The sequence below is a fragment of the Leopardus geoffroyi genome, chromosome A1 (assembly GCF_018350155.1).
Source record: "Leopardus geoffroyi isolate Oge1 chromosome A1, O.geoffroyi_Oge1_pat1.0, whole genome shotgun sequence".
NCBI lineage: Eukaryota > Metazoa > Chordata > Mammalia > Carnivora > Felidae > Leopardus > Leopardus geoffroyi.
Window position 1 is genome coordinate 55135312 of NC_059326.1, and position 144179 is coordinate 55279490.

The 144179-nt window shown below is 34.1% G+C and overlaps 1 long non-coding RNA gene and 1 pseudogene across 2 annotated transcripts; both read left to right on the top strand.

Moving 5' to 3' along the window:
- The first annotated feature begins 25354 nt into the window (after positions 1–25354).
- Positions 25355–110697, top strand: LOC123599154. 2 transcript variants are annotated; one of them, XR_006713013.1, is made up of 4 exons: positions 25355–25685; positions 35279–35370; positions 51593–51677; positions 110630–110697. It is a non-coding gene; the product is annotated as an uncharacterized LOC123599154 (long non-coding RNA). The 2 variants fall into 2 exon arrangements; XR_006713011.1 differs by lacking the exon at positions 110630–110697 and adding an exon at positions 51787–53911.
- A 30756-nt stretch (positions 110698–141453) lies between these two features.
- Positions 141454–144179, top strand: part of LOC123609233 — a 9645-nt pseudogene continuing 6919 nt past the window's right edge.

Here is a 144179-nt window from a genome sequence, read left to right on the forward strand (position 1 = left end):
TTTAACTGATGTTAAACACATCAAGCAATACAGAAAAGCATGAAATAAGTATAATAGAAATTAGCATGTACCTATTGTTACAGAAATGTCTCCTTTATTTTTAAGCCATTGGTTGTGTGTACATATGTGATTATCAATTTATTCATTTGAAGACATCTTCTTAGTTATTCTCCAAGTACTTTAAAAGTATTAACTCATTGAAAAGATGCTCAACATCACTAATTATCAGGGAAATGCAAATCAAAACCACAGTGTGATTAAACCTCATACCAGTCACAATGGCTAGTATAAAAAAGACAAGAAATAACAGGTGTTGGTGAGGATGTGGAGAAAAGGAAACCCTCATGCACAGTTGCTAAGTGAAATAAGTCAGACAGAGAAAGACAAATACCATATGATATCATTTGTATGTGGGATTTCTGAAAGCAAACCGAACAAACAAACAAAAAACAGACTCTTAAATACAGAGGACAAAATGGTGGTTACCAGAGGAAAGGTGGGTGTGCAAAATAAGTGAAGATACTTAAGAGGTACAAACTTCCAGTTATAAAATAAATAAATTACAGAAATGAAAAGTACAGCATGGGGAATGTAGCCGATAATATTGTAATAACATTCTATGGTGACAGATGGTAACTACACTTATCATGGTGAGTAATGTATAGAATTGTTGAGTCAATGTGTTATACACCTAAAAGTAATACAGCTAAAAGTAATATAGCACTATATATTAATTATACTTCAATAAAAATATGTCATTGCCACTACTAGAAGAACGTTTTTATTCTCCAGAGGCCATTTTTGGTTTATGTAATTGGAATAAACTTTTATCTACAAACAACATAAAGGTATTGTATAGTTGTAGCTAACACCTGTAGATCATATATTTTTGTGGGTTTAGACATTTAAGAAATTAACTCATTTAGTCCTCATTAAAGTATTTAAAGAGAATAATCCCACAAATATATATTTATATATGTTTATTTATATTTATTATATATGGAGAGGAATATATACATTATATTGTTATATATATTATATTATATTATATATATTGTTGATAACTTCAAAGAACCAACTTTTGGATTTGTTATGTTTCCTACGATTTGCCTGTTTATAGGCAAAATCACATTATTGATTTCTCTGCTTATTTTTTCCATATCACTTAAAAATAAATGATATTTTTTAATATGGAAAATTATGATATTCCATATCACTTATTTTTTCCATATCACTTAAGTTTGTATACATATACTTAAGTAAGTAGTGAGAGAGAGAGAGAGAGAGAGAGACAGGGAGAGAGAGAGAGAATTATGGCAATAAATTCAACAGTTTATACTAAATGAATAAATATCATAAAAATATAACTTCTCAGAATTGACCCAAGATCACTATAAAACATTTTTCTAGTTCAATATCTATTGGAAGACTGAATTTGTTTTCAAAAGCTTTACTTTAAATAAGAGCCCAGAATACCAATCCCACACAATTTTCAAAAGTTGAGGAGGAAGAAACACTTTCTAACTGATTTTTATAAAGAAGAAAAATGTATGATCAGTTTAATAGATGCTGGAAAAGCATTTGAGAAAGTCAACTACCAAAATTCAGCAAATTAAAAATGGAGAAGAGACTCCTCCTTAAAGGGCAAGTACAAACACACCTATGTGGAACTTTGTGCCCCTAGTCCTCCACCCTGTAGGTAAGACATTGACTCATGATATGAGTAAGCTCTTTCACAAATCTTCATTGACTATTGTTCTGTGCCCTCTGGATCTGCCACCCTCTGTGAGGATCTTATTCATGATTCTCACTGGCCAGATCTGAGCTGGAGATGCACAGATTAAATACGCTATCCTAGAAGACTTATTTTAACACCGAACAGGCTTCTCTGTTTTCTGAGTAATTGGGCCTGAGTATGTTTAAATTCGGAAAATGCCACCAAAATTGCCACTGGGCAAGGAAGGAACTGAAGGGGATTCCTGAAGCCTTATTTGTACGATATATAATAAGAATGGGGAAATGCTGCTTTCACAGTCACTTGTTTCTCTGGAAACCAGTTTCTACATAAAGATCTACCAAGATGATTTATCCATCTGCTGTCAAAAAACATTTCATCTTGATATTTGTAGCAAAGGGCATATGCCTCCCTTTATATTTTAGGTATAAAACAATTACAACTTTCTATGAACTCTTCAACTATATTTCAAAGTTCAATGTCTCTTTCTACATAAATGTATCCAATAATGTAGGTTAAATATCTTGAAAATATATCTACATATATTGGTAGGATTAAAATACCTAATAAATGATGGGGTGCCTGGGTGGCTCAGTTGGTTAAGCGTCCAACTTCGACTCAGGTCATGATTTCACAGTCTGTGAGTTTGAGCCCCATATCGAGCTCTGTGCTGACAGCTCGGGGCCTGGAGCCTGCTTCGGATTCTGTGTCTCCCTCTCTCTGCCCTTACCCCACTCACGTTCTGCACACTCCCCCCCAAAAAAAATAAATAAACATTAAAATAATTTTAAACAAAAACATCTAATGGAAGAAAATTTGAGATTCATTGAATTAGACTTGTTTCTGAGAGACCAACTATACAAATGGTTGATGGCCATTCCATATATGAAAATAGCACTCTGAGCCACACAACTGGCCCATACTCTACAGCCCAGGAAGCTAAACCACAACCTCCGTAGCACTGTGGCAGTTGGCCCAAGTGGTTCAGAACTTCATCCCTAACTGCCAGCTTTCCTAATTTTTGTTCCCCTTCTCACTCCCACTTCCAACCAAGAAGTGCTCACCACAGAAAGACAAACACTCTCCTAACCAATTACATAGGATGCCTCACTTCTAGCTAGGACATCTCCTGGAATAACACAGGGAATAATAATATGGGGAATAATATTAGGAAGCCAATAATACTGGGAAACAATATACCGATAATATTGGCTTCCCCATGCCAATAACCACCAGACACGGCATACCTGAAATCCTTCTTTTTTTCCCACTATAAAGCAGTCCTACACTTCTGCCTGCCTTTGAGTCTGTGCCAAACATATGTGATGGTGGATGGCTTCTTATCTCTCATGGCAAGTTCTGCATGAATAGCCTTTGTTTTCATTTGGGTGGTATTCATTTATTTCTCTCAGTTGGAGGGAAATATACAACCTCATTCTCACCTGATAAATATATATTTCAATGAGCCATTTAATTTGTTTTCTATTAAAATCAAACATACTAGAAATGATGGCAACAAAAACAGTTAAATCAGTCAATTGGACACGTTTATGAGATTAATGTGGGATGGCTGAAATTCTTTATGATGATTTGTAGATTTACTCACATTGGCAGAAAATCCATTTCAATATAACTAATTATTTATTCAATTACCTCAACCTTAATTTATTCAGATTGGCAGAAACTTTGTTTCAACATTTCTTTCAGTAATATTGATTAAAATGTATGAAAACTTTAAAATTGGTTTCCAGAAATAAGTTTTCAATGGTGTCATAAGTTTTAAGTATGAATTTTATTAGAAATGACAGAACATGTGACTTCTTTATACTTGCAAAGCACTCTCCACTGGATTCCAAAGTATTTTTAATTCTGGTAGTTGTTTTGATTTCTTTCCTATCTTATTTAGTATTCACATGTTGCTTTTGGAACCCTAAGACTTAGAAACTGGGTAGAAACATCACTTGGGGGAGTTGATGAACCACAAATCAGAAATTCCATGACGGAGAAATTGTCATCTAACAAGAAAGAATAGGAAATAGACTAAAGGAGGGGCAAATTAGGACCTAACAATTTTGAGGAAGAAACTCAGATTCAGGACAAGGGTGCTGTTTCATTGGCAGGATCATACACATTACACAACAAATCCGGGCTGAGATATTTTTAGGTTATCTCTGGCTTATGGTAAAACATAAGATGGAAACTGCAAGTTATCTCTTGGACACACTTCTTTTGGGGATCCAGTTTTTGGGCATTGGGTTCTACATAAAATTAGTCCCACATTCAATTTCCAAAATGATTTTGAGAAGTTTCTTCAATTTCATGATTTTTTAGTCTGTATGATCTCTTTCTGCCCCCGTTCCAAGTGCATAAGTTGATTTGAGATGTTTCATTCTGTAATTACACCTTATTCCAAGTATTCCAAACCACATTTTTAACTTTTAAATTATTCTTGTCCTTTGATTTCTTAAAATATTTATTCTCATATGTTTGAAATGGTCTTTATGTTTAGTATAGACTACATTAGCATCTTTAAATTAACATGAAACAGGATACTCCTAGAAAATAACTTTTGCTTCACTTATTGGAAAGCAAAAATATTTCTTTTCCTAAAGCTCTGCCTTTTTCCCTAAAGCTATGCCTTCCTAAAGCTATGTTAATTTAGTTTATTTTAAATAAACAGCTGCTTTTCCAAATTTAACAGACTTTTCTGAAGGATAGTCAAAATAAGGTGATTAGAAACTTTGGGGGATTCAGTCATCATGACTTAGTTCATTAAACAGCCAAAGGTCTTTGCAGAAAACAATCATAGTAAGCAAGTAAGTAAGCCTCATAATATAAGTTTGGTTTATCCTGAGGAGTGCCGATTTTCCCAACGGCTCATTTCAAAATTGGAATAAGTTGGCTAAATGAAAGCAAAACTTACAAACAAAAGCAATAGCGACAGTTTTCATAATGGATTATCACTTATTGATTTCCTCTGAATTATAGTCGGTATGATTTGATTGATATCTATTTGTATGTGAAGACACTTTTGTTGCCATACCACAGTTAACATAATAGAGGGTCATCATAACTGTGATAGGATATTCACGGGGTTCCATCAGTGCCACCACCCCCTGTTCATAGGAAAATCATGTTCTAATCACATTTTTCCTTGTTGCTCTGGGAATGTTCTGGACCTTTTCTGGACCTTTCCAAAGTGTTTTGTAGTTCCCTTAATACTCCATGACGACTTTTTTTTTTTTTTAACTACTCTGTCTTGAGTAAATTGTTATGTTACTGTCAATGGAAACAGGAGCTTTGCAGACAAATCCCATTGCAGGAGCATTGGTTCTACTGATGACTGCTCTGAAAATATATTTATTTGGAGAACCAAGCCTTTGGTCTATTTTATGTAGAAGCTGCTGGTATCAGTGCTGCTGAGGTTGGTGATACAGTCTCTTTTAGTTTGCAGGTCCTTGAAAAATGACCACCTTCCATGTTTCTAGATCTTTACCTGAAGCCCTTATTAGTATTTTATAGTGGGTTTTCTGTCATTTTATCATTAATTCGAATGAATTCATGCTATATTCACGATAAAAGCATCTTATCAGTTATATTTGTTGCAAATAGCTTCTCCCCTCTTTGTCTTGCTTTTTAATTTGTTTCTATCTTTTAATGAAATGAAGTTGTTAATTTTAATGTAGCCATTTGTCAATATTTTTCTTAATGATTCTGTTTTGTTTTTTGTTTTATACACTTTTTTTAGTTTATTTATTTATTTAAAAAAAATTTTTTTTCAACGTTTATTTATTTTTGGGATAGAGAGAGACAGAGCATGAACGGGGGAGGGGCAGAGAGAGAGGGAGACACAGAATCGGAAACTGGCTCCAGGCTCTGAGCCATCAGCCCAGAGCCCCACGCGGGGCTCGAACTCACGGACCGCGAGATCGTGACCTGGCTGAAGTCGGACGCTTAACCGACTGCGCCACCCAGGCGCCCCTAGTTTATTTATTTTGAGAGAGAAAGCACATGCATGCACACATGCAAGCAGCGGATGGGCAGAGAGAGATGGAGAGAGAGTGAAACCCAAGCAGGGGCTTGATCTCATGCCCGTGAGATCATGACCTGGGCTGAGGTCAAGGCTTAGCCACCCAGGTGTCCCTATATTTTTAATAAACTTTGATTTGGGAATAATTTTAGACTCACAGAAAAGTTACAAAGATAGTACAGAGTTCCTGTATACCCTACACTCAACTTCTCTTTTTTTAAATATAAATTTCCATCTGCTTTATTGATAAAGTAACAAATTACTGTAAATCAACAATACTGAAAATACAATCAATCCAGGCCTATTTTGCTCACTTGAGTTTGCCAGGATTTGTATCTGAAAAATACCAGCAGACCCTTCTAGAAAGTTATACTGTCTCTGTATATGCCAAACTAGACTGACACAGTCCACTCTATTGCATTTTTGATATACTCCAATGGGTGTTCCCTCTGCACATTTTTTTTCAAATTTTTAGTTAAATTCTACTTAGCCAACATACAGTGTAATATTGGTTTCAGGAGTAGAATTTAGTGATTCATCATTTTCATGCTCATCATAACAAGGGCCCTCCTTAATTCCCATCACCCATTTAGCCCATCCCCTGTTCACCTCCCTTCATCAATCCTGTTTGTTCTCTATAGTCCAGAGTCTCTTATGGTTTGCCTTCCTCTCTTTGTTTTTCCTTTCCCCTATGTTAATCTGTTTTGTTTCTTAAATTCCATATATGAATGAAATAATATGGTATTTGTCTTTCTCTGACTGACTTATTTCGCTCAGGGAAATACACCCTAGTTCCGCCCACATTGTTGCAAATGTCAAGATTTCATTATTTTTGATGGCTGAGTAACATTCTATTGTATATATATATCACCTCTTCTTTATCCATTCATCAATCAATGGACATTTAGGCTCCTTCCATAATTTGACTATTGTTGATAATGTTACTATAAATATCAGGGTGCATGTGCCCCTTCAAATCAATATTTATGTATGCTTTGGGCAAATTTCTAGTAGTACAATTGCTGGGTCATAGGGTAGTTCTATTTTTAACTTTCTGAAGAACCTCCATACTGTTTTCCACAGCAACTTCACCAGTTTGCATGCCCACCAACAGGGTAAGAGGGTTCTCCTTTTTCCACATCCTCATTGACATCTGTTGTTTCCTGTATTGATTTTAGCCATTCTTAACAGGTGTGAGATGGGATCTCACTGTGGTTTTGATTTGTATTTCCCTGATGATGAGTGATGTTCAGCACCTTTTCATGTGTCTGTTGGCCAATATGGATGTTTTCTTTGGAAAAATGTCTATTCATATCTTCTGCCCATTTCTTCACTCGATTATTTGTTTTTTGGGTGTTGATTTTGATAAGCTCTTTATAGATTTTGGTTACTAACCCTTTATCAGATATGCCATTTATAATTATCTTCTCCCATTCTGCATGCTGACTTTTAGTTTTGTTGATTGTTTCCTTCACTGTGTAGAAGCTTTTTATCTTGATGAAGTCCCAATAGTTCATTTTTGCTTTTGTTTCCCTTGCCTTCAGAGATGTGTCTAGTAAGAAGTTGCTATGAATGAGGTCAAAGGGGTACTGGATTGCGTTCTCCTCTAGGACTATTATGGTTTCCTGTCTTACATTTAGGCCATTCATTCATTTTGAATTTATTTTTGTGTATGGTGTAAGAAAGTGGTCCAGTTTCATTCTTCTGCATGTTGCTATCCAGTTTTCCTAACACCATTTGTTGAAGAGACTGTTTTTTTTTTTTCCATTGGATAGTCTTTCCTGCTTTATGAAGATTAGTTGACCATATACTTGTGGGTCTATTTCTGGGTTTTCTATTCTGCTACATTGATCTATGTGTCTGCTTTTGTGCCCATACCATACTATCTTGATGACTACAGCTTTGTAATATGATATGAAGTCCAGAACTATGGTGCCTCCAGTTTTTCTTTTTCAAGATTGCTTCAGCTATTCAGGGTCTTTTGTGGTTCCATACAAATTTCAGGATTGTTTTTTCTAGGTCTTTGAAAAATGCTTGTGTTATTTTGATGGGGATTGCATTAAATGTGTAGAATGCTTTTGGGTAGTATAGACATTTTTTGACAATATTTGCTCTTCCAATCTATGAGCATGGAATGTTTTTCCATTTCTTTGTGTAATCTTTAATTTCTTTCATAAATGTTTTATAGTTTTCAGAATACATATCTTTTACCTCTTTGGTTAGATTTATTCCTAGGTATCTTGTTTTGGGTACAATTGTAAATGGGATTGATTCCTGGATTTCTCTTTCTGCTGCTTCATTAATTTTTCTTAATTTTTCTAATTTTCTAAGTTTCAGTTAAGAAGTTTTTCCTAGTAGGGGTGCCTGCGTGGCTCAGTCAGTTAAGCATCTGACTTGTTTTCAGCTCAGGTCATGATCTCATGGTTTGTGAGTTAGAGCTCTGCATCTGGCTCCACACTTACAGTGTGGGGTCTGCTTGGGATTCTCTCTCTTTCCCTCTCTCTCTTCCCCTCCCCTGCTCTGTCTCCCTCTCAAAATAATTAAACTTAAAAAAAATTTTTTTCCTACTCTAAGTTTATCAATATATACTCTGATATGAAAGTTTTATTACCTCTCTTTCACATTTAGATATAACAACAAAAAAGGAAATAATTTAAGTGAATGGAATGAGGTACGCTTTAAATTTTAATCATTTTATATACAGCTATCTAGTAGATCCAGCATCATTTAAAGTAATCTTTCCTCAGCACTGCAATACTACCTTTGTGTTAAATGAAATGAGTCTATTTTTTTAATTCACTATCCCGATCCATGAACTTTCTTGCTTATCTTTTAGGGAATAAAAAAAAGCACAGTAAAACCCTCGTTTGCGAGCATAATTTGTTCCAGAAATATACTTGTAATCCAAAGCACTCGTACATCAAAGTGAATTTCCCCATAAGAAATAATGGAAATTCAGATGATTCTTTCCACAACCCAAAAATATTCCTATAAACATGATTACAATACTGTAATATAATACAAAATAATAAAGAAAATACAAAATATAAAGAAAAAGAAACATATTAACCTGCATTGACCTTTGAAAACTTTTGTGGCTGTTGTGAGGGAGACAAGAGAGAGGAGTTAGTGTTAGGAGTTATTGTGTAGGGCAATTTTCACTACCACTAACAGAATCACTGCTATATGTTGGCTCATTAGAATCTTTTCTGCATGGAGGCCATAGCATACACTCACACAGATGATGACTACAGTACAATATAATAAACTCTTGTCATATACTATATTTGACAATAAGGCAGACAGGAAAGGGCTTATATCTATAGGCAACCCTACCTAGAATAAAGCAAATAATTCCTAACCTTACTCTTATACGGAAAAGCAAAGGACTGCCCATAGGTGCTTTGAAGTGACAAAATATGCACTAGTGCCATATGTGGGCACCTTCCAAAGTTCTGAAAAATCACTGATTTCTGCCAAACACCATGGCCTGAGGCCAAGCATCCCAGCATGGGAAATGATCACCCACAATCCTTCAGTGAGAGAGAGAAGAACCATTGGCTCAGTTGTGATCTTCTGATGTTGGTGTCACATACTACTCGTATTTCAAGACATTGTTCTTTTATCAAGTTAAAATTTATTAGAAATATTTGCTCATCTTATGGAACACTAACAGAACAAGTTACTCACAATCCAAGGTTTTACTGTACTTTACTAATGTTGTTTTTAACAACTCATCTGGAAGAGTGAGTATCCCTTTTTGGTCATCTTTACATCTTTTTACTGTTCTTGGTAACTTGAATTTTCATATATATTTTAGAATCAACTTGTTAATTTATCAAAAAAAAGTGAGGGGAAACTTCCAAAGGTTTGATTGGATTTACATGAATTTATACATCAATAGATCAATTTAGGAAAATGTATCCTTTAATTATTTAAAGTCCTCCAATTCAAGAAAATACATTATATGCCTTCATTTGCTGGCATCCTCTTCAATATAGAAGAAATAAAGATTCTTTACATATATTTTCGATTAATTCTTAGATATTTAATGACTTTTAATTTTATTCTGTTATATTTTACTCTGTATAATTGATTTCGTTTCATATAAATACAACTGATTTTTCATATTGCAGTTACATATTGATTTTAGTATATTGATTTCACATCCAAGTACATTGCTAAATTTACTTATTAAGTGATAATTTATTTGCAGACTCTTTTGATATGGCATATACAGAAATGTGTCATCTGTAAATTATTAAAGCTGTATTTCTTTATTTTCACTTCTTATTCTGTTTAATATTTTTGTCTTATCTATTGGCTAGGACCTTCAATACAATATTGAATGAACACAGTGGAAATTAATGATCATTTCTCATTTCTGATCTCAAGAAAAGTGAGTTAAGCATTTCTGATTAAGTGTAATGTTTACTGTATATTTTATGTATATACTTTTTATTTGAATACAGAATTTCTACTCTAAAATTTCTAAGTATTTTAATCACAAATAAATATTGAGTAGTATCAACTGTCTCATCTGTATTGGTTAAGGTACACTGTCTGTATTGTTTAGTTGTTATAATTGTTTCTTCTCTCTCTTTATTTGGTTAATATAGTATATTTGGTTGATATAGCATATTTTTTGTTATTTGGAGGACTTGTACTAAAGCGCACAAATCCTAGATCTACAACTCAATGAAATACTCATGCACTTAACAACTCTATGTAACCAGTATGTAAGTTAAGAAAAACTGCACTAAACCCCTATTCCCTCTGATGTTTCTTCACAAATTATGTTAACTTCTAACTCCATGTATTAATTTTGTCTGCTTTGAACATTATGTAAATTGAGTCACATATGTGTACTCTTTTTTACCCGCCTTTGTAAATGTAAAAATTATTTTCTTAGGTTCATTTCTTTGATGCACATAGTTACAACTTGTACAATCAATTTCACGAGTATTTTATGTGTAAATCCCCATAATTTACTATCTTTTCTGCTATGATGATCACTGGGTTTCCAGTTTGAGTAGTATTATAAACAGAACTATTATTATAAATAGTACTGGGTGGCATGACTATTAACAGTACTGGATTCCAAAGACTTGTTTCTTTCCAGAATTTATCCTGCTATTTATAAGCCTGTTGATGGGAGCCATATTAAATGCCAGTCTATGTCTTTCAGATTAATCTGAGTGAACAATGGAGTGGAATATTCATGGAAATAATTTTCAGAAGACATGATGATGCAGACATGAGGGGTATGTATTGTTGTAGACAATCCACCATGGTTTTTCTACATGTTTGGGGGGAAGATTTTGTTTCACACTATTTCAAGGGGGTTTGCCTAGCAAACAACATCAGAAGATACAACATCTTCCACTGTGGTAGAAAGAACAATGGTTTCCTTTATTTCTTTATTAATAAAAATAGTGTCTCTCTCTAGAGCCAAAGGCCAACAGGTTTGCTTGCAGCTTTGTTATAAGAGTAGGGGTTTTCTAAGCTAGGGGTTCCTCAGCCGTGAAACAAATTCCGTGTATGTGTAGCATCTACCTGGGCCCACTTCAGCACCATCCCCATGGAATTTGTGGAAAATGGGGAGTAAATTGGATATGAACATAAAGCTCATGCTGCCTGCCCTGCACTCTAATAAAGTTCATTATTCTGGAGTGAAGAATCTCGTGTTTGCTGATAGCATCCGTGAAGTTGAGGCACACTAATTTGTTAATTTGCATCATCTCATACGTTTCACGATTTTTGACATATATCTTTGTTTCAGAAAGTTATTTTTTGGCTCACCTTCTAGTTTAATAACACTCTTTTCACCAGTATCTAATCTGATATTCAATGCATCTACTGGGTTTTTAACTTCACTTATTGTAATTCTTGGCTCTAATTACACTTGTGTTCTCATTTTTTTTTTTTTTTTTTGTCTTTTAGTTTCTTAAGCATCCTAATCATTGCTTATTTTAAAGTCTGTGATTGGTACCTCCATTATCCATACTCTTTATGGGTCAATGCTTTCAGCCAGTTGTTTCTCTTGGTTTTCATTCACATTCTGTTCCTCATATACCTGATTAATTCTGATCAAGTTCTTGCCATATTATATTGTACCTTATTAAGATAATTTGAAGCTCTGGATTATGTACATTTTATCCACAGAGAATTTATCTTTGCTTCTGGCATTGTTACAAAATTGAGAGTTATCTGAAAGTAACTCTAGCTTTAGTGAAGTCTTGTTTCTTTCCAGTTCATGTTTATTCCTTTGTTGTAGATGTTTGAGGGCCCATTCCAAATTCTATGGATTTTTTTCCAGATGGACTTCAACTCCAAACTTGTCTTTTTAAGTCCATGAGTCTGTGGAAAGCTTTGCTCAGCTTCCTAGCCTCTCGGCTACCGCTTCCAAATCATTGTGCTTTTTCTAAAAGAGAAAAGGTCCCAAATGTCTATTTCATCCATTTATTCTTCTCTGCTCTCCCCGACTGATTTCACAATTTCTCACTGCCTTGTTCTTCTCTAATGCCTTTTTTTCTTGGTTCAATAAGTAGTTGTTTTCAGTGAAGAGTTATTTCACACCATCTAGCCCATCATTACCAGAAGCAGAAATTCTTCAACCTTTTTTAATCCAATTTATTTATCTCATCTTATTCGTCCTTAAAAATGTAATATTTCCCAGTAGAGCAGTGTGTCAATCACTTACATTTCTTTTGGTTCTGCCCTAACTGTCCTAGAGTGATATTCAGTCATGTCTGCATCCTAGCATGTGCAGGAAATGTAGGTTTATGAAGCTTTACATTAATTATGAAATATTGTATATATAAAAATATAAATACCATATGGATATAAATGTGGCATATATTTAAGGCAAGACCTTAAAATACAACAGCAAGATCATACTACAAATCTCTTCTCAAACTCTGCAAAATTATCATGGTATTTTACCAAGAAAACCAAGTACTAAGAAAGAGGAAAATTAATATATTTCAGAGATCAGAAAAGAATGTTTCTGAGTTAACACTATTCCCTAAGGATCCACCCAGAATAACAAAGTTGTCAATTGTCAATAAAGACTTATAAAAGGCAAGTTATATGAAAAGAAATTTACTTGGAATGAATACACATTTGACTTACTGAAGTCTTGAACCTATCTCATTATACAAGCAAGCTTTAGGTGAAAACTGTAAAAGATAACATTATAGAATTGTTATGATGACCTTATCATTACATTGAATCTCTTTTCTGAGGGGTAAAGGATTTTATAGTAAGTTAAGTCCCTGGAGCAGTTTCTTCCTTCTCACTACCAAAATAGTTTACCAAAAGCAATTACATATCCTTGTCTGAATCATAGGAATTTAGAGCCTTTTAGTGAGGATGGTAATTGTTATATAAACCAAATAAATAATTTTAGTCTATACTAAAATCTAAGAAGTCTTTGACAATGATAGTACATTAACCCATAATTGTAGCTTTTGTTCTAGAGATCTTTCTGGAGCAAATCAATCCATTTGCTATCAACTCATGTCGCATTGTTGATATGGCAGTGTTCCCTTTATCATCATAAACATGAAATATCATAATCAGTCCCATTAACCTCGTAGGTACACCAATTTATTTCAACATCTTTCCTCAGGGGTCGGTCATTTCTCAAACTTGGTGCCATTTCTTAGTCTGCAGGGATCTCTAGTGTCTCCTCTTTCCAAAGGACATCAACACATGGACCCACGATATTGATTGCATCATGCTGATAGGGCTGAAGCATTCAAATTAATAAATAATTTAAATGACATGGTAATACATTTGTCAAAGAGTGGAAAATGTACTCCACAAAATATGTACAACTTTCATTTCAGGGAAGGTTATATGATTCTTCCACAACATAGAATAAATTGCCACACCTTTGCTCACTACCACTACAAAAGAGACATAGAGGTTTGACTCAATCTTTTTACTTTGTGATCTGAAAGACAGGGAAGCTTGAGACCAATAGCAAGGTAAACTTCTCTAGTTAAAAGTGAATCTGTTGTGGGGCACCTAGGTGGCTTATTTGGTTGAGTGTCTGACTCTTGGTTTTGGCTCAGGTCATGATCTCCCGGTTCGTGGGTTCAAGTCCTGCATCAAGCCCCACATGGGGCTCTGCAACTTGGCAATGTGGAGTCTACTTGGGATTTTCTCTCTTTCCCTCTTTCTCTGTCCTTTCCCCACTCGTGCTGTCTTTGTCTTTATCAAAATAAATAAATGAACTTAAAAAGAAAAAAAAGTGAATCTGTCAAGTGGCTCTTTGACCCAGCAAACTGAGTACCACTCAAGCATTTATGACATTTCAGAGTGATGGACAGAGGCTATAACAAACCACAATTGGAAACCACAGTGGAGACTTCTTAGTTTAGAAGCAAGACTATGCCATCTTTTGCATGTATCCATGATCATTTTCAGAAATAGCTTTCAGGTTGTTAATAAGGCCATGAAAGTTACAAAAACTGGAATCGAGAATGCTTATCACATTGTCTTATGATACTTAATGTTCTTTGTGAATTATTTTTTTGAACTGACATAATTTTGGATAATTATCATCCTATACAAAAACTTGAGATATAAAGTTGAACTTCAAAAAACACAGGTTTGAACTGCCTGAGTCCACTTACACAGAGATATGTTTTACAGTACAATACTGAAAAAATATTTTCTCTTCCTTATGATTTTCTTTAAAATTTTTTTATGTTTTATTTATTTTTGAGAGCAAGAGAGACAGAACACGAGTGGGGGAGGAGCAGAGAGAGGGAGACACAGAATGCGAAACAGGCTCCAGGCTCTGAGGTGTTAGCAGAGAGCATGACGTGGGGCTCGAACTCACAGACTGAGATCATGACCTGAGCCGGAAGTTGGACGCTTAACCGACAGAACCACCGAGGTGCCCCCTCTTCTTTATGATTTTCTTAATAACATTTTATTTTCTCTAGCTTACTTTATTGCAAGAATATAGTTTATAATACACATATAAACAAAATACTTGTTAATTGGCCGTTTATGTTATTGGCTAGTCAACAGTAACCAATAGCAACAGTAGCTTTCAGTATTTAAAGTTTTGAGGAGTTAAAAGTTATACATGTGTTTTTGACTGTGTGGGGCATTGGTACCCCTGACCCCATGTTGTTCAAGGGATAACTATATATGTAATTTCTTGATACGCACAAATAAGTTACATGATCAGACTATGTCATTAACCTTCCCATCATGATTATTTCTACCAGGTAACTTGTCTTCAACTCATACCTTTCTCATAAGGAATTTTCCTTGGTCATCTGACAGAGGAAGTGTAAAGTAACATTTTATTGATGACTCCACCTTACATACCAATAAAATAGCCAGAAATGAGCTGTGTTGACAGTATAGCTTATTCAGGAGTGCTTCTGAAGGCAATGGGACCGACGGATGCATATTTTCAAGAGCTATTCCTTAGAGTAGTACATCTTGTCATCCACTTTGTTTGGAAATAGATAAGGCATGAGATAAGAATATCCCATAGTTCATAGCAAGGGTAGTTATTGTTGGATAATCAAGGAAATGAAAGAAGCAAGTTGAACAATTAGAAACAATGAGGATTCTTGCAGAGAGAATTTGTATAATGGCTGAGAGTGTGAAAAATATTTGCATCACATACGAATTCTTATTCAAAGCCCACTATGCCAGAGGAGATTTTAATTATCAGCTGGACAAGTTTACTTAAGCTAAATATGTAAGCGAGCCTCCTTCACCTGCCACTGCAGTGCTTCCACAAAGACCTCACAAAGAGACAGTTTTGCAAATAGGAGGTTATACAGAAAATCAATGGCATGGACTTTCCATAACTAAGGTTATTTCAGTTATGGCTGCCACTGAATAATTAATATTGCTAGTAGAAATAAGCAACCTCAAGAGCCTAATATTGTATAATATGTTAAGTAAGAGAAGCCTTGAATCAGGTCAATTTTATTTACGCCTTTCACCTTAGAGAAAGTAGCAATTTATTCTCAAAGAGGTACTCATTCAGGTTTTCAAAATACTTTATCTGCCTTCATGTCTTTGTTAGTAACAAGTCCATACACTGACTAAATGATGACAAACCACTCTAGTATTTTATAGAGCATTGCTTTTGACTGAGGAGTTCTTTTTAGAGCATCATAAGGAAGGAATTGGGTTAGAGTCTACAGAAATCATTAGCTTTCCCAATCAGGGATCAGCTGTAAACAACATCATGCAATGTATAGAATGTATTCTGCACAGATCTGAAAGTTAATGAATAGAAGTAGGGCATAACACCTCAGATAGTTACTCATTCACATAGTATCACATAGTATCACTTCCCATAGTATCCATTCAAAAAATACTTGTTTATTATGTTCATGACTGTCATCTTGTGCAATTTAGAGATTTTAATACTTCAAAGACAGGCTTCCACTAGTGGATTTATGACTCCATTGAATTAGATAATGTGACAACAAATTACTTTTTGACACTTCTGATGCCATTTGAAGAAAATGGGAATTTTGATATTGGTTTCAGTGATTTCCACAGATTAGATACATGGGAAAGTTTGGATGGGATGGAGACAGTTTATTATGGGAATACTTCACCATTTTTTTTAAATATAATGATGAATGTCAATGAAAGATTACTGTAACAGTACATAAGCGGTACCACCATGGGCTCAGATCTTTCAGAGGTAAATGTTTATGTTATAAAAAAAAGTCTTAGAACCGGTTGAGTTCCAGATTGGATTCAAAGGGGGTGTTGTATATTTAATGAAGAATGATCAGGAATTCCAACTATGAATCAGTAACGAGCTGCAGAAGTGAGGAATTATCTTTTCTTAAAATTAATTTAATTGCTTTTCTTTTCAGAGATATCTAAATCTATCTACATACTTTTTTAGTAGTTTCTTCCACCAAACTATATATAGATCATATCACTTGTGGTTAAACACAAGCATATTGCTATACAACTTAATCTGTGTGTGAGATAATATATAGACAGCATCAGATCAGAACTAGAAAAGAAATGGACAATGCCGAGTTATCTGGACACTTAGCATTCTATGTGATAATATTGAGTTTGCCCCCCTTTGGGTCACATAGTCACATATGCATAAATTTTGCATTGAAAGGAGATAGATGCTTCTTGAGAGCAATTTTTTCATTTGGAAGCTTATATATGGGAAGAAGGATTTATATGGATCTTGAGCAATTAAGTTTTGCACTATTATAGTTATTTGTCTTATTTTTGTTACTCAGGATATGAATACACTACCTATTTTAAGTTAGTCTACTACTATGCTATTCTGAATTCTTCTCTACCTACACTATGGAAAAAAGAAGGGCTCCCCATTTTCTCTTTTCAGCTACTGGAGAGCTGGAAGTGAACATACAGCCCGCTTCAGTGCTCTTACCTGGAGCTGTAAATATTGTGAGTATAGCTTAAAAATCAGTGGCCAATCACAGTAGTGGTGTGGAGATTAGAGGTGATGTCGGGAGCCAATGAAGTGAGAACATCCAGAAAAGTCCATTTTTGTGAAATTCATTTCACATTGCCTACTTTTCCTTTTTCCTGACAATTTCCTTGTTCTCTAGTCTTTTGGATGATTCCTTGGGAAGCTAGATCTCGATAGACTTCCAATAACAAACAGGAACACAAGCTGATGTAAAGAAAAAAGCATGTGAGTTGCTGAGAAACTGAAGTAAATGACAAAATATGTGTCAAAGCCAATTTTTTTCCCGTACTATGTAACATATGCAAACAAAAAGTAATTTCACAATAATACTGCACATTCTGTATTCAGGAAACAAAAATAAGGGGAAAGGAATACAATTCTAGGAACAATAATTTATACAAAGGACACAGGCAGAAGTGAGAGCTTGAAGTAACTGAGGAACAGATTAATCAAAGGACACAGATACTCTTGATTATTGATTAGTTGTAAAAGATAAAGTGGACACTAAGACCAAATCATTGTTTCACAAATCTACTCGAGTATAAGAATTGCTAAGAAGACTTACACATCTACCCTAGATCCTTGTGTGTTAATGTTGGGATGAGTCTAAGGATATCTATACTTTTATCTAAGTCCCTAAATAATCTCACAATCCACAACGCCTGGGACAATTCTGGACTAAAAATATGTTTGTATGAATAAGAGAACTAATTATCAACAGATGTTTGAAACTCAGATAATTATGTTTTAAAGGGTAATTTTGCTTATAATAATAACATAATCATGCTTTTGACAAAGTTTCAAAAATGAGATTTGAAAAAGTCACCCTGCTTGAGTATGTGTTCTCTAGCTCAACAAACTGGAGAGATGTAAGTTATTTTATTATGTTGCTTGTAAGTAACTTGGACCCAAAAGTGCAGAACGGGAGAGCTGATTGTCTGTGGTTCTCTGAAACAGTCATACATGCATTGCTTTCAAATTCAGTTGGCAAGAATTCAGTCAGAAACATCTGCAAGAATTTAGCACTGAGCCATGTATTCACTGATCTCTCTACCTGTTACTGTAATTACAACACTATAAAAATTTTATTTTTATTCCAGCTCCCTCTGATGCTGCTGGAAGATCATAGAATAAACACAGCAGGGAATGGGAGTCTAAGATAAGAAAGCAATGGAACAGAATAAGGCAGGAAAACAGAGAAAATAAACTTGGAAGCTATGTGTCATCATGTGTGGAATAACAAACAGACCCTCCACATTTTATGATTTCTGCCTCCAACATAGCCTCAAAAGAAATGGAAATTGCCTTTAAGTTGGGTAATACACTTGGCAGGACAATATGGTATTAAGAAGCAAATGGAGTCAGTGGACATATATTAAAAGAGGGTGAGATAAATTTATTATAAGACTACATTTCCACACAGTTCCTCACTTTCTACTCATCTGTTTTTTAAGCTATATTGCCAACAGAGGATACTCTGAGATCTCCCAATATAGTTTTTTCTTAAATCTGAATATATTTGGGTCAGCTTTGGTCATATTTCCTCTTGTGATATAGCTAGCACTATCAAGGAGGTAGACTATTGTATATACATATGGTTTTGAGGGCTAATACTATATTGCTTTGGAAATAGGAATTGACAAAAGGAAAGAAAATAAAAAAGGAGAGGTAGTTGTGAGAGAGACCAATATCCCAAGTGGTAATTGAACTCATGATCCTGGAAGTTTGTCACTTAGATTCTACATTGTTTTTGGAGTCTCAGTTTTCCAGTTAATTACTTTTTAAACACAATTGAAAGGAGGGGCGCCCGGGTAGCTCAGTCAATTAAAGTGTCTGACTCTTGGTCTCAGGCTGCGGTCATGATCTCCCGGTTCGTGGGATTGAGCCCCACATCAGGCTCTACACTGACAACATGGAGACTGCTTAGAAGTCTCTCCCTCTCTCTCTCTCTGCCCCTCCCATACTTGCTCTCTAATTTTCAAAATAAATACATTTTTTAAAATAGTAAAAAATGAAAATAAATACAATAGGAAGGAAAACCCAATATAAACGTCTTTAAGTAAAATGGAACTTAGAAGTTACGTTGCTCAAAGTCCAGTGTTTAGTGAAACTGGACCTAAGTGCTCCAATGAGTCCCAGGACCCTCTGTTGGCTTTATGGCTGGCATCTTGGTCAGATAAGGTATTACCATGCAGTGCCAGCATGCAATGAGACCATGGTAGTTCCTGATGGATGGTGCCCTCCAGAAAACAAGTCCACATGAAAAGTAGAGTCTGCCTCTCTATATGCAGAGACAAAGAAAAGTCCAGAGATCTTGTCTCATAGACACTAGTCACATTATGTAACCAATTTTCTGGTCAGTTATTCTGAGTTGCCAATGCTGGGTCATATTCCTGTCCCTAGAGCCACAGGTAAAATTGATTATACCTGAAAAAAATGGAAGGAGAATTGGAAATAAATAGCAACTTAAAGTAAATGTGGGGGCTACCTCACCAAAAAAATGAGGGAAGATTGTTGGCCTTGTGGGAAACCCCACAAAACCCATTAGTACGTTAACAAATTTATTCCAGGATAGTTAGTTCGGTAATGTCTCAGTTCCCAAATTGAATATCATATCAATTAGAGCATTCTGAAGTATCCTAAAAATGCACAAGAAAGTTAATTATAAGTCTTTGAAACTTGTACTCTATCACAAGAAATAATTAACAGCTGGGTACTTCTTTCACTTTATCATCATTTAAAAACAAAATCTCTCATAGCTGAACAGTTTATTTCCAAATGCTTCCAGAATAACTATTTATTTCTAAATGTTGCCCAAATCATGCAATTGATAATTAAAATGTTTATCTAAGGATGATTCCCAGTGGTAAAATGCTGTTAATCATAGGTTTTTAAAACAAATATTTGGGGATAGCTTCTTTAAGACATCCAAACTGAAGGAAAAAGTAAACTGTTTTCATGAAATTAAGCTATCTTAACTTTTAAAATAATTTTGTGGCTTAATAATGGTCTGGTATTGATTGTGCTTTTACTTTGTAAATTTGGTTCCTAAAGATTTTTATTATATATTAAGATAATTAATATTTTTAAAATTTATATTTTAAATAAATTAAAGTTTTTAAAATCTATATTTAAAAGCAGTCACTTATTTTTGTTTCAAGATTTGTTTTTATTTATTAAGAGCATTAATATATTTTAATTTATTTTTAAAGGGAGTCACTTATTTTTGCTATTTTGATAGTAAAAAATGTATCTCAAAATCAAAGTCTGTTTGGTCTTGTTTAAACTAAATGTATTTGTATTCTTGGTTGCAAGTGATAGAAATCCTTCTTAACATAGCTTAAAAAATAAGAGAAACATACTAAATCTCAGGCTCCAAGGAACATTTTAGAAATTATTTTATTTTATTTTTAAACATTGACTTAAAAAAAATTTTTTTAATGTTTATTTATTTTGAGAGAGAGAGAGAAAGAGGAAGAACGCGAGTAGGGGGGGACAGAGAGAGAGGGAGACACAATATGAAGCAGGCTCTAGGCTCTGAGTTGTCAGCACAGAGCCCGACACGGGGCTCAAACCCACGAACCATGAGAACATGACCTGAACCAGAGTTGGATGCTTAACCGATTGAACCACTCAGGCACCCCTAGAAATTATTTTAGAAACTTTTGAGAAACCATGATTTGTGTACTGCCATGACTTTTTCCTAAATACTTTTTTTCCGTTTAGATCAGTTACTCTTTTGTTGTGTTTCTTTATATCAAGAAAGACACCAAACCTAGAAGTTTTATCATTAGTTTCCTTTGCCAGTGAAAAATATTACTTTCAGTATTAATCTACTCTGAATCCAACTGAATCAAGTATCACCTCCATTTCAATCAATTTTACTAACAAGGTAACTCCTTTATTAAATCTAAGGGGAGAACAAGAACAGGTCAAGAAAAGGTGCTCAGTGCTGAATGTTTCAGGTCTTACATTAATAACTTAAAGTGGCATATACCTCATTTTTACCACTTCCTATGTTATCCTTACTTATAAATAATATACATGAGGAAAGTGAATAAACTCAGCTACTATGGTTCTATTGAGCTACTTCCTTAAACCTGCTTTTATGGCTTAACTGAAATGCATTGCATAGAAATTCAAAGATTCCAATCAATCAGGTTAATTTTAATAAAGCTAAACAAGATTAAACCCAACAGCATTTTATTTAACTTGGATTCCTTATATCATCGACTAATTCTTCTGTTATATTTGTCTATTATGAATTTGTAAATTAAGCAACTGATTTTTCTTCTTCTTCTTTTTTTTTTTTTTTGATAAAGAAATTCAGACAAAAATCTCAGACCGCTAAAGGGAAATATTTAAAGTATTCAACACCTAATTGGGCATATTGATATTTTTATCATGCAAAGTTTTCAAGTACATGCTTTCTGTGTAACACTAAAAATCACATCTTTTCTGCTTCACACTTCTGTTTCATCTTAGAACAAGTGGAAGAAGTCTGCATGCCAAGAAATCTCCCTTGGTATTCACAGTTTGAGAGCTTGAACTCAAAGGGGATCATTTGATTTGTAAACAGTTTTACTTTTCATATAATTGATATGAAACTGGCTGTACATTCCACAGGTATGTCATAGACTATTACCCTTCACACAGTATAACATTCTTAAAACTGCTAGCACATTGCACTTTTAGTCTGCAACTCAAAGTTTCTAAAAACAAAATAATATATTGTTAATTGTCAAGCATAGAGTATGTATTTTTCTCACTCAGTAAATACATGGGATCTCACATACTCATACTACAGTAAATGACATGAATCATTTTCTTTGCATTGTCATAATACTTTTTGGTACTAAATTTGCACTAAAGAAATTATTATGATAAAGGCTTAAGTGGCATTATCATTTGAAGAAACATTTCTAAGCCCATTGTTAATTGTTCCCTTATACCAATATAGATGCAAGCAGTCTCTTTGTAGATAGTAGGAACAGAATAATTTTTTAAATCCTTTTCTGGAACTTGGCCTTGCACTTGTTATAGAAGGTAAGGATGTTATTTGAAGCACACAGATATTGTAATGGCAGCAATAATTGATAGAGGGAAATAAAATGATAGTCATATGCTTCTTAAACTTTTATTTTACTTGACAAAATATTAGCTAATTCACTCCAACAATATACAAAGAGAATTGTATGCCAGAATCAAGTGGGATTTATCCTACATATATAAGGCTGGTTCAACATTTGGAAATCATTTAACTCAATCCATCATATCAATAAGCTAAAAAAGAAAATCACATAACCATACCAATACATGCAGAAAAAGAGCATTTGACAAAATCTAAAACACATTCATAATAAAAAACAGTAAAGTAGGAATAGAGAATTTGTTCAATTTGATAAAGAATATCCTAAAAAAACATAACCAACATCATACTTAATGGTGAGAAATTCAAAACTTTTCCAACAAGGCAAGGAGTTCCTTCTCATTATTCTTTTTCAACATCCTACTGGAACTCCTAGCTAATGTAAATGACAAAAACAGGAAATAAAAGATATACAGATTGAGAATGGAAAAATAACAACAGTCTTTGTTCACAGATGACCTGATTATCTATGTAGAAAATCCAAAAGAAGAGACAACAAAACTCTTGGAACTGATAAGGGATAATAACCATTTGCAGAATACAAGATTTATATACAAAACTTAATTGCTTTCCCGTATATAAGCAAAGAACAAGTGGACTTTGATATTAAAAAGGTGATATTATTTACATTAATACCTAAAATTGAAATATTTAGATATAAATCTAACAAAATATGTACAAGATTTATATGTGGACAACTATCAAACTCTGACTTCAAGGAAGAACTAAATACATGGAGAAATATAGCATGTTCATGGATAGGAAAACTCAATACTGTCAAAATGTCCATTCTTCCCAACTTGAGCTATGGATTTAATGTAATCCTACTCAAAATCCCAGCAAGTTATTTTGTGGATATCAACAAACTGATCATACAGAAAGGCAAGAGACCCAGAATAGCCCATACAATATTGAAGAAGGACAAAGTTGAGAACAGACATTACCCAACTTCAAGTCTTATTATAAAGCTACAGTAATCAAGTGAGTATGGTATTGGTGAAAAAATAGTCAAATGGATCATTAGAACATAATAAAGAGCCCAGAAATAGTTCTACACAAATATAATCAACTAATCTCTGACAAAAGAGTAATGGGAATACAACAAAGCAAAAATCGTCATTTTGATAAATGGTGATGAACTGGCCATTCACATGCAATATATATATATATATATATATATATTATATATATTTATATATATAAATAAATATAAAATAAATAAGTATATAATATTATAAATAAAAAAATAAATCTGGACACAGACCTTTCACCTTTACAAAAATTAACTCAAAATGGATAAAAGACCTAAAAGTAAAATGCAAAACTATGAAGATCATAAGAGATAATAGAGAAGAAATCTTGATAACTTTGGGTATATCTATGACTTTTTAGTCACAGCCTCAAAGATATGATCCATGAAACAAATAATTGATAAGCTATACTTCATCAAATTTAAAAACTTTTGCTCTGTGAAGGATAATATCAAGAGAGTGAGAACATTAGCCACAGACTGGGAGAAAATATTTGTAAAAGACCTATCTGATAAAGGACTATTATCCAAAATATGTAAAGAACTCTTAAAACTACACAAGAACAAAACAAACAACTTCATTAAAAAATGGACCAAACCTTAACAGACTCCTCATCAAAGAACAGGTACCTATGACAAATATGCATATGTAAAGATATTGCACATTATATAAGAGAAATGCAAATTCAAATCAGAGTGAGCTACTACTACACATCTATTCCTTTGGCCAAAATTGGGGACACTGACAACACCAAATGCTGGTGAGGGATGCAGAGAAGTAGGAACACTCATGCATAGGTGGTGGGAATGCAAAATGGCACAGCCACTCGGGAAGATATTTGGCAGTTTCTCACAACATCAAACATATTGTTACCATAAGATCCAGACATCATGCTCCTTGGTATTTATCCAAAGAGGTTAAAAAAAAAATGTCTACAAAAAACCCTGCATATGGATGTTTATAACAGCTGTATCTGTAATTGTTAAAACTTGGAAGTAACCAAGGTATATTTTAGTAGGTGAATGGATACATAAATTGTGGAACATCCAGATAATGGGATATTATTCAGCATTAAAAAGAAATGAGCTATTATGCCCTGAAAAGACATGGAAGAAACATAAATGCACATTACTTAAGTGAGAGAAGTCAGTCTGTAAAGGCTGCTTGAGATAGATATGAATTCTTAGAAGCAAAAAGGAATGTTTTTGTTTCTTTGGTGTGTGTGTGTGTGTGTGTTTGAGAGAGGGGGGGATGGGGTGGCTGAGGGAGAGGGAGAATCTTAAGCAGGCTCCATACCCAGCACCCAGCCTGATGGGGGGATTGATTTCATGACTATGAGATCATGACCTGAGCCAAAACCAAGAGTCAGAAGCTTCACTGACTGAGCCACCCAGGCACCCAAAAAAGGAGTGTTAGAAGGAGTGAACAGTACAGAGAATTAAATGCTGCTAAGGTTATTTTTAATGTCAACATTCAATAACTAATTATGGAATGGTAAATAACTTTATCTGGTTTTGAAACATTAAATGGTATTTCTGCCTTCTTAATTATTAAGCTGATGAAAATATTATATGTTGAATTAGGACCTGATTTACCAAATACGGTTTTTTTAAACATTGAAGAGAAAGACGTGGGGCGCCTGGGTGGCGCAGTCGGTTAAGCGTCCGACTTCAGCCAGGTCACGATCTCGCGGTCCGGGAGTTCGAGCCCCGCATCAGGCTCTGGGCTGATGGCTCAGAGCCTGGAGCCTGTTTCCGATTCTGTGTCCCCCTCTCTCTCTGCCTCTACCCCGTTCATGCTCTGTCTCTCTCTGTCCCAAAAATAAATAAACATTGAAAAAAAAAATTAAAAAAAAAAAAAAAAGAAAGACGTGGTTTCTTTTAGAAAGTTTCTGTTTTAAAATACAGTCTGAAGATACATAAAAAAGGGAGAAGCACTGGCAGATGCTGAACATAATGGCCCTCGTCTCGTAACAGACAAGAAGTGTAAGCTCCCTTAACAGGCTGTTATTTGGGAACTAACCAACAGACACTGTGTGAGTCTCTTCTACAAGCTGAATATCTGAAGATGTTAAAACCTCCCTGTGGGATTGGCCTTCTTTTTTCTTAATTTTGAGATGGAAAAACACTGTTTTGAATTTCTTCTTCACTCCAGTTGGCCAGCTTGGTTGCAAAAAAGGAGCGATGTTTCCAGCCTCATGGATGATCCAAGGAAGTTATTCCTCAGCTTTCAGGAAGAAGCTGGAGCCAGTGGAAATGTTACAACCCTGAAAGGTAACCCAGCCCTCTATGACAGAAATAACTCAGATGCAAAAGTACTCTTCTAAGACTGTTGGGCCAATTGGCATTGAGATTTAAAAATTCCACTAGGGAGAGATCTCAGCCCTGCTGATTTAATTACTAGGCTTTGCCTGACCTTATTTATTTAGATTTTTCTGTACTGAGTGTTGCTATGGAATCCTGCCTAAATTTATTTAGTAGTATTGAAAGAAAAAATTATGGCCCTATTTTGGTTAAAAATAACAAAAACAAAAATGGGATTTGTACAGCTAAGAAAAGATCTTATGTTAGAGAGACTTTTTTTTTTTTTTTTTTTTTTTTTTTTTAAATTCCCAGATGCTTGTCTGGTCATCCAAGCCAAATGAAGAGAATTGTTGGTAATTAAAAAGTAATTCACTGAAGTGAGTGCAGCTGTAGCAATGGTTTTCCTGCCAGAACTCAATGTGATCTATAGAAGTAAATCCTAATTGTTTCAAGTGAAAAAATATTCTTCACTTATAAGGATAAATCTGAAATGTTTATTTCATTTATAAAAAATTTGGTGAATTTTTAGCAATGAAATTATAAAGAAGAAAGGAAAGTTTGCCAATTTGGCAAATATTAGCCTCACATATGTGTGCATCAGAATAATTATATACAAACTAAAATAAGCAAGTGAATATTGTACAGCCGTTTTATTTCCTTTTTTATCCTTTGGGCTTAAAAGCCTTGAAAATAAGAGTCTGGAAAAGGGAGGGGAAAATGCATTTAAATTGTTTATTTGTTTTGACTTTTGAATATTGATAATACATTTAAACTTCATATTAAATATCACTAAAGTATGGATATTTTATTAACTTTCTTTGAGCATTTTCTTTGCCCAGTATTGTTTCTATGACCTTCAGATCTAAGTTTCTGCATGGTGAATACCTTCCATACCCACTGAAGGTATATGTTTCCTTTAGTTGTATTTCCCAGATTTGGGGTTGGGGGGGAACTGTTGCTTAATCCTGTTAGCACTTTGAAAAATTTCCCCCCTGTTTTGGTAATTACCATAATTTTGAAACTACTTATTTCTCTTTCTGTCTTCTCTAAGAGACTGCTATTATTTTGAAGGTAAGGGCAGAAAACATTTTCACCCTTATTGTATATGCCCCACCTTCACACATCACTTTCAGTGCATAGCAGAGTCCTAGCACCCAGGAGAACATTGGTATAAGTAAACTGTGTGAAGAAAGAGTGGAGGAATGATAATTCTTATAGAAACTCCTATAATTTATTTTGATTTTATTAGATGTTTACTGAAACGTATCAGTACTATTTTTAATGCATAAGAAATATTAGTACATGGGTTATATTTATTAATGAAATGTTGATTACTTGAAATAGAGGTGGTTTACTGCTCTACTTTTATTAAAATATGCATTTTTTATTACACTTATATTCAAATTACATAATGGATTCATTGAGAAACTGCATTAACCACAATTTAAAGCAAAGTTGTTTGATTGTAAATATTCTAAGAACTGAAGGATAGAATTATTCTCTGTCAGAGTATATATGTATATACAAGAAAAACTTTATGGCTCTCAGTTGTAAAACACGACCTTCTGAACTGTTCATAAACTTTATGTTGGATCCATAATTTAAGTTATGAAATAAGTAAGACTTCTGTATTTAAAATACAAAATATTTAAAAGTAGAATTCAAAGATTTAACAGCTATTATTGCTTTAGAGGTTTAAAAAGAACATAACATAAAACTGTATATGGAAATAGTAATAAGTTGTTCCAAGCATGAAGGGGTTAAAAAGAAGCACATGGATAATCCTAAATTAAAAATTAAAGCATATTTATTCATACAGTAAATATATTCTGAGACACTCTATGTAACAATTACTGAGAATTAAAAATTATTTAGCATTTGCTTTCACAGTTACTTTCTAGTGTGGGTGAGGCAAGAGACAATAAACATGAATGAATGAATGAATGAATGAATGAATGAATGAATTTTGATAGCGATATGTGAAATGAAGAGAAGTAAAGAGAAAAATGACAACTGGAGGTCAACCGATAAAGGTCCATGTCAGCAGAGACTTGAAGTATGGGAATGAATTATCTGGATAGCCAGGGAAGAGGTTTTTGGGGCAGAGGGAACATTATGGTAAAAGGCTCTGTGGCAGAACTATCCTTTGATTGTTTCATAAACACAGGGTAATTTGTGTGTCTGAAATGAAATGAGTGAGACAGAGACAGGTGTAATATCAGATTGGAGAAGTGACCCAGAATGACATGAAGCAGTGCAATGTAGCTTATGAAATGACATCTTTCATTTTGTGTAAATTGTGAAGCCACTAGATGGTTTGGAGTCAAGGAACATGTCTAATTGTCTTGAAAGGAACATTACTATTGTTTTGTTAAGAATAAACAATAGAAGGCCAAGGATAGAAGCAGTGAGACTGGTTGGAAGCTCTTGTGACTAGAATTCTATATTTAGCCGGAACGCCCTAGTGTGACATTACCTTCTATTTATGACAATTGTCTTTTAAGATTTGTAAAACCTATACTGCATAACAACTGTGATTTATTTGAATTTATCTTTAATATTTTGTCATAAAATGACTTTTACTTTTTCTTCTGCTTTTGGTACTATTTTTGAACTTGTACCATTTCTTTATCTGATTAACATGATTAATACAAAGACGTGTAGCTTTATCTTAATATTCATGTACCTTGTGACATGTTGTTTACATAAACCATAACAATCCTGTGAGGCAGGAGTTATCATGCCCTACTTAACAATGAAAAGTAAAGCACCTAGAGGTTAATCAACATGCCTAGTTTTCTGCTATTAAATGGCAGATCTGACATTGAGATACAGGTGTCTTTGCTACCATGGACTGCTATTTTTCCCCTGAACCAATTGGAAGTTCCTAGTCATTATGGCTTACTGATTATAACCGAATGCAAGTGAAAGACTTATAGTGATTCTGTAATGCAAAAACATTTCCAAATTAGAAAGATTTAATAATCCCAAAGTTATGTCTTTGGCTCAAAATACATATACTGAAAATTCATATCTATACTGCTCAATTGTTTTCTAGCATAATGATATCTATAAAACACCTGCAAAGAAATTTGAAATAATCTTTCTACTTCACAACTTTCAGACTGTTATGTTGGATAAAATATTTGGTCAAATTATTTATTTTTAAAATATTGACAAATTGGTAGCACATTTCATACACAAACTCTTCCCAGAACAAAGTGTTGCTTATTACTTATGTTTTCTCAGTTAGCCTACCCGTTATACTCTATACATAACCCGTTATAGACTATACATAAGAAATAACCTACTTTCAAATCTGTACATTGTCTCAATCTTTTTTCTATATAATAGGAAATATGTGATTCTTGCTACTAAAAATCATTCTTGAGATAGTGCATTCTTTCCTTTAGTATAACAATAAACATATCCAGTTTTTGGCATTTAATGGGAAAGAAATTTAAGACTAACAAAGTATTTGCAAGCACAGTTGATTTCTGTGAAGAATAAATAGTGTGTAAAGCCTTGTAAACCCACAAAAATAAAGAAATACTAGTAATTTATCCAACTATTTTCATATTGCTAATACACTTGAATGGGTCAATACACTTGAATGACCAAAAATGTATTTTTCAATTTATTTGTTGCAAAGTGTTGCTGGACGTCTAATTGAATTAGCCACTATTTTTCAAGGAATTAATAAGTGAGATATAAAAAAACATGTAATTACAAATATTATATCTTTTTAATATTAGCATAGTAAGCTAAAATTAATATGCATTTTAAAAGTATAGAAAGTATGAATTGACTGAGAAGTAGTCAAACGAGAAGTGGTATTGTGGGGGAAATTCAAAATATATCTCTTCTAAAAAATCAGTAACTGCTGTTGATATTTACCTTAGAATATTCCTTTAGTTTTCATTTTATTTGGTAACTTTAAAAAAATTGTACATTCTCTGGCTGTAGGAAATGTAAAAATAATTTTTGAGAACTGTTAAAACATTTTTTTAGATGCCTCTCCATATTTCTGAGGATTTATTCAAAATATATATTGAAACACACCTTCCTGAGAAATCAACAGATTCATGGTAAAATATTTAAAATATCTATTTTCTCCTAGAAAAGAAAATAAACCTTTCACTGACTAACTGCAATTAAATTAGTTATTTTTAATGAAACCTTCCCAAACTTTAAGATATATTTGATAAATGAAATGCATATTGATGGTCAAACTTATAGTCAAAGTTTTCAATTGTTCCTTTATAGTGTCCATGGCATTATCTGGAATAGGCATGTCCCAAACAAGGGGAACAAGTAAAAATCCTGGCTGGACTTTGACTAGTTTATGTGCAGCCCATTGAGAGAGGGATAGAGAAGTAGGACATGAGGTCAGGGACACTACAAGATACTAGAGTTCTTATGTTCTACATAAAGACACTGGAATATATTTGGATGAAAATAGGAAGCATCAAAAGTCTTGAGCAGAGCAGTGAGGATCTGAATTGCATTTCACTGAGTACATTTAATTATTCATTGAAAAAAAAAATGTCAGACATTCCAGATTAGTAAGGGACTTATTCCTTTAAAGAATGACATTGAAAAGCTGAAAAATTTCTTACATTTCACTGACATTCATAATTCTGGAGGTAAATTCAATCCTTAAAATGTTTTTCAGCACCTGACTTGGTAAGTGAAAATTAATCGTATGTCCCCAAATTCTTCCCCATTAGCCCCAATACAATTCTTCCCCATTAGCCCCAATGCCAACTCTACCTTCATTGCAACAAATCAGATAAAGTAAGAAAACAAACAAAAAGAAATTCTGAGAAAATCTGTTTGCTAGTTTTTTGTGTTTTGTTTGGTTTGGTTTGGTTTTACAGGGACTTAGGGATAGAAATTAATTTAAAGCTGAAGGGAACAGGTTAAGTATATTCTCTAAGTTTTATATTCTGCTGCTTGATGAACCTAGCAACTTGATAAAGGTGAGGACTTCACACTGGGTCAACATATATTTTAATACATGAAATATTTTATATGGGTGCCTAGGTGGTTCAGTCAGTGAAGCTTCTGAATATTGATCTCAGCTCAAGGTCCTAATCTCATGATTCATGAGATCAAGCTCTAGGTCAGGCTGTGTGTTGACAGTGCAGAGCCTGCTTGGGATTGTCTGTCTACCTCTCTCTCTCGGCCCATGCCGTGCTCGTGCTCTCTCTCTCTCTCAAAATAAATAAATAAATTTGAAACAAAAGAAAACAAAGTAAAATAATTTATAATTATGAGTAGGGACATTTTACCTTTCTAGATGTTTGTAGGTATTGTATCTTCTTGTGGATAGGTAAGGATGGATTGTGAAAGAAAGGTTGGGACACTCAAACTTAGAACCTTATTGCTTATAATTATGAAAAACATTTACAGTAGTAAACCTCTAATCCAACTTACATTTAACTGTATTTATGCCTTTCTCCTTAGCTATCTAAAATCCTTAAGTTTCTGGGTATTTTTTTCCTTACACAAAGATATTTCTCTATGTCTAGGTTATTTCTTTCACAAACTTGAACTCAGTGCTTTCAAGTTGCATATCAAATGATTCTTCTAAATAAAGACAATATGTTTCCAAAATGTACCAGCTGATAAAATAATTTTCATCCCATTACATGTATAAGTCAGGAAGGACACGACTACAATATTTAATGGAATTATAGATAATTTTAAAGTCTTCTCACATAGTCTGAAATATTGTACTGTTAGAAAAAGTAATTAAAAATACTGCATTGATAAAGTAGATGCACAGAAGCATAGTTCTTTTGTCCTAATTTATCACTGTTAGTGGGAAAATGTGGAATCACAGAACCAGATATTTTAAAGGAAATTTCAGCAAACATATGGTACATGTATCATAAAAAATCTTTACATGTTTAAAGAGAATGGTAAAATACACATTGGGAATTTCACATCTGTGGTTTTCAAAAGACATTCACATAAATTATAATATTCATTTTGCACTAACATAATATGAAAGGGAAAGCACCTATTATTATCAGCTTACTATAAAGCAATGAATTAATATCTAAATACAAGCTTATCTGTCAAGGAACTGAATGAGACAAGAATAAATTCCTTGTCTATGCTGTCTTCAGTTAGGTCCTCATTGTAACTTCGAATTGCTAAGGGAACATGCAAATGACATTTCAAGGTAAAATTAAATTTGTATTTTTGTTTCTATTATTGATTGAATTATTTCTTATTTCCTTGAATATTAAATGTCTTTTTATGTATTCTCCATATTTCAGTTCTAAGCAAAATTAAATATGCAATATTACTTACTAGTAATATGGTTAAGATGACAAGATGTGATGTCAGTGAAAACCAGAGGTCTTTTATGTACATTTGTCCTTACCCTTGTGAACAGATTCTGGAAGACTCTAAGCTTTGGTGCAGCTTTTAAATGCAGTTTGAACATAGTTCCATTTAATAAACAAACAGATGCAAAATTAAAAATCTAGTTTTCTCCTGAACAAAGCACAAATGGAGATTGAGAGATGTCAATATTTTTTTCCCAAAGAAAAAGAAATGTTCAAAACAAGGACTCCATCTCAGCAGTTTTGACATGTTAATGGGTTTCCCTTCAACCTCTCAATATTTATCACAGGCTATTCAACAGCTCATTAACCTGTTACTAGGCTTTTACATTGTGTGACTCAAGAATCAAAGTTTTATGAATAATTTTGGTCAATTACTTCAACTGTGCTACCCCTAAAATGGTATTTGCTTTCCAAGTATACAAAATATAAAGATTTTAAATCTTTTGGATTCTGTAATAAAAGCAGAAATATTCTATACAATTGAAAAATAAATTAAAAACTTATCTATTTCATTCATTCATTCAATAAATATTTATTGAGATTCTATATGTGATGAATATTATGTAAAGTATTTAAATACATTGGTGAACTAGGCAGGCTTTTCATATTCTCATACTATTTATGGTCTAGTCAATAGAATTGACTGCATATTTACTCTATGCTGGGCAGGTTACTAACAGCATGTATGAAAAGGGGACCAACAGATCTTGAACACCTCTGAAGCTCAAGAAATGAGATTACTGTTAAACACAACCAATGTATTGGAGGCAATTGAATTCAGGGGTATAATGAGGCCACTTGGAATAATAAAGTGAATTTTAAGGAGTTATGCAAATGTTAGATGTATTTTCCTAATGTGTATGTCTGTGTAATTTTGTATATGGGAATATGGCAAATTTTTAGAAATTGTATTCAGTTTCAATTATGTTGTATTAGTAAGACCTTTTAAATTTTACTTAATTTTTAAATGCTATGTCTTCAACAAGTGTTGGAATATGACTGACGATTAATGAGGCAAAGAAGACAAAGTCTATTAAGGGAAGTATGGATTATTCTAATATACGTGGATTTTACACTGCTTGGGGAGGAAAAAAAACGTCGATTTCCTATTTTCTAAATATCTAGTAGTCTCAAACCTGCTCAGAAGCAGGGTTTCTCAATGCTAGGACTGTTGACATTTTGGTCTGGATAACTATTGTGAGGGTCTGTCTGTTCATACATTATAGGAATGGTTAGTAGCATCTCTGGCCCATGCCCACTAGATTCCAATAGCTTCCCCAGCTCCTCTCTCCCAGTCTGTTGACAACTAAAAATGTCTCCTGACCCTGTTAAATGAATCATATAGAGGCTGCAAATTGCTTTGGCTGATAACCATTGATTTAGGAAAACTGTCTCAACAAAACGTTGTTTTGATAAGTTATTTTGACCTATTTTATCTTTGGCTTTCAAAGCCTAAATAACATTTGCATCAGTGTTTTAAAAGGTAAGTTCAGTGTGTATAAATTCATTGTAGATTGTAAAATGTATTATTTTATTCTTATGAATTGGGTATTTTGAATTATATTAAATATAAAATTAAAAAAAAACCCTTTTCTTTAGCTTTCTTAAATGGGTAAAATTGATAAACTCTACATAAGAAGCATACAACTGCCTCTTCTACACAATAAAGATACTGCTTTTAAAGTAAATAGTCATGGAAGAGCATTTTATAGTTAATATTGTTTTAAATAAAACTGAAATATTTTGCAGGCATCAAAACTTACTTGAAATACATTAATCTGTGCTTATAATTTGAGTATTGTCTTATGTAGGTATTTCTATATTGATAAAACTTACTATTAAGGGCTTGTGCATATCTCCAAAAAGCCTATCAAATGCATTTCCATATGTTTCCCCTTCCATATCTTTTATGTTTATGTTTGTCATGCTTTGTAAATGTAGGGGCACCTGGGTGGCTCGGTCGGTTGGGCAGCTGACTACAGTTCAGATCATGATCTTGTGGTCTGTGAGTTCGAGCCCCGCGTCAGGCTCTGTGCTGAGAGCTCAGAGCCTGGAGCTGGCTTCCTATTCTGTGTCTCCCTCTCTCTATGCCCCTTCCCTACTCACACTCTCTCTTTCTCTCTCTCAAAAATAATAAACCATGAAAAAAGTTTTAAAAAATGTAACTTGGAGGAGTGTTGGTATTTTTGGAGCTTATAGAGTTGGAGAAGAATAACTAGTTACAATGTTATAATTCATTGCAGTTCATGCAGTTGCTTTATAGCATTATATCTAATAGTCGGCTATTTTGTTTATATCTGAGAAATTATTTCCTAATCAATATTTTCATATGCAATATTCATGGGTATAGTCTTAAAAATGCATGCATTTTTAAAACAAAAGAAGTAAAACTAATGAAGACAATTTTATAATATCTTTAGGCTTTTTCTCATTATCTCTCAATATGTCATTAATTATTTTCATTTCATTTACTTAATTATCCCTCATCCCATATTGCTCAACCATTCAGATTTTCAATCTTAATTTATTTGGAAACTAAGCCATGATTTTGTTATTACTTTGGAAAGCGACTAATAAAATTTTATATTTGGAGTGAATTTACCTTCTTTTAATAAGTTGTTTATTTATTCCTCCTCACTGTTGACCATCTTTTCTAAGCTATCTCTGGTTTCTTTATACTTAACAGGTAATTAAAGATTTCAAACTAAACATGATATTACATGGACAGTCTTACCATTCTTTTGGAATTTATGTATTTATTTCTTATTGCTAGAAAACATATATTATGACAATAGCTATTTCCTGTACTACTTACTATGTTTTGTTTCTCCTCTTAACTTGTAACACTCACTAAGCTTCTTAGCAGCAACCTGGATAGACCACAAACTTACCGGTGGTGGGGAGTTTCTCTGATGGGCATGAAATCTGTAATGATAACTACTTGTATTTGAGGCATTTCTAAATCCATTTAGGCTAGAAATAAATACTGCTACCTTATAGCTATCTGTGGTTACCTGAGACTAGCAAAAATAGGAATGCCAACGCATTTGAAAATTTCTTTTTAGCTTTGTCCTTTAAGGCACTTAACAACAAATTTTAGTGATATTTTCTTAATACCTCCTTTTTATTATTACCTTAATATTACTTTCCCAAAATTTTGTACCAGTTTTTCTAATCATCTCAATATCTCTTTCTAAACAGGGGAATAATGGAACAGGACTGAAGCTTTTAGGATTATAGCACTACCTCCCATACAACTGAAAGGAAATGGATAACTATGTGTGGAAACAGAGGTGAGTCTTCAGAAGGTGCCCATTCTGGAGAGAGAGAGTGGGTTGGAATGACTTATCCCTTGGAATCTTGATGGTAAAAAGTAGAAGGAAACAAGGGGGCAGCTTTCAAATGTCATAAATAAACATCTTCAAGCAGAAGAAACAGCACCCATAACTCCAATATAAATAGAAGTATCATCTAGTAAAGACACTGTAATATAAAACAAAAAAAATCTAGTAAGTAAAAAAACCCTATGAGAACCATGTGTTAATAGAAGTACAGAATCCTGAAATTCCATTGCTTACTTATCATGTAGGCAAAAATACTAAAACATGTCAAAACTTTCGCTTAGTGAGTTTGTAAGGAATCCTCATCTGTAGTAGGAATAAGTATTGAATGAATTTTAATATTCATTGGGTACCTCTTGATCTGCTTATCAGAAAGTAGTTGAGAAAATGGGATATAATATCAAGAAAAATAGATGTGGGACCTGTTTTCACAGGGCTCAATCGTTGGCTGGCATCAAAAAGTTAAAGAGGTTGGATTTGACATCCTGTATCAGAAATTTAAGGTCACAAAAAAATTGTTCATCATGATTATGGCCATATAGCATATGGCCATATAGCATATTAACAGTCAATCACAGCAATTTCATGTTGTGGACAGAGGAAAAACATGGAAATGATTGCCTGCCTCTCCTCTTTTTTTTTGCATTTCTGACCCCAAAAGCTTGAACAGTATCTCTTAGGATAGATACATTACTTTAAAATAAATAGAATACTAGTAAATCCTTTTGACCCGATGACTGCTCAAGGAATCTGCTAATACTTACACCCTGTTTATGTCAAAATATTCATATGGGGTTTAAGGCATCAGTGCAATATGAAGGAACTGGTATATGATAAATGCTACAGTCATACTTCATGACCAGGCCTTAGTCCTGTTGTAGCTTGTTTTCCTCTCCTGCTATCTGAGTCCTATCTACTCCCAGTATCTACACTCAAACGTTGCTGTATTCAACATAGCTACTCATCGTCACCGATACTTATCCATTACAGTGCTTTACTGTGTCTCTACATTTAAAGGTTACTAACCCCAGGAATTAAAATATTTTTTTAACGTTTTATTTATTTTTGAGACAGGGAGAGACAGAGCATGAACAGGGGAGGGTCAGAGAGAGGGAGACACAGAATCTGAAACAGGCTCCAGGCTCTGAGCTGTCAGCACAGAGCCTGAGGCAGGGCTTGAACCCACAGACTGTGAGATCATGACCTGAGCCGAAGTCAGACGCTTAACTGACTGAGCCACCCAGGCGCCCCGGAATCAAAATATTTTTAAAAGCGTGTCCTTTATAATCTGTAGATCATTATTTTTGCAGTTCTACTAAAAATCTTTTAGCATATAAATATCAAAAATTTCACCTCTTTTCATAATACATGGTGAGATAATCACCAACAAATAATTAGAAATATCCTTGTAAAATTAAACTCAAACTAACCAAGCTATAGTTATAAGTAATAAGATGCAACATTTCTTTCTATTGAACCTTTCCTTTTATCTAGGGCAAGTTAACAAAGTATTGGTGAGCTATCACTTAGAATTGCTGCTATTTTATTCTCATCTGTAAAAATCAGTTGTAAAATATGGTTCCAACCATAGGAAGAGAAGTGGAATAAATGTACTTTGGTCTACAGCACTTGAAAAAATGTATAACTAATTCCAAATCTCTATTAATCTGGTTTGACAGAGAAATATCATTTCAGTTATTAGCATTTTGTCATATTACCTTTTCAGATTCTTATAGAAGTCCTAGGTTTTCTTTTTGTTTGTTTTTGTTTTTGTTTTTAATCTGCCAAAATTCTAAGAAGTCCTGCATTTCTCTCCTCCCCTGGGTTACTACTGACTGCTGCCTTGAAAGTCAATGGTGACTTTGCAGCTTCTGTGCTCTTCCTGGAAGAATGGAAATTGGCCCAGTATCCAGCCTCCCTAGGCAATCAGAAAGTTTATTCCTTCCTAAGATAAACCATTTACTCAGGGGGAAAGGCCAACATGATAGATGGCCAAAAATCTGGTGAAAATATGTAATAAAATCAAATGGCTGAAAGACAATTTACCAAGTAGCCAGGTCATTAAATTGACAAACTTGCCTATTTAGCAAATATGATGTTTTCTAAGGATTTGAAAAATTCACACGTTCTATAAGAACGTTATAGGGATGCCTGGGTAGCTCAGTAGGTTAAGCATCTGACTCCTGGTTTTGGCTCAGGTCATGATCTCAGTTTCGTGAGTTAGAGCCCTACGTCAGTCTCTGTGCTGACAGTGCAGAGCCTTCTTGGGATTCTCTGTCTCCCTTTCTCTGCCCCTTTCCCGCATGTGCCCTCTCTCACTCAAAAATAAATAAACATTAAAAAAAACATTATGGCTTTCACAGCATTTGAGTCTCCCTCATGAATTATAACTAGCAGTTCACGGTTACAGTTTAATTTTCATTTTAAACTGTTTTCTCTTTGCCTACTGTAGTCCTGTCCTACCACTTCCTCCATGAGTAAAGTACAGGATACCCTGGGTTCTTGCAGGGTTCGGGCTTATGACATTCAGGAATGCGTTTTCTTGTGAGTTTGGACTTACAAGCGTTTACAAAGGGTGGATGTCAATACATTTGTAAATCATGAAATTTTCTTAATTTCAACACACTTTTGATCCTAATCCAGAAATAGAACTTGACCTTATCAAATGTATAGCTGGTGTATATTGAAAAGAAATGAGATGTTCAGTGTCTGAAATATGAATGCATACACATTGGCATTCAAAACCAAAGCTAATTGGCTGAATCAATGGTCTGAGATCTAAACACACACACACACACACACACACACACACGCACACATATTAAAATTAAAACTGAACCAAATCTTCAAAAATATTCAAAGATGTTGAAAACAACCCATGCAGTAAAATTTGCTAAAAATTTTGCAAATATTTAACAGGAACATGTTTTGTGATAACATGTAACTTGACAAGCATAATGAGTTGTTTTGAGTTAATTTATTAACAGTGAAATGGCTTCCAAAATATAAGGCACTTCTCCAGTGGAATACTTAGCAAAGTCTCATAAATAAGCTGGAGCTTTCACATACATACAAAAATGAGACTTGTTTGAGGTAGCTTCCCCTACCTATCTTGTAAAACCTTCTTAGGCAAAGATATACAAAAGGCCAGATTCTTCCTTTGGAATGGAAGATAAGAGGAAAATGTTTTTAAAAAGTGGAAAACAAAAACAAGCTGCAATTTTAATGCATCATTTTGAGACATCAGAATATAAAGAAAATACAACAATGTACTTGTAACAAGTTATACAAACCATAAATGAAAACAATAAGCCCATCACATGATTGATCCTATGCCCTGTACCTGCACTATAAAATTATTTAAAATGTTTTGGGGATAAAGAAATTGGTGCGTTAGAGATCGTATGAGCTCATTACCTGATCTATAAAAGTAAATCTGTAGAAGAGTTAAAGCATATTTATACCTTCTCGGTGTTTAATTGTTGCTGAAGTATATGTTTCATATTTTTAGTAAAATATTATATATCCTTTCCTTGCCAAAGATCAAAAAGGAAAGGGTTCAGGAAAATGACATTTGAGAGTATGATAAAAGACCCAATCAAGCATGTGTTTTACAGTAAGCACGTGACTTGCTTCTTCCACTGTTTAAACCATTTAAGGAAGAGGGTGAACTTACTGCTTTTGTATTCTTCAATCAGGTTTATTAGAGAATATTGAAAGACATTTCTTGCTTTTCTCTGATTACAACACACTTTTAACCCAAATCCAATAAATCACTCATTTATTTGCAATTGTAATTTAAGCACAATTTAAACACCATCAATAAGGTTACTAGGTAGCCTTGCAGCGTACAGGACAAGAATGCAAATTTGCTGCTCAATTTCATTGCTAATGGATTTTTTTTCTTACAGTTCTTTCTTCATGCTTTTGTTATGCAATTTCTAAATCACCCACCGCTAAAGTTGCTAGGGAAGTGGTCCCTGCTTACATGGAAGTGATCTTACTTCCGCTCATACCTGCTTTGCCTGCAGCTCGATGCCTCCGACTTCATTGTGCATTCCGTGCTGGCGCCTCAGCCGGCTGTGTTGCACTAGTTGTGACACCGGCACTGATGTGCAGCAAGCATTTCTGTATTCTAGATGCTTTTGTTATGCATCTTCTCTAAATTCCTAAGAAATGTTCATCTAAGAGTTCAATGTAACTGTTCAGCTGATTTAGGGTTTTAACTGAGAACCTGCCTAAATTTCTTCTTGTGGCAATTTTATCCAACCTTCTATGCAACGTATAGAATCTCTTTTTAACATTTGGTATCAAGACAGGCTGAAATTTAAGTAAATTCTCAGACTCATTTACAATTTGTAGCATCAATTTCAAATGTAGAAGTTGGGAGCCCTACCAGTAACATGATACTCCTAGAATTATGTGTAACATTTGTTAAATTAGTGAAATATCAACTCAGTTTTCCTGAGAAAGATAATTAAATGTGTGGTAATAATAATAATAATAATAATAATAATAATAATAATAATAGTCTGAGGTGGTTATAATACATAGGAGAGGAACAGCATCCATATTTGAAGATCAGAAATTGAAATATCATATATAACTTGGACAAAAACTAGGCTTTAAAAAGATGTGGGATCATAGAAAAGGAAAATTTATTCTAGCAATGTAAAGAATTTAGAATACATGCCAGCCTTCTAAAACTAGGGCTTAGATGCTGTAGATACTGTTTAAAATCTTCAGTGTGTTCTCTTTCATGCAAAATACACATGTGTGCTCTCACATGTATATACTTACACACACAGGGTTGGCATCTGCCATTGAACATGCATAGATACATAAATCTTGATGGGGTTTTGGGGTGATGGTGGGGTTTGGAGCCAACAGCCAAGGAAGAATTCTTGAAGACATCTTTGGTACAAAAAAAGGTGATTTTGTTAAAGCTTGGGTACAGGACCTGTGGGCAGAAAGAGCTACACTGGGGTTGTGCAGAGTGACTGATTATATACCCTCAAGTTGGGTATAAGGAATTATACCAAGTAAGTCTCTAAGGAATTTTGGAAGCAAGATTTCCAGGGCTCTGAGGGGCTAGCTGCTGTTAGGAAAATTACCATTTATTACCATTTAGTAAAACCTCAGTCATGAGACCCTTCAGATGTATATCAGGGGGCCATAAGCTTGGAATATGATTATCAGCATATATGTTGGGGAGTTGAAAAAAAGGAGGTTTGCAAAGGAATTTTTATATGTTTAAGGAGACTCACAGAAAGGATCCTTGGGGGTTCAGGATAATTTTAAGCCAAGATTGCCTTTTGCCCCTAGCAAAGTGTGATCATTGGAGGAAGCTGAGCTCCTACAGGAAGATCACTCTGCCTGTTTCAAGGACTTGTCAATGAGCTGTAGATAGTAAGATAATTAAATTTTTCCTTTGCCTTTGTTTCCCACACCACCATGGCAAGCACTTAAACTCCTTTCCTTTGCTCTTGGGTAGCCAGGAATGTCCAAGGAATATCACACATATTCCACCTGGGGTGGGGGGGAGGTGCTGTTAGCCTGTACTTTGCCCTCAACTTGCCTTATCTCCTCATCAAATCTGACTTTATAATCAGAGAAACGACCCTGTTTCTCAGTCTTCAGTGATATTGGTCAGATGTTTCTATAAAATAACAAAGGAAAACAAAATATCTCTCTCTCTCTCTCTCATACACACACACACACACACACACACACACACACACACACACACAAACACACATTTCTAGTTCTATAATTCAAAGCCAAAAAATAACCATACCTATAGTAAATGGAAACCAATAACCTAAACAAGGTCCCTTTCTCCTGTTAGCATTTTTCTTTAGCTCTATCTTTACCAATGTTTTCTTCAGGCACACTATCCACTGTAGGCTTTCACTTTAATGTGTGTAATAGATGTGCATGTGTATGCTTATCTGTAATTGTATGATATTGTTTCATGAATATGTCTGTTTATATTTTACACAAGTGCATTTTACTTTTTGTTGCTCAATAATTTGTTCTGAGTTATGCAATAACATCCTATTATATAAACCAACTTCACTTTAATTATTTACCATATTTATTTTTGGTTGCTAATAATCCTCAGATACAATGTAAAAATGCCAAAAAATACTGGATTTCATTGCCCATTTCTTCATTGCTAGTTATTTGAAGAACAAGATTATCATATTGATGCAGAAAATGCAAAGGCAAAAAAAATGTAGATAAAATTAAATTTCCTTATAACTTGCAGGCTATTAACAAATACTTGAGACAGACAGAGTATGACATTCCTCCGAGAACTCCCAATCTTAATGTTAATGCCTTGTTGAAGAAAAAAAACAACCTTAGCTTGACAATAGTTAGGCCTCCAAGGATCCCATAAATCTTTAACATATGAAAATTCTTTTGGAAACTTCCTTTGTCTCTACCCTTCCCAACTTCAAAGTATATGATCAGTTGCTCCTCATAATGCTCCTTTCTGCACACAGGTCCTATCTCCCATATTTTAACAAAAAACACCTTTTGCACCAAAAATGGCTCAAAAATTCTTAACTGTTGGTTCTAACCCCCACTTCAAATCACATCAATATGATTGAACTGATGGAGAGGTGACCCACGGTCACTACGAGGGACAACCTTCCAATTCTACAGAAACTAAAATTGACACAGATGAAGAATTTTTTTAAGTCATTGGATGAAAAATATAGATGTCTGTGTGACTTCTTCATAATGATCCTACATTTTGAGTTTCTCTTTTTGTGAAATCTAGAGGTCTTGTTGCAATTTTAAGAAGAGGGTGGAACTAGGGGCACCAGGGTGACTCAGTTGGTTTAGCATCTGATTCTTGGTTTCAACTCATGTCACAATCTCACAGTCTGTGAGATCAAGACCCACATTGGGGTCTGTGCTGACATCCCCAGAGCCTGCCTGGGATTCTCTGTCTCCCTCGTTCTCTGCCCGTCCCCCACTAGCACATGTGCACATGTGCTCGCTCGCTCTCTCTCTCTCTCAAAATAAATAAACATTCAAAAACAAAAGAGGGTGGAACTTCATGAGACAATGACAGTCTTCTAAAGCCAGCACAGTTTGGGACCTGCATTAGCTGCTGCTTATGATATCTATGCTTAACCTATACACTTTTACTGGTTCTTTCATATAAAAAAATTTCCAGGTTAAGTGATAAATGGTCAGAATTGTTACTTTTTATTTTCTCTTGGAAATGCCGTCAATATGAACCTGTGTATATTTATAATTATTCTGATAAGGTTTAGCTGCCATTCTAAAGAAAATCCAAATAATATTGGTTTAAACAGGAGTAAAGCTTATTTATTTCTTATGAAGCTCTTCTTATCTACTCAATCACTTTGGCATTACATCAGAATCTTAAAGAGGAGGAAGCAGGAGAGAAAGGGGACAAGAGGAACTTTTGAGTCATCTTTTCAAATTTCCAGGCAGTTCAGCTTATATCTTGTTAGTCAACACTTATTCATGTGGCCGTGCAATATGACTTCTTTATTCCAGGCAGCTGTGTGCTCACGATTGGGAAACTATTTGTTGCTATAGAGACAGGCTGGTCCCCCAAAATATGGCCCATCTTTGCAATTCTTTGTGTAACTATATGTCCTTCGCTTCTTTGCATCAAACCAGTACCTCTATCTGTTACTGCTTTTGACTTCAGAATGAGCATTTGAACTGTAGATTTTTTTTCTTGTAGTTCTTTGAGCTGTGTCAAGGAGAGTCCTCATCATTTGCTGTGCTTCTTGTCTTCACTTCTCTCCAGATAACTTCTGCTCAGCCTCAGCTGCTTTTGGCAGCCCCAATATGTATTTTTGAGTTTGGGATTATATTTATCTCCAAGATTCTCTAAAAATGAGACTTCTGAGTTCTTCAAAAATTCAAAAATACATTCTTATGCTTTTGTAAAGATTCCAAGAGGATAAGGAGGAAATGCTGAAATACAGTCTTGTTTAAAGCAGATGTTCTTATAAGTATTTTAAATTCTGTTCCACTGAAAGAAGAAAAAGGGATAACAGGGGAAATTTTTTTTAACTTGTAAAGAAAGAGTAATTAACAAGAAGTTGAATAAGTTTTCTTATGGAATAAGTACATAAGTACCTAGATAATAATGTGATTAAATCATCCTTGTGGAAAAAGGGTATAGTAAATGGGAAAGAGAGAGAAGAGGCTGGAGGAAGCAGGTTGTCATTCAACTTGCAAGTGATCTCTCAACATTTTCCAGACCTGTGAATTTTAGAGGAATTTATTTTCCATGCTTTGTGATGTATTTGTTTTAACTAGATGTACAGAATATTGTGACACCCTAATAACCAAGTCCAGTTAGCATCAATATCATTGATATCATCAATGTAATAAATCAGCATAACAGCAGTCCATGGCATGGAGAGGTGAGAAAGGTTGCTCCAGGTTAGACTATACTGTAGGATTAGAAGTTACATAGCTATAAGGTAGGACAGAAAAGATGTATTTCAGGTATGTTCAGTTGAAAGAAAAGCACTTCTGATGGTTTTTACCAACAAATACAGAGGGAAAAAAAACATTTTCCAGATCAATAGCTGCATACCAAGTGCTAGCTGAGGGATATGTTAATTTATTCCAGCTATGAAACTTCATCTGTAACAGCAGCTGCAATTGGAGTCAATAAGTGATTGAGATAATAATACTCTGCCATTATTCTCCAAGATCCGTCTGGATTGTGTATGATCCATATAGACAACTTGAAGGAGAATGTAGCATGAATCATCACCCCTGTAATGTTCAAGTTTTCTAGAGTCGCACTAACCTTGGCAACATCCTTATGATTGATTTGGAATTACCGTTTTGGTCGATATAACCAGTTCTAGTGGTCTCTATTTGACCTTTCTTGTTACAAGAGCCCAGGGAATCAATGTGGAATCCAGTTGCTAAGTGTGACTGTTCCAAATTATGGAAAATAACATCAGGATGTGTTCAGGGATCCAGCAGTCCCTCTGTGAAATGCGAACATGCCCAAATGCCATTGCTCACTTAACCTTCATAAGCCTCAAATCTGACTGGCGGAACACAATGGCATTTCAGGTGTCCAGGATTAAGGTCACTTCAGAGACAGAGTCCAGAAATCTCTCAAAAGTCTGATTATTTTCTCTTTGCCAATGCTCAGTTACCCTAGTAAATGGTCACAGGTTATTTGAAGGAAGGGAGGAAGAAATTTTAAGTATTTATTTTTTGGCTTTATGGAAAGACTTGGCCTCTACTTCAATCAAGAGACTATAGGTCTATGAAGTCACTTCAATATTAGAATTCATTTAGAGACTGCAGTTATCTATTATGGTGATTTAAATACTTTTGTTAACCAAACTTAGACTTAGTTACTCATATGAATTTAGTAGACTACCCATATGTTTCAGTTTAGAGATACAATGTTCAAGCAGTCAATTCTAAAAATTTCTGCCCATCAGATTATTAGGATTTGGGATTGACTTTGTCACCCATTATGGTAAAAATGCATTCCTTGTTTTTGACCGTTAAGAGTCACAACTTGATCAAGGCCTGATTATCCTCATTGAGCTTGGAGGACTCAGTTCTGTGGCAATAGTTCCCACTATCATTTCTGGTTTACAAAGAATAGCCCGTCACAGAACTACTCAAGCACAGAAGGGTTCCACTCATGAATGTATTTTCTAGATTTAGCAAGGACTGTCCTTTGTAAGCTCTGTGGGACGTACTTAGCAAATTTTATATGATAAATCCATTCAAGCATTCCAGTCTACTCCAGCATTTGGATATCTTCATCTACAGCAAACTAAAGAAGGTCTGGTATTTCTCCTTCATTTAGTACAGAGCAGAATTGGGTCTAAAACAAGAAAAATATTAATGGTACTCTCCAGCCAGTTAGCCAAGCTATTGCATGCTCAAATTTCTTGAACATTGATATGATATTGAGATGAATTGGATGTGTAATATCTATTTTGGAAGTCTAAATTCAGCCTGATCTAACATATTCTCAAATTTGATTTAACACTTTGAGAATAGATTTCAACCCATGTTCCCTACACTTCTGCCTATATACATTTGCAAAATCTTGGTAATCCTTTTGTATATCAGACTTTCTCATGAGTCACACTTTGTACATCATTCTCTGGCCTTGTTGGAATTTAAGTCCATTTATAGATCTAGAAGTAATGACTTGTGGGTAGTTAGTCCTGGAGTAAGATCAGAAGTCCCTTAAATAATAATAGTACCACAAGGGAGGCTATAAAAGTTTTTTTCAGGCAAAAGTAGACCACCTCCTCAGATAGGGAGAAAATAGTGTTTCGACTGGTAAAGGAGGCTTAGCAAAACTTTAGGGATTCAAAGTCCTTGGCTTAAGTATAAAAGCATAATCCCATTACAATTTTCAAGGCCCCATTACTCCCTAAACATTGACTTTTTTGTCCCTGTCTAACAAGGATGCTTTCTCCTTCAGTTTACAATTACATGTTCCTTGCATCCTTTCAGCTCTCACTGGCAGCATCCTGGAAGCCCGTATTTTACTAGAAGTCTGTTCAAGGAAATTTAACTTTTCTTTATTATACTCCCCAAAATTTTTCTGGCCTCTGCCCCCTGCCTGATTCCAAAGGCTCTCTCATGTGTTTAGGTATTTGTTACAGTAGTACCTCACTTCTAGGTAACAAAATCTCTTTACTTTGTAATTTTTTTTTAATTTAAGTTTATTTATTTATTTATTTATTTATTTATTTAGAGGGTGCATGAGCAGGGGAGGGGCAGAGACAGAGGGAGAGAGAGAATCCAAAGCAGGCTCTGAGCCATCAGCACAGAGCTCGACATGGGGCTTGAACTCACAAACTGTGATATCATGAACTGAGATGAAATCAAGAGTCAGATGCCTAACCGATTGAGCCACTCAGGCACCCCTATTAATTTTCTATTATTCCCCCCCTCTCCCAAATAGCCACACAAGTAGTATCTTAAAGCAACACAGATTTGTTATGTCAAGGTTTCTGTCAATCAGGAATCTGGACAAAGATTAACTGGTTTCTCTGCTCAGGGTCTCACCAGGTTGAAATAAGTTTTCCATTGGGCCTCCTTTCCTATCTGTAACTCAGGGTCCTCTTCTAAGCTTATTTGGATTACTGGCAAAGCCAAATTCTCTTTGGTCGTAGGACTGAGCTCCCTGCTTTCTTTCCTGTGGTCCACCAGTGGCTATCCTTAGCTACTAGAGACTATTAGCAGTTTTTTGCCCTGGGATTCTTTCCACTGCATTGCAGTTTGCTCCTTCAAAGTCAGCAGACAAATTGTTTATTTCACCTTGTTTTAAGAACTCAGCAAATTTGGGGTGCCTGGGTGGCTCACTCAGTTAAGTGTCTGACCCTTGATTTCAGCTCAGGTCATGAACTTATGGTTCATGAGTTTAAGTCCCACATGGGATTCCATGCGCATAGTGTGGAGCCTGCTTGGGATTCCCTCTCATTTCCTCTCTCTCTACCCCTCCCCACCCTCTCGTTCAAAAAATAAATAAATAAATAAATAAATAAATAAATAAATAAATAAGAACTCAGCCAACTAGGTCAAGCCCACATAGTGTAAACTCCTTTTGATTATTTAAAGCCCAACTGATTAGTAAATTAATCATAAGAATGATATTCTATTATATTCACAACTTCTGCATTCATGCAAGGGGGTGGTATTATACAAATCATGAACACTAAAGGACAGGAATCTTTTAAACTATTTTAGAATTTTATGTATGACACCTAATAAAATCCAGAAATATAAAAAAAACCACAACATTATACTCCTTATTTTCATGAAACTGTTCCATGACAGCAACTTATTGATCCTCCAAAGTTTTGTCTCCTATAGATACATTTTTTAAAAAATATTTATTTATTTTTGAGAGAGTGAGAGACAGAGCGGGGGGAGGGGCAGAGACAGGGAGAACAGAATCTGAAGCAGGCTCCAGGCTCTGAGCTGTCAGCACAGAGCCCAATGTAGGGCTTGAACCCATGGACTGCACGATCATGACCTGGGCTGAACTCATGCTTAACCAACTGAGCCACCCAGGTGCCTGTCCAATAGATACTTAATACAAGTATCTACAGGTGATAATTTAAGTAACTGCTTTGACACTTCATGCCATAGACTACCAATGGACATTTTACCACTGGAAACAGTCATTAAGCTTTTTAAAGAATTTTTTAAGTGTTTATTTATTTTTGAGACAGAGAGAGAAAGAGAGAGAGACAAAACGCAAGCGAGAGAGGGGCAGAGAGAGAGAGGGAGGCATGGAATCCAAAGCAGGCTCCAGGCCCTGAGCTGTCAGCAGAGAACCTGATGCGGGGCTCGAACTCACAAACTGCGAGATCATGACCTGAGCCCAAGTCCAGCGCTTAACCGACTGAGCCACCCAGGTGCCCCTGTCATTCATGTTTTTAAATATAATCAGGGACAGAACCACATCCAGATAACCCAGACCCAATTCAAAGAACCCACGATTAAGATTCTGTTCCTGTAAAATCTTTTAGTTTACTTATTTTTCTAAAGTTAGGGTCTGTGAAACCCTAAAATTAGGGTCTTGTGAAAGCACAAAACCACTGTGAATGAAATCGTATGAAGGATTTATCACAGTGTTTAGGTCTTACACAATTTGGGGGCTAGTTGGGGAGTATTTGCCATTCTTTATCCTGGCCCAAGATCAGAGAAGATGAAGGAGTAAATCACTTGGGAACTAGAGAAGCTGCAGTTCCAGCTGATGACCAAACACATTAGACTAATGCCAACAAGATGACCAAACACGTTAGTGACATGTACAAGCTATCACGGAGACTGTTATCCTCCTTCAATTTTTACAGTATAAAAACATGGCTCCTATTTCACTCCTGCCTTCACAGCCTCACAGAAATTTAGCCTGTCATCAACACTAACATGGGACCATATAGTAAAATAATTCTGAGCAAAGCGATTGTAGCCTAAGTTGACTCCGTAATAAACCCCACAATTTACAAAATTATAGCTACCTGAGATTCAAATGAAATAGTATGCAAACCTTTCTTAAAATATTACATTCTGTCAGGTAAGTAAATATTTACAGATGTTGTATTTCAAGGCATTTTTATAATAACAGAAATGTGAAATCATAGGCATTTGGACACTATTTTACGTACCACACTTCTCAAAGAAGAAAATAGATTTGTATAATGCATAGTTTTGCAGTTTGTTTTATTAACATAGAACCATCTTTTACATTGCAATATTTCACAATTCTGTCTTCTTAAAATTATTTGTTTAGGCAGTTAAATTTTGACTTGACATTTCAAAATCCCTGATACATATTGCAAAGTTATAGAAAATCATAATAGAGACAATTAACATCTTGGTTCATCTCTCCTATGGTAGTACCCGGTCCTTTGTTATAGGCTATAATTTACCTGTCCTTCAACACAATTTACAGGTTTCTCAGAACAGTAGTACTCTAAAATAATAGGTTCTTGTAATACTTTACAGTTACATCTGAACTTCAGAAATTTTACATGTTGCTTTGCTTCTTTAGAGTATTTTCTTTTTTGTCGGCATATCTTATTTTTTTAAAAACATGTTTCACATTTCTCTTTGTGGGGACTATGTTGCCCCTTCTTTCAGATTCTGCATGCTTCCACTTCCTCCCAACCCCACCCTGGCCTAAAGCAATGACTCAAATATACCCAGAACTTAATAAATGTTTCATTGACTTGAGCATTCCCAGCAATGTTTTTATATTTGCCACAAACTATGTAGCTTCCAGCCTAAGAGTTTATATACATTTGAGAAAAAAATTATTGACTTTAAAATAACCTCACCCTTCACAAATCATTTAAATAATGAGGTTTCTTAAAGACTATTAATCAAACTATACGGAGAAGAGTCATAAATATTGATGAATTGTTTAATACTGTTGTTGTTAATGACTGCTCATTTTATATAAGAATTCAATCTTTTTTTTCCTACATATCATTTGGTAAAGCTCTTTACTGACTGAACAGAATGTGAATGATTATCAATTCTTTTCTTGCTTTGATGTACAGTCTGTGCCTGAAGGAAGATAAACTAAAGCATACATATATCCTCAAAGTTGTGATGCTTGTTCAGAAACGATATGAATTTGAAAGATTATGCAGATAACATCATTCAAATAGCGTGGCTTCCTATTTCCTGATTTTTTTTTTTTGCATTAGTAAGTCTTTGTAAATTCTATAAACTCTCGAATTGTCCACAATTATTCACCAGCTATGCATGAATACCCATGTATCCAGGCTGAATACTGTAATTATCAGGACTGATTTTTATTGTGAAGTTATAACTACTTCATCTCTTTCAAATGTGAATCAGACTTATAAGAATGTTACGTGCTTTGTAAATGGTAATTAGGTAAATATGTGAAAAAAAAGAATGACTTTAAAGGGGAAACTGTAATGGTTTTCTGACTTATCAAATTAGAAGGGTGGCTGATTACAACTGAATATTTATTGAAGATGTCTTTTTAAAAAAATCAAATATTTTAAGAGTCTTCATTGCTTCCTGAGTCAAAATTGGATCGCTTGACTTGTAAAAGTCAAGGTTTTAACCTCTTCCCATCTTAGACTTAAGTACTTTCATATGCGATATGTAGATATAGATTTAAATCTGTGCTTGAAAAGTAAAAGATGCAAATGAGCACAGGGTAGCTAAATTAACATGGAGCAGAAGCTATATAAGAAGATTTGAGAAGTAGGCATAAGGCAAAAAGGTTTTGGAAAGAAAGTGCTAATTCAAGTATAAAGATTCTATGCTTTCTTCTTTCTAAAAATTTTGTACATCATCCTACCATGTTCATCATGTCTGATAATTATGGTTTGTTTCTGATATTATAATATTTCTCCATAAAGTAAATAGTTTTACTACTGGCATAAATAAAGTTATAGTACCTTAAAGATTACAGTTTGTTGGGATTATCTTCCTAGAGATATTATGTATCGAAAATCAATCAGTATAAGATAGTTAAGCAATAAACATCAATTTATCTACCATATACATAAATCTGACTTTCAAGGAATCCTAACTGAAGTTACCTTACCCAGTTAAATGCCCGAATTATAGACACTTTCCCAGAGTAGCTACATCTGTTGTTGGACTAGGTCACATTGACAGTCTTAAAACAAAACAAACAAAAAACAGGTTATAAATGTATGGAAAATAAAGAAACAAACAAAAACTAGTGTCTTACTTACAGAAATTTTCAAAAGTGATATCTTGCATTTTTATTGTAGTAATATTTCCCTGAATTTTTACCCTATCAACATGAAAGATCTTATGGGGATTATCCAAATATAAACTCATTCTAATGAAAGGTGATTTTACTACTGAGGAAGAGACATTTACCTGGTTCAACTAAGCAACTTACACATACTTAGTTCCATCATGTTTTTATTTTTTACAAAGATATTTGAGGGTACCTGGGTGGCTCATTGGTTAAGCGTCAACTCTTGGTTTCAGCTCAGGTCATGATTTCAGGGTTAGTGAGTTCGAGACCTGGGGGTAGGGCTCCACACCGACAGGATTCTCTCTCTTCCTCTCTTTGCCACTCCCCTGCTCTCTTGCTCTCTCTCCCTGTTCTCTCCAAATAAATATAATAAACTTAAAAAAAAAATTAAAAGATGCTTAGTCAACATCCTTCATTTTATCTAATATGTAATTATGAACTTAAATTCTTCCAAATTCTAGAGAATCTAATCACATTTAGGAAGTAATGTAAATGGATCTGTTAGAATAAAAGTTGGAGATGAAGACATCATTAAAAAGTCTGATTTTACAAGGAAATAGAGCATTCAAAATTCAACCTCATGAAGTCATGGTGTGGGTGGTGGCTATTTCAGTTTGGTTTAGTGAAATAAAATGGAGGTAGCATTCTACATAAAGTATAACATCAACTATACTTTAAATATATAGGGTCAATTTATATATAATGTGAAATTCAATTTTTATCTTTTACCTTTTTGGGATGTGGGTTTTTTTTTTTTCTGAATGGTTAAGAAGGATAGTTATTTGTTTGGCTTTGTCACATATATACATAACCAGCATATTTTTTTTCCCTCTGGCTTTCTATCCTGACTTCAAGTGTCCAATTTTGTGATGTTTCTGACAGAGGCAGTGGTGACCAGTGTGCCCCAGACCTCGTCCTTTGTGCTGCTGCCTCTGGGCCGTGGAGTCCCAGCAAACACCTCATACAGGTCTGCTTGCTTTGGATTGCTTCTTCACAAAGGGGGAAGTGTGTTTCTTCCCTTGTCATTTACCTTTTCCAATGTTTCATTTCACTAATCTCTCTTCTTTTCTTAACAGCTTTACTTCCTTCATTGTTGTTTTTTTCTTTAATTTTACTTTATTTCTAATTGCCTCATCTTGAATGAGCTTCCAGTGTCTAAAATTAGAATTCTTCAGAATCCTAAGAAGATCTAAGGAGACATTAAATGTGTTCCATTTTCCAAAAGACAAATCTGGAACATTTAAATTGTTTACTAAAGGTCATATAATACTAGGATTCAAAGTTCTTTACCATTGGGACATTTTATCTAAGGAATGATTAGGATTATATACATCACACTACCTTTCAATCAGAAATTTATCAAGAAAAACCTGCCATATAGTATGACCTTTGGCTTTTATAATTCAGATTGAAAGAATGCTTGCTCATTTTGCCACTGAGCACATTAGCATCCTGTATCTTCACAAGGTTAATTTAATGGACTGCTATGCATATTGATGAATACTTCTGTGTTTTCTCAAAGTCACCAAATTAGAATTTCTGAATGTTCATTAGCCACATATGCAATAGGAGTAGTCTAAAGTCAATGAATTTCTGTTATGCCATTTCTAAAACTGATATTAAAATTGCATATGCAAATTTAAGTTCAAATTGTTGTGATAAAAGTAGACATGTAAGTAAAAAAACTCATTATTTTCATTTTTCAAAGTTACTAAGTTCATTAATGGTTATTTATTGGGTTAAGACATTGAATCAGAAAATGGGCCTCTGTCTTTCTCTGAGTATTCAAGTTTAGAAATGCCTTACTTAAAATGCAAGAAATTTCCAGTAAGTTTCCAGGCTGCAGAGATACATTATTTATGTTAACAAACTGGAAAGAGTTCATTTGCTTTAATATTTATAAGGGAGATCAATGAGACATACAATGCAGTATTACTAAGCTCTAAAACCACTACAAAACATAGATTCAATTAATGTAATGTTAACCAAAGAATACACTCAGCAATTCATAAATAAATAATTATAATAAATGTCCAGATTTTTAAGACTCTTTGGAATACCCTACTGAAGCCAGCCATTAAGCAATGTATTCTGCTACCTAAATCCATTAAAAAATGTAATTTTAAGGAAAATTACATGCAGTCTTGCTCAGAGCAGATTACATATTTTAAAGCTATATTGGTTTTTAAGCCTTTGAAGATAATAAGGAGGTTCATTAAGCTATTACATTTGAGTTACTTGAAATATTGAATAACCTCAGAATGACCCAATTCTAAAAGGTTTAATTGGCATGAGCTATGCCATGCCTTTTAAATAAAATATTTTGTAAGGTATTCATAAAAACACTAATTATCAAAGCATGTTTACAATAGATAAATAAAAGTGAAAAATTGCACTGGTAAACAATTTGAGAATAAAAATGTTTGTAAATAAAATATCTGAATCAAATGAATTTAAAGGCTAGGGCATTTGGAAATACAAGAAACACAATATATTTCTTTCATATAAAACTTTAATATGGGCTAGAAAAAATAATTTTGTTTTTTTCCCTTCAGTACAAGATGTGATTTAGGAGTATATTAAACATTAATCAGCAATTAATAAGAATTTTGAAAAAAATTCAAAGGAAGTGAAAGGACTTTTTCTTAAAATATTTATTTTAAATATGATATAGGAATAGCACTATGATCAACATTATTCAAATCTGCATGTAGTAACTTGCAAAGCAGGGAGACTGAAATCTAGCGATTCAGTTCGAATGCCCTACAGCTATCTAATCAAGCACAAGAGTTGCCAATCAGCATCACTTCACAATTGACATACGTTTTAATTTCATTTATTAAAAAACTGTATTAAAGCATTGCAAATGAATCAGTTCATATATTAAAGTGCATGTATCAGTCAGCTCAAGGGACTTTTAAGCTTTATCAAATACTTTGATCTTGATCATATTGAAATTCCTTCCAGCAGTTTATGAAATGTTCATGAATTCTTGGATGAAGACTAACATAAGTTTTTAGAGTTAACTTATATTTGGGAATTCTTTGTACAGTTGATATCAATAGGTTTTTGCAAAAAACATTATGACTAATTTTTTAATTACCATGTAAAATGTTAAGTATTATAATTAAGTATAATATTCAGATGAGAGTCACCACATTTTAAAAATGTAGTAATAAATGTTGTGTATACCCTTCCATATTGATTGGATCCTTGCAAGTTATTTCTTTCCCTGAAACTTTGAATTTGTAGGATAGAGAATGCATGGTTTCTTTTGACTATAAAATAGTGTCATATTAGAAATTAGGTGTTCTGTTGCTGTTGATAATTTGTACTGGTTCTTTTTTTTTTTTTTTTTTTTTTACTGGTTCTAAATTATCCCAAGTGATGAAATTATTTTCATTGGTTTACTGACTTAGAAAAGCTCAATTGATAGTTAGCTCAAATCATGAAGCAAATTGCTTTTGATTTTTGAGATGTTGAATAATTCAACATATTTTCTTAGTAAAAAGAACACTGATAGAAATAAAGGAAGCAGCTATGCATTAGAGACAGTTTTAAACATACAGTCTCCAAAAATGAAGACATTTGTATGCCTCTGATAGCACTGATTAAGTGGCCCATCTCTGCTCCAGTTGGGGTACATAAAATGAATGTAAGTGCTGTTAACATATGAAAATTCACTTGTGCTGGTAATGATTGAAAGAAAAAGAAAAACACAGAACACTTAACATTTTTTGAAAAAAGAATTCACTGAAGAAGGTTTGTTTCTATCTTCATTCAACTGCTCTCTTCATCAGCCATTCCTACATTCCAGAAGGCTATATACTTGACACATCAGATGCCAGGGAGACTCTGTATATTCAAAGCTTACATATTGCATTATAAAGCAATAATATTTACTATTTATTTGTTGTTGTGGATTTGGATCTATATCATGGCTTCACAACCATATGACTAACAATACTTTGTTTGGCATGGGAAAAAACACACTGCAATTCTTGCAATTTCTATCATGAGAAAAAGGGGCAAGTAACACACATTTTTTAAAATAAAAAAGTTTAGTAAAAACTGTTTTATTTAGTTTTTTGGTTCTTTGAAAGTTGATTTGAGGTCTTCTGCAATTAGAATAATTTATAGATTTTGAAGTTTGATCAAGTCAGAAGGAAAAAAAATCTTCAGTCTGAATCTAGCAAGTAAGAATGCCTAGTCAATAAAAATTAGAAGAAAAACACAACCATAATAAAACCAAAAATAAGACGAAATTCTGAAAATAATGGAATACATAAAAATTTCTAGGACACAGGGGTGACTATGTGACTCAGTTGATTAAGCATCTGACTCTTAATTTGGGCTCAGGTCATGACCTCACGGTCATGGGATAGAGCCCCATGTGGGGCTCTGCACTGAGCATCAAGCCTGGTTGGGATTCTCTCTCTCCCTCTCTCTCTTCCCCTCCTCTGTTCCTGTTCTTGCTCTCTCTCTCTCTCTCAAAATAAACTTAAAAACCTACAAAAAATCCAGGACACAATTTAATTCACACAGTACAGGAAACTTGGGGATTACATAAATATTTTCTTACTTTAAGAAACCAGCTTGGGGCGCCTGGGTGGCGCAGTCGGTTAAGCGTCCGACTTCAGCCAGGTCACGATCTCGCGGTCCGTGGGTTCGAGCCCCGCGTCAGGCTCTGGGCTGATGGCTCAGAGCCTGGAGCCTGTTTCCGATTCTGTGTCTCCCTCTCTCTCTGCCCCTCCCCCGTTCATGCTCTGTCTCTCTGTCCCAAAAATAAATAAACGTTGAAAAAAAAAATATTAAAAAAAAAAAAAAGAAACCAGCTTAATATAAGAGCTATAATGTCACTTACCAGACACAGCTCCTCTTAGCAATGAAATACCTTGATATATTTCTCAAGTTGATGTTCTAATATAAGACAACATTTATTTAAAATTACAGAGGTACTAACAAATAACGTGTTGGTCTAACTCATTCAATTATTGTGCAGTCTATTTTTAAAGGGGATATAGGATTTATTCACAAACATGTGTGCACATCCACCACTGTGTAGAAAATCAGGAGTCATCATAATGATAATCTTGATGATTAAGAAGTCAGTTGACAATATCAGCTGACAATTGATAATATAATTTATCTATTCAGAAATATTTCCCATGAGTCATGGGACAGAACTCTGGGGATAAATTGTTTATCTCAGCCTTCTGTACAATGCAAAACTGACTGATATAATGAAATTTGACCCCCGTGTAAGCTACTTCTATAGACAAACTCTATCACATGGTTGGCAATCTGAAGTGAAATACAATCAATTTCTTCAATTCGAAAAATAGAATGACAGCTTTTCTATCTTCTTGTTTGGACTAGAAACCATACATGGCTCATTTGCCAGGGGACATGATGTTGAGCTAACTGCTTTTGAGTCCCCGCCAAAAGCTCCATTTTCAAGATTATATTTGGTAGTCAGTGGACCGTGGTAAAAATTCATTGTTGTAGGTTTTAAGCTATTTTCTTTATATTTTAAATATGATTACCAAGTACATACGTGTTTTCTAGAGAAAGTTTAAAACTCTTCTAAAAAACAAATCCAAACCTATCATGATCTGATATAGAATTTTTTTTAATTGCTGCACATTTAAAATAGAAATATCTTCCATTCCTCATTAAAGTCAGCTGGTGCATCCTGGCCCTGTGCTCTCCCACTGCTTTGGCAGATGCTTGCAGTCCACAACAGGGGACACCTATTGATCACATGGCTCTGGTGGTCGGGTTGGGGGTGCATTTCTGGGTCCTAAGGGACTGAAACAGAGCGACTGTTCTTGGCAGGCTACTATCCCCAGGGCACTGCATAGCTTGCAGACTGAAACATATCCCTAGTCTTTCCAGAAAAAAAGGCCTATTTACTCTTTGGAGCATCTAGAGTCTATGGAGGTGTTCTCAGAGAACACAGATGAAGGCTGTCATCTTTGTTGTCTCCCTTGGTTTCACTATTGCTCATAGGTACCCTCCAGAAAGGAGCTTATCTGAAGCCCAACCATGTATCTGATAAGGGGCTAATATCCCAAATACACAAAGAACTCATATGAGTCACCAGCAAAATACAAACAATCCAAATGAAAATTGAGCAGAGGATCTGAAAGATAGTTTTTCAAAGAAGACATACAGATGGCCAACAGGCAAGTGAAAAGATGCTCAACATCACTAATCATTAGGGAAATGCAAATCAAAACCACAATGAGATATCACCTCACAGCTGTTAAAATGGCTATTATCAAAAAGAAAAGAAATAACAAGTATGGGCAAGGATGTGGAGAAAATGGAAAGCTCATACAGTGTTAGTGGAATATAAATTGTTGCAGTCACTGTGGAAAACAGTATGGAGGTTCCTGAAAAACATTTACAGGAGAACTGTCATATGATCTAGCAATTCCACTTCTGAGTATTTATTCAAAGAAAACAAAAACAGTAATTTGAAAAGATATATGCACTCTTATGCTCATTGCAACATTATTTATAATATCCAAGACACAGAAACAACCTAAGTGTCCTCTGATAGATGAATGGATAAAGAAGATGTGGTAAATATATGCAGTGGAATACTACTCAGCCGCAAAAAGAATGAAATCTTGCCATTTGTGAACACACATGGACCTTGAGGATATTATGCTAAGGAAATATGTCAGGAAGAGAAAGACAAGTACCATATGATTTCACTTATATGTGGACTCTAAAAAACAAAACGAACTAATAAGACATAACCAAAATCATATTCAAAGATGCAGAGAACAGAGTGGTGGTTGCTGCGGCTGGGGTGAGGGGTTTGGGGTGCTTTTGCAAAATGAGTCAAGGGGATCAAGAGGTATAGACTTTCGATTATAAAATAAATAAGTCATGGGGATGTAATGTACAGCCTGGTGATTATGGTCAATAATATTATATTACATATTTAAAACTAGCTAAGAGAGTAAATCTTAAAAGCTCTTCTTCCCACAAGAAAAATGTTTTTATAACTTTGATGCTAGATGGTAACTACACTTATTGGTGATGATTTTTCAGTGTATACAAATATTGAATCATGTGGGGGTGCCTGGGTGGCTCAGTCAGGTAAGCATCTGACTTTGGCTCAGGTAATCTCACAGTTCATGGGTTCAAGCCCATGTTGGTCTCTGTGGTGATAGATCAGAACCTAGAGCCTGCTTCAGATTCTGTGTCACCCTCTCTCTCTGTCCCTCTCCTGTTCATGCTCTCTCTCTCTCTCTCAAAAATAAATAAACATTAAAAAAATAATAATTTAAAAATAATGAATCATGTTGTACACCTGAAACTTATACATCTCAACTTTACCTCAATAAAAAAAAATAGCTTTAGCTTCACTGTTAAGGATGTAGTCTATTGTCAGATACAATGACCCTGAGAAAAGGATTCATATGATACGTTCCTCTTAATACTAGTATTAGTCCAATTTTTTCCTCTAAAAAGACTTATAGGATTAACTATAAGAAGCTAACAGGAATTTTTCTATTTATTATTTTCTGCCTTATGCAGGACTCCAGTAAATCTCCAAGTTAAATATAATATTCAATTGCACTAACAAGATTATCTTCAGTTGCTGCTCATACAACTATCCTGACTTTCTTGGTGCTGTTGTCTTTCTATAAATCTAACTTCCCAAATATACAAAGATATAAAGATACACAGCTATACATAAATACAGATAGGAAGACACTATTTTAATGACTAGGTAAACGCATAATATAATGAATAATATAAGTTACTGTGCTCTTCCAAAAATAATTAATGAAAAATAAAAATTTCCCCATAGAACTCAGAATATGTTGCCTCAGCGTCTTAGCAATTCAGAAAAGATATTATGAAGGGGTCATTTTCAAGCTGTGTTCCGAAAGCACTTAGGGCATTTTAAAATAAATTGTAGTCCAATATTGCTGACATTCAGGATGAAAGGGGAATGGGGAGAATTTAAAGTGAGGGAGATAAGAAAGGATAATCAGTCATGGGCCACTGCTTGAAAAGCTTTATATGGAAGATACAGGGCAAACTGCTGTCCCCAAGATTGGAGAAACAGACAGGAGAATCCGGGGGTTTCATCTTACCAGAGCAGACTCAGGAGTGGAAACCACTGCAGGAACCAGCACAGGAGAAAGCCAGAGCTGTAACTGTCCTCCTGCTAGAGGAGGACAGTGAGGACAACTCAGAGTTGAAAACTCCAGGGGGACACAGTCTTAAGAAGACTCCCACAGAACTGTGAGATTTTACCTCCAGGAGCTCAACCAGATAGATTCCCAGAGTAAGACTCTGAGAGAAAAGTACCCCCTGCTTCCTGTATGTAGAGGATAAAAGGAACCATTTTGAAATACAAAAGAGCTCTCGGTATTTAACAAGGTCTGCCCTCAGGAGAAACTAGTTAACCAGAGTCTGACCTGTTGGGTAGTACCAGAGCCTAAGTAACCTGAGAAGCAGGAGGTATAAGGTAAATTATAAATATTAAACTCTTCTTAAAAATATAGTATTTATAATGAAAACAACAACAACAACCTGTATGTCACATTAGAAAATGTGTATTTTGGGGCGCCTGAGTGGCGCAGTCGGTTAAGCGTCCGACTTCAGCCAGGTCACGATCTCGCGGTCCGTGAGATCGAGCCCCGCGTCAGGCTCTGGGCTGATGGCTCAGAGCCTGGAGCCTGTTTCCGATTCTGTGCCTCCCTCTCTCTCTGCCCCTCCCCCGTTCATGCTCTGTCTCTCTCTGTCCCAAAAATAAATAAACGTTGAAAAAAAAATTTAGAAAATGTGTATTTTATTCTATAGATTAGTATGTAGAAGATATCATTTTTTCAGGAGCACCTGGGTGGCTCAGTTAGTAAGCATCTGACTTCGGCTCTGACCATGATCTCATGGTTTGTGAGTCTGAGCCCCTCCTTAGGCTCTGCACTGACAGTGTAGAGCCTGCTTGGGATTCTCTGCCTCTCTCTCTCTCTCTCTCTCTTTCAAAATTAATAAATAAACTTAAAAAAATAGAAGACAATACTTTCTCAGAATACAAAAATATACTTCCTTGAGAAAGTCAAGCAATACAAAAGTTATATATTAATGAAAACTTTGGATCCCACTTCCTACAAAATGGCAGATTAGAAAGTCTGAAAACCTTCAGTAGAAATAAAGGCTTCGATGGGGAATATAATAAACATAAGTAAAATCAATTTGCATTCACAGGTATTTTTGATAAATCACAAGGTGAAAAGAAGTATGGATGATTCCACAGTGAAAAGCTAGTACTAAAGCCCAGGGTATGTTAAGTGCACATGGTGATATGGAGGATACAGAGCTTTGTGTGTGAAAAGCTGGCCAGGATTCAGAAGGCAAGGCACTAGACCTGCACAACATATGCACTTGGAAATATGTCCTCCAGCTAAAGCTAGAATTTCATGGAGAACATGGGTTAGGCAAAGAAGATCAACTGCAAGCAAAACAAAAACAAAAACAAAAAACACAGCAACTAAATATATTGATGATAAAAGAAAGTAAAAAGAAAGAAAATGAAGAAAGGAAAAAAGTAGAGAGTAAAGGAAGACAGGATAGAGGAAGGCAGGAAGAAGAGGAAAATAAGACTCCCCTAGTATTTAGTAGCAGCACACCAATTATTCATGCAAAAAGCCATTCTAGGTTGATAGCAAGTAGTGTCTTACAGAAGTAAAGCAAAACTTTTGAAGAAAAAGATCCTTTGCTCAAGTCCTTCAGTAATTTATATGAGTCAAGAAAAAAAAAGGACCCAAACATAAAACCGTTGTAAAACAACTGCAGAGAAAAGTCACCCGAGTAAAAAAAATTAGAAACTGAATCTTCAATACTCCCAAGAAATTTTGACAATGAAATTATGTTGTGATTATATAACTGCCATGTTTAAAGCATTTATAGAAATAAAGAAGCAATAGAAAATTATCAGAATGACCAGGCTAATCTGCAAAAGAACCACACATGAGAGGTTCACAGGGAAAACGTGCAATGGTGACTGGGATGGTCGGCACCTCTATTCCCACACAGATGTTCACAATGAAAACATATTCACAAGGAAATGTGACTGTTCACATGGAAATGTACGTGGTGCAATGGTGGGAGCCAATGTTGATCATACCCAAGGCTATGCTCCCAGAGTTGAAAAAAAAATTGAAATTTCAACCTCATCTGTAATACGATCACAATTTTGAAATATAGAAAGTACAGAAATTTTATAAACAAGGCTCATAAAGCTTTCTTTGCCAATGGTAGCATTTGGTATAGTTCCCATATTTTCCTATGTCAATTTATATATTTCCTATGATAGGACTGATACTTAAATTCATTTTTAAATGTCTGCATCATATAGCATTGAGTACACCTTAAATTACTGAAATATTTTTTGGACATCAAAAGTCGCATTTTATGCATATAGATTTTTCTATATATTAAGATATTGTCTCTTGACAGATGCAGATATCCATATAACAATGAGCATTATAACTGACTTAGATTATAAAAATATTTTTCTTCCTTACAATACATCACAAATTTTTTGAGGCTTCCCAAATTTGTTATGCATCACTAAAATATGTAAAAAATTGTTTCTTCATACTCCTGCTCAGACATAGCATGGCTTTCTTTGGTCTTGTTTTGTTTTGTTTTCTAATTTGATCAGAAGAAAATTTCTTGGGATTAGAGATTTAATTAATATTTCTTTAGAAGAATTGAAGTTTTTACACCACTATAATTAATTGTCTAATCATGCTCATTGCTTAGAAAAACATCTTAAGAACAACAATTTCCATAAAACTAATGGAATGTTGATATAAAAATCATCCAATCTATCCAGACACTGGCAAACTGCCCAACCAATGATACCACATTCTGTGTTATTTGTCTTTTTCCCCCCTGCTAAATGGAAAAAGACATTTTACTTTTTCTCTATTAGTTATATACTTATCATCACTCCCACCAACACATGCATACACTTCTGTCACCTGGTCCAGTGATTTGCACTCAATCAATGTTTGTTAAATACAGCCTGCCAATTGAAAATATGAACAAATACATCTCTCCTGCAATGATTGTCCAAAGCACATTGTTGTGAAATATAAGCACTCCTGATACTTGGTAAAGTGAATTTCAGACTATTGTTTGAAATATAAAAAGATGACCTTCAATTTCTGTTTTTTCTCAATTTCTTGGTTTTAATGTAGCATGGAAAGATAGATGTTATGTTTCTATGGAGCTTGCTGAATCTTTAAGTATAGAACTCCTAAAGAGCAAGCTTTCCAAAATCATGGTCCTTAATATGCTCCTTGAAGTGTGAATTAAGCACATAATCAGTATATCTAGGAAATAGTCACATTCAATAAGCTATATTTTCCAGGTTTTTATGTTTACTAAATCCATTTTTTTTTCCTTTCAGACAGGATAAGTATAAAAACAAAGATTATGAGAATGCCTTTAGTAGCAACCCCATATTAATGCAAAATCATTTTTCCTATTTCTAAAATAATTGGTTTTTGTGTTTTCATTGGGAGAGACGCAAATATGATTCAAAAATTAAAGATTTGGGGGAGAAAGAAGGAAAGGATAGAAGGAGAAAAGAAAAATAAGAGGAATCATTATAGCACTTCTTAGATGCATATAATATAAAATGTGTTACCTTTTTAATTTAAGAGACAAGAATACAATTCAAGGTAGAATTGTTAACATCCAAGTAACTAAATTTATGGCTTAAAGTAATTGAAAATCTGTAAATGACAACCTTTGTTATATTGTATGTAATTTTTAAAAAAATATAATTTAAAAGGACAAAATAATGATTTCTTTGTAGTATTAAGTGAATAAATGTATCATTAAAAATGAGCCATTCCGTTCTTTTTTCATTGCTCTCAGATTTACTATAATTTCCTCATATGAAATCTTTACCTCCCTGAATAACCACTAAGAATTTATTTACAACAATGTAAGTTCTTATCTTTACTCCCAGAATAGATTTTACTCTTTGTATTTCTTCCTAGTCTTCACTGAGGTGTCTTTTATTATGGGACCGATTAATTAAAAATATTTGGTCAGGGTCATATATTTAATTCTATTGACTTTCAACTACTTAAAGATACATTGGCTCAAGACTTGTATGTATGTGTAAGAAAATGTTGACAACTTTATATCAAACTGCTTCACACATCCTACAAGATAATCAAAAAACAGAGAACACTAAAATTCAATTTACATGTAACTGGGGAAACCAACACTTGAAAATAGCAGACGCAAGTGTGGATCCCATTTATGAAGAGTAGCAAATTTTAAGAAGTCTACAAAAGAGAAGATTGTATAAAGGAACCCCTAAGAGTGGTGAAATGTAAATAAAACTACCCCCAGAGGCAGTATCCTGCCCTAGGTAAGGACGCTGAGAATGGATCTGATCTGGTGCATCAAAAAGAAAGGGTGTGAAAAGTACACAACTCCAGAGGAAACAATATACAGAAGCACATCCAGAAACAAGGAGGAAAAAGAGAGGGGTTTGGTGGTGAAAAGGGAGAAGTAATCATGCTGTTCAAGTACGTAAACCTTTGAAAACAAGACAGTATCATTGAATCACAAGCAGAAGGCACAATGACCAGCCCCCCACCCACCAGCACACACACACACACACACACACACACACACCCAAAAAAGTACCATTTATTAAAGAGCTGAACTTCACTGCAACTCCAAAATGGAAGGCTCTTAAAGAAAATAAATTCACCATCCCAACTCCTCACCTCACTCCACCCAATATGTAACTGCTGGCATAAAAAAGCCTGCAAAACTTTTTATGAACAATAAAAAACAATTTATATTCACGCAAAACTACTGTAAGAATTAAAAAAGTGCCAGTCAATAATTTTAGGTATGAAAAAATAGAACTTCCTGCTGGCAGGGGACAGGTATGGAGAGGACCTGTCAAAGAGAGGTAAATGACACATCCTTTCTGCCTTTAATGAATAAAATTAAATACGAAACTAGATATATGAAAGAAACTCACTTAATTTGATATAAAAACTCCTGACTGTAGGGGGACCTGGGTGGCTCAGTCGGTTGAACGTCCGACTTTGGCTCAGGTTATGATCTCATAGTTCGTGAGTTCAAGCCCTGTGTCGGGCTCTGTGCTAACAGCTCAGAGCCTGGAGCCTGCTTCGGATTCTGTGTCTCCCTCTCTCTGCCCCTTCCCCACTCATGCTCTGTCTCTCTATCTCTCAAAAATGAATAAACGTTAAAAAAAAATTAAAAAAACAACAACTCCTGACTGTAATGTACAAGTAAAAAAAAAAAAAAGATATGAGATAAGAACAAACTGAACAAAAGAAAAACAACTGAAAAAAAAGACATCATCTCAGAGATATTACAAGGTACCAATGAAAGAATAGGAAAAAACCTTTCAGCAACTCTAGGACACACACACACACATACACACACACACGAGAGAGAGAGAGAGAGAGAGAGAGAGAGATTGTTCACACTGGGAAATGCAAACTTCAAAAGCTAATAGGGTGTTTTGGTCTATTTAATAGTAAAAGTTTAACAGCATAATAACCAAAGTCCCAGATCTGGTTGATTCATAATGCTAAATATGGGCTCCAACCTGGAACTTTCTCTCATTTAGCAAAGGCTTTATTAGAGAGATGCCTACACTTAGTCTAATGTGTGATCTGTCTTGTGAGAGACTGAATTGAAAGCATTTGAAAACAGTAGTTGGAAGTAAAAGGAAGAGATAACATGCCCTTTACCTGAAAGTTATTCTCAGGGTGCCTGGGTGGTTCAGTCTGTTCATGATTTCACAGTTTGTGGGCTCGAGCCCTGCGTTGGGCCCTGTGCTGACAGCTCAGAGCCTGGAGCCTGCTTCGGATTCTGTGTCTTCTCTCTCTGCCTCTCCCCTGTTCATGCTCTGTCTCTCAAAAGTAAATAAATGTTAAAAATATTTTTTAAAAAGTTATTCTCAAGTATGGGGGCTAATTCTGACCTTTTCTAGAAGGAATATATATGCATGAGGTGTCCCAAAAAATTAAGCTGCTGAATTAAAATTAAACTTAGTCTTAAAGGAGCCTTAGAGTAGTTACATAACATAGGAAGACAGAGAAACTAAGGAAATGCATTCTAAGCAGATGTTTCAGGATGGATGGATGCACAGACTAAAGCAAAGAATGGTTTGGGGGCACCCGGGTGGCTCAGTCAGTTAAGTGTCTGACTCTTGATCTCGGCTCAATTCATGTGGTTTAGGAGTTCGAGCCCCACATTGAGCTTTGCTCTGATAATGCGGAGCCTGCTTGGATTTTCTCTCTCCCTCTTTCTCTGCCCCTCCCCCAATTGTGCTTGCTCTCTCTGTCTCTCTCAGAATACATAAATAAACTTTTTTTAAAAAAGAGAAGAATTTTTTTTCAGGCAAATGTGTAGCTAGAGTTTAAGATAACATGGATAGGAAAAAAAAGATAACATGTATAGGTCAGGCGAAAGGAATGACAGGAAATAAAGTTGAAAAGGTTTTGATAGGGTACATTTATGAAGGGTCTTAAAAATCATGGTAAAGATTTGAGAATTCACTTAAGCTGCAAGATGAACTTGAAGGATTAGAAAATAGCTTTTTTGGGGGGTGCCTGGGTAGCTTAGTTGGTTGAGTGTCCGATTTTGGCTCAGGTCATAATCTCATGGTTCATGAGTTCCAGCCCTGTGTCGGGCTCTGTGCTGACAGCTCAGAGACTGGAGTCTGCTCTAGATTCTGTGTCTCCCCCTCTCTCTTTTCCTCCCCCACTCATGCTCTCTCTCTCTCTCTCTCTCTTAAAAATAAACAGTAAAAAAATTAAAAAAAGAAAATAGGGTTTTTCTTAAAGAAAAGGAGGAACAATAGAGCAAGGACAGACACTATTTTGTTACTCAATATTATACATGAGATAAAATGAGGCTGTCCTAGGGACAATATGATAGAGGTGGAGATGCACCTAAATATGTTCCCCTGGATCTGGATGAAAGTTAGTAGACAGCAATGCTTTTAGCTTGTGGGGAAATAAAGTAGGAAAATAAAAATAGGAATATCTTGGGGCTCCTGGGTGGCTCAGTTGGTTAAGAGGTTAAACTCTTGATTTTGACTCAGGTCATGATCTCTCGATTGGTGAGATTGAGCGCTGTGTTGGGCTCTTCACTGACAGCAAGAGCTTGCTTGGGATTTCTCTCTCCCTCTCTCTCTCTGCCCTTCCCCCATTTGCATTCTCTCTCTCTCTCTCTCTCTCTCCAAATAAATAAATAAATAAACTTAAAAAGAATAGAAGTATCTAGTAAGAAGTTGGAAAATAGACCACAAGTTCAAAAGAGAGAGATAGGACTGAAGATTTGAGAGGCATAAAAATAGTAGTTACTATGTATGGATTGCCTTCTGTGAGTCAGATAGTTGTCATGCATTATTTCATGTAATCCTCAAAATCTTCAAAGCAGAAAGTTTGCCCTTTTAAAACTGAGACTCCATTTGAAAGGGATTAAAAACTTGCCCAAAGTCACACAATTAGTAAGCCACAAATTTAGTAAGCAGCTTAACCAAGGTTGCATATTTGGAATGTTTCAAACTTATGCTTCTTTTGAATATACTTTGTGTCTGTATTTTACTGATAATTGAAACAGTGGAAGCAGATAGCCATATCTTATTAAAGACAATATCCAAATTACATTCAAGTACAGATACATAGCAATATTTTTCCTTATCCACCACAGCTAAGTATCATGGACATCATGTGTTAATACATACAGAAACATAGACACACAATCCTATGATTTAGGTTTATGGTTTCGGTATGTTTTTGTAAAATTTCTTTTAACTTTTTATCTTTTGTCATCACTTAAATCATTCAGATACTTTTGCTGTGGGTGAAATTTGAACTATGATAGTACCATTTTAGTTTGCCTCTATAAATTAAGCTATTTAAAGGTATTAATATCAAATTATTTATAAATGAATGCAGCAAAGGCTGCTACTAGTTTACCAAAACCTCATTTTTTTTTTCTTCTTCAGCATACACCTATTCTACATTTCCCAACCTCCCTTGATTTATATAGACCCATACGACTGCCTTCTAGACAGTGTTACAATAAATGATGGTTTCTATTTCAAGACAAAGCTTAGTGAGTATTTTCCTTCCCAGACTGTCTCTCTTTATTCTAGCTGGATTCCTGCTAGACCTGGAGGATGAGAGAGTCAAATGATTTAAAAGACTTGGACTTTTGACTCACACCATAAAGGAGAGCTACATACTAATCAGGAAAACCACACGGGACTGTTACACAACTAAGAAATAAATGTCTACCATGTTTGGGATATTTATCATGTTGGGGTATTTATTATTATGACCTAGCTATCATAAAAAATTGACATATAAATAAGTATCATTATTTTAAAGGGTTCAGATTTTCATGCTCCTAATTTGTAGTAAAATTAGAAACTTACAAACAATTTAAAATCTATAATTTTGATTTTAGTCTCAACTGATTGCCAATTTACACATGAAAGAGGCATGATTGCCAAGTTAGTTTATAGTGAATATTGTAAAAGTACTTCAACGACTGTGCTGACAGGATAAAACTGTCAAAAACCTTTGCCTCTAATATCCCTATATGTGTAAGATGATCCTTACACTATGATTATAATTAACACATGGCTTTCTTTTATTTCTATTGTACCATCTACATAGCACAACATAAACGAAAGCAATTTTGCTCATCGTTACTAAGCTTTGAGAACTAGATGTGGTATTCCAGTTACTCATTTATGAAACTATGTAGAAAGTAAAATTTGTTGTGAGGAAATTGTGAAAGGACAAGAGAAATCTTCATAACTAGATCTTGGCATAACAAAGAAGTCCTTGAAACACTCAGACTTGAAATAAACTACTGTAATTTTCTCAGGAGCTGTTTGGTCCCAATTAAGCTTGTCTATTGTGACTGAATTTTAATTAGTATGGATGTTTGTACTTCAGAAATTCAGAGTTTGAATTAAACTTCATAAATTTGTGAAACAAAAAGAAAAAAAGAATAATTCAAAAAGCTTAGGATTTTAATGAGGGCATTTGAAAATGCTGGCATTCTTCCTCTCATAGCTGCTGTGTCATATGCCAAAATGCTTCTATAAAACTGGTTTGAAGATCCAGACTGAATTAACTATTCAGTTGAGTCAAATGTTCAAAAATGTTCAAACACCACCAAAGGCACTGTTTGAGAAATTAATATGTTAGTGGAATTATTTGCTTTTTAAATTTTAAGCAAATGATCAAATAGCTCCATAGGGATGCAGACTTGAAGTGTTTTTCAAATTGTATTTTTGATTTCTGAACAATTCAAATTTTTGGAGGATTTTTCTGAGAAGCTAATGTCTATTGCACTTCGGTTACTTAAGATTACCAAACTGGAAATGTGAGACAGTTTCAACAGTAACTGTCTTTGTTTTATTTGTTTGTTAGCTTAAAATAAATAAATAAAAATAAGAGACTACTTTATTGAGGTATGACTGACAATCAAAAAACCGTACATATTTAATGTAAACAACTTGACGAATTTGGAGAGGTGTATATATTTGAATTTGCCTTTTCATTTGTCTGCTTTTTAAAAGACTGCTTAGGAAATGGTAATGTGGCAAAATCACCTTTTACCACCCAAGACAACTTTGAGCATGTAACTCTGACAGGACATAACTGAGATGCCTTAAAACCAACGGTTTTCAAACTTATGTGTGTACCACAGTCATCTGGAGAGCTGGATAAGATACCATGTGCTAGGTCTAAACCCTGAGTTTCTAATCCAGTATTTCTAGGATCGGTACCAAGTATTTGCATTTCTAATCGGTCCCCAGGTGAAGTGCTGTGTCTGGTCCAGAGTTCTGTCTGAAAACCATGGCTGAAGCATTGAAGCCTACTTATTAACACTGGAACTGTCCATATATGACGGCATTTAAAAAAATTAAATATGTGTTTAAAACCTATAGTTTGTTACAGATAACCCTTGAACAATGTGGGGGCTAGGGGTGCTGACCCTCCACATAGTTAAAATGTGGGTATAACTTTTGACTCTCCCAAAACTTAACTGGTAATAGCCTACTGTAACCAGAAGCCTTTCTGACAACACAGACACTTAGTTAACACATATTTTGTATATAATATGTGTTATATACTATATTTTTACAATAATGTAAGCTAGAGAAAATGAATTGTTATTCAAATCATAAGGAAGGAAAAATACCTTTACGGTACCATAGTGTATTTGTCAAAAAACATCTGTGCATAAGTGGACCCATGCAGTTCATGCCTGTGTTGTTCACAGGTGAACTGTATATCAAAATTAGGCTCCTTATTTCTACCAGGCATATGTCGGCTTTAATTATAAAAAATATATCCTTCCTATATATATTTATACAAAAGTGAAACATTATGGAAGGGAGTTTCAAAGGAAAGGGAATTTATATATACATAAAAGATATACAAATAATTATATGTACAAAAAGATATACAAATACAAATACAAAAGATACACACACACACACACACACACACACACGTATTTATTGTAACTTTATTGTAAATATAAACATTGTAGCTTATACATATTTGTATTGATTCCTAATCATTTTTGTCATGGTAAAAAAAGTGCTCTGTAATATTTCAATATTTTCAATTTCATTGAGATTTGTTTTATGGTCCAGTTTGTGAATTATCTTGGTGAAACATCATGTTCAATTTACAAACTTTATAAATAATAGTTTTGGATATAGTGTTTTGAACATGAAAATTAAGTCAAAATGATGGATAGTGTCATTCAATAGCATCCTTCTTAGGTTTTGTATTTTATTTCAATTTCCCAGGGATGAATGGTAAAATCCAGAGATGAATGATAAATACGATTGCGGGTTTGGCTCTTTTTCTTTGTAGTACTGTCGGATTTTGCTTCATGTATATTGAGGCTCTCTAATTGGGCACATATGCGTTTATGATTTTTATGTCTTCCTGTTCAAATGGCTCATTTATCATTATGAAATGTTACTATTTCTACCTTGTGGCGAAACCTATTGTTTCTTAAATTAAAAAGAGCCACAAAAATCTTCCTTTGATTAAGATTTCATGGTGTATTTTCCTTTCTTTTACTTTCAACCTATCTGTGAGTGTGTGTGTGTGTGTGTGTGTGCTGTGTTTCCTGTAGTTGGCATACAATTGTACTCTTTTTTAAATCTCCTTTAAGTATGATAATTACTTCCCTTTACTGGATTATGTAGTTCATTTGTAAATGTAATTAGTGATATGTTTGTGTTTACATACACCATTTTTATATTTATTTTCAGATTGTTTTAGGTGTTTTTTTAAAACTGCATTTTCTCTTTTCCATCTTTTACTTTTCAGCTTAACTTTTTTTTTTTTTTTAAGATGGGGGAACACGTGCTATCCCTATCAAAATCCTAATGGCATTTTTTCACAGAAATAGAAAAAAATTTTTTAATTATTCTAGAACCATTATTATAGAAAGAAGAACAAAGCTGCAGGCATCATACTTCCTGATTTCAAAATATACTCCAAAGCTATAATAATCATGACACTATGGTACCTGCAGACATTTAGATCAATAGAACACAATAGAGAGCCCATAAATAAAGCCACACATAAACAGTCAACTGATCTTAAACAAGGGGGCCAAGAATATACAATGCAGAAATGATAGTGCCTTCAACAAATTGTGTTGGGAAAACTGAACACCTACTTGCAAAAGAATGAAATGGGACCTTTATCTTACCTAATACACAAAAATCAAGTAAAAAATGATATAGAACCTAAATAAAGACCTGAAACTATAAAATTCCTGGAAGGGAACATAGGGGAAAACTTCTTCATTTTAGTATTGGCAATGATTTTTTGGACATGGCATCAAAAGCACGGGCAAGAAAAGCAAAAATATACAGGCGAGACTACCTCAAATCAAAAATCTTCTGTACAGCAAAGGAAATAATCAACAGAATGAAAAGACAATCAATGGAATGAGAGAAAACATTTTCAAACCATAAATCTGATAAGAGGTTAATATCCAAAATACATAAGAAACTCCTATAACTCAATAGCAAAAAAGCAAATAACCCAATAAAAAATGGGTAAGGCCTTGAATAGACATTTTTTCCAAAGAAGACATACAAATAGGGAACAGGTACATGAAAAAGTGCTCAACATCACTAATCATCAGGAAAATATAAATCAAAACCACAATGATATATTACCTCATACCTTAGGTAACTATTACCAAAAAGACAAAAGATAGCAAGTACTGTCAAGGATGTGGAGAAAAAAACAACTCTTGTATACTGTTGCCAGGAATGTAAACTGGCATAGTCACTATGAGAAGCAGGATTGATATTCCTTTAAAAATTAAAAATAGAAGTACCATATTGGGGCACTGGGTGGGTCAGTGGGTTAAGCATCTGACTCTTGATTTTGGCTCAGGTCACTATCTCACAGTTCATGGGATCAAGCACTGTGTTTGCTCTGGGATTAAAGCATAGAGCCAGCTTGGATTCTCTCTCTCCCTCTCTCTCTCTGTCCCTCGCCCCGTGCGCATGTGCACATCCTTACTCTCTCAGAAATAAATAAACATTTTTAAAAAATTGAAAATGAACTACCATGTGACCCAACAACTCACTTCTTGGTTCTCAAGGATATGGAAAAATTTTACCTACTTTTTAAAGGTATCACTTGCTTCCACCACTTTTAAATTTTTTTCATTATAATTATTATACTTTTAGTGTTTGCTTTAAAGGTTGTGATATGCATCATTACATTTTGAATGAATCTGTTAAATTTAAAACCACTACCTCTTCAGTTTTTAGCCCCATTGTCTCTGTAAAGATTCCTGATACTTACTATAGCACTAGAAACTTTCCCATAACCCCTGATATTTTTCTATAACTCATGAAAATTCTAGCATTTTATGACTTGTTTTTCCCTTTGAGTTTCCATTTGAATAGTTTCTACTGCTAAATTGTTCATGTTCACTGTTTTTTTTTCTTCAGTATCCAATCTCCTAATAAACACATCCAATAAAATTTTCATTTCATTTCCCTGTACATTTGACTTACAGACTTCTTCATTTGGCTCTTTTTATCACTTTTATTTTTCCCCTATGAGTCCTCATCTTTATTTTTTAGTACCATCTGCTACTATTAAGTCCTTAAATACATTTATGACAGTTTTTTCAAGCCCTTTACTATTTCTATAATCAAATGCTCTACCTCTGAACTGTAGCACCAAGTTCTTTGTTATTTCTAATACCTGGATTTGAACTATGTTGTCTTTCTTTAAAAAGTTTACTTTTGTTCTAAAAAGGAGTTAATCTATGGCAGCTTTTCTTGACTATTTTGAGGCTTCAAATTAGTCTTTGTTTTGGGGGTCAGGTTTAGAGAAGTCCTTACCATGTGATGTGGTCATTGGCTTTAAGATGTGACCAGTCTCTTGTCTCAAAAGAATGTTGAGTTATTATCGAAGTCTCTCTTACATGGATCACAGTGTCAACGTCTGCAGCTCCATGTGTCTGCTTCATTCTGTAGCAGCTGCTTTCTGTTTGGCCTTGCGAAGTTTCACCCTGAAAATGAGGAAAGCAGTGCTTGCTCAAAGATCCTTGGGGAACCCCAGTCTCATACAGTTCCCTCCTTCTGATGCATTGTCTGTAAGGGCCACCTGCCAACAGTATCCTTGAACTCCACTGTCTGTCTTCTCCTTTCAGTAGAACCTCTGTGTTCTCCTTAGGCTTCACCACCCTGAGACAAGTTTGAGAATTGATCTCTATGTAGAAATTATCTATGGGGTAGGTGTGGGGCTTATCTCATATATTTCCTTCTTTTATTTATTTATTTTGCAAACCTAAGTTATTTTAAGTGCAAAATAAGTATTTATTGAATTGATATTTTTACTAAAGCTTCAAACATATATAACACTATATCTTGATATTTTAACCCTAAGTGGAAAATAAAAATATTTGAAGGGGTTTGGTTAAATACACAGAAGATAACCAGATAAAAATAAATGAGAAGCCAGAGGTTCATAAAATTGCAATAGGAAAAGAAAGTTGAAACATGCTTCATTGATTTCTTTCTGGCTGTATTTATATTTTAATTTCTTTTTTCAACGTTTATTTATTTTGGGGACAGAGAGAGACAGAGCATGAACGGGGGAGGGGCAGAGAGAGAGGGAGACACAGAATCGGAAACAGGCTCCAGGCTCTGAGCCATCAGCCCAGAGCCCGACGCGGGGCTCGAACTCACTGACCGCGAGATCGTGACCTGGCTGAAGTCGGACGCTCAACCGACTGCACCACCCAGGCGCCCCTCTATTTATATTTTAAAGCAGTGCTTAAGGTTAATGTGAACTTTCTGTTCATTTGTGGCTTCAGTCTGGGGAAAAAATGCGAAATTTACTTAGGAAAGAGACTTCACAGATGTTACTTGATAGGTAACTAATGTACATGAACACAATGTTTGTTGGTTTGCCACACCTTCAGTATGAAAATTCTCCCTAATTTGTAGCATTGGCTACTTCCTTTGATTTTCATCAGTCAAATAAACCAAGTATTGGATTTTCATTCCATTAAATTTACCTTAGATCAGAATGACTTTTTAATACGTAAGTTGCCCAGTAGTTATTCCTTCCCATCACGAATAATTGATTATTTTTTTATTAATGTTGGTCATTGTCTCAGAATTCCCTGCACATGTGCTGAGAAATATTTATTAACCATAGAAGAATTTGTTGCTTCTGAAGAAATTTTGTTGCAGAAATCTCCTAATTGGGGAAAAAAGAAAATATGGCCCTATTAGACCTCAACAAAATGATTCTGTTTTGCAGTTTGTGTTATTTTTCTTTGTGAAATCAGTATTTATTTTGTCATGGAGTAACCATTTTAATAGTAAAGGATATTGATCAACACATGTTTACTACAATGGAGAAAGGCTACCTATAAAGGATCAGTTACCCATAAGAAATGCCATAAAATCTTAAAGTAATTTTTTTCAATAATGTGTGCACTTGAGAGAAAATGGAAGACAGCAACATCATCACTAGTACAGATGCAGCTGTACATTGTGTAGAAGGTGGATAATAGGACAGCACTTTTTACTTGGATCTATCTACAATTTGGAGTCCAATCAATTATACTTACATCAATAAGCCCTATTCTAACTCTAGCCAGGTCATCCAGGAAAAAAAAAATATGTTTAATATGACATGATTTCAATCAAAATCTTGCAAATAGTATGCATGTACTAAGTTTCATCCTGTTTAAAGAATGCTATGTTGAAGTTTACAAAATTTAATATAATTTCATAATAAAGGCCTACTGACATGACATTTGGGAAGTAATAAACTATTTACTATATAATATACTCCATTAAGATTCATCAGAAAATCTAGATCTACACCAGTAAAATGGAGTGTTCTAAAGTGATGTAATGCCAAAAATTACAGGGTGTATACAGGCATTTTATGTCATAGAAAAGAACTTTCTCTGCAATATACAGATGATTTACCAGAAATGTTTTATTGGAAGTAAAATAATTTATCTGGTTCTCACATGTTTTAAAATTCTACCATGAATCTAGTGGTTAATTCCTTACAGTGGTCAAAATGCTATGTTCTGACACATATCAAGGTCTTTGCAAATATGATCACATTGTTTGGAATCCTTTGACTTCTCTCTGCTCTAATATTCCTTATATTCCTACAGAAATGTGTACAAACAAGTGTTTCAGTCTTCAGAGATCCTCTCAGAAAAATCGCCTCCAATGCCAGTGTTATCTCTAGTCATTCCTATAAAAGAATGCTTCTATAATATCTTTTTCATATCTTGATCACAGTACTTTAGTATATTCAATGCTTTCTCTCTCTCCCCCAAACTGAATTGTAATTCCTCTTTGTATCCCAACGTCTACCTGCCTAACAGAGTGCCTAGCACATAATAGGAACTCCCACACGCATATATTGCTAAAAACTAGAAATTATAGATTAACTTCCATCTACAAGTACTTTACTTTTGTTTCTTTTCATCTTTGGAGCAGTAACGGTTTTACACATTGAAAGCATATCATCACTGCATCCGTTTTGTATTCCACAATGATATATAATAATAATAGCTAACATTTATCAACTGCATGCTCTGTGACAGGCACTGTGGTTAGCGCTTCACATGGATTAATCCATTTGATTATCACACACACAAGAAATTTGTGAAGTAGGAAAATGTATTATACCAATTTTGTAAAAGAAAATCAGAGTTTCAGAGCATTAAGTAACTTGGCCAATGTCAAAAGCTAAATGATTGCATGATAAAATTCCTAAGCTAATTCTTTCTGAATTGGTGACCTGACCTATTTCTCAACCACTACAGCCCAATACTACTATTCTCTTCCCTGTCTCCCTCCTTTTCTTCTTATTTTTCTCTTAGTCACTCTCTCTGTTTTTCTCTGTTTCTCATCCCTGACTTGTACTAAACACTGAATGAATTAAACTACCGATCAAATAGATCTTAAGAATAAGTCTTTTCTTTGAGAACATGCAAATCTTTGAAGCAAAGAACAACACACATGTTTAACAATAGCTGTCTAGGAATGAGAAAAATAAAATAACCAATGTAGCTTCAGTCTTGTGTGGATAAAAGCAATGTATAATATTTCAATAATCTGGAGTTCACTTACTTGCCAACTCCAAATACAGCTGGACACAGCTAATGAGTGGCAAATAATACATTTAAGAAATGCTCCTGTCTACTTGTAAAGATGTCATAAAATCCAAGGACTAAAACTCTTCTACTTTACTTATATTTCTTCAGCTTGGAAAGAACATGCCAGGTTTTAGTCATAACACAAACACACATAGCAATTTGCCTGAATAACTGGCAAGTTTAAACCTGTCTGATGACGTTGGAGCTACTTATCTATCTTACTTTTATCTCTGTCTTTGTTGTTGGCTAGAATAATTTCTCCTTTCATATTACATTATGATTATTTATTAGATTTTTGTAGTATGAATAAAGTCAATAGTGATATGTGTGGAATCTTCACCAATGAAACATGCTTTGAAACATAAACCCTTATAATAGGATTTTTTTTAAAAAAATAAATGTTTATTTATTTATTTTGAGAGACAAATATATATATAGAGAGAGACCAGGAGAGGGACAGAATGGGAGGAAGAGAGAGAATCCCTAGCAGGGTCCACACTGTCAGTGCAGAGCCCAATGTGGGGCTCACTCCCATTAACCATGAGTTCATGATCTGAGCCGAAATCAAGAGTCAGACGCTTAACCAACTGAGACACCCAAGCGCCCCAATAGTTGGGTTTTAAAAACCACTCTGGACACAAATTTACATGGATCAAATTTTCAACAGAACAAGCTTATTTAGAATATTGAGGAGAAATTTATTGAAATGATCACCTGAATTTATTGCTCTTATTTTCCACAATATCCAGTTATATTTTAATATTCCCATATCATATATCTTTATATAAAATATTAATAATAAAATATTTTAATAAAATGTTAAAACATGTCATTTGAAATGTAATTCAAACAGAATTTGATAACGTATCAATTGTTTATTTGTCTCTGTAAATAAGAGCATTTAGTATGATCAATTTTACTGTTTCAGTTAACAAATAAGCTGTCTGCAAATTTCAGAGCTCTGCAGATAAAAGATGGATAGGTAAATAGAAGTAATACCTGATTCTCAAAAAGCATAGTATGAGAGTAGCCCAGCAATTAGTTATTTAGGAGAACTAATGCATGCTATGAGGTTAGCAATTTTGAGTCATAGCAATGGAGTATTGTTACTAGACTGAGTCCAAAGAGCCCACCAGAGAATTTTTCTAAAAGATGTTTTTTGTCCTAGTATCTCCCCCACAGGTGTTCCTGCCCAGAAAATCCAGACCACAAGAAACCGCAAGAAACCAGATCAAACCAGATAGGCCCAAGATGGCAGACAAAATAGGCCAAAGTTCACATTATTCCTTCATTATACAATGTTAACATACTAAAATCTCCTTCCTAAGAGTGCCCTGACAGGAAACCCCTGACCAAATAAGCAATAAAAAAGGATGCGGCCTAAGTTCCTGGAAGTTTCTGCCCCTTCCCCAGAATCTGGCTGACATCAACCATCTTGTGTTTGTCCCATCATATCATCTATGCCCCCAACACATCTGTGGAGAAGGGGGTGCCTTTACAGCATGAATTCCCTTATTCTATTCTCTGGCCCGTTGAATAAATTACCTGCTTCCATCAAATACAAATGTTTTGTTATTTGGCTATTTGGTGAACAGTACTGAGTAGGGAAAGAACCTATCTGTTTGGTAATAGTAACTTTGAACTATTTGAAAGTGTAGTCTTCTTAATGAGTAGCAACTATATTTAGATTTGGACTGCAGATCTGTTTCAGTGAAGTCAGAAAATGGGTGGAAGTGTGGTTTTGGAGGCAGGTGGCATGGAGAGTGTGAGACAGGTGAGGGAAGGCAAATGTCTTTGACTTACTTTTGCTAGCAAAATTTTCCCAATGAAACATTTTCAGTCTGTCTGTTTCCTCAACAGGGAACAGGAAATTAAAATAATGCAAATAATTCCATTACCCAAAGCATACATTTTATAATAGTTTGAAAAAATATAACCGCTATATTTAAAGAGACATAAACTACTTTTTTTTCTCTTTCTTTTAGGGAGGTGATAACCAGTACTGTGGCTGAGCCAGCACTCGTGGTTCTTACAGTTGCAAGATGACCTCAGAAATAACTTTGAAAGTTTGGGAAAAAAAATGTTTATTATTTACAGGTCTTAGGTCCACACAGTGAAGTTATGGAGAAGGGGGAAAGGAAGGGACAGGGAGAGAGGGAGGAGGAGGAGGAGTAAGGAGAAAGGGAGAAGGAGACAGAGGAAGAGGAAGAGAGATTAAGAGCAATTGAGAAAGAGAGATTGAGCACATGTGGGCCTGGGTTCTACTTTATTGGGCTCAAGACGGGGGTATAGGGTTCCCCCACTGAATCTTAATTGAGGAATTTACAATGTAAGAGTGACAATTTAAAGAACAGAAAGGAAAAAAAAAAGTACCCCAAATAGTCAGTTGTCTAAGGAGTCTAGTTGTGTGGCTGACAATTAGTTTATACAAGAGCCATCTTTGAAGTTGTTGCTTCAGCAATCAATATTTAAGTCAGGCACTTGCATTACAAAAAAAAAAGAAAAACCAACCTGTCAGCGCTTACACTATAGGGGGCAACTCTTCTGAACTACTTTTTATATTGAAGACAGTATTTCCAAACTGGTTTTTAAATATTTGTTTTTAAAATCTTGTCCTCCACAGGATTATAAACTCCTTGATTATATTAGGTCACATTACTATATTTTTTAAAAAAGGCTTAAGATGATACATTATAGATAGCCAACACATATTTTTTTGTAATGAAGACATTTTTAACAATAAGGCAGATTTGTTAATATTAGTGAAGTAATGAGGTGGGTTTATTGCTTTTGTTTTTATATCTTCTAATAGACTGTTTGATGGTACATGGACATTTTCTCTTGATGTGTAAAAGGGCATTTGTCTTAGTGACAATTTTGTTGCATCTTATATTTACTTAACATGAATCAATACAAATTATAAAAAACAAACAACCAAAAAACACAGAAATCTGTATCCAGATTTTGGTATTTTGAGATGAGAAAAATATTGCAATGAGTTACATAATTAGTCCGTTACAAAACTTTTCTTGTGAGCAAATAGCAATCCATCTCAGTGAAATGTGCCAAGTGAGACCATTCCAGCAATAACCATTAAGACTCAGAACAGAGAAGCTAAAGTACACCAAACAGAAAGAGAGATTGACTCATTAAAACTAAATTCTCCTTCCCCCATAGGATACCCTTGAACACTCTCCTTAATATGGAGAATTTCGGCTGACATTTGCAAGAACCATTTATAACTCAGATCCTGGATGAATTGCAGAAAATGATGGGTACTACACACACAACAGGCTTTATTCTGATTTTTCAGGAAAGATGTTTTTCAAATAAACATCCTTAACAGAATTTGCGATGACATCTTAGTATGAATTGCTTTAGAATTTTGAAAACCATTATTGTTTTTGTAAATCACTCCTAATTTGCATCTTTATTTGACAGATATCTTGATTAAAACAGATTTTAGGAATTGCACCTGGTTAGCCAGTACTAAGGATATTTTATATTTTTAACGTTGAAAATTCATAATAATATCTTTTGAAAACATATATAAGACCAAAGGGGTATTTGACACATAAGAAATTGTATTAGGTGAAGCCAACTTATTCATTTAGGTCAATTACTTGGTGATGTTGTTGCAGCCTATTTCATACAATTTGAATTATTTTTCTTAGAAACAATTCTAAATTATTTATCTCTTATATTTTTTTTCCTGTTGCCTGCTAATTAAAGGAGTCACTGAGCTCAAATTAAAACTTCTTTTTAGGAGGAATTGCTATTTTTTCAAGGTTTACTAAGCAATTCATTAATATATACTGATAGAAGCTATTCAACTTGTCAATGAAAATCTTTATACAAAGGTTACAGATCTGTTTTAAAGTATTCCAAAGTAAACATTAGGAGATGTTCATAAAGATTGTTCTTTAATACTTTTTTTATATAAGTAGAAAATATCTTCCAAAAATAACAATTACTGTTATGGAGTCTATGTAAGTCATTATTTAATAAAGTACTATATACCAACTAAAATTATAGGTCCAGTTAATTTTTTTTTTATTCTAAGAGGATTATTAACATTGAATTCTTTATATAATACTTTATTCCTTTGTGTAATATAATTTTATTCCATTTACAAACCATGATACAAGTTAACATTAGTTTGGCATATTTATACCGATTTATTCCCAAAACATCCTTCCATTTTAGGCAAGGTAAATAATTTATAATCAAAACTGATGCTCATTTGAATGTGAAGGACTACAGCTAATAAATATAAGCTATTATTAAAAACAAAATAGAACCACTGGCACATTGGAATTGCCTTTTACTGGCTTGGATGAGCTGATTATTGAAAAAAAAATTTGTCAGCCAGATGTTAAAAGCTGTTAATTTCGAAATGCTACCCCGGTGATAGCATTTTCACCATGAAAATCAGCTAATGCTATGAATCAAGACCTCACCCCTTCCTGGCAGTTGTTGAACACTTACCAGTATATGAAAGTGTATGCATCTAACAATTTTGTCAAAACACAGAGTAAACCAAGATTGCTATAGGTAACTGAGCCATATGGTAATCTACATTGTAGGTCACATTTGAGGTTGCTATTATTCGGTTAATGACTAAAGAAGTATCAATGAGGCATAGTAGCACTTACTGATATTGCTCTCAAATCCACGCTGAACTCCACAGATAAAATGATATTTTCATGTGATTTAAACATTTTCCAGGCCTAATGTAAAGGCTTGTCATGTCCATTAGGATGAAGTCTGACATGCTTAATAGGGGTTTTGCTAAACTGATCTGGTGTCGAATACATCCTTAGCCTATTCTTCATCTCTTTCCCCAAACCATACTGGAAGTTGTTGGTTTTTTCCTGATTTATTAATGTATTGTGTACTTCTTTGCCCTCAGAAATTTGGATATGCTCATTTTTTTTTTGCCTAGAACTGTCTTTAATTCATTTCAGTAGCTAGCTTCTACCCATTCTTTTATGCTAGAACTTAGTATCTAATCTTTTCCTGAGTCCTAATTCAGGTTCTCTGCTCCTATCTACATCAAATCTGCGATTTTTTTCTATTTCAAGGTTATTGTTTATCAATACCCTTTGTGTGTTCCATATTCCACCAAGTTTTGAAATATTGCCGTCCCTAGGAGTAGTTCACAGGAATATATATCCCTCTAATATGCTATTCTATATCCAGGTCTGCAGCTTTAAATACAAAGTTTTTGCTGATTACTCCTAAATGCATACCTTCAGACTCAACATGTCCCTTGAATTCAAAACTCACGTATCTAACCTGTCAATTTAACATTTTAATTTTTGTAAATAATACATCTTTCCCTGAATGTTACAGTTAAACTCGTGCCACCTGAAATAGTTCCTTCCTGAGTTGTGGGGAAATAGGTTAAAAAAGCTTAGGGCTGAAAGCTGCCACCACAGGGTGAAATAACTCAAGGTTAGTTAGTAAGATACTACAATGGGATCATGACTAACTTGTTATATCACCTGCAGGGAATACTTTCCATTTGGCACCAATATACTTTGATCACAAACACCACTTGCCCTTGTATTAATAATGAATTTATTATAATAAATTGCTTCTTACACACACAAGTTAATGATTACTATCTGATGGTCTTCTTCATGTTCCACCCATGTGTAAGATCTTGATAGCTCAATAAATATGGAGACAAACCTCCCTGTTCTGGGCTCTTGTCTCCTCCCAGACATTAGCCTCTCTCGTATTCAATTCTCTGTCTGCTCTCTTCCTGGACAAGACAGAACTCCAGACTCATTGTCTATGACACTGATATCAAGAATTGATATCAACTACTTAGGATCTCAAACCAAAAACCATGGAGTTATCTTTGATTCTTTATATTTTTCATTCCATGCTTCTCCATCAGTGATTGCTATCAACATATCACAAATCTTTTACTCTTCTCCATATCCAGTAATTACCAGCTCAACAGAAATTACCAAAATTTATGGTTTACACCACAGTATTATTGCACTGATGCCTCACAGCTTTGCCTGTTTCTCTTTTCCATTCTTTCATCCATTCTCTATTTTCTAGAATGTTCTTTTTGAAATACAAATTTCCTTTCTGATTATATCCAATTATTATTAAAATCTTCAAATAACTTTTCTCATTTGCTTATAATAAAATATGAACTCCTTACCTGGAAAACATGATTTGTTGTTCACCTCCTATTCTATATCACTTCCTACAACTCCATTTCTGCCTTATTATTTTCACACTACAGCCATAGATATCATCTTTTTTTCTTATGCATAAGCATCTTGTTTGCGCTTTAAGTCTTTGCAATATCTAATCCTTCTGCTCAGAATTATCTTTCCTAATTCTTCATACAGTTGACTCACACCATAAGTTAGGTCTCAACATAGATACCCGTATATTAGTTCCCCAGGACTGCCAAAACAAAGTAACAGAAACAGGGTAGCTTAAAATAACAACAATTCATTCTCACAGTTCCAGAGTCTAGAAGTCCAAAATTAAGATATTGGCAGAATTTATTCCTTCCAAGGGCTCTGATAAAGAATTCATGCCATGCCTTGCTCTTAGCGTCGGGGGATGGCCAGAGATCTATGGCATTTCTCACTTTGTAGATGCAGCACTACAGTCTCTGCCTTTGTCTCCATACGGTATTTTCTTTGTGCCTCTGTGTCTATATTTTTCTTTTTATAATAAAATCAGTTATATTGGGTTAGAGCCCACTCTAATGATCTCATCTTAACTTGATTACATCTACAGAGACCCTCTTTTCAAAAGAGGTCACATTCAGAGTGCAGGCGTTAGTGCTTCTTTTGGAGGACACAGTTCAAACCATAACATCACCTCCTCTGAATATTCTTCATATAGAACTTACTCTCATAATGCAGTATCCAATTTTCATCATAGTATTTGCCATGACTTGATAATTTTGTATTAATTTAATTAATGGTTTCTTGTATGTCTGTCCCAAATAAATAATAAATTCCATGAGGGAGTGACCTCATCGGTTCTTGATTTTCTTAGATGTGCACCTAGAAGAGTGTACAACATATAGTAAGACCTTAATATAGATTTGGTGTATGTGTTTATGTATTAATAATGAATTTATTATAATACCTGTTTATCACTAATATTACTGCCACAATATTTGTTATAATACCTAAAATAGTATGTGTACCATTTTAATTTGCCTTACCTTCAGAAATGTGGTTTTCTATGTAATGACTAGTCAAGGTTATAGCGAGTTTTTTTTTTTTTTTAATCCAAGAGAACATAAGTGCAATTCAAGATTGAGTCTTTTTCCATTACATTAATGTAGCACAAAATTCAATTTTTGGCAGTGTTCCCAGGCAATCGAGGTTGCAAAGTCATCTTGTCCTCCACATTTGCGTATAATGGAGAAACTTATATCATCGTGATATATTGCAATGTTACTCAGAGGGGTTGACCTTATTCTAAAAGATACTTGATTATTTCCATTGACAGTTGCCATTTAGATATGATAAACATTATATTAATTTTTAAAAAGATAAATCATTGAATAAGAATTAAAGCTACTACAAATCTGTCTGGTAAAGAATAAAAATAATCAAGCAGGATGTTATTTTTCCAAGAATTTAATGCATTGTGTATATTACCACTGAGCCAAGATATAGAACTAGATAACTTTTAAATGATATTACTTTAATAATCTATGTTTCTAAAAGAAAAGTAAAATAAAAATCTATTAGAAATTTGCCTATACATGGTGGAGGTGATTAGATTTTCAAGGTTTTCACATGTGTGCATATTCTAAAAATAGCAACTTTATTCATGGTAATTAGAAGATGTATTGGTTTTCAGGCTAGCACTATGCAAAATACTGAATTATAACATAATTTATGAAAGGAGTCATTTCTACTCAATGTACTTTAGAAAAATGAATGTTTTCCTAAACATGTTTTAGTGAGAAAGAAAATCAATTAAACTTAGAAGAAACGTACTAGAAGAGGAAAAACAAATCTCATTAGTTTTTAAGAAAAGGGGATTATGATTTTCCCTTTACACAGCAGTATATTTTCTGCAACAAAGTTTGAAGAAGAAACAGAAAAGCCTAAAAGAATAAAAAGGATATTTTGTTTCTTGCCCTTCAGTAAAACAAAATTTAGATTTTAATTGCAATATAAATTAATGGTATGAATTTCTTGACCTTGGCACTGTTGACATTTAAGCTGGATAATTATTTGTTGTTGAGACTACCCTTTATATGATAGGATGTTTAGCAGTACTGCTGACCTCTATCTACTAGTTTCCTGTAGTACAATATCACCTCATTTTTGGAGACAGTGAAACATGTCTCCAGATATTGACAAATGTCTGTGTGAGTAGGGTGAGGGGGGGTAGATTTTTCTCTGGGTGAGAACTACTGCATTAAAATAAACTAATAAAATATTCTTGCCATTCCAGGTTTGTTGTTTGCAGGCTTATATCTGTCTTGGCATTTACGTAGGAAAAAAAATACCCAACTCTTTGGAAAATCAAAATCCAAGGCTGTGCTAATCATAGGATAATTTAAGGAGTCCAAGATGATAATTTATAAGAATTATATATATATATATTATATATTATATATATAATTCTTATATAATTCTTATATATTATATATATATAATTCTTATATATTATATATATATAATTCTTATATAATTCATATATACATATACATATATATGTATATATATATGAGACAGTGGGAACTCTTGGGAAACCAAAGATATTTAAATCTTTCTTTGGGAATATATCCAAAACACAGAATACACAGAAAAACAAAGTTTCCCCTATAATTAAGCTTATAATTAAAAGTAAAATCAACAAAGGGAATAATCTATTATGACCAAATCTATTGGGACCAAACTAATGTGATTAATATTCTTAGAATTTAAGATAGAGTAAAAACTCAAAAGTAGAATATAAAATAAATGTGTTTTAAAGAATTAAAATGATGAAATAATGAATGAGAAAAAATTTAGAAGCCCAGGGCACTATGAAACAAGCATAGACTGATTTGGAAAAGGACAAATGACCATACTAGAAATGAACTATTTTATTGTAATTAAAATGTTAATAGATTAATTAAAAATCAGATTAGATATAGTTCAACATAGAATGAATGGACTGGCAGAAACATCTGAGGAAAATTCTTGGAAACCATCACAATGATACAAAGAAATGAAAATATCAAAGAGGTTCTTAGACAAAAAGGATATAATACACATGTGTAGTCTATAAGCAACAGAATGGACAATTAAGAAAAATTTAAAAAGGTAATCTAAAGGTTTTCTAGTTGAGATGGCATTGCCTAAAACTCATGAGACATAAAGAAAGATATATCCTAAAACTGAAAAATGTTGAGGTGAGAACAAAATAAATAAAAAACTAATCTTAGGCACACAGTCGACCCTCTAACACGCCAAATAAAGAGAAAGTCATAAAAAGAACCAATGATTATGTGCAGAAAGAAAACAATTAGAATTGTGTCTGCAGAATTATCACAATTATTAATAGAGGCCAGAACACAAAGAAGTCTCGAATAAATTTACAAAAACTATTCAAGGAATACCACAAACTACTCAAAGTTCTTAGCGGAATACTAATGCTCCCCACCCATAGGATCCTATTTAAAATAATAATTATTATTTTAGTCCTAAGTTACCATTATGATTTTATTGTTATAATTAATGCCAGTCTATATCCCATTTATCAAATTTAAAAAAAATTTTTTTTTAATGTTTAGTTTTGAGAGAGAGAGAGAGAGAGAGCGGGGGGGGGGGTCAAAGAGAGAGGGGGAGACCCGGAATCGGATGCAGGCTCCGGGCTCTGAGACGTCAGCGCAGAGCCAGATGCAGGGCTTGAACTCACGAACCGGGAGGTCGTGACCTGAGCCGAAGTCAGAGGCTTAACCGACTGAGCCACCCAGGTGCCCCCATTTATCAATTTTCTAAGGACAGTCAATTTACATTTCTCTGATGAAATACAATATGTTAAGATAAGAAAAAAATTTCAGAGACCAAAATATTACCCATCAAAAATCTTTACTAACAAAATAATTGTAAAACAAATTTATTTAGAGATAAATTAAATCCACTGAGACCAACAAAATTGGTAAAAATGTAGGTTGTAGGCTTCCTTTTGAGTGTCTTATGTAATTTTGAGAGAATGGAAAATGGATGCTCTTCAAACACTGTTAATGCGATTATACATTTTAAGGCATATGAGTAAAATTGCTCAAAGATAAAAACAGAATATATATGCTCTTCAATTTTAAAGAGAAAACATGGATTAAAAATTGATAAATTCAATGCAAGATAGGAAAGGAGAAAAAAATGAAATTAAGAAAGTAAAAGTCGGAGAGAGATCTAACATGGTGGTGTAATAGGATGGCCCTAGACTTGTCTCATCCCTCAAACACAAGTAGATAACTATCAAATCATTCTGAATACTCAGGAAATTGACCTGAGAACTGACGGAACAAACTCCACAACTAGAGGGAGAGAAGAGCCCACATTGATAAAGGTAGGAAGTACATATATATCTCTATCTATCTATCTATCTATATATATATATATATATATATATATTTTTTTTTTTTTTTTGGTGGAAGAAAGTAAAAGCTCGATCAATAGAAAGAACAAAAAAAAAAAGAGATACAGATAAAGCCAATATATATTGACAATCATATTGAATACAAAAATAAAACTTGCCTCCAAATGTAGATATTTTCAGCTTAAATTCATAACAATTCTATTATTGGATAATTGTATTTTAGTATTTCTTTAGTGGAAAAACTGAAATAAAAAAGAAACAGGAAGAATGAAAATAATAAAGAGAAATAGTTATACAAACCATAAAACAAAAAAGAAACTAGTATACAATATTACAGGAAAAGGAATTATTAAGGATAAATTGAGTCACTACATACTGATAGCCTACAATGATAAGACCAACTCAACAGGAAATTATAAGCTTGAAACTGCATATACTACTATATTAACAATATAGTTGCAAACTAGTTGAAATAAAACTAAACAAATTTAAAGAAACACAAACAAATCCACAATCATAGTAGGAGATTGAAACTTTTTTTTCACGAGATCTTTGGGGCTGCTTCTAGGATATTAGTGTCTGCCTGAATACAAATTGTCACACATCATTTCAAAAAAATTAACATAAAAAATAAACTCCAATTGAACTAAAGATTTGAACATAAGTTTTTTTTTAAACAATTCTTGAAATCAGTATTTTTTTTTAATTTTTTAACGTTTTTATTTCTTTTTGAGACAGAGAGAGACAGAGCATGAACGGGGGGAGGGGCAGAGAGAGAGGGAGACAGAAACGGAAGCAGGCTTCAGGCTCTGAGCCGTCAGCCCAGAGCCCGACGTGGGGCTCGAACTCATGGACCGCGAGATCGTGACCTGAGCTGAAGTCCGACGCTTAACCGACTGAGCCACCCAGGCGCCCCTGAACATAAGTTTTGAAACCATAAAACTCCCGGAAAGAAATGTAATGGTAAGCTCTTTGACATTTGTCTTGATAATGATTTTTTGGATTTGTTACCCATGAGCAAAGGAAACAGAAGCAAACATAAACAAGTGGTACTACAGCAAACTTAAAAGCTTCTGCACAGCAAAGAAAACCACCTACAAAACGAAAAAATCAACCTACAGAATTAAAGAAAATACTTGCAAATCTCATATGTGATAAAGGGTTCATATACAAAATACAAAAGAACTCAGAATCATACAATTCAATAGAAAAAAATCTATTTTTTTTAATAGAGGAAAATCTGTATGGAGATTCCTCAAAAACTTAAAAATAGAACCACCTTGTGATTCAGAAATTCCACTACTGGGTACATATCCAAAGAAAACAAATCACTATCTCAAAAAGGTATCTATACCCAATGTTCATTGAAGCATTATTTACAATAGCCAAAACATGGGAACACTTAAGAGTCCATTGACACATAAATAGATAAAGAAAGTATGATATATATATCACATTTATTTTAAATTATATACATAATTATCATGTGTTGATATTGCATATACTGGTAAATTAACAGCATAGTATCAAACTAGTTAATTTTAATAGTACGTAAATTTAAGGAGACAAACAAATCCACAATCATAGTAGGAGATGTAAACGTTTTTTTTTTTTACCAAGATCATTTGTGATTGCTTTAGGATATCAGTCTCTACCTGAGTATAAATTTTCCATACGTCATTTCAAAAATATACATGTATGTATATATTTGCGACAATATAAATGAAATTTGAGGGTATTAAGCTAAATGAAATAAATGAGACAGAGAAAGACAAATACCATATAATTTCACTTATATGTGGAATTTAAAAAACAAAACAAAGAAACAAACAAACCAAAAACAGATGTTTAATTACAGAGTAGTGTCTTAGATTTATAGCTTTATAACGGTCCTATTTTAAACTGCTTCTATGATTAAATAATTTAGAACACATTGAGTGTTGGCAATTTTAAAAGTATTTTGATATTGTTTTCCTTTTGGAGGTAAATGAAGCATTTGTTCTTTTGGAATGAAGGCTGTCATATTGAATGAAATGTATTTTTGTATGTATGGATTTCAAAAAAATATGATCATCTGATAATGCATAATGATATATATTATATACCCTAACTATAAAAATGGCATATGTTCTTTAACATATTTATGAACTTAGATGATACTTTGTTAATATGTTTTGGTAGAGAAAATTCCCTATAATCTTAGGATTTTGAAGTTTCAAGAATGGATTAAGTTTATAAAGAATTATAAAAGGTTATTAAAATAATCCATTTCGTAAGGTAGACCATTCAACATATTAATGCTTAATTACATATGAAAAATAAATTTTAAGGTATACATTATAATTCTTAAAAAAAGAAAAACAAAGTCAATTTTTTGGTTAGAGCCCTGGGTCTGGCATCCACATTGAATCAATGCACTGTCAGTGAAATGTTCAATAATGTAACATTTAACATGAGAAACTTTACTATTTTATGGTAAGAAAATAAAATCTAAAAATCAACTTGAAACCAGAGGTCTATTACTAATGACATTAAACTCTAGCACATTATACATGCTGTCTTAAGAAAATAAAGCTTGTTGAAAGGCCAAATATATTATAAAATAATGAACCCCAAAAAAGAGGAAATGATATATTAAGTTACAGTGTGAAAAATTTCCTTAAATTAAAAACAAAAAAAGATTGTCTTTATTGTAAAATTTTGTCCATCAGATAATGCCATTAAAGACCAATATTTTCAAACTTAATATCATTTGATAGTTCACATTTTAAAGTTGAAAAAAGACAAATTTTTAAATAGCATGCTTGGGCTACATTATAAGCCTAAGTTAATGTCATTTACAGATCACTGGGGTTTTTGGCTTCACACTACAATGGCCTCATCCAGAGAAAAGAGGCTGACAAAATCTAATTAGGACTTGTAGATGTGACGAACCCTGGTTGCTAAAAGCTGAAATGGCATTGATCTAAACAGTACCATGGCGCGGTGGAATGAGCAAGGGTTCAGAGTTACACGAAAAGGTTATGTTTAGAAATTTCATCATTACTAGTTTTGTCACCTGGGAAAGTTATTTGATGTCTCAGCACCCTGTTATCCGCCTCTGCAAAATCTGCAATGCCGTTGTACATTTTACGTGAGGTGCCAGTAGTGTAGAATAGTAGTTAACACAATAAACCCTGCAATCAGACAGACGTGGTGGAGATGACACCACAACTTAGTACATCTGTCACAGTGGGCCAATCCTGTAGTTCTTGGTCCTGGAAGATAACAATATTTATTTAATGTTTTCTTATGGATGTTTTAAGGAGGTCAGGAAACCCTGAATGCATCTCTTATCACAGTACCTGGCCCATAGTAATTGCAGTGAATTTTAACTATTATCATAGGTAGAATGCTTATATGCTACACTGTTCCTGCCTCATAACTATGCTCAAAAAGATCATCCCATTATGCTCTACTTCATTATTTATTGCTATTAATAATATACTTAAGGCACAAATTTCGTGACAAGTCTATGCTTTTGGAGGAATGTGAATATTGTTTTCATCACTGCCCAGATATTTGATTTTATGCAAGTACATGTTTGCTTGGAAACTTATGATTTGGTAAAAAGTTGCTTATGCAAGTAACTGCCTCAGATATAGGTGGAGGTGTTGGGGAAATGACTTGGTAGGATACAGCAAGTTAAAATGCTCTGCACTCAACATGTCCATGAATGTGAAGGCTGGTGAAAGCAGAGTGACTAAAGTTGAGAAGAGATAAGAACTCACATTGTCAGAAATACCTTAATATTATTTAACTGTATTTTTTTTAAATATTCAATTCTAGTTATTTGCATTTCTTTGGATCTTGTAATTATTGTAACTGCTGTTTTGTTTGTTCTTTATGGAATTAAAGGAAAAGATTGACAACCACATCAATGTTATTTAAGCTCATTATAATCTGGAATCTGTACAGAAATCAAAGACTGGTGGTGTGAGCAGTTCATTGACTCTTGCAGCAGAAGCAGAAGTTCATAGCCAGGTGGGAATTTGAAAACTCAGATTACCTCTATCTTATTGAACATGGCATAAGATTGCAGGAAATTTCACTTGAAGCTCAAAAGGAGATATATCTCTGCTGACATCTGGTTACAGAAGTGTCCAAACCAATTGTGAAATACAGTTTCCTAGTGGGTAAAATGGGAGCAAATGAGTTACCCTACCAGTTTTTGTATAAAATGTAAATGCCACGAAGGCTGGAAATTGCTGCATTTTGTTCTCCATTAGATGTCTAAGATTTAACCCAGAAGTGAAAAAAAGTATTTATTCTGAAGTTTACATAACATTACCTAAAAAACAACCATATGTAATACCAAGCACATAAAAATAACTAGGCAGTGTTAGTTTAAATCTTTCATTTCATATTTTAATATTTTAGGAGTAAATAGAATTAATGTACTTAAAAAAAATATGTCCATTACTTATGTGAGTGCCTGTAGGTGAGCATCATGATTCACACTATAAATACAAGAGGAGCCAGAACTGTCCCATACACGTGATATTAATAGGTGGTTTTAAATATAATTTCAATTTCACAGGAGAAAAAAATGAATAGAAAAAAATAAATTGTTAAACTTTAGTTACTTTTTTATTGCAAGCTGAAATAAATTTTAAAAGGCCTTGCAGTTATGAAATAATTATACAATTATTAAGAGGATTTAAATAAATATTTTTGACTTTTGTCTCATTTATACTATGAGAGGAAATTAGGATTTCTATATTTATCATTTCTGCTGATTCCAAACACAAATTATTGTTTTGCACATTTACTTTTATGACACCTCCTACAAAATCAATCAAAATCTCAAAAATGCATATAGAAAACGTCAAATTAAGATGAATGTTGAAAATAAAAAATAATACTAAATTCCTGTTAACCAGGGATATAGAAGACAATGTAAACAAGTAAAATTTCAAATCCCATGAATAATAATTTTTATGTTCTCATTAAATTTTTTTAAAAATCAGAGATTATCAAATCCCATCATTTTTTCATCAGTTGTAATGTTTTTGATGTCTTGTATAAATCTGCTTAAACCTCTACTGATAATTTTCCTTGGATATTGCACAACAATGTATTTTGGACTTTCTTATTCTCCTGAGTTGAATCCACTCTCTTGATTGTAGGTATTCTTATTTTCTGTTCCTTCCCTTGTGCATTTTTCCTGTTTGTTTACATATATTTGTAAGATATATATATATATATATATATATATATATATATATATATGTATATATATAATATATAGATGATCCTGATATAATATATATATAATGGAATATATATCACATTTTACATAATATTATATCTGTTATATATAATATAAATGTAAAATATATAATAGATTAAAAAAAATTTTTTTTTTCAACGTTTATTTATTTTTGGGACAGAGAGAGACACAGCATGAACGGGGGAGGGGCAGAGAGAGAGAGAGACACAGAATTGGAAGCAGCCTCCAGGCTCTGAGCCATCAGCCCAGAGCCCGACGTGGGGCTCGAACTCACGGACCGCGAGATCGTGACCTGGCTGAAGTCGGACGCTTAACCGACTGCGCCACCCAGGCGCCCCAAGATTTAAATATACATTATACAGATTTTAAGTGATCCTCACGTAATATCTTACGATATTGAATTTTAACATATCTATAAGCAATCTAGCAACAGATTTGATTGAGCATTGGTCTGGGTATAGAATTTAACATTAAATTGAATTTTTTCCCTCAGAAATTTGAAAAGAATATATCATATTATATTATCCTGGGCTGCTCAAGATGTGTTTGGTAATAATATAATACTCTTTTGTCCTCTTTAGAGAAGTGTAAATTTTTCTCTTACCCTTAGGCTCTGAACTTTTGCAGTTTGTCTAGGTCTGGGTCTTACTGTCTTCTAATTAGTAGTATGGGTAACTTCTATCAACGTGGAAATGTGCCCTAAGACTATAAACATTTTCTCCTCCTATCTTTACCTCCACTCATTTTGAATATTTTTCTTATTTTTTACTTAGGATTTTGTGTGCCTTTGCTATTCACATTCGTTCTCTATCAGGTTCATTAATTAATAATAAGATTATTATTTTTGAATGTATGTTATTTTAATAGTTCTTTCCATATGTTAATTTTTATTACGTAGATGTTCTTTCATGGTTGTACCACATTCTTGATTCTTTTCAACACCAGTAGAGTTGTACATTTGTGCACAAATGCCCATATGTTTATGCAGGCCCTTTTGAGCATCTTTCATTCCTAGAAGCATATGATTTTCCTTTAGATCAATTTTTATATTACCTTACTGTAATATCTATGATGTTGTAAATATAGTTATTGGTTTATAATTAATTTCTCAAAAATAGTTTATTCATGTATTGTTTTAAATGAGTGATAAAATCACTATGGTTTTTATATTCCATTAAATATATTAAAAGAAGGGATGGGGCATTTTTATTATAAAATGTCAATAGTTTACAGTAAGCCAAAAATAATGGCATAATTTGTGGTTTGCAGTTAATTTTAAGGGATATAACAACAATGAATAGATATTTCAGTGTTCTGTGCCTATAAATGGGGCTTTTAAACTGATAGGCTTTACTTTTGATTCATCACATAAAAGTGAGGCTTCACGTGGGAAAGATACTAAATATAAGCATTTTGAAAAAAAATGCTCAGGGCCCTGTAAGAAAATTAATTTTTTATCCTATATGCCTCTCTATACAGATTTTGTATGGAGAATGGGGTTGCGAGTCAATATACTTTCTCTCTAGGAATGCTTTATATTAATGACTGTTTTTTCAGTCCTGCATCTAACTTCTGCCCTTAGCTCACCTAACACTGCAGTGATCTCAGCCTTTCAACGTACTGAATAGAGTAACTCCTCTTTTGGCCATATCTTCCTCCACGAATATTGTTAGTTATCAGCTTTCTCCTCCCTTAACCCAGCAGTTACCACTATTCCAACTTCTTTACTTCTTCTTCCTTGACAAATTTGATGTGCTTTTGGCCCATTTTATATCTCTTTGTTGTTGTGGATATATAAATCAGAAATATTACGTTAAATTTATGCCCTTAGAAATTTGTGGACTATAAGAATTTAGATGAGATTATCTGGCCATTATCAAACTAAATGCCCTTATTATTAGAATTTTTATCAAATTTAAATTATTTTCCTCCAAAGTATAGTTATTAAAAACCTTTCTCTCAGTATCACATTCATACAGACTAAAAGACAAACTATAATTGAATTATAGATTATGCTCAATTAAAAATATGATAGGCATTTGAAGCATGAATGGTTGAACACATTTGTGAGTGTAGGCAACAGATGTTTATTTGAACTCTCTAGTAAATTTATCATATCAATAAGGCAATTGCATTTAGGCTACTTTTATCTTACAACATTGTTCATTCTGTATATTTCAAATATTTAGTTGAAATTTTACAATTTACTACTGAATATACACGTAGGCAGGTTGAGATTTCAGTTAGCAAAATAAATGATATGCATTTGTATGGCTCTCACAAAATTCCAAGTATGGGTATATAGATTACTTTCAGTGAATATATTAATTGAAATTGAAAATAAATTAATTGATTTCTTTGTTTTTCTATAAATGATGTCAAATGGAATTGTGTTACTGTAAAACTAATTTGTTCAGTGCCTATATTCTAGGTTTTTCATTGACATCTGTCTGATATATTATTTATTTATTCATTCATTCATTCATTCATTCATTCTTTATTTAAATTCCAGTTAGTTAACAAACACTGTAATATTCAGGTGTAGAAGTTAGTGGTTCATCACATACAACACACAATGCTCACCACAAGTGTCCTCCTTAATACCCATCACCTATTTTTAACTCATCTGCCTGCCCACCTTCCTTCCAGTAACCCTTATTTATAGTTAAGAATCTGTTTCCTGGTTTGCTTCTCTTTTTTCCCCCCATATGTTTATCTGTTTTATCCACATATATAAATAAATGAATAAATTTAAAAATTTCTTATGATTCTTGATTTTTAATTTCAATGAGAAAACTAAACTTCCAAGTGTGAAAACAACTTATACAAAAGCTGTTCTATTAGTAAGTCATAAGAAAAAAACGGAAGTCCAGATTATTTGCTAGTAGCTGATACTTTCTCTCTCACCTCTGGTTGTATTTCACTTTGTCACAAGTTATCAATCTAGAAAATATCAATTACATTCAAGAGCAAAGATGAGCCTACCACTTTTAATTCCTCAGAAATGTTGATGGAGTCACATGCTTTAATACCCCCAAATGTAAGTGAGAAACTCACTGTGTGCATACTCCAAATCTACCCTTTGAACATGAATACACAGTTAATCTGAACAGTATTTTTGAAATAATAAGACTCTTCCACCAAGGTACAGGTCAATTCTGCCACCAAAACTTTTACTCATTTTAACAACTTCTTATCCTTTTACCATTAGATTATTCATACGTTTGTTCATTTAATAAAAATCTAGGTACTATTAATAAGTATATTAAAACATAGCCAACTTCAGGAGAAATCATGAAATTATAATTTTGTAGATTATCAAGCTTTTTCTTGTTGATTCTATAGAAATAAAAATTCGGAAAGGTGTTTTGTAGACTGTGAAATCATGGACTTTCTACATTAGACTCTTCACCCTGCTTCCTCACTCTACTAATTGCCTGGAACTTAAGTGAGATTCCCTGAGGCATTGCAGTCACTTTTAAATCATGAAGATAAAAGTTAAGTGTTAAGGTAAACAGAACATGAAAATAAGTAGATTTAGGATTCTTTATGATGGTGTACCTGATTCCCTACTTCCATTTATCTTGATATTTAAAGAATTTTTTTCCCCTACCTGTTTAAACCATTCTTGATGAAGCATCCTGTGGCTTGACAAACAAAATCTTACTTGGTAAAGATTAGATCCAATAATTTTCACATAATCTAAGTTGTACTTATGGGAAAAGAGCTACAAAAAGACATCCTAGGGGCGTCTGGGTGGCTCAGTCGGTTAAGTTTCCAATTCTTGATTTTGGCTCAAGTTGTGAACTCACAGTTGGTGAGATCAAGCCCTGACTCTGGCTCCGTCCTGTCAGCATGGACCCTGCTTGGGGATCCTCTCTCTCCCTCTCTCTGCCCTTCCCCTACTTGTGTGTTCTCTCTCGCTCAAAATAAGTAAATAACGTTAAAAAAAAAGACATTTTAACATATTGGATATCACAGTAATTATATCATAGCAATGCCTTTGCTGAAGCCAATAAATATTAGTTTAGTTTACAGGTGAATAAAAATTCAGCATTTATGAAATAAATTTATGCTATAGGATCAATGAAAATGACTAAAATTAGTCATTGGAATATATTTGTAAATAACGTTATAGGGCTTTATAGGGTATATCCAAATATTTAAGTGGTAAAATTTCTTTCAATATTTTCTCGTCTAGGTTTATCTATTCATTTACCCATGGGAGCTTTATTAATATTTTTATTAGAATGGAGTTAAACTTTTAATTTACCAAATAAATGTACAAACAAAAAATCTGCACCAGTACTGAAAACATATACTATAAATTTGTATAAACTTAAATCAATAGGATATTAAAGACTGACCCCTAAACTTAATAATGAGTAGCAAAGAGCCATTTAGATTTCCCTGTCCTAAAATGCCCCAATTTCAGAGCATGAACAGATGGGGAAACACGAGAGAGATAGGAACCATTTCACCAGGGATACTGCTAAGCATATTTTAGCTGCTAAAGTTCATGGCTATTTTTGGTGATTCAAGGATATTTAAAGGTTAAAAAAAAATGATGGTATGCTGGCAGTGTCCTTGCTTGACATACCAGAGCCAGCCTCTCCAAGTGGCAGGACAGACCTGCATTTTAGAATCATTTTGAAAGGGCCTAGCACAATACTCTCATAACTGGCCCACAGCCCAGCCTGGAGAAGATCCTCCAAATACCCAGTGGGTTGATGCTTCATCATGCTGTTCTCATCCCTCTTCAGGGACCTTTCAAACATTGATCAAAATAACCCAAACACTTCTCCTACCACCACTGGCTGCTACTCCATAATTTTTCAACTGGAAAAAAGTTCTCTTTATATACATATAAAATATATTTGCAAATGCATTTTTTAGATGAGCTCATGTATTTCAAGTTAACAGAGACAAAAGCAAACATAACTAGGCATATCACAACAAAAAGATGCAGTGGGAACCAAACAATTCTTTAAACTTTTTTTAAACATTTTTATTTATTTTTGAGAGAAAGAGACAGAGTGCGAGCGGGGGAGGGGCAGAGACTGAGGGAGGCACAGAATCAGAAGCAGGCTCCAGGCTCCGAGCTGTCAGCACAGAGTCAGATGCGGGCTCGAACTCACAAGCCATGAGATCATGACCTGAGCCGAAGCTGGATGCTTAACTGACTGACCCACCCAGGCACCCCCAAACAATTCTTTAAAAATATATGATGACTGACAGAAATAGCACCAAATATATCATTTATAAGTATCAGAGTGGAAGAAATATTCTCACTTAATGATAATAATTATATTCTGAATAAAACTTGATAAAGTGACTGCATAACATGTCTCAAAATTTAGTATAAAAGCTAATAATTATTTATTACTATGGATTTCAGTCATATAGCAATAAAAATTATAATATCCTGAGATTATTTAAAAGGCTGAAAAGAATATATAAATAACAATAACCCTGTCATGTTTTGCTGTGTGAATTCATGGTTGGTATTAAGGGTGTAGGTAGAGAAGGAAGATGTTGTAATGTAATTTCATACTTAAAAAACAACAACAACAACAACAACCAGGTTTGCAGTCCAGAATATAAGGAGCTTAGAAGTTGCTAGTTCATCCTAATGACAAGTACAAAGCTGAACAAACTGAAAAATCAATAACTAGTCTTGGATATGGCAGAGAAATGAAGTCAGGGGGCAAGATACTGCCCCTCAAAGTTGGATAGACTGGTGGACACAGTCACAACTTACACAGTGTAGGGGCAAAGGCTTTCCCAGAAGTCAGAGACTAATCACAGGACACTGCCCATCTCCCCACACGCTGCCCACACATCACCGAAGACCTGTTTACTGCAGTTCCTTTTATGCAGTACCGCATACCCACCTTGTAACAAAGTTTTAAAGATACTCAAAGGCAAAAACACAGTTTACAGAGACTTAACAAGCAACAAAAGCAAAGTCAGATATGGCAGGAATGTAGGAATTTTTTAAAACCTCTGATTAATATAAAAGGCTTTAATGGTAAACGTGGACAACATGCAAGAACAGATGGGCATTGTGAGCAAATAAATAGCAATTCTAAGAAAAACAAGACAAAAATAAATGCTAGAGATATAAAACAGAGTAACAGAAAAGAAAAATGCTTTTGATGGGCTGGACACAACTGAGGAAGGAATCTGTGAGCTTGAGGATATGACAGTAGAAACTTCCAAAACTGAAAAGCAAAGAGAAAAGACTGTAAAAATAAACAACAGAATAGAACACTCTCAAACTGTGGTACTACAGTGGTGTAATGGGGATGCCAAAAGGAGAAGAAAGAAAGAAAAGAAAAGAAGCAGTATCTGAAGCAGTAATGACTGAGAATGTCCCCAGTTAATGTCAAACACCAAGCCATAGATCTGGGAAACTCAGAGAACACGAAGGGAGATGGACGCTAAAACACTACCTAGTTATATTCGCATTTCATATAAACACTACCTAATTACATCATATTAACATTTCATAAAATATAAGGAAAAAGTCTTGAAAGAAACCAGGCAAAGAAAATATCTTACTTAGAGTGGAGGCTTTATTTGTATGCCAAATCTTGGGAACACCAAGATGTCCTAGGTTAATGGATAAATGAATTTTGTTGGATCTAGACAGAGGAATATTATTCAAAGATACAAATAAATGAGCTATCAAGCCATCAAGACATGGAGAAACCTTATATGCATATTACTAACAGAAAGAAACCAATTTGAAAAGGCTTATATCCTGTTTAAAGTCACCGATATGACATTCTGGGAAAGGCAAAACTATGGAAAAAATAAAATGATCAATGGTGGCCAGAGGTTATGGAGAAGGTGGGATGAATAGGTTTAGGGCAGTGAAAATATTCTGTATGATACTACAATGGTGGGCATATGTAACTATACATTTGTTCAAGCACATAGAATATATAGCACCAAAAGTGAACCCTGATGTAAACCACGGTCTTTGGGTGATAATCGTTTTTCAACCTTCGTTCAATTATAACAAATGTACCATTATGAAGTGAAATGTCAATAGTGGGGGTTTTATGGGAGTGGGTGAAGAGGGAGTAGTGTATGTGGGAGCTCTCTGGATTTTCTGCTCTATTTGCTGTCAATCTAAAACTGTTTACTAAAATAAAGTTGATTAACTAAAAAAGCACTATTTTACCATGCAGCTACGCTGACTTTTAGTAATAGTTAATGTACTATATCAATATGATCACACAAAAGGCAAACTCCACTTTGGAAGGTTTTTGTCATTGTCCATAAGACCACATCTTTCCCATTATTGAGGGAGGCCTACCAAATGCTCAAGAGTGCTTTGATTTCTGAGTCAAGTATAGATTTTATAATTAATATGAATAAAAATATTACCACTATGACAAAAAAAAACCTACCAAATGCTCAGAGCATAATTACCTTGAATTAGATTTAGGATGCATGATCTCCTTTTTATTTTTTATTATTATTTTTAAGGTAATCATAAAGAAATGTATGTTATTACTTTATCAAAACATTCTTCTAGAATCCTGAAATTCATTCATTACTGCATTTATAGATATGCAAGTAATTTTATATAATGTTCAAGTATATTGATGCTATGCATAGTGTTTCCAAAAATTTATGTTCATGTAATTAGCCTATCTTTATAAAGAGGTGGAGTCATCATTTGCATCGTAAGAGATTCTTCTCATCACTCCATCTATAAACCGCATATCTGTCTTCCCCTTTTCCCGTCCCCACATCTTGCACATACCTCTCAGCCATTTATTTCATAGATTTTTAGGGTCTCTTTCACATTAAGAATATTTCTCTGGTTCCATTTGCAATAAACTGCATTTCCTGATAATCTTCAGGGGGTAAAAGTTGTTTGTTTCTTTTTTAAAGTTTATTTATTGATTTTGAGAGAGAGATCTGGGGAGGGGCAGAGAGAGGGAGAGAACGAATCCCAAGCAGGCTCCACAATGCCAGCCTACAGCCCTCCCCGGGGCTCGAACTCATGAACCATGAGGTCATGACCTGAGCTGAAATTGAGTCCAAAGCTTAACCAACTGAGCCACCCAGGAGCCCCCAGGGGAAAAAAAAAGTTGTTATTTGAATATCTACATAAACACACTATTTATATGATACTTCTAAATGTGAATAAAGCACTTTTTCCCCCCAATTCTAATGTTAATTCTCTGTAGCACCAGAAGAATTTAATTCTGGTTCTTTTGAAGTCTTACACTTTTAGGTTTATTTTGAATTGCTTTTCAATCAGTGACACGTAGACCACTAATCAGTAAAAAATGAAATGAGATATACCTATAAAGGTAAGAAAAAAAAGGAAAGCATGTTCACTAGTTTTATTCCTTGATGGCTGAGGTAATCGTACCAGTGAGTTTGTTCACTTCACATATAATGCATACAAAACCCAGGAGACCATAGTTAATAGAAAACCTGCATTAGACCTCACCTGCATGTTCAAAGAAGTTGGATTTTCCTTCTGAATACAAATTTTAGTCCAAAGAGAAAAGGAAATTTAGTTTCTTTTGCTTTGAGTTTTTCCCAGGCCTAGCGGCTAAATACTGTCTTTAAAATGTGTCAGTGGCAATATCTAAATGGGAAAAATTAATGAATTATTCTACCATGATTTTTAACCACAGCATGTAAAAATTAAAGTTAAGTAATGCATTGAAAAATCATGGCAAAGTGTCATTATTGAAATGCATAGATGTACCATAACCAAATTTCAATTTGTACTTTGAAGGTGTGTGTACTAGAAAGCAGGGTCAGCTATTTTACCTAACATTTAAATGCATTTACTGATATAATCGTCAAGATCTAGGAACTTTCTCACATGCTAATGAGAATTACAAAAAACCTTAATTTCACGCATTACAAGTCAACATTGTTAGCACTGATACTGAAATTAATAAAAAAACAATTTTCTCACTGAAAAAAAAATGTAAAGAACATATGCAAAAGTAGATAAGGATATGCATATGCAAAAATAAGAAATAAGGATTTAATGAAAGAATATTATCTTTAGTTGAAACTCAAATGCGTGGCTTCTGGACCTACTTCTGACCCCACCATTATGTGGAAGTATAGCTTTCAGGAGATGAGGTTTTTATAACTTATAAAAAATTCCATTTGTATCCCTATAAATTGAGGACTGAAGTCCAGTTCTTCTTCCACACCTAAAATTAAAAAAAATAAAACTATGCATTCTTCCTACCTACAAGTAGGAACTTGCAGGTCTATAGGAAGAAATATCCACAAAGCTTTTAGACTGGAATCTTGAAACTCGGTGATTGATTTAATATTAAAATATTATTAAATTATATTTATTTCTTCCTGACCTTGAATGTTTGTGAGAAGGGTGTTGTAAAATAGAACTTTATATTTTCAAATTACTGGTAACTGCATTGGCAATATAACACAGTCTAAGGAATTATGTTGTCCATGGCCACTAAAATGTCATGCTAATTTAATGAAAAGTCACTGGTATTTCCTTTCTTATTTCAAAGTAGTAATAGTTAAATAAATTTTGTTTCACCATGAGATACTTAGTAACTCATTTAACCAAATCTTTATGAATCGCAAATTACAGTATTTTTGATTTAAAAGAATTCTCAATGTAAACTCCATCTGTAATTTATGGGTAAAGAAAATGTTAGAAAATGAACAAAAGTCAGGTCATATAAGTAGAAATATAAACCTAAAATATTTTACTGCAATATAGCCAAAAATAAATAAAAATATTCATTGAGTCCTGATTCATTATATATTTTTTAATATTCTAGCTAGAGCGTATATCTAGAAATGACTTGTGATATGGTTAGTGATTCCTGTTTACTTTGTATTGTTAAAGAGATTTATTTATGTACTATACACATCTGCTGTATTTATTTGTTTTTAGTTTTTATGTAGATAGAAAGATACAGAGATTTCTTTCTCATTATAGATTTTATTTTGAAAATACAGGAATGTATAGAGAAATATTTTTTCAAGTGCATTAGGCAGGCTACAGGCTAAGCTGCTATGACAATATCAAATATATTGACTTAAATACAAGTTTATTTTTACTCGGTAAAATACTAGAACAAGATTTTCAGCTTTGAGGGGATGATGGTGGTACTTCTGTCATCAAAACCAAACTCCCAAATTTGCTCTAATTATCACCATTTCCCAGAGAGAATGAAAGAAAAATGTAGAATCAAGAACAAGTGGCTTTATCTGTAAGGTGATGACCCAGAAATAATCCACATCATTACCATTTACATTTCATTGCCCAAAGTTAATTACTTGGCTTCACTCAACTGTTAGAGGACGAAGAATTATTATCTTTAGCTGGATGTTAACGTGTGCATATAAAATTTGGCACCTAAAAATAAGGGGTGAATGGATGTGGGGAACAACTAGTACTTCCTGTTACATTTTGCTTCACTAGCCTTTCAGGTATTTAAGTGCTCCCCTTTTCTCCATGAAGAACAAAACCTATCTCATCACTAATCCTATTATATTATTAGATCCAGCTTTATTGATATCTGGGTTATGTACGGTTCACCAGGTTTGATGTGGCAGTTTTTTGTTTTTTTTTTCTTTTCCATCTTACCTCCACCAGGCTAGAAAACTTAAGCAGCATACAAAAACCAGTGCTAGTGGATTAATGGGAAACTCACATACACAGCTGATAACATGAAATCGGCACAACACCATGAACAAGTTGGTATCATTTAATAAAAATAGACATGCACGTATTCAAAAATTTGGCAATTTTACTGATAAGTGAGTTTCTTAAAAAACAAAAAAGTCAGTACACTTGCACCAAGGTAAATGTTTGGATATATTCATATTGAAATTATTTTAGTAAGAAGAAAAAGGAAGCTATCCCAAAAGTTGGAATTTGCTGGGATGCACTTATATGGCTGTTTCTTTTAAGTTGTAATTTGTTCAGAGTGGTTACAGTTCTATTTTAACTTCAATTTTTATGTACCACTTATTATTAAATATTTTGAATATTTTCCCAGGAACTGTCCATCAATAGAACAAAGGAGAAATAAATCATGTATATCCTTATAAAATTGTAAAAGACATCACGGAAAACAAATGTACCATGACTACATATATCAATTTGGATAGGTCATAAATATGTAATATTGAGCCAAATAAACGAAATGCACTGAATAGAGCACATAGTTTTATATGAATTGTATACAGTTCAAACCAAGAAAATGTCATATATATAAAATACATATATATATATATATATATATATATATATTACTGTAACAGACAAATGTTTAAATTGTAAAGGAAATCAAATGGATGGGTAATAAAAAAAAAAAGGCATGTCTGGTTAGAGGACTTCCAAAGTACTACTTATGTTCAAATTGTCAAGCTTGGCAGTGTGGCCATCAATATTTATTTTCATATAACATTTCATGTGATAAATATATTCTAACTATAATATTTGTGCGTGATACATTTTGTATGATATTTTTGAAAGTGAGAGGATTTCTTGATAAAAACAGATGATTTCTCAACACAGTTTTATTACATTTTGAGTTACCTTTGTAGAAGTTAAAAGTGTGGTTGTTAATTATTATTTCTTATATGTGGATCCTGGTAGCTATTAAGAGATTGCTCCGCTCCTCTGCAAATATTTGACACACTCAACACAAAATCCAGGGAGACTCTATGCTCCCTGTTTGCACCTCTGTTCACCCACTGCTGTGATTGCCACAGGGTGAAGAAGGGGAAATGAATTATAGAGAGGCACAAGGGTGATTGCTTTCTCATCTTAATTCCCTTCCTGTCAGTCCTGCCTCTGCTGATTTAAAGAGAGAATGAGCTGGGATCAGAGCAAAGGTGAGAACCTTGGCCATATCTAAATTAAAAATTAAATTTAAAAATATGGCCAAACCTATAAAATGTAACTGCATTAGAAGTTGTGACTGAAAGAGCATTGCATGTCTCATTGGTTAAGAATGAGAGGGTTTTTTTTAAATAAAAAGAATATAATGGATATATGAGGATTAATATGTCCTGATTATTTGCTTTATAAAATAGCTAAAAGGAAAACTAGAAAAGGTAAGTTATAGTATTGTTTATAAATATTCTGAATTGTAATGCCTTTTACCAAGATTCCCAAATTCCCTCCTACCCTAATGAGTCAGAGAACACAATGTATACCACAATATTCTTTTTAAAAAATTTTTTTTAAATGTTTTATTTATTTTTGAGACAGAGAGAGAGAGAGAGAGACAGAGCATGAGCAGGGGAGGGGCAGAAAGAGAGCGAGACACAGAATCCAAAGCAGGCTCCAGGCTCTGAGCTATTAGCACAGAGCCCGACGCGGGGCTCAAACTCACAAACCATGAGATCATGACCTAAGCCGAAGTCGGACGCTTAACCAACTGAGCCACCCATGTGCCCCCCACAATATTCTTTTTAAATGTGCATTAGTGATACAAATATAGCTTTGGGTAAAATGATCCTTCCTTACTAAAATTAAGGTCCTTTGTTTCTTCTTCCATTGTTACTGTCATTGCTATTATTATTATTTGACAGTTCTGCTCTACCTTAATAAAAAGCAAATTTAGAATACTATAAAAATCAGTCTTTAATGATGCTCAGCTGTAATAAAGTGTACTGAGTCACTCATTGTATAAAACTATGCATTAAGTATGTTAAAGAAAGGCCTTTTCAGGGCACCGGGGTGGCTCAGTAAGTTAAGCATCCAACTTGGTTTAGGCTCAGGTTGTGATCTCACAGTTCATGAGTTCAAACTGAGATTGCGGAGCCTGCTTCGGATTCTCTGTTTCTCTCTCTGCCCCTCCCTCACATGCTCTCATTCTCTGTCTCTCAAAAATAAATAAATAAACTTTAAAAAGGGGGGGGGTGCTTTTCTTATTTAGCAATTATAAAGGTGATTTGTATTCCTCATGAATTTTAACTAGAAATTTTTTCATTTGGACAATTCTAGTGCATAAGACTATAAGCCTCCCTGACCTTCATAGTGTTTGTTTGCTTTAGTATATAGATATGTACTCAGACATGCTTATACAGGAAAAAAAAAAACCCTACACATTTATGCAGATATCAGCTCATCACTTCTTTGATAGCCATTTTAGAAAATATTTTACAGAGAAAAGCACCTCCCTCACCTCTGAAATATAAAGAAAATATTAAATATATGAAAATAATTTATTAAACTTCTATATCCAAAGTTTGGTAGACAGGATGATAAAGAAACCAGAGAAAAAGTATACTTGGTATTAGCAAAAAATAATATCTAAGTTTTATCAGAACATGGATAGATAAAAACTTAGATAAAACATCTAAGTTTTATCAGAACATTCTCCTTAATATTTTGGTTAAGTTTTTCCACCGACTTTCTGCTAAGGAAGAATTACATATAAATACCAGAATCACACTGTAGTTTATTAAAGGCTTATTGCGTAGGGGCACGTGGGTGGCTCAGTTGGTTAAGCGTCTGACTTTGGCTCAGGTCATGATCTAACAATTCATGGGTTCGAGACCCGTGTTGGGCTCTGTGCTGACAGCTCTGAGCCTGGAGCCTGCTTCGAATTCTGTCTCTCCCTCTATCTCTGCTGTGGAGAATAAGCTTAGGAATTCCCCAAGCTTGCACTGATGGGTTAACAAGGCATAAAGAAATAGAAAGCCACAGGATGTGCATCCAAGATTAAGTAAACGAATTAGGTAAACAGGACAAAGATCCTCAGTATAGCACAAAGGTATAGAAATAGGAAATCTCAGGATGAAAATATCCAAAATTAGGTAAACAAGATTAGGGATTCAGGGTGGAAATGCCCCCCAATTTAGTACAATAGCAGAAAGCTGCATTCACAGGAAGGACCAAAATAGGTAAACAGGTAAACTGGGCTATAGACCACAGCAGGGTGAAGTTGCCCAGAGCAGAGCTAGTTAGCAAAAGAAAGGTGCCTTGTTGACCCTGAGGTAGCAAGCTCTGTCTTTCTTGTCCCCTAAGCAAATTTAGGTAAACTGAAGTAGTGCCTCATGTCTGCTGCACACAACCTTCCACCAGGAGCCAGGATTTTGTTTTGTATTGACCCAAATCCCTAACACTGCATATCTTCAAAACCCCCTTTTCCTCACACCCATGAGTTAATGTTCACAGTTTCATTGTCTCTTTGTGCACGTCCATCATGCTTATAAGCCTTCTGATCTTAATTCAAATGGAGCAAGGACCCTTAACTCGGGCTCTTGTCTCCCCAGACATTAGCCTCTCTGGCATCTTAATCCTGTGTCCTCTCTTTTGCTGGACAAGAGACAACTCCAGACCCAGACCTATGACACTCTGACACTTGTAGACACTCTCTCTCCTCTCAAAAAAAAATTAACATTAAAAAAAAAAAAGCCTACTGCATATATTTTCTTGAACTTGTCCCTACACCACATAAAAGCCCTTCTTTTATTCAAATGTTTAAACGTTGGCCTAAGCCACAAGCATGGTCTTTCTTTCTCACTTCTGTTTTCCATAACTCACATTTAATTAATCATTAGGGGTAACTGATTTTATCCTCAAAATATTTACTGTTATCTTCCTCCTGCAAAGTAGTACAGGCCATTATCTTCCAACCCTCAATTACTACCAGACCTTTAAATTGGTGTCCCTCCATCCTTGGGCCATCCTCTTCCTCTGAGTAATTCTTTTCAATTATCAATGATGATCATTTACAGACATGCATCTGATTACACATATTGCTCTGTTTGACAACTTCACATGGGTTTTGCATTATCCTCCAAGTTAAATAGAACTCCTTAATATGGCATCCTGGTCAATTCTGTCCCTGTTTTGCTCAAGTAACATCTCTCACCATATGACTTTTACAAGTCTGTCCCTCTGTGCTCCTCCTCTCCATTGCCTTCTCTTCTTTCATCCGCTTAACTACTGCTTCTTCTTCACACATCAGCTTAAATGAGACGTCTTCCAAAGAGCTCCCCCTAAATTATTAGGGCACTAACTGTCTCTGGTAGGTACTAACATACTAAGAATATATGGACATTGAAGGAAGGTAGTGGAATAAAGTATTTTAGAGAGAAAAAAAAAAAACATAAGAAAGGTTACAAACTGACTGGTGTAGCCAAGCCATCGAAAATAAGCTTAGAATGAATGGTTTGAACAGAAAAAGAGAGTGAATGGTGTAGAACTTTGATAAAGGTGAATATAGTTTTGTGGATACCAAAATTTAAGATATAAAAGATGGATAAGTGAAAGGTTAAGATTGAATAGGTAAGCAGAACCAGATGATAATGTTGGGGGGTTCATTTTATGCTAATATAATATTTTTTGTATTCTATTTTTGACACAGATACAGAGGTTCTTTTTATTTTAAGTTTATTTATTTTTGAGAGACAAAGAGAGACAGAGCAAGAGGGGGGAAGGGGCAGAGAGAGGGAGACACAGAATCTGAAGCAGGCTTAGGTTCTGAGCTGTCAGTATAGAGCCCAATGCGAGTCTTGAACCCATAATCTGTGCTCAAACCTACAAACTGTGCTCGAACCCATGAACTGTGAGATCTTGACCTGAGCTGAAGTCAAATGCTTAACCGACTGAGCCACCCAGGAGCCCCCAGATACAGAGGTTTTAAAAGATGTTCATAAAGTGCTAGGAGCCCTGTGGAAGATTTGGAGGGGTTTGAGTAGTGCCAGGAAAAATAGTTAGACCTCCCAAGCCATTTATAAATGTCTCCTAATCCACATGATAGAAGTCATTACTCCTGAGAGTATTTCCTCCCCATTGAAAAAGATGTTAGAAATGTTATTTTTTAAAAAGCTTTATCAAGAGTCACAACAAAGATACAAGCTACAACAGATTATCAACAGATTATCGCCACATTTTTTCAGATAACTTTGAAACAATCTGTTTACCTTGGTTATCTGTAACACTAAAAATAATTTGACAATTATAGATCACTTGTTTTAGTACAGAAAATATCATATTTTCTTCCTGAACTAGTATAGAACTTTATAATTAGTGTGCAATCCATATTTGTTGGGTTGCTGATTATGTTGGATAAGTTTCAAAATTTTATTACCTTTGATTTGCTTTCTAATGATTTTTATTTAATAGTTCTTTTTCTTGCTATATAAGAGAAAATAGACCAAAGAAAAGTTTTAAAATCTGTTTCTCTGACTCATAAACCCTGTCACTGGTTTCTAGTAATGATTTAAGTTCACAAAGATAATTTGTGTGTTGCTGGGAGGTATAGAACACTAATCTGAAGGCTAAAATTGTATTACCTAACATTTTACAAAAATTTAATAATTATTAAAGTAGACTTTCTGTGAGGTCTATAGATCTTTATGCTGCTATTTCATAAATGAGTAACCTGGAGCTTCCTTCCATGACATTCCAAAGACCACAAATGTCAATGGAATGGAGCCAAGAGGGAATGGTAGACAATTTTGATGACAATCAAAATGCATAGGGCAGTATCCTCTAACTCAATCCATTAACAACATTGCCTCAGATCTAATGAATTAAATGTCATTGAAAAAGTAAAACTTTTGTTAAAACATTTCTCCTTATATAGACTGGACAGATTTTTCATTTAAGTTCACTGTCCAAGTGACAAATTGAGGAGAGCATCCTAATAAGAGCATCCTATTTAGTAGCACATATGTAGAGGTCAAGTGTAACATTAAAGATGAAAATAGCATTATAATAATAGCTGATAGCTCACTGAGCTGTGTGCTCAGCACTAAATACACATAACAGGAAAGGGGAGGAGGTGATATATGCTCAAGTGGCCATCTATTTAGCATCTATGGAATAAATAATCCATTCATGATTATTTGAAGGGCAGTGGAGAATTGTGCCTTTCTTGTTAAGGTGGTTAATTATACTTTGGATTTGTTTTTTATGGGAAAAGTAGTTTCTGTCTTTTGAAATTATAATATAGAGATAATTGCTTTTGATTGTGCCCTCAGTAAATATTTATTGAGTAAATTAACAGAACAATAAAACTAATCTAGAAATAGATTATAAATAAATTATAAATAGCAACACAATATTTAATCTCTTCCTGTCCTTACCAGCCAAAAAAAAAACATAACAAAACAAAATAACACAGTTTTAATTTAGTTTATCTGAGCTATAACAATATAATCAACAACTTTCACAGATTTGTAAAAATTATAAAATAAACTTCATGATGAAATCAAAATGGCCAATTTGATAAAGAGTACTTTTGGAGTTTAACCACATTAATATGAAAACACTGATTGTCAAGATAAACAATTAAATTTAATAAAGTCAAAATGAAATATTTAAGTAAGCACAGTCTTGGGAAAGAAGCTAATATATAAGGAATAAAAAAGTAAGTTTTCTTTCCATGTAGCAGTTCTGCATCAATTATCTCATTTAAATACCTAAACAATGCTGAAAGAAGAATATTATGCATTTTTGCAAAGGAATATACCTCAGGTGAAAGCTTTGAAATGAGTCTCTCAATACACATACTTTCTTTCCTACATTTCATGGTCTTCAGGTCAGCCTCACTAAATGTGGTTTGATCTCTCCAAAACTTCATGGTTCATCTTTGTTGTAGATTTTTTAAATAGCAGATCCTGCATTCCGAGGAATCATTTCCTATTTCTCCTACCTCTTTCACTGGACTAAGTCCTCCTTTAGTCAATAATTAATTTTTAAGTCCCTATTCTGTGCTAGAAAATGTAATTCTCTCTCACCAGGCATGTCTTAGTTAGTCTTACCAGGCATGAATTTCTTAAATTCAAAATCATTCCCTGATGTTCCAAAGATAAGATGGTAGCCTGTCTATACCAGGGATTGACAACATACAGACTGCAATACCCACCTTGCTGCCTATTTGTACAATCCCTGAGCTAAAAATGTTTCTTTTAAATTTTTAAATGGATGAAAAAGTCAAAAGAAGAATAATTATTTTTGTGCAAAGTGAACATTTTTTGAAATTCAAATTTCAATGTCCATAAATTTTACTGGAACACAGCTATACTATTTATTAATAAAATTTTAATAAACACTGGAATATTCTGCCATGCTAAGAAATATCCATCAAGGACATGTCTAATTTTCTGCCTGATACCAGTGGTATCAATTTCACCATCAGGAAGCAATGAAGAACCTGGGTAATTTCTGGGATTTAAAAAACTCATATCAGTGAAGACTATCCTTATATGAAGTAGATGAAAAGTGTGGTAAATAAAAAATGACTCTATGATGAAAAAGTCAGGGAATTATTAAAGAATCCAGGTTCATTAAAACAAAGAAAGATACACAAGCAATATGTAAATTCTGAGGCGATAAAGGGAATATTGCAAGGAAGGATATTGCCTGTGGGCATGTGTGTGTGTGTGTGTGTGTGTGTGTGGTGTTGCAAACATATTATTTACTACTTGTCTTGCAAATTCATGTTTATACCAATAATGGAATCTATTTGACAAACAAAATATAACTTAATCCTTTTTCATTATAAATTTTTGCATTTTCCTTAAGTTTTGTCATTTCAGGATAGATTTTATTTTCCTGAAGATTGAGAATTAATCACTCATTTGAATTATTGAATATTCTAAAATATATAAGCAAAAAACAACTTAAATATTATGGTACAGTGCTAAGTGAAATAAGTTAATCAGAGAAAGAAAAATACCATATGATTTCACTCTTACCTGGAATTTAAGAAACAAACCAAAGGAATAAACAAATAAAAAAAAGAGATGAGGAATAAAGTCTTAAAACTTTTAAAGGTTCTTAAATACAGAGGTTCCTGGAGGGGAGGCAGATGGAGAGATTGGTAAAGTAAATTAAGGGGATTAAAAGTACACTTAACCATGATGAGCACTGAGTAATATATAGAATTGTTGAATGACTATATTGTACATCTGAAACTAATGTAACACTGTATGTTAACTATACTTGAATAAAAAAACCCAACACATTAGGAACACTTTCAATTTAATTCCAAAATACTGCATTTATCAAAATACTGGACTTACATATTTTTTATTATTGATTTAAATAAACAAAATATTTTAATTTTCTGGTTCAGTGTTTCTATAATCATTTTTATACTGTGGAGGTTTTGTGTATGATAGTTTTTCTATACGAACATTTAATGATGGAGAGTAGTGACTCCAAATTTTAGTCTGTGACTAGCAGCAGAATTTTAACTACTTCAATTTCCAATATCCAGTAGCTTATGTGTAATCCCTGATTGTATCTCCAGGTTTTTAATATTCTTCACTCCAAAAGACCTTGATCATAGTAATTTCCACGTTCTACTTACAAGGATAGATTTCTTATTTTATTTTAATAATTTAGAACTCATCTATAATTCAGAATAATGCATGACTGATTAAATAAATAAACCTAAATAACTTCTTGTCATATTAGAAAGGTGGAAATCAAAATGTATTCAACTGGTTCGATTATATTAAGTGTGGCAGTCTATTGTTAGATTCAAATTTATGACTCTGAACTGTTTCAAGGATTAAATAAGGTCAAATATCCTAACTTTCTGAATAATTTTAAAATTAATATTTTTTTTCTGATTAAGTTTTTTTTTTTTAAGAAACCAAAAAATGTGCTCTCAACTGAAATACAGGTCATTGGATAGTATCCACATTTTTACTGTGTTGATTACATTATGTCTTCCTTTCAAAATATCTTCCTGCTGGTTTCTATGGAGATGGTTTAATCTGTATTGAACTGAATAGAGGATGATTAGTGTGCTCAGCATGATAAAAGCAGACACTATCTTCTTGCTTGGCCCTAGTTGATTAGATTGGGTCTGTTTAGAATTTTCTCTTAATGTTAGGATATTTCCTGACTTTACAGCATAGCACTTACTACTAAAACATAAGATTTCTGGAGTCACAAATGAATGCCTAAGGTGCTCAATGATGTTTCCACTCAGGGTAGACAGAACTCCAACATGTTCAAGGAATGCGTAACTACTGATATAGCCATTTTGCTTTCAATATCACAGTGGTTACACTCTTCAAGACTTCAAACTTCTCATCCTTCACCTGCCCAGACCAACTCTTGGTCAAAAACATAAAGGAAATCCTCATGAAGACTTCTGGGACCAAACTTTGGGATAGCCTACTATTTTCCAGTAATATATTCTGCAAATTTCAGCTGCTTTTGAAAACTGAATTCCAATGGTTGTGCCCTCAGCTCAGAAAAACTACCTCTATTTCTGCTTGACTTACATTTTTTGGCCTTAGTTTTGAGTGCATTAATGTTGAAATCCAGACTGAAGGTAAGGCCCTCCTGATTTGTCTCCCTCCTATCAAGCTTCAGAGTTATACACTACCTGTTTTCCTACACTTAAAAAAAAGATTTGCCTTACATATTTGGTCAAGTTTTATGGTTGTTTACTGTGTTAGAGTTAAGTCCAACACCAATACCTCCAAAATGTGCTGAAGCAAAACTGTCATTAATTAAAATGTTATCTTACTAGTTTAAAGTCTAATAATTGCATTGTGTAATCTTCATTTTATTGTTTCAACCCCAAAATTGATACCAAAGAAGTTTTGATTTCATCTTATCCCAAAATGATGATGAAACATATCTATTACTGAATATATAATAAATATATATTCTAACATATCTATATCTATTCATTTCCAAGTAATTAGGTCTATTTTATTCAAAATTTTGTTTTGTATTTCTGCTTTTAGTGCCCTTTTTTATGAGAACGTGGTACTTAATATTTAAGTTTCTAAAACTTAAAGGTATTTTTATAATGGCTCAATATTTTGTGGCTTTTGGATAAATTTTCTTACTGCTTGAAAATAATTGTTTTTATTGTTTTATGGTACAAAGCTTATATATAGAGTTAATTATATTTAGGTCATTATCTTTATTCTGTCATCTAGTTTATCTTTCAAATTTGGAAATATTTATGCTAACGTTTACTTTTGGATTTCTGCAAATGTACATTTATCTATCTATCTATCTATCTATCATCTATCATATCTATCTATTTCTTTATTGGTTTTGTATCTTTAACAGCTGTTATTTGCATTTTCCTTTAATTCTATTTTTCCTGCTAGTAATTTAATACATTCTATTTCTTATGAAAAATCAATACCTAAAAGCAAACACTGTTCATTCAGCATTACTCTAACATTTGCTTTTCTGGAGGACACTTATTCACAATGACATTACATGGGAAGCCCCCACTCATAGGAACCCATTCTTACTTCCTACTGCCAATTCTTACTTCCTATTGCCAATGATATGAAGCATTTCGTTTAAATCAGTAACATTCACTTGCACCATTTTCAGAATTATTCTTATTCATAGAACTACTAATAATGATTTAATTATTCTGGGCATGTGTCTTAGAATGCATCATACCCTTTCTTGCCACACTGCTCCTTTGTCTTGGATTCTTTGTCAGTAACCAAAATGAAGAAAGATTGAAGAGGTTAGATAGTTGGAATAGTTTCTTCCCAGTTTATAAAGATCATATAGAACTTAAAAACCACAAGTCATGAAACCTAAGTGGGTTTTCAGATTTAGCTTAAAATGAAATAAGAACATGCAGAGTGATAAGCAATTTAATCAAATCTTATGCTCTCCTGTCCCTCCCTACCCTCCCTCACATGTAGACTCACACAATATAGCTATTAATAAATAATTGTAAAATTATTCATAGCTTGAAATTTAAAATAGCATTGCATTATGTTTTTAAGAGTTCATATTAAATATATCAACTATAATATGATATCACAAAACATTAATGTTTTATATACCTTAGAAAGATTATAACAGATTGTTTTTTTCTAAGTAAATCTGTGTGTGATACATGCAAACAAGTTTTTAATGACAATTTCAATTGTTCACATTCTGCAAATTTTCATATGGTACTTTATGTTCCCTTGTAATACGTTTCTTCACAAGTAATTGAAGCTATTTATATACAATGTTTTCATAAGCAGTGACTTCATTATTCTTGATTCATTTGGGGAGATGAGAAATGTGCATTATGGCAATAGGTAGAAAAAAATAATTAAGGCTAAAATGAATTATGTCAAACATCAACCTCATATTAATGTGTTCTATCAATACTCCATCTTAATCAAATTACTATTGTAAATAATTCACAGTGTAGTAATTTAATAGCTTATAAATCTTAAAAAAGATATGACATTTAAGGCTTTTGTGCATCTATAAAACAACTTGTTAGACTATTACAAATCTAATGACAAAACACCTACTTTAGTATTCCAATCACAACATACATTTTTTGGGTATTGTTTTCCATATAAAGTTGAGATAAAGTTGAGTAAAACCTCATATTCATTATCAAAGTGAAAGAGCCCACACATGAAATTCTTCCAAAACATGTTCTCCATAGTTGGTTGACTATTTCCCTTCTGTCACAGAACAAATGGAAATAGATTCATTTTGTTACACTGGATGCCTGGAGGTAAATACATGTCTATGACATTTTAGAAGTGGCTTTCTTTTCTGTAAGTGTGAAATTCCTAGTGATATATAAGAGAAAAATATAATCTTAATATTTTTGATTCTCTATTTCCCTTAAAGTCAATTTATCCTCATATATTAAAATTTATTTTATTGCAAATTTTGTACCCAAAGATATGGATTTGAATTATATATTATTTAAAAATAAAAGTTAAATTTTGGCTGCTAAAAAAGACTATTAAAAACCATAACACACAAAATAAAAGATTAAAAACAAAACATAAATGGGTCTATTTTTAACAGCATAAAATTGCTGTTTTTAGTATAAAATATGAAACTAAAATGTAATAAGATTACTTCTAAGGGAGAGATTTATTTTATGGAATATTTATAATTGCATAGAAGATTTTCTTTAGAAGAGAATGATATTTTACCTCTTGTTATATAGAATTTCACAAACTACATATGACATAGATTTATTTAGCTAGTTAATGTTTTTGAAAATGATTGCTTCTAAAGTTTCAGTAATATTTTTAAAAGGGGTGTTTCCACTATAAAACTCTTGTCCCATGTACAGGCAAATAGATTTCTGCCATACCCTTCAATTTTAATATAGTTTATATGACACTCTTGAACTATCTTCTAAAACAAACATGTATCTTATCTTGGCAATTTGGTACTTAAAGCCAGTGGTTCAAATGTTTAATCTTTAAATACCCTAGAAATAGAAAGGTCAATATTACATTCAGTTTGTAATTTTTAAAATTTGAATAATTCAACCTACTAATCCCTGGATGGATTTAAATGAATCAATAAATTAAAAATATATATTTTTTAAATTATACATTAACAGGACTCCTGGGTGGATCAGTTAGTCAGTTAAGCATCTGACTCTTGATCTGGCTTAGATCATGATCTCATGGTTTGTGTTTCAAGCCCCACATCAGGCTCTGTGCTGGCAGCATGGAGCCTGCTTGGGATTCTCTCTCTGTCTCTCTGTCCCTCTGTCTCTCTCCTTCTCTCTCTGCTCCTCCCCTGTTCTCTATCAAAAATGAATAAATAAACTTAGAAAAATAGTACATATTAACAATAATGATTGAGTTGTTCTGAATGTGAACAATGAGAGTGAAACATATCATCTCTAGTTTCTTCTTAATGCCAATATTGTGCAGTTTTGTTTTGTTTTTTTTTTTTAGTTTTGGAAAGTAATTTATTTATTAATAATTATAATTATTTAAGCACATAAAAGACATTCCAGAATAAGTGACTCACATTTCAATTCACTTTATAACCTCAATGACAAAATAGAGCAAACATGTTGCTACCTTAGGATTAGCTCATGTCCATTTGTCTAGTACAGTGATACCATAACAAATCTCAGTGTTAATAAAAATCATCTGGTAAAGAGCTTTTAAAAAATGGAATATGAAGGGGTGCCTGGGTTGCTCAGTGGTTAAGCATCTGACTTTGGCTCAGGTCACGATCTCATGTCTCATGGCTCATGGGCCTGAACCCCAGGTTGGGCTCTGTGCTGATGGCTCAGAGCCTGGAGCCTGTTTTGGATTCTGTGTCTCCTTCCTTTTCTGCCCCTCCCCACTCATGCTGTATGTCTCTGTCTCTCAAAATTGAATAAACATTAAAAAAAATGTTTCTTTAAAAAAATGGAATATAAAAACATATTAATAGAAGAAGTCATTTCTATAGTTGAGTATTCCCCAAACTGAAGATTATAGAAGATTGTTTTAAAAAGAAGAGGGAAGGGGATGAGGGAAGGAAAATATGAACATGAAAAAAAAAGATAAGTATTTAAGGCAGTACTCTTATCATGTTCTAATAAGTTCAACAATTAGATTCTAATAAGATTCTTGCAAGACTTGCCAGAGTCTACAGTGTGCAATATGCTTTGGAATATTAAAAGAAAGGATAGATTATACAATTATTTGCTAATGATTTTTTCCATAAAACTTATTATTTGGAGAAGTAGACCTTGAAACACAACTGTAAATGATGCTTAAGTTTCAAAAAGAATGATACACTCTGTCCTCTAATTCATAATGAAAAAAATTAAAATAAATGCAAAAAATAAAATATAAAATAATAATTAAAAATAAAATTAAGGGTCAGATATTGGTAAAAGAAATATTGCTCAAAATGTATCCTAAAAATTATGTTGAATATGTTGACCCTGCAAATTCTTATTAACATGATGTTAAAAGTATTTATAAAATTATGTGAGAAAACACTGAATTGTTTAAATATGTGGCTTAAAAATCATTTCAAATAAACATTTTTAGTGATAAAATGGCTTTAAAACCAGGGAGAATTCATTAAATGAAAATACAGTTAAAAACAACATATTCTTGTCCTTAATAATATGAGATTAAACACAGTGATGGTAGCATCACAAGGTCAAATGATCACAGAAGTTGATAGTGTATAGTCCTTCAATTCCTCAAAGCAATTACATGAAAAAGACAATCTGATTAAACTCTGGTGGCCTGAAAGTGCTCTCTTATCTCTTCATCAAAATAGGTAAACTCACATACCCCTGCACACACACACCCACACAAACACATAATTTTCCTTACACAATATGTGCCGTTGCCCATAACTGAAAAACTTCAAGAGTTATTCACAAAGTCCATGAATCCCCCTGGGCTAGTTGATGCCTCTCCTCACTACTGAATTAATGTGACGACTTACAGTTTATTTGAAGGTCAGCTGTACTTGTGTTTGAATTCCTTGAAATTTCTCTGACCTTTATTCTATATCCCTCTTGGCTTTTCCTAAGTTGAGAGTAATAACTTTTCCCCCAAACACCTGAATAAGACATGGAGACACACTTAAAAATCAAATAAAATATTTGCAATATGAAAAAAAAGTAGTTACATTTCTGGTTAAATATAGTGGTGGGAATCTTGTCCCCTGAAAGCACCAGTTGGTTGATGGTAAAGAGTAAAGAAATTAAACTGGTCTAAGCTCATCAAGACAAAGAGAATAAGATAACAGATCCACATTTTCCCAAAGAATTCAATAAAATTTGAAGAAAAATATGGATGGAGGGGAGGGTCACTTGCTTACTAGAAGTAAACTATAAACTAAATGCTTACATTGGGATATAATGTTAGGGGGAAATGACTTCTCCCTTGAGTCTTTTAAAGTCTCAAGATTTAGAAGCACCAGTACCAAGAAAGGTAGTAATTAGATTTAGAACAAAATTCGTGAAGATGGATTGAAAGTATGTATATGGAGTATTTGTATCCTTGGATACTTTTCCTTCAACTTGCAGAGTCAGGGCACCACTCTTCTAAGAGACTAAAAGTTATTCTCAGAATAATGTTGCCTGAGAGGCTTCACACCTGGGGACAATGATGCAAACAGAGATTGGCACTCTTGCAGAAGAAGCATGGAGAGGTAAAAGTAGGGTTATGTGACTGTCTGAACCATGGGGCATCTGGGTTTGTTGTTGCTGCCAAAAGAATTTAGACAACAAGCACTATCGGTTCAGAAATGAGCAAAAACTAATAATGTCAATATAAACAGTGTTTATGAAACAATTCTTTGGTTAGGTATATGGATTTCCAAATCAGAAAACTGAGACATGTTACTGTAGACGACAATTGCAAAATAACAAAAGGAGTGCTAGGAAATAAAGAAACATCCAAGGTATTTGAGTCTGTCACAAACAAAAACAGAATGAAGAAGTGGCTGCATTTCTTATAGGAGGAGGAAAATTTAGTATTATTTCAAAGAACCTAAAATTAATACTATACATCTATATTAGTTTCATGCTCCTCAAAATGTAACTATTAACATTTTAAAATAATCTCTTGGCCTTTCAATATTCACTCATATTTTAGATGCAATGTATTTTGTAATGATGATTGAGTCAATTCATTTCATTCAATGACAATGGAGGTTATAGAGATAATAGGGCTTTGATAAAGATTCTTTAGTTGGTGTTCTAACCAGAATAAAAAAGTCATAGGCTATCTCTAGACATTAATGAATAATCAATTATAATTCTTCAAAAGAATTCATCTGCTCCTTCACAGAGTATCAAAACAATTTTTTTCCATATCGATTCACATTGTTTCAAGGCAGAGTAGTAGAACAATTCTTTGACTAGTGTGAAAAAAAGTATATTTAGTATTGTGGTAGGCTGAATAATGGCCCCTCCAAAAGATAGCCACATCCTAGTCCCTGGAACCTATAAATGTTACCTTACATGGCAAATGTGATGAATTCATATGCATTTGTGATTAAATTAAGGAACATAAAATGGAGACATTATCCCACTTTATTATCATGGTGGACATTAAATGCAATTACATTGTCTTTATGATACAAACAATCATTTCTTCTTATGCCATGTTGAATTGCCATTCTTCCGTCTAAGTTTGGGTCAGCTTTCCATGTTTTATCTTTTGTGCTTTCAATGTTGTAAAACACCTCCAAGAGTTCCATTAACATGAAATTTATTCTCTAGTATTACTTCCTCTGTGGTGTTCATCACAACCACTTTTCCTCATTTATGCAAAGTTTACCTTCACTAATTTCCTCTGGCTCCATATCTCAAGTCTCCCAAAACCCCACTTATCTTCCAATCACCCACAGATTTATTCCCAGGGGTATCATTTCTGTTTCTTTGCTGCACCATTATCATTCTCAGCCTAATCTCTCTTTCGATTATCCATTTTTTTAGAATATCACTTGGATTTATCCCTGGGTGACAAGGTGGCAATACAACTACATGCTTTGTTATTTTTATGTGAATTGAATAACAGATGTGCAGTGACCAATTTCTGGCAGACTCTTAAACAAGTCATGTGATTGGTCACTGATCATGATGTGTGTCTATTATTTATGTAATGATTTGTGGATGGAGGAGCTAGCAGCATGTTTTGCTTTATGTAATTACTCACAGTTGATATACCCAATTAATTTTAAATTACACCCATTTTTAGGGAACTGGCATTATTTAAGTAAACTATAAAAATTAAAATTCGGGCATGTGAGAGACCAGCAGAGCAAAGTCCTATATGCTAAAATAGCAATAAGATCATTGAAACATCAAATAAATGTAAAGTATAGGAAAATTCAAGTATTAGCACGCAATCATTACTAAAGGTATTATGTAAAATATAGCATATTTTAGATAATCAATACATTCTGATTTTATTTTTTTATTTTAATTTTTTAAATTTTTTGTTTATTTATTTATTTTGAGAGAGAGCTAGAGAGCATGTGTGTGCATGGGGGAGAGGCAGAGAGAGATGGGGAGGGAGAGAATCCCAAGTAGGCTCTACACTGTCAGTGCAGAGCCCTACGAAGGGCTTGATCTCATGAACCATGCTTGATCAAGACCTGATCCAAAATCAAGAGTGGACTCTTAACCAACTGAGTCACATAGGAGACCCACATTCATATTTTATTAAACAAACTGATAGAAAAACATGAAAATGTTAATCTTGGTGTGTACCCAGAAGACTGTTAAATTTGAAATCCTTAAGCTGGGAGTGTTAGAGTTCCCCTGCATCCTTCCTCTCTCTGGACTGAGCTGGTTGGCTCACTAGACACTCTGGCCTGTGCATTCTCACTTTGCCCAGAGTACCTTGTAAACTGACAGCAGAGCTACCCTTTCAGACCACCACTCTGCCTTTGGTTAGCCTCCATGTTTCATCTGAACTTGCCTGGCATTCCTAAACAATCTTCAGATCCTTGTCTAACCTCATCCATCCCTCCTTCTCCAGCTTTTAACCCATCCATGACTCCCCATCACCTGGAGATTGAGAAGACCAAACTCTTGCTTCAACCATCAGTCAGCTGGCCCTGGTTCCCTCTTATCCTCTCCCTCTGTTTGTTCCAGCACCTTCAAGAGTATGGCTCATTTCCTGGACTTTCCCATCTCCATACTTTTTGAAGTTTCCATTCTCTGGATCACTTTTTCTTTGTGGCCCTCCCCCTACAGCATCCCAGAGCAGAAGTTTACTTCCCTTATTCCATCCAGGCCTCCTTAATTTTGTGGAGGAGATTAGCACATATGCTGTGTTCTGCCTGATGTTCAGATACCTGGGAAGGTACAATGGTCCTCAGTTGACTTGGTTGGCTCATCCATCTCCCAGTCTGCTGGCTTCTCCCAGTACTGGAAATTAATGCTGGCACCCAATATTCCTATTTTCCTCAAGGAGGGTAGGGCATGAGCAACCCACCTCTACTCCTAGCCAAGATGCTACTTCTTCCTACCCCTTCTCCCCCAACAGCTACACCACCCCACCACCCCCACAGCCCTATGCCCAAATCTCCTGGAAGATCTCACAGAAGTGATTAGAGCAGCTGGTCCATGAGATCCCTCCTTCCAGAGAGTCTCTTGAGATACAGAAGTGGATAGGGCAGCTCATGTCAAGAAGCAGAGAACTACAAGTCTTATTTTTCTTCTTCCAATTAAGCACTGAAAATTTTACCTACACACCTTGTAAATTCATATAATAACTAGCTGACATCTTCATCAGCTCCTCCATCAAAAACTTAGTTCCTACTCTCCTGGGATAAAGGACGTCAGGGAAACCACTTAGCACTTTGTTTACTCAAACACTCATAAGGAAGGCCAAGCAACGTGATTATCATACTATTTACGTATTTATACAAACAACAAAAGTATAACCTAATTACCATAAGAGTCATATTTATTTCAGCAACTCAGTTGTCCCTTCCAAATAAAAGGTTCACTTTATGTATTCGAAGGAAAATTATCTTAGGCTTCATATTTCAAAGAATAATTAAGTCTCAAATGTGTATCTTTAATAGTCTAAAGTTAAAGGTGATATGTATTTTCTATTTGGGCATTTATTATTAAGTGTATGAATTTGAAGGATTTTAAGCAAGATGTCAACATAAGAAACAACAAGCTTTAATTCCCACCCCTCTTTCCTCTTTACAATCTGACAGAAGTGTTCAAGGGAGAATAAAAATAAAAATAAAATACGGAAGAGGGGTCTTAATCAGTGTCAAAAACAAAAGAATTAGGGCTGTCCGTGGAGGCAGCCTCTCAGATGGGGCTTTCCTATGTCAAGACCAGTAAGAAGAAAGCATCCCTGGTGTCCCAGACAGAGTGCAGGACTGGGACTAGCCAGCTGAGGCGAGGCAGCTACACAGGGACTGCCAGGGTTAGAACCACAATAAATCCACTAACAGAAGAAATATTCTGCCATCAGTCTGGCAACCTGCACTGGGTAACAAATGCCCTACAACTGGAGAAGATCTACTTGTGTTATCAGTGAAGCCCCGCGAAGGCCCCATAATTACGAAAGACTGCCTACAAAACAAGGAAAAGCACCATGAAGAAATTTGGTTTTTGACAAGATCAAAACACTGCAACTGTACCAATCCCAGAGATCACAGAGCCCCTGCCCCACCTGTGCCTGGGAACTGGCTGCATTTGTCAAAGAGCATCACACCTCAGCCTTCAGATCTTTGAGTGGTCAGGAGTGGACTCAACCAACTGAGCCACACAGGCGCCTTCCGCCTGTACTTCCACTTGCGCTGGAAGTATCATCAGGGGCTGAGACATCTGCAAACATCTAGGATCCCAATTGCTGTCATGAGCTGCCTGGAGTTTGAGGACAACCAGCTGGAGGAAGTTTGTGGACAACCAGGACAGGCCTTTTCAGCCCTGGGATGATAACCTGGAGCAATATAATAACAGCATAAACCGACAACTTTGGAGGACTTCGGAAATATGAAACTTGGATGACCATCACCCCCACACACACCCTCCCACCCCCAGCTAGGAAGCGATTCGAGAGGACTGTTCCTGCAGCATCTCAATGTTTCATAAACTGACTCTTAGGAAGAAGTTGTAAACTCCATAGGCACACCTGGCCCTTGCCTGAATCGAGAAAACCTTTCTTTCCTTCTTCATTCTTTTGTTTTCTTTTATAAGCGTGCATATATTTTTATATTAGAAGAAACAAAAATAATTTTTAAGTCTGTAAAAAAGAATTAAGACAAAGCAAATTGTTCAAAATTCATATATGTAAATTTTTCAGATATATGACCACTGATTGCAAATTGAGGGGAATGCCTAGGTATTAACTCCCACCCTACAGATGGCATGAACGTTGTGAGATGTTGCATGAACTAGGAAAAGGAAATTGTGATGAATCTCAGAGCATCACATAAACTGTAGGGGGGGAGAGTCAAAGCTGATAACTGGTCACAGGGTTGATGACAATTTCTGACTTTTTTATGTTTATTTATTTTTGAGAGAGAGAGAGAGAGAGAGAGAGAGAGAACATGAGTGGGAAGGAGCAGAGAGGGGGCAGGGACAGAAGAGCTGAAGCAGGCTGTGTGCTGACAGCAGAGAGCCCAATGCAGGTCTCAAACCCATGAACCATAAGATCATGACCAGAGCCAAAGTGGGATGCTTAACTGTCTGAGCCACCCAGGTGCCCGGAAAATTTCTGATTTTCAATAATGGTTTTTAACTTCAAAGACTGTGCCAGCAATGGTGGAAGGTCAAACACTGGTGACACATTCACCCCACAACTCTCTATGGAAGCACACCATCACTTCAACATTGGGGAAGATTCTGGAATCAGATAAAATTCCTTTATTCTGGGGAGGAAAAACTAGAGGGGAAGAAAAGACCAACAATTTGAAAAGTGAATATTATTCCACCTGAAGACCGTTTGCTCAAGACGTAACAATACTTAGATTTAAAAGCCCTAAAAATACTCGAGAGAATTTTTTCAGCAGTGAAATTTAAGTGTCTGCAAATGTGGTTATGAAAATTAGAATGAAGGAATCACTCACTAGCACAGCTGGAGAAAAAAGCAAGCACTGCTCTCCTTTTCAATGTTTAAAAACTATATGCAACTTCCATGAAATATATTCTGGCAATGACAGTTTTTGAGTTTAGTCCTAACAATTCAGAAACTGATCATACTTCTCCTGGAGCTTCAGAGCAAAAGAGCAGGATATTTCTAAAATTGTTTTTTAATTTTTTTTTTTTACATTTATTTATTTTTGAGAGACAGAAAGAGACAGAGCACAAGTGGGGGAGGGGCAGAGAGAGAAGGAGACAAAAATCTGAAGCAGGCTCCAAGCTCTGAGCTGTCAGCACAGAGCCCGACGTGGGGTTCGAACCCACAAACTGTGAGATCATGACCTGACCCACAAACCGTGAGATCATGACCTGAGCTGAAGTCGGATACCCAACTGACTGAGGCACCCAGGAGCCCCAAAAGCAGGATATTTCTGATGCTAGATGGTTCATAGGGGCCTAGTAGGGGTGCCTCCCTTATGTTCACAGGGTCTGCAATTTGTTCTAGGACACATTACACAAAAGTCTAGGGGAAATTGCTACAATTCTACTTGCCACAACAGGATACTAGTGTCCATTATAGAGAGCTCAGACTCCTTCAGTAAAGATGATGCTTTTGAGTTTTTGAGGTGGATGTCACTGTTGATGGTAACATGGTAAGATACAACACATTTCATGGCTAAGCCTTGGGGACAGGATCAGATTTTGGCTCTTGATTTTTTATATTTGTGAAAAAAAAAACCCCACATGAATTTCCTTATTCTGTATATAAGTAAGCTTTTATATGTTACCGATATTTCCAATGCAAATATATGTTTGTAATTTTCACTGTTAATTAAATTGAAGTAGGTAAAATTACATGAATAAGAAGTCATTTATATTGGATTTTTAAACTTATTATTATTTGTTATTTTAGAGAGAGAGAGAGAGCACACAAGCAGGGAGAGGGGCAGAAGGAGAGAGAGAATTGTGAGCAGGCTCTAAACTCAGCATAAAACCCAATGCAGAGCTCAATGGGATCATGACCTGAGCTGAAATTAAGAGTCTGATGCTCAGCTGACTGAGCCACACAGGCATCCCTATTAGATTTTTCTTAACCCCAACTTCTCATTGAAGTATTCACCAAAAATCAACAATTGATAGAACAATAGTGATAAAAACCATGTAGATATATTCTGGTTTTTTTTCTGCCTAGGTCATTCTGCTTTTCAAAAACCATGCCATATGTGATGCTTCATGTCCTTTCTGCTTTAAGACTCATCACAAGCAACTGATCAGAGCTTTATATTCCCTTAAGACTATCTGCCTGGCTAGGAACAGATCATATATCCCTCCTGAACAGTTATTTGTGTTACCCACAATTTATTATTTAAAAAAACAGGTATATGAATAGTATACCACTATTAGTTAATATAGTTAACTGAGAGAGACTGGAAATAAAATATTTCATAATTATTTGCTGTACTACATATAAAGTGGGTATCAAACATTTTATAATAATAAATTAAAATCTTTTAACATAAAATATATTAAACTTCTTGCAAAATGTCAATAAGTGCTTTCAAAATAATATTTAAAAATAAATATTATTCACTATAATTAAAGAAAAACACAATTCTTGTTTTTATGCAAAACAAGAAAAAATGGTATTTGGTTTCTTAGAAAATTTAATGATTTAAACCAAGCAAGAGTAAAATAACTGAGGAGATATAAATTGTTCTAATCAGAAGTAGTGGGCAGTAAGGTTGCCTATTCTTTCAAGTTTTTTATACATATAGTATTTTTCAATCATTATTATGACGGAATTTGTTTTGAGAACTGAAAAAAAACTAATTGTGAGTTTTATCTAGAAGAGTAAGTAATTTAAAATAAAGTTTAAATTTTTTGGAAACAATGAAAGAGGACATTTTGGGTTTAAGTAATAAACTGTATTTAAGACTAATATTTAAAATACAAATTATGCATTTATGTATAAGTAAATTAAATCAAACAAGTGACTCTCAAATAAAAAGTATTGGGGTGTTTGGGCAGCTTAGTCGGTTGTGTCTGACTCTTGATTTCAACTCAGGTCATGATCTCGTGGTCATGGGATTGAGCCCACATTTGGCTCAATGTTGAGCCTGGAGCCTGCTTGGGAGTCTCTCCTCCTCACTCTTTGCCCCTCTCCCCCTCAAAATAAATAAACTTAAAAAAAAAGTAGTTACATGCATATGTATATATACATCTTATAATTTAATAATTATAATAAAATCATTAAAGAGCTATTGAAAAAAACTTTTAAATAGAATATTATTAGTGAACTGAAATCAATAGTAAAGAAAGCTAACGGTGTTCAGAAGAGTACATTTAGGCAGCAAATGAATACATTGAAACATTTGTAACTTAAAAAGTAGAAAGTACACATTAAACAGCATTTACACCAATTAAAATTATGAAGTTTCAAAAAAATGATTCAAAATGCTGTCAATGGTTTCAAAGTGTGTTTAACAGTGAACATTAATACAGATTAATTGAAAAATTGAAACAGACAGGCTCATCAGATTCTGCCATACCCAACCCTACTCCAGATTGGAACTATAAACTCTGGACAAAATACAAATAAATGATGTTCTGAAGGCACTAAAAAGTAAACAGAAATGGGCAGACTCTGGTGACAACATTTGATACAAATTTGTCAAGGTTTGGATATCTCTATTTTCTTAGATTTTACCCTGAAGTTAGGCCCAAGATACCAACATGAGGGATGGCTTAAACTTTGAAACACACACACACACACACACATGGGCACATAGGTGGGAGGGGGGAGAGAGACAGAGATAGAGACTGACAGACGGAGAGAAATCTATCTTCCTCTGATGAAGAACTAAAAATCAAAATTCGGAGCAATCACAGTCATTGAAGCATTAGTGGAAAATCTTCGAAGTCAGTGGGAATCCTAAAATCTGTGTGCAAAATCTGCCCAAATCTTTGGGCTATGCCCTGAATCATACATACTTTCATCAATGTAGCTAAACATATAGGAGCTGAATAAAGGTTGAGCTGCCACACAAGACCCGGGTTGGCAGTTGATTTCAACTGGGTTGATTGCTTAATAATGGAATCAATTATTTTCAGAAGAGTAATGCTGAACTGGAGTTTCACAGTGTAACATTTACAATATCCAGGATAAAATAAAAATTATTCAATATAACAAAAAGAAAGAAAAATATTATAGTTTCTCAAAATAAAAATAATTAACAGAGAATAGCCAAGATAACCAGATGTTAAAATTAGCAAAAGAAAGAAAAGTATTACAGTTCCTCAAAAGAAAAATAATTAACAGAGAATAACCCCAAGATGACCAGATGTTAAAATTAGGAAACATGAATTTTAAGATAGATATCACTGCTATGGTCAATAACATAAGAGAAACATACTTCCAGTGATAGAAAAGATAGAAAGGTAAATGATAAAACAAATACCAAAACTTAAAGAATACACATAGAATAATAATAAAAAAAACACTCACTTAAATAAATTTATTCAGAGTAGTGATCCAGTGAACGTAATAAATCCAGTGAAATTGAAAATAAATGAACTAAAATCATCTAAGCTGAAGAAGAGAAAGAGAAAACAATGATTGAAATGAAGCTAATCTTTGGGAAAGCATATATACGTGTATTCCAAGTCCCAGATAAGAGGAGAGTAATAAAGGGAGAGGAAAAATATCTAAAGAAATGATGACCAAAACATCCAAAATTTGATGAAGGATATAAACTTTCAGAATCAACAAGTTCAGCAAACCCAAAGCAGTATGAATAAAATATCAACTATGCCTTGGCACAAAAATTAAACCAATTTTTAATTGAAAACAAAGAAAGAAAATCTTGAAAATGCAAGCAGAAAATACGATAGATCATAGAGGGGAACACAAATTCATATCATCAATGCATTTTCATCTAAAACCATGGAGACAAGAAGATATTGAACTGAACTCCTTAAAGTGCTGAGAGAAAAAGCTGTCAACCTATATAAGTCTATATCCAGCAAAATATTTTTTAAGCATAAAGTGAAATACATACATTTCTAGATAAACTAAAGTTGAGAGTGGTTAACAGATTTCTAGCAAGGTATTAGGTCTGTGGAAAGAAATTGAGTTCATCAGAAATGAGAAGTATCTGGAAAAATATAAAATACAACAATTTTATTTTATTTATTTAGAATAAAATGGATTATTTAAAATAAAAAGTATAATAGTTTCTTGTGGGGTTTCTCATGTATGTAGATATATTACATAAGATAACTACAGCATGAATTATAGAAGGGGGCTTAGTTAATGGACCCAGAGAGTTACATGGTTTATATATTTTACGTACTGTGGACAATATTAACTCTAAGTAGTCTATGAACAATTAAAGATAATTTTTGTCATCTCTAGATCAACTACACACACATGCACAGACACACACACACACACACACACACACACACACACACACCCCAAATAGCTGTAACATAAAAGCCAATAGATAAAATGGAATTTTAAAGTTATTCAGATCACTTGGAAAACAATATAGTAATACACTTTGACATATTTTAGAATTCTTATTTGTTAATTAACCACCTAATGATTGACACTTACATAGTAATTATATAACAAAGCTTCATTTTACAGAAACACTGATGAATATACTGGCAATGTTTGTTTGACCATTTATCATTTTCTATTTACTCAAGTTTTACATCTAAGAGTTGTATACATTTTAATGTCGGGATCATTACTATTTTATTTTACAAATGTCTTTGCAGTTGTAAAGGCCATATTTTAGTTATTCAGTCCTTTTCTTTCTTCTTTCATAAATATAAACATCTATGTGGAGTTAAGGCTTCTTATTTTCCTTCCATGTTCTTTGCAATAATGTTACTGCATTTCTAGCGCAATAGCTTTTACTGGTACTAAGCAGTGTGCTCAAGAGATTGGTTAGGAAAACAGATTACAGCAACCTTGGAGTACTGCAAGGTTAAGTGATTTGACCTTGGTCACAGGAAAGATAAATGATGGTACTAACAGCAGTATCTAGCTAACATAAGGAGCTTATTTTAATCTATTCTTCAATGTTAGTTTCTAAATCAGAAATTTTGCTTTAAAAGTACAGGGAAAATAAGCAAGGGAGTGACTCAAATTAAAATTTGCATCAATTCAATTCTGCTGTCTTATTTCAATCTTCCAAAATGATACAGTTCTTTTGCAGTAATCAAATAAAATGGATTCTGGACAGTAAGTGTTTATCCAGGTGGATGTCTGAGAAACAATTATTTGAGAACCACAGCAGATTAAGCCCCGAGTTGAAAGAGTCTGAAAATTTGGTCAAGAAGCCAAGCTCAATATTCTCTAGCACTAGAGACAGTTAAGAACAGCTAGCACATTATTCTTAGAGTCTTTTTATTTATTTGTTCGTTCATTCATTCATTCATTCATTCTAACAAGGTAAAATTAAATTAAAAATCTGGGGGGCGCCTGGGTGGCTCAGTCGGTTAAGCGGCTGACTTTGGCTCAGGTCATGATCTCTCGGTCCGTGAGTTCGAGCCCCGCGTCGGGCTCTGTGCTGACAGCTCAGAGCCTGGAGCCTGTTTCAGATTCTGTGTCTCCCTCTCTCTGACCCTCCCCTGTTCATGCTCTGTCTCTCCCTGTCTCAAAAATAAATAAAACGTTAAAAAATTTTTAAAATAAAATAAAAATCTGGTTTCTGGAAATGAGCTGAGATGAATGGATTTTCAGAATCACAGAGAAGAGACCATTTGCTGGCCTGGAAGTGAGAACAAAACGAGGATAGATTGTGTTGTAGTCACTATGATAAATACTGACTACATTCATCCTTCAAGTGTGTTTTCTAAATCCACTTTGATATCCCAAGTATATTCACTTGGTATAAATGACACTCACCTCCATAGTCTGTCTCCAGGAGTGATTTTAAAAGAGTGATTAGTCAAAGGAATTTTCAAAAACTTTATTTTTATGTAAACATCCTAAAATATAATCATCAGTAAGAAAATAATTTCTAGACATTTTCTAAATATACATTTTACTCTAATACTCCATCATTGATCTGTGCTATTTCACAGTGCATGCTTTATACTTCCCACCACAGAGGCCAAGGGAATTTGTAAATAATTTTTACTGTCTTACCTAGAGGGTAGAAAAGTGACCTAGACAGGGCCAGGCAATATTTTCCCAGAGCAAGTGAAGTCAAAGGGAAGTCTTAGGTTTTCATTTGTGCAAACGGGTAGTAATGATGTCCTGAAGTTAGGGTGGTATTGTGTTGGCCAGGTTGTGTCTGCTGCCTGTTTCTTTATCCTACCTTGTTTCTGTGGCTTCTGCCCAATTCACTAGCCTGATTCTCTAACTTATTTTGAGTGTTCTAGTAAATTCTTTGTCTCCTTAAGATAGCCATAGTGACCTTTTATGTCTTGCAATCAAGAACTTTGATAACAACAAAAAATCTATTTTTAATTTTTTTAATGTTTATTCATTTTTGACAAAGAAACAGAGAGACAGAGCATGGGTGGGGAGGGGCAGAGAAGAGGGAGACACAGGATCCAAAGCAGTCTCTAGGCTCTGAGCTCTAAACCAAACCCATGAACTTCGAGATCATGACCTGAGCCGAAGGCAGGCACTTAACTGAGTCACCCAGGCACCCCACAACAACAACAAATATTCAGTCTATAAATAAGTATGAACTTTAGACTTTTCTACAACATCTGCAGGTTTTAAAGGGGTGCCTATAACATTTTCCCCAAACCTTACTACTAGTTTTGAGTCATTTGGGCTAACCGTTATCTGTCAACTTACTTTTTATTCCTGTTTTGTGAAACAGAGAGGCATACATCTGTTTTTTCCATGATCATCCTTTAAGTAGCCAAGGTTTTTTAGCTTCCTAATGTAGCACAAAATAAGGTAGAGATGTAGATACCTGTTATTGTGTTAATGCTTTTAGTGCCAGATGGTAAAAAAGAGATGCTTTCTTCAAAAGCCAAAAAACTGAAAAGTAAGGTCTGTATAGAAGATAGAGAAAACTCCTCAACCATTTCCACATTTCTGAATCCCCTTCCAATTTCACCTTGATTAAAGCACACAGCAACTGTTGCTATCATAGGAGAACACATTTTGTTACTGTGAAGTTTTACCCTTAATTAGGAGAGGTTTATTCTTAGAGATTTCCTCCTAACTTTACTTTGCGAGCTATTTTTTACTTGTTATATTAAACTCTCCATCTTAACTTTAAATTTATCGTTTGATTCCCTGTCTAGCATCTAAAAATCAGAAACAAAAAATTCTTTAAAAAAGAGTTTATAAATTATCAACTAATAGTTTCATTAAAAGCACAGGAAAGTACCGCATGAGAATAGGTCATATTTATTATCTAATTGCAGGAAGGAACATGAGAATATGAGTAAGGAAAACAGTTCTGCATTAGTTTACTATGATAGATTCAAGGACCTGATTAAAAAGCAACTCATTTTAATTTGAAATGAAATTCAACACACATCAGGCAGAAGACAATCGACATTTTAAAAGTAGTACAGGAAAACATACCAATGACATTTTAGAGACAATTTATCAAGTAATGCAGGCAAAGCGGTGCCTTCCTCAGTACTTCCTCATCCAGATGGGTTTATTAAGGAGGATGCTAAAAATTAAGGCAAATATATTACCGATAATGATGGATGTCTTTGCACAGGAAGAAATTTTGTGAACAAAACACACTAAAGTTGAAAATGGAATCTCTCTTTCGTGAATTTTCTACTAAAATAAAATTCCACATTATTAAATTGGTAGCAACATATTTTGTAGGATACCTAGTAGTGTTTGTTATGTATGTTCTGGGAGATGTTTAACAGAAAGATAATTCTTGTAAACTTGTAAAAATGTAAATTCTTATCATTTATCCTTATGAAAAATGTGAACTTAAGTATTCAAATATCTGAAATGTCTATATTTAATGTTTTCTTTATATTTTAATTGCTTTGATTGTTTTTTAAAATATAAGCTGGAAAGCTGACATACTTGATTGTTGAAACAAAATTTCAAAATGTTAAAAGAATTCCTTAAGTACCATTAATAAATATTAATGAACAGTATTTATTATTATGTCATAATTTATATAGATTCATTTAGCAAAATTATAGATACTATTTCATTATTTCTTAATACTTATAAATTAGAACTCATGTGATAAGTTATCCTAAAAATCTCATCTACTCTATCACTTATTAGAGAAATACCCATAATTGCTTTAAACTTTTTTTTTACTTGAAATTTTGATAAGGAGAGACCAGATCAATCCCAACAGTATTATCTAAATGAAAGTTGCATATTAAAGTTTTGAGAAATGAATAACTTTACAGCAGCATAACTTAGGGTGAAGGTATACATAATTTTAAGGGAATATTAAAAGCAATCCCTCATGTAACTCCATCATTCTGATGCCCTTCATGGGGACATATTGGGGAATAAGAAGAAGAATAAATTCTCTTTTCACAAAGAGATTATAAGTTAGTAAAGAGGTCAAGTAAACAGATGAGGTAGTTCAACAGAAATATAAGGAACACATACCAAAGCAATTTTATGAAGGTGATTCTAAGTGCACTGAAAGCCTTGAAGAAAGACACAATGAAGTGTAGGAGTCTTGAGATAAGCCAAGCTATATTGGGAAAAGCAATATAAAGAGAGGAAGCAGTTTGTTCTAGAGGAAGTTGGAAAAAAACATTAACTAGGGAGCAAATTGCATGTGATTTTCTGTGTTTTTCCCAAAACAAAGAAAATGAGATTTAAGTGCTTTTCAAATAAAGTATGATAGAGATTTTGAGTCTCTAAGAACTCTAAGTACACAGTATATAGACGTTCTATGCAGTTATGTTAGAGAATTGATTAACACTGATTCTTAGCTGTGTTAATAGAGGATGATTGAAAAAAAGTAAATCTAGATATACATATATTCGTATACATATATACATATACAATATACATATACATACACATACATACACATATACATACATATACATATACAATATACATACGTATATAATATACATATATACACATACAGTGTTCAAATGGCCTCCTAATGGAGCTAGTGTACCTATAGAAAGTGAGCATTAGAAAAGCATTAAGATCACTGCTTTGTAGATTAAATCCTCAAAAAAGCAAGGTAAGTAATAACATTACTGTGGCTATAAATGAAATTAAGAGCATGCTTTGTACATTGGCTATAGGAATCGTATTTTTGTTTTAATTAGAGGAGTCATTTATTTATTTTTTTTTTAATTTTTTTTTAATTTTTTTTTTCAACGTTTATTTATTTTTGGGACAGAGAGAGACACAGCATGAACGGGGGAGGGGCAGAGAGAGAGGGAGACACAGAATCGGAAACAGGCTCCAGGCTCTGAGCCATCAGCCCAGAGCCTGACGCGGGGCTCGAACTCACGGACCACGAGATCGTGACCTGGCTGAAGTCGGACGCTTAACCGACTGCGCCACCCAGGCGCCCCGAGGAGTCATTTATTTTAATGTGTTCATAAAAGAAGTCATATTGCTAAGATTCAAATCACAATAAATAAGGCATAAGTAAGAACTGTATACAAGTAATTTCAGTGTTTAGTTTGTTTTGTTATCTTGTGATATTCTAGAAAAAAAAAGAAATTTGGGTATGGATGACTCTGTTCTCCCTTCTACCGAAAGTGAAAGAAGAATCTAGCTCTGTTATGTTAGCATTATTGCCTCTGTGGTGACATCATGAAGTGTCCACTAAAAAAATTTTTCTTGTGTTTATTTTTTTAGAGAGAATGACAGAGTGTGAGTGAGAGAGAGGGAGACACAGAACCCAAAGCAGGCTCCAGGCTCTGAGCTGTTAGCACAGAGCCTGACGTGGGGCTCAAACTCATGAAGTGTGAGATCATGACCTGAGCTGAAGTTGGACACTTAATCGAGTGAGCCACCCAGGCACCCCATGAAGTGTCCATTTTAAAAGAAAAACTTTGAAAGTCAGAATTTCTCTACAAGAAAAATACAAATAAATGCAAAAAGTCCATCAAGCAACATTTTTTTTAATGTTAAAACCCTAGGTAGCTACACCAAAATCGATTATATTAGAAAATGTTTCAAGCTGCTGAAGAGGGCCCCCATAATGTAATCCAATGTAATTATCTTGCTTAAAACAAGCAGAATGAGAAAAAAAAATTGAAGGTAGATATATTTTAAACAGATTTTAAAATTTTAATTTTCTCATAGGAATAAATAGGCAGAGTGAATAAATTGTCTTGTAGTTCTATACATTTCTTCAATTAAAGAAATTAGCCTGATAATCACAGATACATAGTACTTTTAAAGGGCATTTATAGATTTGGAATTAATTTCAGCTACGGTTTAATTGAAGCTTATTTCAGAAATTTCTATGGCAACATAATTTTAAACAGGTATGGGAGGGATGCACTGTCCATCTCATTACCCAGTGGGTATGAAGTAATATTCATTAACAATTAATGAATAGACTTTTGAAGTGGAAAAATAATTTTTCAGTAAACTTTACAAAGGCCTCAGACATCCACAACCAAATGCTCACTTGATAATGACACTGTTAGGTCTCTACTAGAGAAAGACCAGTTAACTGCAAGCAAGCTCCATGCAAGTCGCTGTTCATCTCTTAACCACAGATGAGAAAGGCTGATGTAAATCAGTCAACAAATGGGCATTTATTAGGTTCTGATGCTGGAAGCATTTTCCTTTTCTTGGCATATGGTTTCTAATCTCTCTGTCTTTCTGTCTCTCTCTTTCTCTCTCTCTCTCTCTCTCTCTCTCTCAACATCTCCTTGCTAAGTTAGTACTATATGGTCAGAGAGCTCAGTTCCTTCATAGCTAACCTTCCTTTACAATGAAATTGTTTGCCAGAGGGAAAGATAACAATCACCACCACAAGCCAATAACAACAAAAATAGCTTTGCCCTAAGACTTATGTAGAACTTTTATCTAGTTTTCTTCTTTGTATTTATCTATTTGGGAGAGAGTGTATTAGAACTGTAAAAGTGTGAGTTTGGAGGAAAAGGTTAAAGAAAACTCTCACTTAGGCTTACCACTAACATAAAGAAAAAGATTCTGCACAATTTAAGCTAATCTGGGAAATATATAGTGGCTTGGGAATCATCAACCATCACTAGCATCCTTACAAGTAATGACTTTTATTGTCTGTGCTTATGTCCTCTGCATATATTTTCCTTTAGAATCTAGGCCAGCAGTTAGATGCAGTCTCAGTAGCTTACTGTTTGACAATGGGATTGAGGAATTGTGATTCAGCCATCCAAAGAGGACACATGAAAACCTGTATTTGTTGAGGCTACTGGATAGTAAAAGAGTTTAGGAGGAGCCAAGGAATTGTTTGGAAAACTATTTTCTGGGGATATTATTTTTTTCTGTAAAAAATAATTGATTTGATGGTGAGGGCTTATATTACTTTCATTGGATCCAAGTTGTGGTATTATATAACTTTCATTTGAATTTTATTGGACAATATAGCAGTATAAAATTCAGATCAGAAAAAAACTTATCAACTGACTTCTCTACTGAAATATGAGCTCTTGAGATCAGATTAATTAATGTCTTGTCATGTTCCATTTAAGAAACTTCTGGTTATAACAGAGAAGAGATATCATATGAGCCTTCATTGACCAATGTGTTGATATCATTCTTGTCAAATTAATACAAAGGCCTGGATAGAGGTGTCTGAAACTCTGTAGTTCTTTATTCCTGGAGGGTATAATAATTCAAGTTAACACTCTCCAGCTAATTATTAATAGCTTTTAAGAGATAAAGTATACTTACTTGACCTCTAGGGGGAACTCTAGGTTGATCTCAGTGACTCACTTCCTTTGATTTCATCTCCAAATACATGGACAAATAAAACTACCAAATATTAAGGATATTTATTAGACTGTAATATAGGCACAGCTTCTCTTTTTTATTCAAACTTGACGTTTGGTCTCTTTGATATTTTTTTCTCTTTTATTTGTTCATGCTGCTTGCATCAGAGGAGCCTGGGGTGATTTCACCCAGAAGTTTCTCCATCCAATGCCTAAGCCCTGGAAAGAATTTTCTTATTCAAGTTTTTCTCTGTCATTGGAATAGTCCATTGAAATTGGGCTACAGAAAGAGGGGAAAGAAGTAAAATAAAAGTTCAGTAGTAGTAAAGGCCCTTCTATCTATATGTGTACCTTGTGGATTTTCTAAGAGGAGGGTACAGAAATGTTGGCAAGAGAAAAGGATTCAGAAATTCCTGATTTAATGTCTGAGGTGACTGTCTGTCTCTACCTTCTCAAATAAGAACAATAAAAACAAATGACATCTAGAGACAAGACTTAGCATCTGAAAGAAAAGATCCTATTATATTTAGTTGGGTAATAAATGGTAAATGATTCAAACCAGTTCATATTTTTCGCTGTTTTCCTGATATACCACTACCTCTTGAAAATATTGCCTTAAGCAATGGACGATGTGTGTGTTGCAAATAGTTCTTAATATATCATGAATTTTTATCCACAGATTGTTTAAAACACAAACTCATCACAGCACTAATGCACACTATAAAATTAAAACATTTAAATAGAGAATGACATATTAACAGTTTAACATGCTAGTAGTAATAACAGAGCAAATGCTATTTTTTATTAAAATATGGAGGGCTCAGCTTCTATTTTAAAAAAGTTCTATCAAACAACAACTCTCCACTACTTGAGGAAGATCTTGCTCTGCAATACTTTGTTTACCACCCAGCAGGCAGCTTTGCTAGAGAGACACATGGAGCTGTAAGGCAATAAAGGAAGAGACAGCAGACACATATTGCTTCATATCACAGTTGGGGGGGTATGCATATGATCTTTATTTTATTTATTTGCATAGCTCTCCAAATATATTGCTTATTGAGATATAAAAATATTTTTAAATTGGTTAATGTGTTTTAACTTTCATACCTGTAATTCACAGGATAATTTCTAATTCACTAAATATTTGTAAAAAAATAACAAACACAAAAACCTTAGTTTTGCTTTTTTTGAAATATATTTTAAAAATTGAATCAGTATTTTGTGAGCAGGAAGAGTTAGCTAGTATAATTTTAAATGAGGTCTCCATTGTTTATAAGAAGGGGCCTTCAAATATTGATTTGCCATTTATCCAACATGTAATGCAATAGAGAGGCATAAAAGAGTAATTGAAGAATTAAATCTCCACTTCACTTCTAATTTTCCTTCTTTTGAGGTTTGTGCCTGACCTTTTTGACTGACTATAGCTTTCATGGTTTAATCATAAGTAATTTGGCAATTCAAAGACAATAATATCAGACATGATATATTTTTTTTCTAAGCAATAAAATGCATTCAAAGATACCAAGGTTGAAGAGAATATAGTAAGGGGTTGGGGTTTCATCGTTATCTGGTGACAGCATGGTGAATTAAGGTGGGGCTTACTGAGATACCCTGTTGGGTCCAGACACAGCAGCTCAACTTGCTGTGATTTTTTTCATTCTCTTTTATTAGGTTTCTTATGATCAACCTTTACACTCTTTGAAATTGTTTATTGGTTGTACAAGTGTGCTACATACATATCCTGACAAAGGAGAACAGATTTAAAGGAGACATATATGAAAAGGGAAGGTTTCCTGGTGAATTTAAAACTGGTGCAAGCTGGCATTATATTATTAAAATTATTTTCAATAATTAGAGAAACCAGGAGAAATAGCTTCCTTACTTGGATGTCTTTACAACAAAGGTAGGATACTGAGACAATTAAAAAAATAATAAGTCTAATTTTCTCCAGTACTTTTCAAAACTCTTGCTAAATATACATCATCCTCTTTTACAGTAATATAAAAATTTGCTTGGTATTTATTAATATCACTTTCTACCTTCTCAAAAGAGACCCCATAAAAGTTATTTAGTTTCTAAAACTCAGAAACTCCTGTGCTGAATGATTAGTATCATCATTAAAGCAAATATATGCAACTTAACTATGTATAGACATTGTCTTATGTATTTTGAATGGATTATTTTATACATGTGTGTCTCCCCACCCCCCCCCATGCACAAATAAATTCCTTGAGAAAATCATTGGTACTACCTTGATTTTCCAAGTAAAATTAAGATACTTGAAGATTAGAGTTAGTAAGTGGCAGTGTTGGTTTATGAACATACACCATCATGCTCTATAACCTATGCTATTAATCATTGTTAATATAATCTTTTGTTATCTTGTATGGAGATATTTTTTGCAACAGCTTTCCTGAGCTATAATTGAGACACTATACAATTCACTCATTTAAAGTGTACAATCCAGTTTTTTAAATTATATTCACAGAGTTGTGCAACCATCATCACAACCAAATTTAGAACATTTTTATCATCCCAGAAAGATACCTTTCCCACTTTTGTTATCTCCCTCTAAATACCCCTTAGGCAACTGCTAATCTGCTTTTGTCTCTACAGAGTTCCCTTTTGTGGGTTTCCTGTAAATGGAATCATATCACACATGGTCTTTTACGACTGGCATCTTTCACGTAATGATGTTTTTAAGGTTAATGTGTATGGTGTTATATATCAATACTTCACTCCTTTTTTTATGACTACATGATATTCCACTATATGGGTATACCACAATTTGTTTGTCAGTTGATTGACATTTGGGTTGTTTTCACCTTTTGACTCTTATGAATAATGTTGCTACATTCATATACAAGTTTTTATATGCAGATATGCTAAATGAGCCTTGGGTTTATATCTAGAAGTGGAATTGTTGGGAAATATGGTAACTCGGGATTTTTTTAATTTTTTGAAAATTTTTTATTTGAGAGAGAAAGCAGGGGAGAGGGGCAGAGGGAAAGAAAGAGAATCTCAAGCAGGCTTCGTGCTCAGTGGAGAGCCCAACGTGGGGCTCAATCCCACAACCCTGAGACTATGACCTGAACCAAAATCAAGAGTCGAACACTCAACTGACTGAGCCACCCAGGCGCCCTTTGGTGTTTGACTGTTGGAGAAACTGCTAGAGTGTTTACAAAGTGGCTGCAGTATTTTACGTATCCACCAGCAGTGGATAAGTGTACTGACTTCTCCACACCTCTGTAACACTTGATATTTGACTTTTTTATTCTCCCATCCTAATGGACACCTAGTGGAATCTCACTGTACTTTTGATTGCTATTTCTCCATTGACTAATGATGCCAAGCATCGTTATAATGCTTATTGACTATTTGCACATCTTCTTCTGAGAAAAGTCTATTTATATCTTTTGCCCATTAAAAAAAAAGTTAATAGACTATTTTTAGAGCAGTTTAGGTTTACAGAAAAATGGAACAAAAAGCACAGAAAGTTCACATACATATCCTCTAGCCCTGCAGATAATTTTCCCTATTAATATCTTACATTAATGTCATATATTTGTTATAATTAAGGAAACAAAATTCCTGGTCATTAACTAAAAGTCAATAGTTTAGACTTCACACAGTTTTATGCATTTTGGCAAAAGCATAATTTCATGTATCCAGCATTACAGAATAGTTTCACTGCCCTAAAAATGCTCTGTGCTACACTTCTTTATCCCTTACTCTCTCCCTTTGGACCTCTGGCAACCATCTATCTTTTTACTGTCTATAGTTTTGCCTTTTCCAAAGTGTCATAGAGTTGGAATCATACAATATGTGGCCTTTTCAGAATGGTTTCTTTCCCTTACCAATACACATTTAGTATTTCCCCATGTCTATTCATGGTTTGATAAGGCATTTTATGCCAATTTATGGACATACTATAGTTTATTTATCCATTCATCAATTGAAGGGCATTTTGGCTGTTTCTAATTTTTGAAATTATGAATATTTGTTCATATATTTTTGTGCAAACATGTTTTCAACTCATTGAAAACATACCTAGGAGTGCATTTCAGATTGTATGGTAAGACTATGTTTAACTTTAAGAAAATGCCAAGAGGTCTTGCAAAGTGGGTGTCTCAATGTGCATTCTCATCAACGGTGAATGAGAGCTCCTATTGCTCCATATCCTTGTGAGCATTTGGTGTTGTCAGTGTTTTGATTTTAGCCATTCTTTCCCATGTTTTGTGTTGTCTTTTTATTATTGAAATTTGAGTTCTTTGATAATCTAGCCACAATTCCCATCAGATACATGATTTGCAAATATTTTTTCCTATCCTGTGAGCTTTCTTTTAAGTTCTTGATAGTGTCTCTTGAAACACATTTTATTTTGGATTAACTCCAAAATATCTATTTTTTTTTCATTTGTTGTTTGTGTTTTTGGGGTCATATCTAGAAAAAACTGCTAAATTGAAGGTTGCAAAGACTTGGGCCTATGTTTTATTATATGAATTTTATAGCTACTGCTCTTAACATTTATATGTTTAACCTATTTTTTAATTAATCTTTGTATGGAGTTTGGTAGGAGTTCATCTTCATTCCTATGCATGTAGATACCCAGCTGTCTCAGTATCATTTGTGAAAAGGCTGTTCTTTCCTAATTAAATGTCTTGTCACCCTTGCTGAGAATCAAATGACGTAGGTACTTATGTTTATTTCTGGACTCTCAATTCTCTTCTGTTTATTTATTTATCTATTCTACTCCAGCACCAAATTGTCTTGCTTACAGTTGCTTTGTAGTAAGTTTTAAAATCAATAAGAGTGATTTCTCCAACTTTATTCTTCTATATCAAGATTGTTTTGGCTGTCTTTTGTTCCTTAAGTTTCAATGTTAATTTCTGAATCAGTTTGCTAATTTCTTCCAGAAAGCTAGCTAGGATTCTGATAGGACCACACTGAATCTATGGATTAATTTGGAGAGTATTGCTGTCTTAACAACATTAAGTCTTCAGATGTATGAACATGGATGTCTTTCCATTCATTTCGCTTTTTAAAAAATTTCTTTCAGTTGTGTTTTTAGTTTTCAGAGTATGTTTTGTGCATTTTTTCTTAAATTCATTCCTAAACATTTTATTCTTTTTGATAAAACTGTTTTCTTAATTTTATTTTTGTTTTTTTCATTGCTATCTTAATATTTTTTTCACTTTTAATTTGCACCTTGAGAAGATTTAGCTTAAAAGTAATAAATAAATAATAGAAAGGAAAATGGAATAAATAAGGCAATAAATAAAATATATAAATGAGGGATATATTTTAATGTGAACAGATAGCAAACTGTCATTGTTATCAAAGGCAATATTTAGGTGTAATAAGTGTTTTTGAAAGGAGTGAAATAATTTTATTTTTCTTTGAAGAAAGGACCTTCAAACAGTTCCTAGAGCACTAAAGAATTATTATATTCAGCCCTCAAGATTTAGGAGTCCTAATTTCAATTTAACCTCTTATTCAATTATCAAGGAAGTATTTTAGCTGAAGTATTAGGCCTAACAATTTTAATATGTTTTTGTTCATTGTGTATTAGTAAATCCCAGAACTAATGTATATCCCCATCAGTAGGTAACACATTATTAATTATATATACAATAATTTGCCTGCTGGCCATTATAATGAACGTATCTGTTGAAATGAAAATACCTCCAAGTTATTAAGTGAAAATAGCTGATGTGAATAGTCTGCGCACATGTGTGTTTGTTTATGTATGTTTGCTGTTTTTATCTACAAGTATTATCTATGTAATGGTATTTGAGGCTATTTTGTTCTCATCATATTTTTTCTTCTGGTAAATTAATATATTTAATAAAGCAGCAGTGAAAATGTAAAGCTTCACTTTGTGAAAAAAATATTATCTCTATATGTAAAAATTAATTCAGATAGAAAATAAACTTCTGAGATAGAATCTGTCATAAAATCTCATAACTACCAATGCTTTTCTTCTTTCTGGGAGGATGAAAATCTTAAAAATTTTTTTTTAATTAAGCTATAATAAATGTAATCTATATCATATATTTAATTTTCTCTCATCTTATCCTAGGTCATCTATCTATATAATTGATATAGGTTTAAATCTTTAAAATTATTTATTATATATGAATACATAGAAATACGTAGATACTGTAATATAGAGATTGATGATTTATGAAAACACCTGGTACAATGGAATTGATTGGCCCTATTTAATAGCTAATAAGTGAGTCAGCCATAGTTACATGGATACTGACAGAAAATATCAAATTCCTGGATCAAAAACAAGGTAATCATACCATCATGGTTGTTCTGGATCCCTAAACCCTAAGTCCCATAGGGCAATATAGAGAGTCAACTGAAGCTGGTATACATCTACTGCACCACAGGAAAGGAACTCTGAACATAAGAGACCCACTTATGTTGTGACAAGCAGGAAGAAAGCCAGACCTTTGTGAAAAAAGAGACAGTATTACACCTTTCCAAAATCTGAGCTCTATGAACAATCCTAAAATATAGCCCAGGTTAGATAGCTTTTAGGGCCTTATAATCCCAAAATCTATATAGAAAGATCTATATGAACACAATGAATTAATGATGGGCTTCCCACAATTCGCCCTGGGTCATGCACTGTCTTAACCTCTAAAACATTTTCACATCTGACCAATCTTAGGTGACAAACTGAGGCTGAAATCAAATCCTTTCAATCTGTCTCATTTAACTAGGATTCCTATCAGTAAGATTCTAATAACTAAGATGGGGCAACTGTCTTAGCCCATTCTGGCTGCTATAACAAAATACCATAGACTCTGTAGCTCAGAAACAATAGAATTTGTATCTCACAGTCCTGGAGGCTGGAATTCCAAGAGCAGGGTGCCGGCATGGTCAGGTAAAGGCCCTCTTCTGGGTTGCAATCTTCTCTTTGTGTCCTCATATGGGGCAAGAGGCATGGGGAATCTCTGAGACCTCTTTCATAAGGTTATTAATCTCATTTATGAGGCCCCCTTCGACATGCTATCACATGTAACACAGGATTTCAACATGTACGGATTTGGGGAAGACACAAATGTTCAGCCTATATCAACAACATACAGTATTTTCCTCAATCAAGCCCTCTGGGATCCATGCCCAACCAGAAGGGGAAAATATCAAGTAAGTCATTGAGTCTACCTTAGAAAAGTAGGAGGCTTTCTCCTTATATTTGTTTTGACTTTCTATTTGTCCCAAGGCAATAATTCAGATGCATCAGGATTTATTATTGATTGCACTGACTCTGCCTTGGCCTGCAAGGGTGAAGTCTAGGGTAATTCTATCATTCATAACCACTCTGGGCAATGAATTAGGCTGAGCTGAATGCTTTCCAAGGTCAAGGTGGTGTCACTGATGTAAGCTAACATCAGGGAAAAAAATTCTTACTACATCTTCTAATTGGAAGATCCCTATCATAGCAATAAACTCCCAGAGAGTGTGCATAAGTAATGAGTCGGTTATCACTCTGAGGAGCTTCCCCAATATGGGGTCATCTCATATTGGGTCACCTCATATTGGAGAGATGTGTGGAGTTGTTGAAGAATACTGATGGGAATTCCTTAAATATGTGCAGGTGTCTTATGATCACAATAGTGTGTAATCTATTATGGCTTTGAAGCAGGAAAGTTTTTGCCAGGCTTCTACACAAGAAGTATAGTTCTGGTAGCAAACATGGTAGCCCCCAAACAAAAATGTAATTTTGATTACTGGGGTTTTCCCAATAGGAATTTCATCAGTTTGGTGGAGATGGGGGGAGACTTGATTCCAAATGGTCCTATCAGAGAACATATCTTTACCATGGGCATCTACATTTGTGACCCAGAATTTCTTATTAGTGGCAGGGAAGTTTCTTTCCCTACAGTTCATGGCTTCAAAGAGAAATGTCTTTACTACGCCAGTCTATAGTCTCCCAAATGGCAGACCAAACAATTAGACTATAGGCAACTGCCTAGGAGATAATAACAATGTCCCAAAGTTCATCAAGGTTTCTAATGGCCTGGCTATGAACAATTTTCTGAGTTCTGCCAACTCAGAAAAGAGACCATATTGGCCCTTGGTTATACATAGCGGGTGCTGATTGTGCACAGATGGTTTTCCACAGCAGTACAATGCACACCATCATATTTTAACATAGATGAACAACCAGTGAACCAGGCCCAGGCATTTAAGGAAATCTCTGTGAGTGGAAAGCCTCATTGAGCCAGAAGTTTTGCTTAAGTCAGTGAAGTGAAAGATAAGGATTCCCCCCAAAGGGGTTGCTTTCACTTTTAATGCAAATCTGAGATGCTGCCAAGACCAAGTCAGGTGCTCTCTTGAAAACACAATTTCCATTTGGCAATCAAGACTTGTAGGGCCCTTCTTGCACTGTTATTTGTTGAGTCTGAAGTGACCACTGCCAAATGTGAATATCAGGCTGGAGATTCACAGACCTGCCTGTGGCATGCATTCAGCTATTTCAAAAACAGTATACCTGGTGGTTACATCAGAAAGGTGACACCTTTGTTTTGGGAAATGTTTTTTTTGAGTATTTAGGATGTAATTAATTTTCTAAAGTATTGTCTTTTTCCTCCTGTGATTATCATTTCTCCCAGGCTACCTGGGAGAGGATAGGAAGGAAGGTTGTAGTGTAATTTATGTCTCATTATCACTACATAAGTCATCCCTGAGAGAATGGGAGAATCTCCTTTGAATATATAGGATGAGAATATATAGGATGTGCCTGTAGCACATCAACTGTTTTATTCCCTTAGCTAAGGGGGTCAAAACAGCAACAATTTAACCTTCCTTCCTCACTATGGGTTCCTTCTGAGCTACATCTGTTGAATTTGGGTGCCCTTTCCTCCTAAAAAAAATCTGGTAAGATAGTAATTTGGGCACTTGGTGCCACCAGGGTCATAAAAATTTATGTCCCTTATCCATTTCCTGGGAGTCCCTGAATGCTTGATGGTGGTGATGCATGGCTTTCACTCTCCCCATTGGAAACAGGGAGAGTGCATACATATTTTTCCTTAGAGAAGAGTTCAGAGGTAAAGAGAGGCACCAGGATTGGGAGGCACAAATATATTATACACACAGACAAAAATTCACACACAGAAGTCATTCTCATCAGCATTAGAAAAAAAAATGAGACAGTAAGAGGCTAATACTAGTCAATGCTTAATCTTTTGTTTTCTATAGTAGTTTGCTTTTCTCAGTAAAATCTTCTGAACCAGCCAAAGCTCCCTGATAGCAGTCAGGACTCATGTTGACAACTTTGAGAGGTTTTACTCTCATTGCAGCATGGATCTAAGGTTGGCATGAGAAACTACAAGAGAGGCTGACCAGAAAGGCAGACTACCTGCTTGTCATTCCTTCTTACTGAGCATTATATGCCTTATATTTGCATGCTCCAGGTGAACTAGTCAATGTACTGGTCATGTGGCTTGTAAATGTGTATCTCTGTAAATATAGTTGCAGGTTGTAGAGCCTTCCTTCAACTCCGAAAGGGTTTCATTGCTAGTTTTTTCAGTATGGTTGGTAGACCAGTTAGTGCTCATGCTATAGGAGAGTTGCTTTTGAGCCTATCCCCTGGTATTTT